Source organism: Atractosteus spatula, chromosome 6, assembly GCF_055471065.1.
Source record: "Atractosteus spatula isolate fAtrSpa1 chromosome 6, fAtrSpa1.hap1, whole genome shotgun sequence".
Lineage (NCBI taxonomy): Eukaryota > Metazoa > Chordata > Actinopteri > Semionotiformes > Lepisosteidae > Atractosteus > Atractosteus spatula.
The window spans coordinates 7,790,638-7,934,302 of record NC_142711.1 but is presented as its reverse complement, the minus strand read 5'-3'; the positions used below and the strand labels follow the sequence as shown (position 1 = coordinate 7,934,302).

The 143,665-nt window shown below is 37.7% G+C and overlaps 2 protein-coding genes across 2 annotated transcripts; both read right to left on the bottom strand.

Annotated features, from left to right (window-relative positions):
• Positions 1–81,920: 81,920 nt before the first annotated feature.
• On the bottom strand, positions 81,921–82,703 carry msc (musculin (activated B-cell factor-1)). Its single transcript, XM_088919109.1, has 2 exons — positions 82,251–82,703; positions 81,921–82,007 (listed from the first exon to the last, which is right to left on the bottom strand). The coding sequence occupies exons 1-2, from the start codon at positions 82,701–82,703 to the stop codon at positions 81,921–81,923; spliced, it is 540 nt and encodes a 179-aa protein (XP_088775235.1).
• Positions 82,704–103,627: 20,924 nt separating this feature from the next.
• On the bottom strand, positions 103,628–143,449 carry trpa1b (transient receptor potential cation channel, subfamily A, member 1b). The gene is made up of 28 exons (XM_088919028.1): positions 143,395–143,449; positions 140,554–140,681; positions 138,166–138,328; positions 136,446–136,621; positions 135,768–135,875; positions 134,304–134,412; positions 133,560–133,705; positions 132,935–133,071; positions 130,138–130,186; positions 129,131–129,230; positions 128,796–128,896; positions 126,672–126,841; positions 125,756–125,920; positions 125,028–125,142; positions 123,061–123,227; positions 122,408–122,498; positions 119,319–119,378; positions 118,832–118,930; positions 116,396–116,466; positions 112,460–112,607; positions 111,161–111,250; positions 110,565–110,734; positions 109,718–109,847; positions 109,304–109,486; positions 109,134–109,202; positions 108,633–108,737; positions 107,905–108,014; positions 103,628–103,948 (listed from the first exon to the last, which is right to left on the bottom strand). Exons 1-28 carry the CDS (start codon positions 143,447–143,449, stop codon positions 103,753–103,755), a joined length of 3,411 nt encoding a protein of 1,136 aa, XP_088775154.1. The 3' UTR covers positions 103,628–103,752.
• Positions 143,450–143,665: the final 216 nt, after the last annotated feature.

Genomic DNA, 143,665 nt, shown 5'->3' with positions numbered 1-143,665 from the left:
CAACGTTTCGGCCGTGGAGGCTTCTTCAGGTATGAGGAAGTGACACCTGAAGAAGGCTCCACCGCCGAAATGTTGTTTTCTTTCTTCTCTTTTCAGCAGGGAATAAACCTATTACTTGATCCTATTCATTATATACTGTATATGTACTGTATATAGACTCTTTGTTAATGTGACCTATTTTATTAGGCTCAGTTTAGGGTCTACTACTAAAATGTGTGATCAATTGTAAATACAGATGTTTCTGAGCAGTTATGTATTTTATTGTCTTGCATTTTTATTATCACTGTAAAGCATTGTAACTGGTTTTATTTTTTTCTTTTAAAATACTGCCAGTTCACCCCTGTACTGTATGTCGGTTAAGGAAGGATAACGCATGGTCTTGAAAATAAAATATTGCCACAAATGTAATCTCCACTACTTTATAATAATTCCTAATAATATTAGAATATAATCCTTTGTACTGTACAATTTAAACTTTTGCATGATAAAAACCTATAATGTTTTTTAAAATACAAAGAAAATACAATAGACCTTCAATTGCAATAATTTATTTTTCACTTCTGTCCTCTAGTTTGTGTCGCTGTTGGTCCTGGTAAGGTCCATTGGGTTTTAAACCCTGAATCAAGACTAAAAAGATTCAGTTCATTTATCTTGACAGTGTAGAAAGTACTGGATTGCTTTTCTTTGGACTGATTCCAGAGATGAAACATTTTGTGGTAGATGAAGTCTTACTAGCAGATCATGCAATGTTAACATAACGTCTAACCATTTAATACAATCCAGGGTTGTGGGGGAGCCAGAGCCTATCCTGGCGTAAAGTGGGATAGATCCTGGACAGGACACCAGTCCATCACAGGGCACACACAGACACAGACACGCACACACTCACACCAGGATCAATTTTCCCAGAAACAAATTAACCCACCACCACGTCTTTGGATTCTGTAAGGAAATTAGAGCACCCAGCAAAAACCCACATGAACACAGGGAGAACATACTGTACAAACTCCATGCATATACTGTAGCACCCCAGGAATTCAACCCAGGGCTGCAAGACAGCAATACGTATTGCTGCACTATCACCCACCTGCTAACATACAGTAACACCCCTTTATTTAAATTCTATATTTTATCCACTATAATACTGTAGGTATACAGTATATAGTGCCTTACAATAGTATTCACACACTTGCATAGTTTTCTCAATTTGTTTTTTAAAGCTTGTACTGTAGTTATGATACGTTTAGGCAGCAATTCATATTTGTTATTTAAAAAACCTACTGTACACATGTAAAGCAAAAAATAAATTAAAAAAACAGTAAATAGACAATTGACATGAAAGAAAAATAGAAATGTCCTGATTGCGTTAAGTATTCCAACTCTTTGCAGTGGCAAAGCTAACTTAATTTAAGTGGACAAAATTTCCTGAAGAAGCGACACAATCAGTTGAGTGGCCTCTGTTTGTGTGTAATAATAATAATGGTTCTCATGATTTCAGAATTAAAGCACCAGTCTCTGAGCGATTGCATGGTCAGGTAACACATTTCAAAGACTCAATATTGACTAAGAAGCTTTCACAAAGCACACATCAGGAGAAGGGTTCAAAAAACGTTGATTTTTCTGATGTTTCTTAATACTCCTGTGAACAATCAAGAAGTGGACGGTACATTGTACCATTCAAATACTGCCTAGATCAGGGCTGGCTTCCAAACTGAGCAGCTAGACAAGGAGGAACCTCATGAGGGATGTCACTGTGAGGCCAACAACAACTTTGAAAGAGTTCATTGGATTAGTTGAGAAAAAATGCCCATAAGTCAACCAAATCCCGGTCACTCCTCAAGGCTGGCTTGAATCCCAGAGTGGCAAACCCATCTTAAATCCCACATGGAGTTTGCAACGTAGTATCAGAGCGATCTCGCAAAAATGTGAGAAATGTTGTTGTGGTGAGATGAGACCAAGTTAGAACTTCTTGGTGTAAATGCCAAGTGTGACTGTGGGCACAGACATCTCTCCGTCAACACCATGGTGGTGACTGTATCATGCTATGGAGGTGCTTCTCCTTAGCAGGGACTGGAAAGATACGATAGTTCACGAGGAATGACAGCAGCCGAAAGCTTGGGAGAAATTAGAATCGTTTATTGTGATGTGGAGATTTGGCGTAACCCGCTTGGCTGAGGGCCAACCTCCCGGCCGTTGGACGGGGAGGATAGGACCCCCATGCGACCAATGGGGTAGCTGCAAAGGTGGAGAGGGGGTGGAGGAGGGATGCAGAAAATGAACGAGGAAGAGGAGAGGGTGACGTTTGATATTTATGGAGACCGGTTGCTTACGTCAGGATTAGTGAGAATTGCGGCAGCTGTGTCGAATGAGCGCGGCTGCCTTCATTCCTCCCGAACTTTCATTAAAAACTCCATATAAGACTGAAGGAAAAAAGGACAGAGCAAATAGTAGGAAGACCTGTTCCAGTCTGCTAAAAATTGCTTATGTGAAAATACGTACAGTTACAAGGTGACCTTTTGGCCGATCTGATATGTTTGATTGCCAGTGATTGACCCCAGTTTCTCATTGAGTTGTTTCCTAAGATAAGGTATGTTCAAGAACATGGCTGAGCAGCTTGTTTCAGACCCCAAGAACCCTGTGTGAAAAAAGTGCCTCCTCTTTTCAGTTTTAATCTGATCCATATTTACCTGTTGATCTTTAAGAAGTGTGTTAATACTGTACCTCTCAGAATTACAGGACAGAATACAGGTCATTAGCAGTTCAATTGACTTACAGGAGACAATGAAGTTATGTATTATTCAAACCTTAGACATCACATAGGATAACACTGAGAAATGTATAAATAATCTTATCTCATCCTGTTTACTGATTGACCACAGAATGTCTTTCAGCAGTTTAGGGAAGGATCACTGGGAATAACCTCAATACAGAACTTAGTCCTTCTCGTTAGACAGCTTTAGCAAGATTTTTCATATTTTCTGAAAAACTGTTAGAGAAGACTCCATTTTCGAGGACTGTGTACAGTTGTACAGTTTGTGCTGGTAAAGGTTGAATGACGGTTAATGCGGAATAATTGTGCATGATATGCAGTAAGCTGTAGAATTGACTACTATTCCTCGTTTTAAAAGATTGTCTGTGTGTATGAGAATTAAAGTTTATTGTCAAATCTATTTTAGCTAAAGTATCCCAATACCTACCTTACGAATAGAAATAGGCTTTGTCCTTGGCCCAGTGTAAGGTTAGCTTAGCATCCCACTGGATGCAGGCAGTTTCTGCTTATCTTTGCTGAAAGACTGCTTGAGAACGTCCTTTGAGAACATAATTGTGATATGCAGAGTCTCATTTTCAGTATGTCAGAATATATTCTGTTTGCTGTCAAAGGCATGTTTTTTTTTTAAATGTTTTTTTTTCAACAGCGGTCAAAAGCAGAGCAGCTACTGAGCATGGCCAGGTAGTTTGCTTTGGACACCTGCTACGTTATTAAGTGTCACAATAAGATTTGCTTTCTACTGTATGTTTAGTCCTAAATAAAAAAAAACAACTCAAAATGAGCTACTGTACAGATTGAATGTTCCCATTCAATTACACCAAATATCCACTTGTGTTCTAAAGTCCTTGTTTCATTCTTAAGATCCTAGCATTATATGGGTTGAGTGTGTTGCTGAAGGCAGTCTAGGCCAGGGTTCGAACCCGGACAATATAGGTAATCTTGGAGGTAACCTTGTTGCCCCACACCAAAAAGGTCTAAACAAGCTGTCAAAGCAGGATACCCAAGTGGTTCATCCATGAATCTACTGTATACAAGAAGGCATGCAGACTACAATACCTTCCAGAATCTATCAAATCCTGTCTTAATCTCCACTCAGCAGTAATTCAGTTCCTTTAACCAGTCTCCAACTGTATATCGTACCAAGAATGAGTCTGTTTGTATTTCTTGGAACATCTCTTTTTTGTAAGGCTTTGGCAATTTTTATAAACGATATTTTCCCATTGCTTTGTATAAATCTAGCATTACGTCACTTGATTCAAATTCGATTTAAATTCCAGGTCCAACAATTTTTTCTGCCTTTTTTTATGTCTTGCTTTCATTGTGCTGATGTGGAAATGTTAGGGGATATGTAATGTATCTGCAATATTTTTGTGCATTTATCAGGCAACATTTATATGCTTCAATAAAATTCTAGAATAATAATTGCACATTTAAATATAGATATTTTCTTGATCTCTTTATCCTGGTTGTTTTGGGAATGTAAATTATAAATGCAAAACACAACATTTTGCAAACATTTTTTTTTCTATGTTATGTCTGTTAACTAATGTGTAGTGTTAATAATGAGGCCATATCCGTGCTGCTTGCATCTAAATGAAGTCCGTTTCTGTTAATTTAAATTAAATTTAAGTGTTCATTTGAAAATGCAGGTTTAATACAAAGCATGGATGCATTTGTACTGTATTGCTAGCTTTGTTTTTTAAAAATGTATTACGTTGATGCAAACATTTTAAGCATGATAATTAATATTTATAGATTTAGTGAATTTTGTGCTACGGTCTCACCCATCCATCACTTCTGTTGCAATTTATGAAAAGTAAGTGCTTCTATACAGTAATAGTCACAATGATATCAATTCATATTATAATAAAGCTAACCAAATTACTAAACATTGCAAAATGTATTTAAATACTAAAATATTTTCTGAAATTGATTAACATAGTTTTCTAAATTTTTGGATATGTATTTATTGCATATTTTCTTTTGAGCCATGGCCTAGACACAGAGAGTGTCTTAGTCCAAAGGATGTTATGATTTATTCTTCAGAAGAAAATATGACTGAGAGAGGTGTTTGGCAAGAAGCACATTCTTAATTTTTTCATGCTCCATCTGTGGAAATGATAAAGTGCAGCCATAATGGAACACAACAAGATTAAATTAATTAGGTTTAGCCATTATACTGCAGTCTTCCAAAGATGATTGCAATTTTCTCTATAAAGGCCATTATTCTGAGCTCTATTTAGCAGCTGATGCAATTAAGATGGACTTAATGTAAATTTAACAATACAAATAACACTTCCTTTCATGTATGTTTAAAAAGGTCATGTAAAGGACCTAACACTACCCCCGATAAACACTGCTGTAACCGTTTTTAACTTCAAACAAACCAGAAGGTATTTGATTTCTTTTCTATAGTGAATTCTTGGATCGATAACTTTGTTTCATGTTTTCATGTTCATTGTAATGTAAAAGTATCCAGTTACAAACTCCTGTCTGTAAGGCAGGCCAGACCACCTTTAGTGAATTATTTGAAATACTCTGGGAAATTATTTTAGATTTTAATTACTCTTTTTATATTACACTCTTCCATTTACAGCTATATAGAGTGCCAAAAGGGTTCCTGTAGCAGCAATTAGAACAGAATTTTGTTAGCAATTCTCATAGTCCCTTAACAATTCCGTTAAATTCTTCATTCCCCTCAAAGGAGTTTGATTTAAATCATTAAAACTCCTTAATTTATAATGTTCTGTATTAATAATTTCTAGTTATATAGAAAAAATACTTTGTTACTGAGGCTCACAAAGATTTATGTAGAAAAATCATGGGAAAACTTGGGTATGTCAGTTATCTAAAGAAAGGTGGACGATAAATTACAGCAACGGGCCAATGTTGCTTTCTTTGTAGAAGAATACACAGTTTCGATTTTAAATTAAAATTAAAACACGTCAAAAAAGGTGAAAATACAAAGTATGCAAATTCCAAAAGCGATGGTTCAAAAAACACGATTAGAGAAGTACAGGACAGAAAGGTGAGAATTATTTTTTTTCAAAGAATATGTTGATTCTATGGTTTAATTAAAGACTCCTGGAATGGAAGTTGAATCATTTCATTCATTACTTTCTCTTAAGAGTTCTGATCTTTCCTTCTCCAGCTGTTTCTTAGAACTGGAACAGACCTCTATCCAGAGAACAAGCACGTGAATGGGTATAGGGGAGGGGGGGGAGTTTCTCCATTAAATGAGCTGCCTTGCAAACAATACTTAAGCCACCACTAAGCCAGGTCTGCTAAGCCTGAACTCAGAAATTGAAAAAGTTAGTATTTGATTATCATTAAAAATTACATCAGAAAACCAACATAGTTTAATGTATTGAAATTTTATACATACTGTAGTAAACAGCCAGTACTGTGATATATAGGCCCTCATATGTACCATAGTGTATGTTTTCACATTGTTTTTTAGTAAACTATAGGCACATCTGGTTTTTGTGACTTGATTTAATATATACTTTTTCAGCTTGAACCTATGCTTATTTGGGTAAATGGTACAATTACCATATCCAATCAGACAACACACTTATGCCATTTTATGCTGCATTTAATTTTTGAGACAGGTGTTTTAGATTAGTGCACTATCAGATTACCAGTAGAGTGAAATAACATGCATCTGGCGAAAACTCTGCATTGTGTTTTAATATGTAACAGGCAAGACGCAAAGTATGTTTTGCAGAAACGTTATCAAAAGGGCAAGACAACTGATAAATGATCTCCTTAGTTTAGTTGGTAGAATGCATTTCAGAATCGTTATTCTAGCAACAGGACTGAGGTAGCCTGATCTCCAGACCAGGTAACAGAACCAGAAACTGGAGAAGATTACTACAGGCTTTTACTGTAACTGTTAGCTGTAGCTAAAAATAGCCACTTGGTGAACATTCCAATGGCCTTAGCTACCAGATAGGGACTTCTGTTCACTCACTAACAACATCATCATGTTCCCTTTTTACCTGTTTTTAAAGTCTGTTTCTGACTGTAAACACGCGCTCCTTTTGAATATTGTCCCGTCACATACAGTAAATGTATGTCTTGTTGTATCACCACACCATTTAGAAAGATTAGAAAGTTAAGCGTTTTTTCTAATACTATTTCAGTGCAATAAAATGTGCAGTGTGGCTTACAAAAGCTTGGAATCATGCATAGGAATCATACATTTTCATATACTGTAGTTTAGAGTATGTTAGAATGATACAAAGACCGCTTTGCTTGTTTTGTGCATTTTCAGACTTAGTTAAACTAAGAAACCAGGTTATTATATTGAGTTTTTATATTAGAAGATGTACTGATGTGTATTAATGATGCCGATAAGAAAGTTGTTATTTGTGCTGAATTGTTACAGTTAATGTCATAGTGAATTTAATCACAGTAAATGGGGATGGTTGAAAATTTGTTTTCTGAAATGGCTTGTCATTTTATGTTATGTATGTTCTTTTTTTCTAAATAGAGATCTTCAACAGGAGTCCTTAGCCTTTAGCTTTAATTTTTTTTAGATGTGAATAACAATATCTTAGTTCATGATAGTTCTTCAGGTGTAAAACTGACACATTGCTTACATCTTTCAGTCAATGTGAGGGAGGAAGCAGTGTATTGGCATATCAGGATATACAGCCAAAGGTACAGAATTCAAATCAAGGGGTGTTATGTTTAATTTGTATAATTCACTAGTTAGTCTTCATTTAGAATATTATGTACAGTTTTGGTCACCATGTTATGAAAAAAGAAGAGCTACCAAATACTTTCATAAACTGACACGTAAGAACTGAACCCTTTCAGTCTTGAATGGAGAAAACTACAAGGGGACCTGATACAAGCATTCAAAATCCTCAGATACAAGTCTTTAAAATCCCCAGATACAAATATTCAAAATCCTCAGATACAAGTCTTTAAAATCCCCAGATACAAAGATACAACTATTCAAAATCCTCAGATACAAGTCTTCAAAATCCTCAGATACAAGTCTTCAAAATCCTCAGATACAAGTATTCAAGATTTGTAAGGGCACTGACAAGGTCAGCACAGTAGACGTCTTCATGAAAAGTGGAACGCAGATCAGAGGACACGAGAGAAAACTACATGGAAGGGCATTTGAAACCGACAGGAGACATTTCATTTTCCAAAGGATAGTGGGAGTATGGAACAGACTACCGTATCCGGCCATACAGTTGAAGCTGATACTTGGCTTCCTTCAAGAAATGACTTTTTGAGATTATTAGTTAGTTACTAACTACTGTAACTTCTAGATGATCCAGATGGGCAAAATGGTCTCTTCTTACTTGAACCTGTCTTGTGTTCTTTTATTCTTTTTATAAATTTGGTAATAAAACCATTGAGTTTGAACACGTAGGGTTTTGATTCTTTGAAGATGAACAAAATACCGATCCACAAGAGAAATGATATTACTTAATCTATTTCCCACACTGCCTAGAAGAGGAAACTGGTGTGTGTACATAGACACCTACTGTAGCTTCTTGCAGATCATTCCCATATTGTGTTTCTGCTTCCTGCATGTAAAACCCTGCATGTTAACATTAAATGTCATCTGTTCCATGTTTTCAAAGGCTTGAATTTTGTCTGTTTGAATTTCCTTTGCAGCTTCTAAAGTATTTGCTGCCTATACTCCTAATTTGGTTTTATATGAGAACTTGACTTCACTTACTACACCAAAATCTAGATAATTGACATACATAAGGAGGAACGGTGGTCCTAGTTCAGATCCCTGTGGTAATTCACTGATTACATCTCAGTCTAACGATTCACACTTTGTACTCTGTAATACTTATCTGAGAACCAGTTTGAAGACATGTGTTATCAGTGACTTCTACATGTACTGTAACTTCAGACATGTAACTTTTTTCTAATCCATATTGACTCTCAGAATCATGTTTTACCAATTAAACTAGCTGTAACTGTTATCTCTACAGCCTTTACTTACATTTAATAATATGTAAGGCTTAATGATTTATAATTACTTGGTTAAATTTTATTGCCATTTTATGGGCAGGCAAAAATTGTCAATTTTATAGTAAATGGGTTTAAACCCCATTTTGAGATACTGTTAGAAGAGTTTTGTGGCCTTTGAACACTTACATGTTTTCCTTTATTACCTCTGAGATACTTTACATTATCCTTTACAGTTCTTTTCCTGTTGTAATACTGAGAAAACCTTTTTTTTATTTTTTATTCCATTTTCATATTATTTTGAATCTTTCAGCCTAATGTTTTTATGTTGTTTCATTAGCTGGCTGCTGTTCATTTTTAATCATTCTGTAAAGAGTTTTCCTCCTTAATCTGTTTGGTTCTTAAATGAGAGAAATATCTTTAAACAGTTGGCAAATTATTCTGTACTGATTCCATCTTTTGCAGTTCAGCTTGATTGATCTTTTTCTCATTCCTGCATAGTTTTTCCAAATCTGTGTTAGGAAATATTTCCTTTCCTCATAATTGACATGAATGACTTACACATATTGATTCTGAGATCCTTAATCTATGGTGCTTCAGTAAGTAATATAATTTTCTAAAGAGTTCAAATTTTAATCTTTGAACTCCCACTGTCCTACTAATAAATACTCCATGGCTGCCCACAGCACTATGTGTGTCTATTTAGCTCCCCTCCCTACACCCTTGCAGCTGCCTCCCTGGTTCATTCCTCATAGTGAGGGGGCTTGTGACAGTGCCACTCTCCAGCTAGCACTGTCATTTCCTCAACTGGGTAAACTAAGGCCAAAGTATTAAATATTCTATCCCCTTATATTTGCCAGCTCTTTTTGTCATCATTAGAATTTGGCTGAACTACTGAAATCAAGTTTAAGAGTCTGTGCCTGAAAAGTGCTTTGATCTATACCTGCATCTTTCCTGCATGATACCTGCATCTCTTCTATCTTCTATCTTCTCTGCAGAACAGTGTGTAGCAATAACACTGTATTGATCACCACTGTCCCCTGTTAGTCATGTTTCTGACACACTTCCACCACCCACCAGCTGGCTTGAACAATGCAAGTCAGTATAACACTCACTGCTTCTGTTCATTATATGAAATGTAAACATTGTGGTGTACTGTATATGTCCAGACAGCTAGTCATGTAAAGCCTAAGAATGTTGCATTTTCACTGTGCATTGGTACTATATGGTATTCTTAAGAAAGACAACAGACATCTAAACTTGTCCCAATGTCAAGCTTAAACTTTTATAAATCAATACAATTAGGATCTCACTATTATTTCAATCCTAACTTATTTTTATACAAATTGTGAAATGTAAAGTAAGCTTCAAAAGAGAATTGTTCACCTTTTTGTGCTGACAACAGCCTCCCTGTAGCTTCATCCTCCCTGTCAGCTATCAGATAAGTTAGCTATAACTAACTCCGCTTTAAAGGTACCCCCGTGCTGGAAGAATTTGACCTCGGAACGTTTGCCCAGCGTACTATAAGTTGCTGCTGTAAATGGTGTTGGTGGTCCAGTAGGTGGTGCTCTTCCTTGTGTACCCTCTAGATCAGAATTTCCAGTCCTTCAAGTTGGTAACAGGGAAAACTGTGGAGTAGGAGATGTCATTCTTTGGATGTTCATGCAGTGTCCTTGCTACTTAAGTATTAAAGATACTGTGGCACTGTTCATAAGAATAATTTACTCTGGTGTTCTGGCTAAATTAAACCCCAGGTCCTGAAAAATCTGGCCTCTGTAGAACTCCATCTTAATTTAACCGGTGAAGTGATTTCTTACTTGACTCCCCGATCTGCTGTTTTAGAGTTAAAAAACTGCTATAATATTTTTTTAATATTTTTTTTAAAAAGATGACAATCATAATTAACAATTGCCTGAAGAAAGTTCAGTCATGTTAAAAATTACAATTTTGGATTAACCATTTTATCCTACTTTTTTTAACTTATTGGGTAGGTGCATGATCTTTAATGGCTTTAATATGAAATTTCTTAAAATTATCCGTTCATCAGCAACTTATCCGTCTTCAGTTTCTTGTAATTGCATCATATGGAGGGTATTGTAAATATGTTTTAGTTATTCAATTTGGCTTTCATAAACATACATAGCAAACATGCTCAGGTAATGAAAACAATGTAAAGCTGGCAAGGTATTGCTGTATTAACAATGGCATCTTGTTTCAATGTAGTTTTTCTTTTCTTCTCATAAGTGTGGCTTTTGTTCCCAAAAAAATTGCTCGGAAGGCATTATTTAGTTATTAACAGCTACCACCTTGTTTTGGTATTTCCTGACAGCTGTTTTGATTCCACCATAATTTTATAGATCAGCTCTGCCCTGTACAGAGAGCTGACTTATAGGATGTACAGTGCAAACACCCTGCTGCGATTTAATGAAGATAAAATGGTTTACAAACCCTGTAATAAAACTTTGTTAGAATACATGTGGTGGAACTAACTTGATTATAACACTTCTCTTCGCATGTGGGACTTCACGTATTGAAGACAAGGTTCTTTCATGTTTTGTATGACTTTGCCTTGGAAAAAAAAGCCATTCTGCCTTAAGCAGTGGATCAGTGGGTGTGGCGCTACACACAGGCAAATCGCGATCATATGGATTAAACTACGTTTAGCCACACTTGTCTCCTGGGATTTCGTTTGGCCATGTGCTGCAATGCCAAGAGCCAAACCCCTGTTCAGTATTTTGACAACAGAGCCAGAAAAAACAAAAGACGTTTTGCCTTTAAGAAAAAGAAATGAACTTGTAGTGGAGGGAAACAGTAGTCTCTCTGCCACTGCCTTACTCGATCCATATGTGAGCTTAAACACAGGAAATACCCACCATTCACTGTAATCAAACCAGAGGCCTATTCATCTCACAGTGACTTGTGGAACTAATTGGACTCTTTTAAGACAATCAAATCTGAATATGAGATGCACATAAATCCACATATTATTATTATTATTATTATTATTATTATTATTATAAATGTACAATTTTCAATTAAACATGTTCTCTGTTTATTTTTGGAAGCGCATCAGCTTAAAAACTGTGATGACAGTGTGTTAAAAGACCAGAGTTTTTACATCATTCTATGACTGGACTCAACAGATTGAACTTGAAAAATCTACAGCCCTATAATTTCACTGCACTTGGTCATTCCTTTCATTCAGACTCTGTCTTCTAGTAGGAGATGCAATTAGTGTTTAAGTGTTCTACATCACTCCAAAAGAAGCTAGGGAATACTATTAATTGATTGTCAAGGAAGTGTGTTTTCCAGTTTTTGTTGGACAATATTTTGTTGTGAAAAACTGTAATGAATGAAGTAGGCATAAGCAATAAGTAAACCCCTCTTTCTTGGTACAGTACATGCAAGTGTATTTTATATCCGTACAATGCTGTGTGTCTCCTCTGCTCTGGTCCTGTCAGCATCATGCTGTTTATTGATATGAAGTGAGTGGTAAAGCTGAAAAAAACATGTAAAGCATATCTAGGAATAACACATTCATCCTTCCATTTTCTAATCACTTCATCCGATGCAGGGTAGAGGGGGAGCCGGAGCCTATCCCAGGAAGCAGCTGGCGTAAGTCTGGATACAACCTGGATGGAAAGCCAATTCAATGGACAGACTGACACAGACATTAACTTACCGGTATGTCTTTGAACTGTGGGAGTGTAACTGGGCAACTGGATGTGGAGTGTCAGATTAAGGGATTAAGCCATCAAAGCCAGTGAGACACCCCAGATACAGGGAAGGAGTGTATATTAATCAAATACGCATAAGGTTACTAAGGAGCTGGCCTCTCCTGTGAGAAGCCAGGCTACCTGTTTAGGGGTTAGTGACGGTCCTAGTTGACTCCCTAACCCAACTCCAGGGAGTGTCTCTCAGGTCTGGTACCAAGACACGGAGCCTCATGGGAAGACTGTCGTGGTCACATAAAGGGGAGCTAGACCCTCATTGTCAAGGTGGCAGTGAGTGTTCAGGTCAATGGAGAGATGCTGGACAAGTGAGTTCCTCACCGACAACGTGTGTCAATGAGAGGTGGGGTCTTGCGGTGAGACACAGAGAGAGAGAGAAAGAGAGAGATCTAAACCCCAGAAGGGGCAGGACATGGTACCAGCAACCCGGTAGGGGGCGAGAGAGCAAGGCTGCCTGAACGGAATACAGAGTCTCACGTTGAGATGTCTGCGCATGTCTGCTCAGGTTCAAGTGAGATATGTGCTTGGAGTTTGAGGGGAAACCTAGTCTCATGGTGAGTCTCGGGTTAGCAGCAGAAGGCTCTAGGGTTAGGGAGTGAGCCATTTAGTAGGAAGTCTTCTAGACAGTTATGTTTGTGAGAGAAAGGAAGTCTCTTATGGTGTAGCAACCCTGGTCGTTGCCATGTCAACAGGTAAGGAAGAAGATAATAGTGGACTGGTCTAAATGGTATTGACCCAGTGAGGTATTCCACTGCTACTCATCCTTAGGGTACAGCAGAGTTAAGGAAGACATGCAGTTATGGAATGATTTAGAGTTAAAGCCGAGTTAGATGGTTAAAAACAATAATCTCGGTCCATGAGCCACTTTAATATAGGTTGAATGGGGGTCAATGTATGCAGACTCCTCTAAGCTTGTTACCATCCAAGGGGGATCTGTTTTAGTAAGAAAACTGGAGCACCTGGAGGAAAACCATACAAACATGGGGAGAACGCACAAACGTGACACATACTGTACAACAGATTCATGATAATCTATACTTCTTTTAACGTGTGTAACCTAAATAGTTTCTGTAATTTTTGTAGGCCCCTTTTTTTGTTAAGGTGTTGCCTCCTTCTTAGTTCGAATGAAAAAAAAGGTCCCTTCTTTGAGAGTCATAAAACTAAAGCTGCTTGGTTTTTGACTTGACATTTATTGCAGTTTTCTGGAGAGTTTGTTTGTTTACTTATTACAGGATCTGGTTTCCTGTCAGTGGCTGTTCCTGTCGAGCTGCCAGTTTGAAAGTAAAAAGCTTATACAGTGACAGCTGTGCACATCTGTCAGTATGAGCGCATGCTAATCATTGAAAAGGGCTATAATCAAGGCAGTGATTTGTCAGTCTCAGTTTGTACAGTATGCGTACATACTGTACTGTACATTACATGTATGTGTAGATAAAAAGAAGAGGCAAAAGAGCAGATAAATTGATAATAAAGTAGTTTAATACCCCATTTAAAAAAAAATTGTTAATTATTTTTCTTAAAAAATATGGAATTCCCACACATTCTTTTATTTGATAAAGAGTGGTATTTAAACTGTTCATAGAATGATGAAGCTGTAAACATGTTCTGCTGAAATCTTGATTCCAGTGATAAGAATATGTTATTCTTCAGGGTACCCCCTGTCGGGACCAGGGTGCAGCAATCTCCCACCGCTATCTTTCATCTCACTCGTGGAGTAATGCTGGTCAGCGCAATCAAAACACTACTGCTAACAGACGCGCCTCCAAGCAATCAGTTAGCTTGCCTATTGTAACAAGATTGGGCTAAAAATCAATACCACCTGCACATAGTTAATTAATACTTACCTGCGGATATTTAACACCAGAAATAATGTTTTCCATGATATACTGTATAATCGAATATTCTCCCAAGTCTAAGCATTCCCTGGCTCAATGCTTTTTTGATGATTTGGATCTAAATCTGTTTTGCTTTCAACTATGTCTCTTGGATTGCCATAAGCTTGTGATTGAACTGAAGAACCCGGCTCTGATCACTGCTCGCTTTCATTTCCGATGTCATCTTGTGCTTTGGATTGTCCAATTCGCTCCACCCGTTTGTTGAAGCTTGCTCAGCTAAATGCCCACTATGGGATTCATATGGAATTCAAGACTGTGGCTCACCAGATCAGTCTCATACCCTTCCTTTGGAGCAGGACCCACCAACGTCTGCGGTCATCTCTCTCTTCCTCTGGCCATCGTGGCACTGGTTGCTACACAGGACACAGCCACTCTTCTCTCTCTGGCAGCTATTACTGTACCTTATTATATTTCATAGGACCGAAATGCCACCAAGACCACTATAAAGAGTGTAGTGCATAGATTAGTGCTATTTGTAAGTTTTTGTGCCCAGGTAAGCCAGAGCTCACAGCACAAGGAGTTGAACACCTCCATGGACTGTGCGGAGTCACTTAGGCTATCCCAGTCCCAACCACCTGCCTTCAATTAAGGGGTGCTAATTCCGTCAAGCCCAGAATATTTAAATCTTGATCTGCCACTGATCCGGTGCTCTGTCATTGAGTACTTCTGACCTGGATAGTGCTCTCAGCATAACTAACCCGCGTCCCAGAAGGACACTCAGCCTGAATCCTGCACAGGAGATTCTCATTCTGTCTCGAACCCACTCTGCCTGTCTGGACCCTGTCGTCTTTAGCCAAGCACCAGACCAGTGGCACATTTATGAACCTACTGTCTGTAACCCTGTGCGGTAACGCAGCCACGCTGCCTGAATCAGCCTTGATAGCTGATCTTGCCTACTGTCATGGGTCAGTCCCGTCTTTGTCCTGCTTCAGCAATCTCCGTCAGCTCTCGTCTGTCTCCGAGCCTTCACTGGGCTCAAGATATTGGATTCATCAGCCTGTCAGCAAGATGCAACTTTCTTTGTCTCATTGTGTCATAACAATAATGAGGTAAACCTTGTCAATAATCACTGAGTTAAGAGTGGAAGAGAAATGAAAAACAAATGAATCGCAATAAAAACTTACTACACTGTAAACTCTAAGATACCCTGATCTGGACAGACAGGAAACTTTAAAGATATCTGTTTTGGAGTGTATTGAATCTGGTTTTGTGTATTTTGAGTTTTGAAGCTGGCTGAACAAGCTGAAAGGTTCCCTGGGTTAGTCTTTGGGGAATGAGGAGTTATCTTATTAAACCATTTGGTATACTGTAGTTGTAGATATTGCCCATCAGGTCTGTGTGGCTGGTGAGAAGGCTGAAGGCTAATAGCTTTTACTCCAAGTCTGATTGATTCTCAAGATCAATAATGCACCTGCCCTTACATTTCGCCTTTAACCCATAGCATCATAAATCAAGGCTACACATCTGAAGACAGAAATGTTCTTAACTCAGTTTATACTATCATACTGTGTATAAAGTTATAGTGGATTTAACTGTTTCCACCAACAAACGTAACCATTGCCTCCCTTCAAAATAAAACTGCTATTTTTGGGAATAATAAATAACTCGGGACTTTTAATTTGTCACCTTTGAGCTTCAGAGTAAGGGCTTATTTGCATCACACCAATGTGCTTGACATCTGTTAAATGACTAAGATCCCAATCTTTTTCCCTCTGTGGTGTTAAAAGATTTTAAACAAGGGTTCATAAATGTGTCATAATACCAGCAAAAAAATCTGGTGTTTACTAAACCTATTTTTTTCCACATTTCACGTGAAGATTGCTGAAATATGAGAGATTATCTTGTTTTAATTTTATGTTGGTTCAAAGTAAACAAATTGTTCACCTTAACCAACTTTCTTTAATATTTTTGTGAGCCAGTATGACTTAATTTGCTAAAGAGTCTGGCCTGCCTTGTGAAAACAGTTCACCAGTGTGGTTTTAACATTATTTTAAGAACAACAAACAAAAGATACCGCATTCTCAGATGAAAGACTCAAAGGATGTGGCTGTTTTTCCTGTGCAACTTAGTGCCTTTAAGCCCCATTGCCTTGCTTTGGAAAGATTTTGTCTATGATGATAATGATATCAGTAACAATCAAATAAATCTAATTAAACTTTTCTGTAGCATAGCCATAATAGTCACTCAGAAATTGATACATCTAAGTTGTACGGTCTTTAAGAAAATGTAAATAATCCCCAAATAGATGTAAATGATTCTGAAAGAAAAAAATATTTCACAGTTATAAAGAAAATATTCACATTAAATTATGGCAGGGAAATTTAATACATTACACTTTATTTGAATAGCTTTCAGGAATGTTTTGATTTAAAGAGTGTTTTTATTAATTTAAATTTGGTGTAACCTTGTCAAGAATGTAGTAAAATAAAATAAACAAATATCAGGGATTTTTAGAATGTACTGTAGACTGTGCATACAGTCACTGAATTTACCACACCTTCTCAAAAGGCCCAACACTGACATATAACGAAAGACATCATGTTGAAGACCTCAGAAGGCCAAAAATAGATGAAAAAATAAAGATAAATGAAGAAGAGATGAAATACAGACAAGGTTATTTTTCATCATTTTGTAGAAACCACAGTGTAGCATCTATTGGCATATATCATTTTTTATTATCATGTTAAGGATTTCAAGACTGCTCAAACTTGAAAGGAGTTATAGCTTGAATTTAATGGATATTGACAAGTGGTTTTAAAGTGCTCATTTTTGACCTGGAGAGGCAGGACCACTTTGCAAAACTGGTTGAGAAACAGCTAAAGAACAAACAACACAAAATCAATTCATTTTATGAAACTATACATTTTACAATAACTTGTATTGAACTGTGCATCAAAAGAAACCCGCCATTCCTACTGGCAAAAAGTTTAACAATACTGCAATCTGGAAACTGATAAAACGTCTGTTTAGCAGGAATACTGACATTTTATTGCGCAAACTTTGTAACAATTTTTAATTAACTAATTTTTATCATCAACCATATTTGATCAAGATGGGATCGACTGTGAGATTTACAGAGTAGTACTGTGTGACCACCATTGGAAATATAAACTATGCATCTGTGATGCATGCTTTGCATCAGGTTGTAGATGATATCGTGGGAGCCTGTCCCATTGCTCTCAGAGTGCCTGTTCACTGGTCTCTGAGCCCCAGATGCCACGTCATCACAGCTAATCCTACATGCGTTCAATGGGGCTGAAGTCTGGTGAGAAGGGTGTCCACAGTATATCATCACGTTCTCATGTTGCAAGAAAGCTGCTTAGAGGAGTGCATTGTTCTGCTAGAATGTTGTGAGGATGATCCCACAGGAAGGGCAGCAGGTGAGGTCCCAGGACTTGATCAATATAGTGCCAGGCAGTCAGGCTGCCATTAATCACTACAAGTGGAGCTCTGTGGTGACAAGACACTCCTGCAGAAACCATCATACTTGGACCTCCCCATTGATCTTGGTGAGATGGCATGACATACTGTATGGTCACTCAGATTGAACTGTGTTTTGGCTGTAACATTTTGCCAAATTAGAAATAGCAGGCTGTGAACACCCTAAATGCTAAGTGACAGTGTATTGACACCACACCAATGGCATATTGTTCTCTTGGTAAGTGGGGTGTATTGGTGTCTTGCTGTGTTTTTACTATTAGATTTTCACCAGGCTTGACATTCAACAGGACAAATCACCTCATCATTACTACCCATTTAACTCTCTCAATAATAGTGATTGCTACAGCCGCAATCACTTGAAATGTATCACATGATAAAATGTGATTGACAAACCAATCAAAATTATGCAAAAACATTTAATCAGCATTCCAGATATTTGATTGTTCTAAAATCATACATGCATAGAGTGGTATAGTTATTTTGATTCACAGTACTGTACCATCTACAGTATCACATTTAAAGGAAAATCTAAGTGTATAAATATAAAACATAACTTCACTGTAGTGCACAAATTCAAATTAAACACTGCCTTTACACCACGTGATTATCTGGAAAATTCCCATTTCTTCCCATCTTGATCCTGAAATTCATTGATCAAAATGAGATAAGTGACTTCTGTATGTGTTCCATCAGATCCTGCATCAAGGCTTATATACAAATCTGCTGAACAGTTACAGAAGCTATTCAAAGCAAAATCTGTGGTTTAATGTGAAACAGCCTGGTCAACCCAAACTACATGGGCTAGTACACCTTCACATGGAGATTTCGTGGTGCGCCGTACAAATTTACTTTTCATACAAATATATTTTCATAATATAAAATGTTATGGTGTCCTTTCCAGAGTGTAACCTACCTTGTGTCCTTTGCGTTTTCAGGCATCTCCAGTATTTGAAACTTTACCAAACAAACCTGAAGCTTTCCACAAAAGTGTTACAATGATATTTTATCTAATTCTTACAGAGCAGGAAAATTCCTCACATAATGACCCCTATAAATAAAGTCTGTCTACCATACAGTACATAACAGTACTAAATCATTTCCTTATGAACTGGGCATTTAATTTTAAAGTGCTTTATCTAGGCTGTATAAGAACATAAGAAAGAGTACAAACAAGAGGAAGTTAGCTCTTGCTTGGTTTCTGGTAGCTAAGTGATTAGAAGATCTCATATATCTGTTTCTTCAAAGAAGTCTGGATCTCAGCTTTGACAACATGGCTGAGTGCATTTTTTTTCCAAAGCCCCACAACCCTTTGAGTAAAATATTGCCAACTGTTCTAATTTTTAAATAAACTTTGCCTTAGTTTCCTTTTGTATCCTCTGGTTCATTTTGCATTGTTCATATTTCTCTGTGAGACCTGCTACTAACAAGGTATCAATGTCACTGATCATTTGAGATGCTGTCTTTTTGTATGTAATTTGTCAGCAGTTTTTCTTTTGCATAGTACACCTTTCTCACTTGTGTGCCCTCAACATAGAAAGCTTTAACTTGGTGTCATTAAGTAATTATGTTCATCATAAACAGCTATTAAAATGAATTATTGAACACGTCAATATAAAACAGGATTAAACTTGAAATTTGTAAATTCAGTTTTAGAATAAAATTAAATCTATTTTCAGTAAGAGATATTCCCATAAAACATTGTACAGAGTGAATATTTTTCTAAAACGTTTCCAGAACATTAAGGGAGATTTAAAAGATGGATTATACACACAAGACTTTACTGTAAATCAAAAACAATTGTTAAACTGTCAGCCAGTTCAAATTTAAATGAATGCTGTTTTGTGGATACATTTATTGAAAGTAGATTGAACAGTACAGCACTTGTAAATATCCAATCCAATAAATTTAAATCCAAATTCACTCTTTGTGGATAAGTAATTTATATGTAGTTTTTCCATTATACAGTCTATTGTATTGTATTAGTTTACAATTACCACAACCTCCATTTATTACAATTTAACACACAGGTCAGCATGAGCTATGTTAGGATGATTTAATACACATATACAGTACGTATTATTTTGGCCCATTCCAAACTGTATTTCACTATTTTAATATCCACAAAGGCATATATGATTTTCTTTAAGAACATTTTTATTGTTTGTCTAGCTTCTAGTTTGTCAGTGTCTAGTTTTTCTTGGATCACAATGACTGTAATTTGTAAATGTCGGAAAGGTACTTTTTTAAACAGAACTACAAAATACTACCCTCACACTCTTATACAGTATATATATTTTGGGAGGTTTCCTTTCAACCACTTGTTGAAGGCCAGGTTGGAATTCCTTGTTGTTGTACTTAGACAGACAACTATAGAGATTGGTTACTTTTGGCTATTATCCAATTTTCACTTTCTTGTTTGTTGATATATGCTGCTTTTTTATAGGTACTTGCATTTCTATTACACATGTATTTGCATTATTTATTCACTGTGATGCCACTGGGGGTGAAGTCATCAAAAGGGTCGTGTTAAAGATGGGTCTCGAGACAAACACCCTTCCAAAATCAATCAAAATCAAAATGGCCTACAGTAACTTTATTTTATCAAGAAAATAAAAAAGTATACTAAAAGAAATTCTAGCTCATGGGCTGAGCATCTGGCTCACTTATTTTTCTAACTATTGTACTTAATATGCCTCTCATGGATCAATAACACAAAAAAAGAGAATAATAATTTGCCATCTTACAAAATGCCCAAAAAGAGCAGAGTGGTGGCACTGTGGCTAAGGAACTGTGCCTGTGGCTGGAAGGTTGCCGGTTCGTATCTGTCACGCAGGGGCGGACTGCGGAGGATAGGGATCCAATGCGGTGCCCTAGGTAGGGTTGGCGCTAGACGTAGGCGTAGTCGGAGTAAACAGGCAGGGGTCCGAGTCCAGGAAGGCGTAGTAGAGACGTAGGCACAGAATCGGTAGGCGAAGGCGTAATCGAGGAAGCAGGATGGGGTCGGAGTCCGGGAAGGCGAAGAAGAGGCGTCGGAGTGGATTCAGTAGGCGGAGGCGTAATGGAAGAGACAGGCAGGGGTCAGGATCCGAGAGAGCGTTCTAGAGGTGAAGGTACAAAATCGAGTGACAAGGAGGTAGTCGGAAAAAGCAGGGTCGAGGTCCAGGGGAGAATCAGTAGTAAGGCGAAGGTGTAGATAGTGGGTAAGCTCAGGGAGAGAATCTCAATCATGAGCACTGACCGGGGGACTGATGAGAGTTTAAGTAGAGGACTGATTGACGCGTGCACATTTGGAATGGGAAGAGCTCGTGGGAATGCGGGAGTGCTTGCCTGCGTGAGGGAGATTCGTGACAGTATCCCACAGCCAGCAGAGGAATCCTACTCCGTTGGGCCCCTGAGCAAGGCCCTTAACCCCAACTGCAGTGGTGCTGTATATATGGCTGACCCTGCGCTCTGACCCCAAGCTTCTTTCCCTGTGTGTGTACAGTATGTCTCATGAAGAGCAAGTTGGGGTATGTGAAAAAGACAAATTCCTAATACAAGAAATTATAAATGGCCAATAAAGTGATCTTTAAAAAAGCAACATAATTTTTGTCTAGCTCACAATTCCTAATCTTCAGCAGCGTTTGTTTTCTTCCGGCCTTCAGGGTATTACAGTTCGGTTTCTCCATCTTCACTCCCTCACAGGCTGTTCCTTTATTTTCCTTCCTCAACTTCAGGTGCGCTTTCAAGTCTATGCAGCTTCACTTTTCCTCATTCCTAACAGAGTGCTCTATAAGGGCTCGGCCGTTGACTTGGATTGCCTGGAACAGGGTGTGCCCCGGTTCCTTTTTTAAAACATTTTTTTATTGTAACAACAAAAGTACATACAATACAAACAAGAGTACATATAACATATCAATAACATCGTCAGGGGTGCGTACTGTCATACAATTACACTTTATGAAAAAAGATTAAACGAGGTAAATAAAGATATGGTCCTCACAGCTTTCATGTTCTTATATTTTTTATATAGTCTGTAAATATGCCTTTACATCTGTTTTAAACTGTTCAGACAAAGGTCTCTTCCCAGACCATTTCACTTGTATAAATGCATATAATAATGTGCAAATATAATAATTAAGATCAATTAACATAACATCTATTTCTTTAAAAGTAATATTAGACTTTTTCTTTATACTGTACAACTTTGCACATCAAGGTGCACACCAGTTCCTTGTTCAAAGTATTATGTTAGACCACCTTTGGTATGCTGGTTTCTTTCTGTGACCATCTTGCTGCAGTCAAAAGCATTAAAAAATCCATGATGTACATAGGCAAATACCTCCCATCGACTACACAACCCCTAGTGGCATTATAACACAAAATAATAAAATCATATTCAGATTCGCTGTTATATACCAAAGCCCATCTGGTCAAAATTCACACAAAATAATTTCAGTACAAAATGTACATGAGACTACTATCTGCATCACAGAAATTTTAAGGGCTTGTGTTTCAGAGAGATTTTTCTAAGCCATTTTGTTTCTTTAAAATAACGTGATCTAACATTTCTTTGCTGAGAAAAATCTTCCCAATGGAATATAAAATAGCTGTCACGGAACCTATACGTGGAATAGGAGGATCCTTATGCGTGACCGGAATCCCACGGGGCACAGAGTAGCAAAGGGACAATCCAAAAGACAAAATCCAAAGGCTGGGTCGATAAGGGAGGCAGAGAGTTCGGTAACGAGAGATATTCAAAACAATACAAAGGCAAAATCCAGAAGGCGAGGTCAAGAGGCAGAAGCAGAAGATTCGTAACGGGAGATCAGTCAAAAGGTTTGGAAACGCGCACTGGAGAATACTCAGAAAGGCTTCTCAATAGTGAGCGTGGGAAGGTGTGCGAAGGGGGTTTAAATACTGAAGGAAAGGGGTGTGATTGGATGATTGGTTAGGGAGTGAGAATTTGAGGAATCTGATGCATGTGAGAATGTGCTGGGTTCAATCAGGGATGAGATTGGGAAGCAGAGGTTCCGGGAATGTAACGTCGTTTGCGAGGGAGAGTGTGGGGCGTGACAGTACCCCCCCCTCTAGGGTCGGCTCCTGACGACCCCAGAGAGCGAGTACGAACGAAGTCATCAATGAGGCTGTGATCCAAAATATCTTTCTCGCAGACCCAGGAACGTTCCTCAGGACCATAGCCCTCCCAGTCGACTAGAAATTGTCGGCGACCTCGGAGCCAGCGGGCATCCAAGATCTTATTGACCGTGTAGGAAGGTAGACCGTCAATGAGTCGTGGTGGGGGTGGAGGTGGCCGAGGCCGGGAGAGGGGGGATCTGTGGTAGGGTTTCAGGAGAGAGACATGGAAGGAGGGGTGCACCCTGAGAGTTGGAGGAAGAGCAAGACGATAGGTTACAGGGGTGAGCTGGGAGAGGATGCGAAAAGGTCCAATAAAACGGGGCCCCAATTTATGTGAAGGCTGTCTAAGGGGTAAGTTTCTAGTAGACAGCCAGACAAACTGTCCTCGTCGTAGTCTGGGCACAGGTCGTCGATGACGGTCAGTGTTGGTCTTCTGCCGCAAGGAGGTCTTTAGGAGGACGGATCTGGCTTGTCTCCAAATCCTCTTGAGGAAAGTGAGGCGCGTCTGGAGGCAGGGAATATCCGAATCAGGGATAGAGTCTGGGAGAAGAGAGGGTTGGTATCCTAGAGAGCAATAGAAGGGAGACATCCCAGTGGTGGCGGAAGAGAGAGAGTTATGGGCATACTCAGCCCAGGGGAGGAGAGAGACCCAGTCATCTTGAGAAGCAGAGACGTAAGATCGAAGGTAAGTAAGAAGGTCCTGGTTGGTTCTTTCCGTCAGTCCATTGGATTCAGGATGATAGCCAGACGTGAGAGATGTGGAAGTCCCAAGAGATTTGCAAAAAGTTCTCCAGAATCTTGAAATGAACTGAGGTCCTCGATCTGATACGATATCCTCAGGAATGCCGTGAAGTCTGAAGACATGAAGAATGAAGAGGTCAGCCATGTCTTGAGCAGATGGAAGGGCAGGAAGAGGAATGAAATGAGCCGACTTCGAGAACCTATCTACCACGACCATAATGGTAGTTTTGCCTTGACTCTCAGGAAGATCCGTAAGAAAGTCCACTGAGATGTGGGACCAAGGTCTTCTAGGGGTTGGGAGTGGTTGGAGTAAACCGGGCTTCTTAAGACGGGAGGATTTGGACATGGCACAGATGGGACAGGCCTGCACGTACCCAGTAACATCAGTCCTCATAGAAGGCCACCAGAAATGTCTAGAGATGAATTCCAAGGTACGTTTGACACCGGGGTGACCTGCAAATAGTGAGTCATGACCCCAGCGAAGAACAGTGGAGCGTATGGTATCAGGAACAAAGAGTCTGTCTGGGGGACATTGGGAGGGGACGGTTTGGTTGTGAAGTGCACGTTTGATTTGGTTCTCCAGGTCCCATCTAATAGCAGCCACAATTCTCTCAGGGGGTATAATAGGTTCAGGAGGGTCCAAAAAGCCAGGAGGATCATGGAAGCGAGATAGGGCGTCAGCCTTTATGTTCTTGGATCCCGGTGTATAAGTAATGAAAAAATGGAACCTAGAAAAGAAAAGTGACCAGCGGGCCTGGCGTGGATTCAAACGTTTGGCAGTTTGTAGGTAAGAGAGATTTTTATGATCCGTAAGAATAGTAAAAGGGTGTAGGGCCCCCTCCAACCAGTGTCTCCACTCCTCCAGGGCGAGCTTGATAGCCAGTAGTTCTCGGTCTCCAACATCATAATTAGTCTCGGCCCGGGACAACTTTTTGGAGAAAAAGGCGCAGGGGTGGAGGATACCCTTCTCTCCATGACGTTGAGATAATATGGCACCGACTCCGTTGGCTGAGGCATCCACCTCGAGAATGAATGGAAGGTTGGGGTCTGGGTGACGGAGGAGGGGTGCTGTGGTGAACAGTCTCTTGAGATGAAGGAAAGCTTGGTCTGCCTCAGGAGTCCATTTCCCTTGATCAGGACCTTTTCGGGTCAGGGCTGTAATGGGGGAGACGACAGAGCTGAAATTCCTAATAAAACGGCGGTAAAAATTGGAAAAACCCAGGAAGCGTTGAATTTGTTTTAAATTCTGGGGAGTTGGCCAGTTCTGTATGGATTCAGTCTTGGCAGGGTCAATTTCAATGCCCAGGGGTGAGAGGATGTAACCAAGGAAGTGGATTCTGGTAACATGGAAAGTACACTTTTCCAATTTGGCGTAGAGTTTGTTCTGAATCAAACGATGAAGGACCTCGCGCACATGAGAGACATGCTCCTGGGGACTTCGGGAAAAGATTAGAATATCATCCAGGTATACCAGGGCATATTTGTGCAAGATATCCCTAAAGATGTCATTCATGAACCCCTGAAAGACAGCAGGAGCATTAACCAGTCCAAACGGCATTACTTGGTATTCATAATGACCGTGGGTAGTAATGAATGCCGTCTTCCATTCGTCACCCTCCCGAATGCGGATCAAATTATAAGCACCGCGGAGATCCAGTTTAGAAAAAATAGTGGCGCCCCGGAGTGATTCCAAAGCCGATGAAATCAGAGGAAGGGGATAACTGTTCTTGATAGTTATGTTATTCAGACCGCGATAATCAATGCAGGGTCTGAGAGAGCCGTCTTTCTTTTTAACAAAGAAGAAACCGGCGCAGGCAGGTGAGGAAGAGGGGCGGATGAAACCAGATTCCAAGGACTCCTGGATATAATCTTCCATAGCCTGAGTCTCCTCGTTGGAGAGTGAATAGACATGGCCCTTAGGGGGTAGAACCCCTGGAATTAGGTCTATAGGACAGTCAGATGGGCGATGAGGAGGGAGGGATAGGGCCTTCTGTTTACTGAAGGCTAGGTGTAGATCCGAGTACTGGGAAGGGATATTGGGGAGGTTATCTTGAGATATGCAGGAGACGGAAACTTTCTGAGGAAGCTGACAACAATGCGAAAGGCAATGGGAACCCCAGGCTTTGAGTTCCCTTTGTGACCAGGAGATGTGTGGGTTGTGAATCTGTAACCAAGGGAAACCAAGAACCAATGGGTGAGAAGGGGATTGAATGAGAAAGAATCGAATGACTTCCTGGTGGGTGGCGCCGATGCGAAGAGTGAGGGGAGGGGTCTGCCACTTCACCAGACCAGGGGAGAGGGGGGAGCCATCAAGAGTGAGGAGCCGAATGGGTTGGGTGACTGGCAACCGGGGAATATTCCAGGACGAAGCGAGTCCAGAGTCTAGGAAGTTCTCTTCGGAGCCCGAATCAACAAAAGCAGAGAGAGAGGTCCGTCCAGTAGTCCATGACAGGGTGGCTGGGAGAAAGAGTCCAGATCTGGGGGAGGAAGAAGTGACACTGGCCATAACAGCGGGTGGATAGGAGCGAGGATGGCGACCGGGGCAGGCGGCTCGGAGGTGATCAGGGGAGCCGCAGTAAAGGCATCGCCCCTCACGAAGTCGGCAATCTCTCTCCTCAGAGGTCAGTCTATGGAAGGAAGGCAGTTGGGAGGGTGTGGGAGGGGTTCGATTGTCCGACCTTCGCTGTTGAAGCCTGAGCTCTAGTTCAAAGACTCGAGAAATGAAGGAGTCCAGTGATGGGAAGTCCAGGGGCAGGTGCACAATGTGATCCTTGAGTTCATCAGATAATCCGAGGCGGAAGTAGTGAATCAGGGCATTGTGATCCCAAGCGAGTTGAGCAGCCAGAAAACGGAATTCGGAAGAGTAGTCCTGAAAAGAGCGAGATCCTTGAGTAAGGGAAGTGAGGCGTGCAACAATGAGGTGGTGAGAGTGCAACTGCCCAAAGGTAGACTGTAGAGCTGTCTGAAAAAGGTGGAAGTTGGCAGTCTCAGGAGCGTTTCGAGAGAGGAGATGTCCAGCCCATTCCAGAGCTCGTCCAGAGAGGCAAGATAACATAAAAGCAATTCTTTCTCCATCGGTGGGGAAGCAGTCTGGGCGGATGTGGAAAGCCATCTGACATTGAGTCAGAAAGCCCTGACAACTGGAGGAGTCGCCATCAAATTTTTCCGGGAGGGGAGGGGGTAGAAGATTAGTTCGTGTTTGAAGTGGGGGTGCGGGAGCAGGAGCTGCAGGTGGGGGAGACGGTGGAAGTGCAAAGTGGTCAGCTAGTTGCTGGACTGCCGTAGTTAGCAGGTCCAGGTTCCGGGAGTGTTCAAGGAGAATAGAAAGTTGACTCTGGTCCGCTGGATCCATTTTAATATGGCTCACTATTCTGTCACGGAACCTATACGTGGAATAGGAGGATCCTTATGCGTGACCGGAATCCCACGGGGCACAGAGTAGCAAAGGGACAATCCAAAAGACAAAATCCAAAGGCTGGGTCGATAAGGGAGGCAGAGAGTTCGGTAACGAGAGATATTCAAAACAATACAAAGGCAAAATCCAGAAGGCGAGGTCAAGAGGCAGAAGCAGAAGATTCGTAACGGGAGATCAGTCAAAAGGTTTGGAAACGCGCACTGGAGAATACTCAGAAAGGCTTCTCAATAGTGAGCGTGGGAAGGTGTGCGAAGGGGGTTTAAATACTGAAGGAAAGGGGTGTGATTGGATGATTGGTTAGGGAGTGAGAATTTGAGGAATCTGATGCATGTGAGAATGTGCTGGGTTCAATCAGGGATGAGATTGGGAAGCAGAGGTTCCGGGAATGTAACGTCGTTTGCGAGGGAGAGTGTGGGGCGTGACAGTAGCACACAGTAAAAGCAACTCAAAAGTAAACAGAATGAAATATGCAAACCATAAAATAGTGTGGGGAATTAAATTAATTAGATGTTTAGTCATGGACTCTATATTGCTTTGCATAGAGAGTATTTGTCTGTGAGCCCTGGTTTTGCACCACTTTCAAAGCCCTCATTAAACACAAATGGCTGTGATGAGCAAAAATGAAAAAAAAATCCTTTACATAAAAGGTGTCCTTTGCTCCCTTGCATAACACCTTCAATGAGACTGACAGAAGTTTTTTCCATATACAGTAAAGTGGCTTTTGTTGGTCTGGTTTGTGGCTGATTTGCTGCGCTGCACAAGTTAAACCAGGCATACAATCTGTCACAGACTTTGTTTTTACATCATCTTTTCCTTGTAGATGATGCTTGTCATGTTTTTTTATGCTTCCTTTTGAATGATTTGTAAGAGTTCAAGAGCTTTGGGTAACTACTGTAGGAGAGCAGGAACAGACCCTGTGGAGGGAGACCTCTGTTCAGCAGGGAGTTGGTGGTACATTGTGAAAGGGCTTGGTCTGGTGCTTAAGAGCTGCTGTCCAGTAGACTTTATACAGTACCTCTCTTAAAATCTCCAGGTTCTTAAGAACAAGAAAAAGCTAAAACTTGTCCAATTGTTATTAATTAATGATTTCAAAACCACACTCCTTCTGGCCCTCCGGTACTGGAGTTATTCATTCCTGAAATAAATGAAACACCAAACACCAAAGTACTATATACTACTGAATACAGAAATGCTACTGTATTTCTCTCATAAATGTTTCTTATACTTCATAATTCATCATTTATCTGCCATGATTTAATAACACCTTTTGCATGGTTGCATTTTAAGTTAAAAAAATCGTGACAGTTAAAATTGGATTTGAGCTTTACATTAATTTATTGTTTCTGCCAGAAAGAACAATCTGTTCATAATTATAAAGAAAAACGCAAACATTCCATCAAAAGTATAACAGAAAGGGCTTTCATCAATGAGTCAATCCAAAAATGTACACATTTCTGCAAATTTAAACAACAAAAACATTTCAAATAAAGTTGTAATAAGACTACAGTAAATTACAGTTTAGTAGGGAAATTGTTTGGTGTTGAGTCACAGACAGTCATTGTCTTCTGCTGAGTATTCAAGACCACTAATTGAGATTCACCTCGGTTATCCAGTGATCAGCAACATGTGTCTTGATTTTAAGTTTTGGGTGAAAAAAATAAACTATTGGAAAAATAAGTCAAACTAGTTCCATCTAATGCACAGCTTCCTCACTCCTATACTTTCAGATAAGAGGAGTAAAATTGGGGAATTAAAATATTACAAATAGCATGACTCCTTCAGTGGCTGCTTTCTCAGATAGTGCTGCTTGAGAAAAGCCCACACTCCTGATTTAAATGGAAGTTATTAATGGAAGCTAGAAGGGCTAATGTCAAAAAGGTCAGTCTCACCCTGCTTTTCCTGAACATAATCATTAGCAACATTAACTAAACCGTATATATACAGTATCGATCCTTAGCAAAGGACCTCTTCTTGCATTTGTCAGGCATCTCTCCCTCACCCCATCTCCAGCTTGCTGCCACCCTTTGCCTAAGTCCTCTCTCTGAGCAGGGTTCGAGCCTCTTCAGCATACAGTATGGCCCGGGGCCTGCCCCCAAACCTAGACTATCCTACCTTACATGCTCAGACTTTCACAGAGCATCTGATTCTTGGATGTTGTTGTCTTCTATTGGAAACTGAAACATAAAATGGCCATTCTGTTTTATTTCCCCTGTCTTCATTTAGATTATAGGCAATTCTCTCACATGCTGTAGCAGAGTCAAGATATTTTGATGGTGAATGAAATTACAATTATATCACGTTATTATTAATAATAATCTTTCAGATATTAAATACGTGATTCAATATTTAATAATTGTTTAATTAATATTGAGAATTGTAATAAGCTTATGAAGTATGAAGTGACATGCCAACTTTAAATGCACATGAATATACAAAGAAACCTATGCACACCACTTAGCTTCAATGTATATAAGTCCTGCAAGCAATTCTGTGATTTATATCCAAAAGTATTTGAACAGGAAGCGAAAGATTTTCCCACTGGATGAAGTAACATTGATTTTTGCCAATCAAAGCAAGGCAAATCTGAACTTTATGTGGGCCATAAAATTAACTAATAACCTGCCTGCTGGACGTTGTTCAAATGCAGAGAGGTTCCAACTGTTCTAAATTTGTGCCTGCATACAGTACATTCACCTCCCCTTGTATACAACTAAACCATTATGTTTCATTTTCAGATCATGAATACGATGATAAGTGGGAAATTTCACAAAACAAAGGCTTTCCTATTGCTGGTGTGGATAATCTTCTAGAAAGCCCTCTGTGTTTTGGCAAATTGCACCAGATTAATCTATTAGGCATCTCCTTTCGTTATCGAATTTCCCTTGCCTAATCACAGAAGCAGCCTTATCATGCGGGCTATTCTCAATGGCTAGTCCATTGCTAAGATTTCAGGTGCTGGCCTACCGTACTCAGAAAACAGGTGTTCCTTCTGTTTGCAAGCAGCAAAGGTCCCTGAGTCGTAGCCTGGGAAAGGGCATCAGCTAGAATAGTTCCACCTCAATAAGCAGGTAGCAGGAAAGTGCCAATTTAAAACATTCAGATAAATACATTAGGCAGGATAATAGGAGGTTTAAACTACATGTTTCATTTTTGCACATTTGAAACATTTTAGATGCCAACATTAAATAACTAAATGTTTTCATGAATGCCTGGAATCTGTTCTTTGATTTACAATTTTCAAGTGTATTGCATTGTTGAAATTAAAAATGACTGAAATTTTCAGACCGCATTTCAAACGTCTTAGAAGGTACTTAATTTTGTGATTCTGAAAAGCAGGTGGAACAAATTTCACTAGTTCTTCACTTTTACAGTCTTTTGGGTGGTCTGAGAGCATGAAATTATTTTTTAATTTAAACATAATGTGGCTCAAATATCTACTGTATGTAGACATATACTCACATACTATTTATTATATGGAATAACTAGTTACATGCAGTTAATTACTGTGGTTAAATTATAGGAAATTTAATCCTCAATGAAATTATGTAAATTATTAAATGTTTGTGAAAAAGTAATACTTTTACATTTGATTTTATTTTATAAAGGATACAACGTATAATGTATGCACCAAAAAAGGCAAAGGTAGTAGCTTGTTATCTATTTAAGTAAAGTTATTTTTTATGTGTAATTATATGTATTATATAATACATATATTATACTTAATATGTGTACATATATTGTATTTAATATGTGATGTATCCAATTCACAAAATAACTACAATTGACTTAAATGAGTTTATGTGAATTCATATATTTATACATAAAGTTACTTACTGTCAAATTTTAGCTACAACTGTAGATAGTGAATTATCAGCATACTAAGGAAATAAGAATGTCTGTAGGCCTAATTAGTTTCTAACTTCGAATGCAGCAATGGAGTTGTGAGTAGGGGCTTCAGACTCAGTTCAAATTGAGCTGGGATACTGCTATTGTAGTCCCCCGCAAGGTGTTTCATTACTATTGCTCTAGTAAGTGCTGGAAGGGTGCTCTCTAGAGTTGCCGCTGTAAATGACAATTACTTAATTGAGTTTTATTATTAAATAATAAGATAATGAATAATTTGTGGTTAAATATTCAGTATTTGGAAACAAGATCTAGCCACCTCTTGTGAAGTTTGCGATTTTTGTAACTATAATTTAAAAAAAAAAATTTAACAATAACTTATTGCTAATGAAGAAATTGGTACGTGAAACTGGATAGTTTTTTTAACAGAAAACCTGTTTCACAGGTACAGTAGATAAATAATGGGTATGAGCAATAACAATTCTACAAGAGAAGGAACTGCTCAATGACTCATTTTGCCCTTTTGTGATTATATTGCAAGGTTAATCGGTCATGAACTAACTAGGATTCTAACCCACAATTAATTGCAACAGCTGCTCTTGACTTACAGTATAACCCTTTCCTTATTATAGATGGAAACAGGCAGTGCAAGCAGGAAAAAAATTGGACGATATATAAAATTAATATAAAAAGTGCAGTTGTGTATTGTCTCCGATTCTAATTAAACAAAATATAGGTGGTTGATTTGAGAGTGAGTTCAAATTTATACTGTATATTAAATCAACCATTGGAAAATCAAGGTATTAAATGTATTCTGTTTCTAAAAACACTTCTCTCTGACTTTGTTTTTTTATTTTATATGTTCCCAGGCTTATACTATTTGGCTATCTGGATGTTTTCATGTGCAGAATATTTGTGAAGGATCAGAAGAAGCTGACAGCGGACCTAGTTGGGGCTTTCAAATGACATCTTTAAACTGAGGCTTATGACAAAAGTTTTGCATATTTCTAAATGTAAGATTCTGTATTTTCTGATCTCAAAACACATTCTGTCGACAATCCCGTAAAATCTTTGCAACTATGTAAAACTTTAAGAAAGAAAAGCATTTTTAGTTAAAGTATCACCGCCTAAATAGATTTAAAAATGTGCAAAAACTATCTGATGCAACAATTCTTCAAATACTGGACAAACTCAGGTTTGGGGTGAACACATTTCCTCTGTGTGTCTGTAGAGCTGCAGTAGTGTGTGCTCAGCCTTAGACAAAGAGTCTTATTTTTTATTGTATGCTTTCAAGTATAATAATTGGCTGGCCTAGGACGAAGTAATAAAACAAAGGTTTTCAGGAAGGGCACCACAGTGACAGCAGGAAGAGGCACTCTGCTCTTGGCTCCCAAAGATGACAGCAGGGCCACTCAGGAGTGTGGAGATGGCTCCCCAGTTAAGCTTCACAAGTAGGAAGCCTTTGATAAGCACACGCCTCCTCTTCCGGTGCTCTACAACACACGCTTTGTTCCATTTTCAGATGATTAAATGGTCTAGAGGGCAATTGTGAACGGAGGGGACGGGCAGCCAAACTCTCTCCAGTTTTCCTCCTCCAAAATGATTGAATTTCTCCTGAGAGTTGAAGCGGTAGCACAACAGAAGGCAGGCATCCTCGGAACACACATTAGCAAGCAGCCCAAGGAGTCCTTCAAAAGCTGAATGTCTGTTCCCAGTGCTCAGCTACTGCTTCATTTACAATTAGTTAATGACATGTTTTGTGTTGTCCAAAGTTTGTGTTCCTCTTTCTGCTTTTGATGAAAGCAGTGATTGCGAAGTACACTAATGTATGGCCAAGAGGTTCAGGAGCTGAAATAAAAAACAACAGCATCAGCAATAGCAATTTTAACTTTATTTTGGTAATTATTTTACTTCCTTATTTAATTACTTTTTCTTTACTCTGTAGGAAGTGTGGAAAAGCAGTAACTTGACGAGTAGAATAAGTAATAATTTCCCCTATACAACAGCTACAGTACTCTACAGACGTATTTAATCAGAAATATTAATAATTCTCTAATGAACACCATAAAAAGCTTACAAAGCTTTTCTCTGCAACGACAAATTTGTAGGACTTTTTCAGTCATCAAATAATGTTTCATTAAGACTCCCAAATAGGCATTTTCTCTGCCTATTCCTTTTCTAGGTCTGCATCTTTAAACATACTGAAGGATAAAGAAGGTAAATTAACCTTCCACCTAAAATTATTTTGTTTTGCTCCAAAATATTTTTAACTCCAAACTCCTGAAAACATTCCAAAACACGTATTAGTTGAGAATGAAAGATTGTCAGATTTTTAAACTTGGAACTTTTAAAAATGGAATACATGCTTTTGTTTTGTTTTTGAACTCATATAATGTTTTCATTTTTCAGATGCTGTTGTATTGCAGTGAAACAGCAAGTTTAGTTGAAATAGAAATGGCTAATTCTGATTCTGACTTTCATGATTATAAATTTGAGGGTGTTGTTCTTGTTCCTTCTGTATGGGCACATGTAAACTGAAATTAATTTTCTCAACTTATTTTTCCCCTTTAAGTTAATAAATATACCTACAGTAGTAAACAGTTTATCAAAACAAGGTCAGTAATATTCTTTACACTCTATATAATTCAAAGGACTATGTAGGTGTCTTATTAAAAAAATGAAATCCTAACAGAAAACTGTGGATTTAAACACCTAAAAGTTTTCATTCAGTTCCATATATACTGTACCAATGCACAAAAGAAATGCAGTATCCATGCGTATGACTCTGCCATTCGCTGTATTGACACCTAGACATGAGCACTCTCTGGTCAGTCTGCAATGCGATATTCCTCCACTCTTCCTGTGCAGCTGCAGCCAGCTGTTGAAGGTTGGTCAGTCATAGTATATGTGTCCTGTTGTGTGCTGGTGCATTTGAGATGTGTCTCTGAGTCCTGTGAGCTTAGATACCCAGGGCCTTGGGTAGAAGCTTGAGACAGTTGCAGGCCGACACCACACCTGTTGGACTCCAGCTGGGGGCTGGGGTGTTTAGCCCCAGCCCTAGCCCCAGTGCAGACAGACTCAGGGTGGGTGAGTGTCAGCGCCTGATGGAACTCCTACTGGGACAGTAGAATGGGGAATTAGGGAAGGGGAAATATGAAAGAACAATGATAGTCTGGGAGAAATGGAGAGAAGTGAGGGGGGAGAGAGGGAGAGAGCAGGAGTTGCAGAAGAACAGTGGTGGGAGGGAGGAAGTGGCTTTGGCTGTTGAGTTCCAGGGAGAGCTGACATCAAAGTAGGTATATGTTCATAGTTTTTTTACGGAAAGATTGAGATTGAAGAGCTGCTTGATCATGATGGCAATCTTGGCTTGGAAAAGGCGAATGGAGATCGTTTTTAGGAAGGGTGGCACTAGAAGATGACAAAGTGGGGAGGCACAGGTGTGATCTAGCAATGCCAAGTGTGAGAGAGAATTCTATCTTCAACTAGAGCAAAACACCAAATTTGACAGAGATGCAGAGGCGGGTAAGATTAGGATCTTACTTTCTCCCAAACGTCTGTTACAAAACTCCATTCAGTCTTGCAGGTCTTTGCATTTTTTTTTCCTTTGGTTGCAATATTCTTTTCTGTCTTCCTCTTAGTAATTCTTTTATATTTTTCACCTGTGCCTCAATATATTCTTTATATATATTCTTTTTCTATCTTTGAAACTTGGGCTTTTTATAGAGTGCTCACTTCCTTCTGATTTTTTTTAAAGACCTAAATAAAGCATTTAGGGCATGTATTCCTGGATTTGAACAAATGAGCCAAATGGCCACCTCTCATTTTTAACCATTCTTACATTTTCATGTTCTTGTGATCCCAGACACAGGCTTATTTGATTTAGGGATTAATTTATTTTTAAGCTTTTTCATTCCGATTCTTTTCTGGACTAATCTGCTGGTTGTTGAAGCATAATATCTTTCTCTGGGCAGCTTCTCTAACAGAAAGACCATCGTTATCCATGTCAATAGCAGACAGGGAACATTTATCTCACTCAAGTGTGGTTTGATTGAAACTTTCCCTGTTATTAAAAAATCATAGAATATCGCATCTTTTTTGCAAGGTCTAATTAACTAATACTGGCTATTTTAACTCAACTCAAACCAAATAGTTAGCATCTGACATTTTTCTGAATTCACATGACACTGACAATCAACAGTCACATATGCTTACTGTACAGTATGTTGCTGCTTGTAACAAAAATTAGTTAATAATTAAAAAAAAAGTTTGTTTTATTGTTCACCAGTAAACGTCATTATATAGTATACTACTAATGTTGAGGAAGCATCATTGAATGCTGTCTGACAATAAATGAAGATGGAAATAAAAAGATTGCTTGTATTACAGGGGTGTATTTGTAAAAATAGAATAACTGCAGTCATTACAATTTCTAAGAGCACAATTCTAAACCATCTTACATGTGAATGAGTTACCATGGACATACTGTAAATATTAGAAATACAATGACAGTTACTGATTGCTTTTTCTTTTTTTCTGCTTTCTTTATTTTTATTTATATGCCATAAAGAATGCCCAAGAAATGGGAAACACATCCTTAAACTTCAGAGAAATCATGGTTGCTATCAACTACCTAGCAAATGGCCGGGAACTAGTCACTTGCCAATGTCATTAAAAGCTCTTCCACTTAAAGTGATAATATACAGAATGGATAGTCATTAAAAACTCTTTCTTGCTCCTTAAGGATTAATTTGCGCTGACCCAGAATTCAGTATTTTCTTAACACACACAGCAGGCTACTTTGATGTTATCTGCTTATACAAACATTAATGCAGAGTTCTCTCCAGAGTTGTGGCCCAACTGAATCTTTGGAGGATTGACTATATTAATCATTCTGAAGTCTATGAGTACATGCTCATAAATTGTGTGCTGGTGCTCACTAAGACAGTCCCTAGACACCCTGTCGTCATTTATCAACAAACTTTTACTCCGGATATTGAGTAAATAAAGCTATATATTTCCAGGGTTAACTCTGTGATGTTGAGCGCATCGGGAATGGGTCATAATTACTTGATTCTGCAAGCAAAGGTATTTGTTCTGGCTTTTTACTTTGGTGCAATTATTTTCTGACACGGCTGCATATGTTTCCCTCAAGTGGAGATGAAGAAAAATACATGGAGGAATTGTTCAGTCTGGATAGAAATCAGAGCCCTTCTGGGTGTTTGTTTCGTTTGCTTCAGAGGTTCTTAACTGGAGTGAAATCACATAATCACAGACAGCTTGATACACTTGCACCATGTTTTTGCGGCTTCATGCTTTGTGGAAATTACAATGCGTGCCGTAAAAGTGCACTTGTTAGATGTATTAGGAAACAAGATGGCTCAAGAGACAACAGGGAAATAAATAAAACCTGCACTTCTTTATTTGCCTACTGCTCCATATGCATGTACATATATTTCTCTGACCTATTTAAAAACCTGTTTACCAGCATAGGAAAACTGATATCTTGCATATTACTTAGTACCAAATCCAAGGTAGTAATGATAGGTAGTCAAGTCACTTAAACAACACGGGTGTGAAAAATGCAGGTGTGTGCAGTACTGAAATTTGAGCTAGCTCTGGGCCTGTGGGTAAAACAAACAAGATTGGCTGAGTTAAAGGAATTTATGCCTTTCATATCCTGAAGGCCCTTAAAAAATCTCTATCTCTAGAGCTTAAGAACGGCTGGTAAATAATGTATGCACCTGTCCATATTACTGGCCCCCATCATGATTAAAACGGTGCTCTAACCAAAACAGATTTTATCAGATATTCTTGTCCGATGATACACGATTAAAATCAGCTCTGTGTTTAAAGATGAAAGATAGTACGTACATAAAAAAGCACTGCTTAAAAGTTTGGGAACACTAAACCAAATACACAATTGAAGAATCTTGGTTTCTATTTGAACCAAGCATTGTATCTGAACAGCTCACAGTGTTGTGAATGTGTTTCTCTTTCCATGACCATAAAATTGTGCACATCCATATACACTTCTCTTGTCTGATGCAGAAATGCAAATTCATTCTTTTATGTTTTCCAGATTTTTGGATGGATCTAAACATATTCTTAAGTTGCTTGAGGTTCTAATTGTTCCCAGTGTAAACAAAACTAAAAAAACGTGAGCGTACAGTATATCACCTATTCTAACTTTGCTTTGGCTCTGTGGTTTCAGAATAAGACAAAAAAAATACTGCACTTTAAAGGTTTTTTAACAGTTTGGATCCTGACTAAAACCCTTCTTCCAGTAATAGCACTCTGGACACTGGCAGGCCATTGTTCTGTTGCTCCAAAAATGTGGAATAATCTCCCAGCACATATCAAATCCTGCAAGCCAGTCAACAGGTTTAAATCCTTTCTTAACACTCACTTGTGCACTCTGGTCTTTAATTTTCTTGATATTAAGCAAAGGTTGTTATGTCATTTAAGCACCATCAATAAAGAAATAATATAAAAATTATTTTTTGTAGTAAAATGCTTACTATCCTAAATATTGAAAAGAAAATGCTCTAAATTGGTGTTGTATTAAACATATATTATTCCTTACTGAAACAGTTCAATAGACTGAGGCTTTATTCATCAGTAATCTGCTGAGATTCACTTCCACAGATTCAGGATCTCAATCCAAAGTACTGTATGTGACTGCATAGGCTTCTTCAGGTTCACACTCAATTTTCAGAAACAGTAAAATAGGGATGATGGAGGCTTGAGCTGCTTTTGCTGAATCTTTCTGATTCATTTTACCTGTCTGACCATACGAGGGGCTTTTTTTAAGGGAATGGTTATTTATCATTTATGATTTATTTGTATTTTGGGGAATAATAAAAAGAAATATTCACATACAGTAGAAGGAGTAGTAAAATGCTGGTACTACTTGGTTGTGGCACTGAATCTTCTGATCTTCTGCCTTTTAGTTTACAATGTGAACATAAGCCCCAGGGCGCCCCGTTCTTCTCTGACAGTTCTTGACAATGGTTTTGTCACCCAATAGGATGGAGAGTTATAAGAAATGAATACAGAAATATGAAAAAATAAAGACACAAGTGATACTAAATGGTGACCAAAAAGTATGATGTTTCATGATTGAAGAACTTTTCATGAAACAAATCACATTGTTTTTACACTGAGATTTACCAAACCTTAGATCTTAAGGCAGCAGGAAGCACTTCAGTTGTAAGACACTGAGTGAAAACTTGCTCTGGCATCAGTAATGGAGAACAGCATCAAGAGGAATCTCGATTGCTCAGGACAAGTAAGATTAAACAGCTACTGGAGAAAAACAGTTACTGTGCCTGTTTACATTACCAAAACTCCACAGGAAACATACAGTCTATTTTTGTGGTAAATCCAATGATTTAAAGAAATTACACAGAGGAAATGTAAAACACCTAAATCTGTTTCTTTATCATCTTTTACTTTTAATTGAATTTCTAACTAGATAATCTACTTAGATTAGCATGCAACTGTTTCCGTTGCATTTGTTGCTTCAGGCAGTTGGACTATATACTGTATGGAATTGAGAATGGTGATACACATGGATTTTTGCTTTTACTATGAGGTTGATGTGTAATTTCAGTAAACTAAACACTAATTGCTGCTACAATGAAACCAAACATTCCAAAAATTAACTTAATATATTTTCATTCATAATACTTAAAAAGCAAGCAAGATCTATATCAGTGTTTACACAGTATGTCACCACTTCTTACATGTACTATGCAACACTTCTTGGTTTTAATGTGACCTGCTCAAGTGAGCAAGAGGGTGTTTCATTCTGCAATATGACCATGCATGTATATTGAACAGACCTTGGCATTGTCCATCTGTGAACTGGTTTTGAAAACCTCTTTATAAGGCATTGAATACCAGCCCTTTGGAATAATTAACGATTTCAGAATGCCTTTCCTAAATGTCTAAAAAAATATTTTAAACAATCACGGAACCCTTTGGAACTGAAGGCCAAATCATTTCATATTGTATTGATATTAAACATGGCTGAGATTCTGCTGAAAAAAATAATAACTAGATAAACATTTCCAATGTCTTTCCCATGCTGTGCTTGCTCTGGTTACGTCTGACCTTTCCGCAGACAGAACCACGCTGTGTTTTCTTCTCAGCTGCTCTGTGATTTAGACTCTGTCACTTTTTTTCTCTCTTTCTCAGTGGTAATGAAGCCCTGGTGCCTAAGGACATGTGCAAGAAACGCGCACTCGAAAAAGGGCCAGTAGACGAGCTTCTTCAAAATTGCAATTCAATTAAATAATAAGGCCAAAACTAGAGTAGGACCCGAAGACTACGTTTCAAAGTGACAATAGAATGAATCATGTTAAAGTCGCCACCCCGTTGTTTTTAGCTGAAGGATCTCCTTTACAATAACTCTGATGATTAGAATTTTAGTTTCAAGTTAAAAAGTTGAGTTCCAGTATGGCCATGTGGCCAAACAAATTCTCTTTGTGTTACAGCTCTGGAGCTACCTGCACTAGCTGCTTGAAGTGAGAAGTTTTTCTCATTAACCACGACTTGGAGCTCTGTCCCCACACACACCACCTCCAGGCCCACATCCTTAACTGCACAAGCTTATCTGCTCCTGCTATTAACCCTTCCTCTCTCTGGGGCTCAGTATATCACTCCCCTTAGTGTGTTTACTTTATTCCCAGTCTGCAGCATCACTCCAAACTGTCTGGATCTCATTCCAAGCAACACTGTTGCCAAAGTCCAGCTACAGGGCTCCTATTTCTGTGCCTCTCCAAAGCAACAAGCAAGGTATCCCAGCCTCCCTTACTCTCCTTATCCCAAAGCCTGTGCAGCTCATACACAGTATTTACAGTGCCTTCCACTCTAATTCACTCCATTCCAATGATGTCTCAGTTGTTGAATTTCAACTGATGTTGGCACATTTTTAAAAGCGGATATTTTTATTCATATCATGAATACTCAAACAGAAAAATTTAATGGGTAAAGCAAGTTCAACATCAGCACAAAGAAAAATCCCAAACTCAAAGACGAATATTACAATTGCATAATATTCACCCCCCTGAATCAATACCACTGGAAGCACCTTTGGTAGAAATTACAGCTGTGAGGTTTTTTGGGTCAGTACATAGCAAACATACACAACAGAAAGGTGAAAGACCTTTTGCTGCATATTGAAACAGGTATCTTTTTTCATTTTGTGCAAAAATAGTGTGGCTTTTTTGTTGTTTTTGCCGCATTCTTTATAGTTCAGTTTCTGTGAAGCAAATTGTTGATATTTTCAGGCAGATCTGAAGTCTCCTTTTTTGGTGTCCCGTGGTTGTCTTAAAACTAAAATCTGACAGCTCAGATTGTTGTTTTAAAAAAAAACAAGTTCTTGAGTGCAGATCTTAAAATGGAAAACATGCAAATATTTATTAAGAGTTCTAAGAAAAATCCAACATAAGGAATACCAATTTTTTTTAATTTTCCTGACTGTTCCTGAGAGAAATATCTTTTGTTAATGTATATTAAGTTGTTAATTGAATTAAGTATTCAATCAAGTCATGTCATGTCATTTACCAAACTGCTTTATACCATATGGTGTCACCGGCAAGCAACGAGCGCAAGGCAGGGTACACCCTGGACAGGACGCCAGTCCATCGCAGGGCCAGTGCAAGACAATCATTCTATCACTGATGTCGGAAGGTCAAGCCATGGAATGACAAGGAGAGCAGTAAAGACCCTATCCGTAGCGGTAAAAGGGGCAACACGGAGGTTAGCCCAGGCTCAGGGGGTCAGACAATGTCGGGGTAGAAACCTCTGCCCTCAGGCCACGGACAGGAACGACCTGCTAATAGGCGGATCTCAGGACATCCGTACCTCAATGCTGAGCCAGGAGCATAGCAGACACAGGACGTAAATAGGCTACACAACAAGACACACCAGAAAGACATGTTGTATGTGGACTAGAGCTGAACTTCTGAAGAAAGAAAAAAACAAGGAACACTAAATCCATCATCAAAAAACTCCGTTTGGAGGTGCTCAGGTATTGTCTCAAAGGAAAGAGTGGTATTATCACAGAAATGCTTTGAATTGATGTCAGAAGTGTTATCCTTTGCTACCATCAAATTATCAATCTGCATTTAATTCAACTTCTTCATTAGGAACTAAGGGTTAGGTAAGTCCATCTTTAGTCTGCTTTAGTCTGTACAGCTTTCACAGCCAAAGCTCATCCTATTATCTTTAGTGTGAACCAGCTTAAGAATATAGTTTTCCCCCACAGTGGCATGGAAGACCAAAGTCATCACAAAATCTGGTACCCATTTCTACAGCTGAGTGCACTGGACAAAGCTACATGAACTCTCTTGCTCAGGAATCAAAAACTGTCCACATCATGAACTTCAGATAACACTCCTCTGAGAAAAGTTTCAGGCTCAATAAAAACTCAATTTTTCAGCGTTTTACTCTTAAGCTGGTTCACACTATAGATAATAGGATGAGCTTTGGCTATTTGGGTAGGAATGTTGTGGTTCATCTTCCTATTTTTCCATTTAGCAGATGCCTTTTTTCAGGACAAGATCCCATTACATATGAAATTTACATTCGCTAAGTAACATTCATGTACAATACATGCAACATGTTAATAAAATGAGAAATAAAGCTACTACAAGTTGGAGGTGCAGTACAAGCACAGTACAAGACTAGTGATGATGTAGCCAGACTTAAAATGGCATACAGACAGTGTGTAACAGTGATGGCAGCCTGGTGGCTTGTATTAAAATATGCCAGTTCTTCCTGGTGCATCCTTGCTCCATACGTGGTTTCAAGGTACATTATTTGCCCTGAGAAGCTGGAATACAGGCTTCCTCTGTCTGCTTCTGTTTCCTTCAGCCTTCCAAAGACATGCTGGCTTGGTAATTGACGTCTCTAATTTTTGTGAATGTGTGCCCTGTGATAGAGAGGCAACCTGTCCAGGATTTAGTCCAACCAAGCATTTAATGCTTCCTGGATAGACTCCAGGTTGCCATGACCCTTACCAGAAATAAGCATCTTTATGACAATGAATGGATGGGCGGACAAGAATCATTGTTCCAGAACTTCAGTGAAGCCAACTGGTGAGCCCGGGTCAATGTGCATGCTCGCATCGCTGGCCACTGAACTTTTTCAAAGAAGCGAATACAACCTAGAAATTGTTGTACATTTGTTTCTCAACAAATGAAGTTAAGCATAGAGAAAGGGTGTTGTTTTTCCTTGCCCCTATACAACTTCAAAGACCCTGAGATAAGTAGCTGAAACAATTTCTTGTGTGTTTTTCAGTGTTTGAAATGTTTTGAGGTGCCTTTCCAAAGTGTAAAGTTTAAACATGCATACCATGCCCTGTGCTGTAATTTGTTTTTCTTTTTAAAGTTTTTAGTATTTTTTTTTTTACTAATTTAAATAGTTTTTAAACAGAGGAAGATTTTGCTTTAGGTAATGCGTAACAATTTTACACAACTCACAAATATAATTTACATAAATATAAATGCAAGATATATTTTGAAATGCAACCTAATTCTAATGCAAAAGGTATCCCTGATTCCATCTCATGGTTATTCTTGTCGTTTAGTAATTTTCTGGAGTACCTGCCCCTCCTAAGGCATTTAATGAGTATTCTGGGTCTGCAACATCTTACAGTAAGTAACATCCAGTTCATATTTACTTTTAGCTCCCCAAAAACACATTACTACAGTGCCCAAATGTCCTGAAATTCAAGTAATTAAGAAAATACCTATTTATTAAAAAATCGAAGCAAACCGACAGTTTCACAATTCGGAGTTTATACATTCTACACACACAGCATCGATGCAAACACCAGCAGAAAACTTCAGTGCTGATGATCGTGCCCATCTCTTCTTGTGTCACATTCAACTCTCTGACCTTAGGCCCAGAAATAAACTCTTCTTGTTGAATTTCTTTTGCTGACAATGGCTGGCCTTGTAAAAAGGTTTCAAATATCACATTAATTGATTTTACTCCTTTAAAATATTGCACTGTTCCTGCCAATTTCTAGGAGAAATATCATTTGTCAATGAAAAGAGACGTCACGCTTCGAGTTCTAATTACATGCCTCCTGTTTTAATGGATTCAGTGTGCCACAGATTAATTTCAACTATATAGACTTGCGTTTTTTTTCACTTTGAACTTACAGGGATGTTTTAATAGAGTGAATCCATGAATTCAATAGATCTGAGTGGGTTTAGATCCAAAAACCGTGAACCTCCGAAAACTTCAAACTGGTGACTGCCGGTTTATTCGAATCCCCTATTGTTTCTGTAACGATGACATCAGACAACTGCTGTGGAAAATCCTGGGCAACTGTTAACACAGGCAAATTATGGGCAGTCTAGTTTAACCAATGGCTTTAAGGAGACATACAAGCTAATAGCAAAAACACTAGTCTTCCTAGAAATGTAATATTTTAAACATTTCAATTGTTTCAAAGTATTTAAAAGTTAAAGTAGCCTGTCGTATTCAAATGCCCCTTTTCTAGCTTCAGTGACTAAATAACTTTCAATTTCTCCTAGCCTAAGGTTTTCATGATGAAAGTGGACGTATAAATAAGGGCTCCAATGCTCTACAGTATCCAATGACAAAAAAATGTTTTAAAATGCAGCTATTTGTTCAGTGATTCTTCTAAAATACGAGTTAACATGACAGAGTTATAGTTGGATCTTTACTGCGCATGATGCTAGGTGGGGTTTGAAGAAAGGCAATGTAAAAGGACATTAAGTGTTCAGCAAGCACTGCAAAGTACAGACAGAAGACAGAAGAAAACAATCCATGTAACACAAGTCAAGGAAGCGGAGAAAAAAATGTACAGAAGAAGATATCTTAAGCCAGTATCCCTTAAAAAAATGTAGGAAATGGTAATGAACCTGGCTGACAACATTAAACCAGTCGCGTATAGATAGAGTTTCAGAAGATTTTTTTTCAAGAGGGCTTCAGGCAATTTCTATGAGGAAGAATACAGTAGTTGTAAGTCTTGCTTGCAGAAAGAAGAACACAGAAAAAAAGGTTTCCTTTTGTGTAATAACATCATGGTCTTTGGAGTAGTGGCTTAACATTCTTTGGCCTGAGTACTGTAAATCTGAGATGCTAGGTTTCCAAACTCCATACATGTTATTGCTGCAGGGGCATTAACACACCGAGCACAAAACTGCAGTGTGCCAACAGCCGAGGACTGTGAGGTTTGCGATGCCATATCAGTGAGTCTGAATTGTGGATCAGCAAGTGTCCATCATACATGTCACTGGAGATATCCGCTCCATCGAGTAAGATTAATAACTGTGTTTTAATTGTGAACCATATAATATGCAAAGACGTTAAAGACTCCAAGCACACTTGAAGAAAGTGACATACAGTACATGGTTTATGAACAAGCCCCATAGGGAAAAGACTAGAAACCCCAAAAGCTGAGACCTTATCCGCAATATAACAAGTCTGGGCTTTGCTGAACAGCAGGGTTGACAACCATACTAAACACTCACATAGAAGTCCATAGGAAGGGAACAGGAATAATCTGAATTTGTTTGCTTTGCATTAGACGAAGTCGGAGCAAGTCACAGTTTCCAAATATCTAGGCATCTGGTTGGATGGTGATTTGACTTTGAAAAAGCATGTTAATATCTACAAACAAATATCAGGTCTAGAACTGATTTCCCCTATTGCCATTCTTTGATAGTTGGGCCTTCTCAGAACACTAGCCAAATGCTTTGCTGGTTGAATTTACTTATTTTTAATACAACACAACGCAATACAATATAATGGATGGGTGGATGAATAACATATTTAACATTCCTATCTTAATCATTTATTGCAGTTGTCTGTACCATCCTACAATTAACAGTGTAGTACTTTCATCAGACTGAACCTCCCAAGCACAGCTAATGGTTCTGGGCACAAGTCATTTGCCACTGTCTACTGTATGTGCAATCTGCAGAGTAAGCTGGGAATATCCACATTTGTATCTGAGGGCACTTTTAAGTGTATAATTAAATCTTCTCTGTCTGACACTTGATAACAAAGCCATTTTTGTTTTGTTTGGTAATATCATGTAATGTTATTTTGTTTTTGTTTTTCTTTCACTGCTTTATTTTCTGGGAAAAACAAATAGTGTCAATCTCTAGGCCAGGTCTTTGCTGCAAAACCGGAGTGGGGTCCCCACTAACTTCTCTAGTTAAATAAAGGATTGTTACCGCTTTCTTAAAAAAGTTACATACTGTAGACACAATACCAGATGATGGCATGTTGTTTCTAAAGGTGACAAACTGTTAAAAATTGTTACAAATTGTTAAAGTGAAAGGTGCTTTCCAACATTGCTGTGTTTTTAACTTTTAATTTGTTTATTGTAAGGTGAGTTTGAAAAACTGTAATAAAAGATTTTGTATGTAGTTCAGGTTGAGGAATTTACCAGTTTTGATGTACTATACAGTGCTGTACTTCAGTCGACTGTAAATATGCATTCTGATGAGATGTATGGAATAAAGCATTACATTTTATATTTTAATTTTCATTTAAACCTAGATATAATGGAAACTCTGTGTTTCACTTTTTTACAATAAACAGTTTTTGAAACAAAATATCAATAGTAGTTCAAGTAAGTAGCTGCCTCAGGTTAAAGGTTTATTCCATGCTGAAAAGAGAAGAAAAGAACCACATTGTTTCAGCTGTTGAGCCTTCTTTGGGTGTGAAAAAATATATAAATATATAGAAATATCTAGACTACAGTAGCTTTTGCCCACAAGAGGTTATATCTCAAGCAGATAATACTGTATATACTGTATAGGATTTAGTTTTCATAATCAAAGGGAACCTCCAGTGTCACATTATTGTGTTCCTAGTAGCTGAATATTAGGAGACTGTAGAAACAGTATTCATTTGACCATGACAACCAGGAAACTACTTTACAATAATATTAATTGTGTGCTAAATATAAATATGGATTTTGACCTCCTGAAGATTTATTGTTTCAATGTCTTTCTTTGTACTGAGGTTCAGAGCTCTCTTTAGGGGGTGTTGCATGTTGTACTGGGACAAACAGATGTTGTACTGTTTAGTATAGATGCAATAAGTGAAACATCTCTACAGTACATATGCTAAAACCACAAACTCTGTGTACAGTGCCTAGATGGAGCTCTCAATGAAATCAATACCATCTGACTGATTTGTTACTATTCCCCTAATGCTACCATAAAGTTTATTACAGCAAAGAAACACTGGCCATACAGAAAAGCTTTCCTCTTCTTCAGGATGTGTTTCACCTCTGTGGCATTGACATTATAAATCTTCAAATCCAATGAAGCCTGTCTGCAAGTGAGTTCAACAGCTATCATAAAAATGAAACAGACAGTCTTAATTTGAGTTCCAGACTTTAGGAAACTCAACTAGAATATTAGCATAATTTCATGGAAGACAGAGGAAATTGTTAAAATATGTGCGCCAGCATGCGTCTGCAATCCAATACACACGTTGGTTGGCTCTTGGGTGCCACCTAGTGGTAGCTCTACCAGCAGTGGTCTGCATGATGCACAGAAGACATCAAGCTCAGAAAGAGAAATCATCACATTTCACTGTAACAAGGGAGAAAGGTGCTTTCATGCACAACATCAAGGCTGAAATGCTACACAATAAACATTGATCGTCACTGTTGTAAACTTTTGGAGAAGAACAAGCTGTACTGTACATAGTCACATTAATTTGCCTTCTTATCCAAAATATCCAAATGTATCCAAATACATTTTTTCTCTCACTTTTCTAATTGTTTTGGACACATTTGAAAAATTGATGAGCCCATAGAAAATCTGGAGAGGCGGGAAAATTTGTCCTGTCTGCCTATGTCAGAATTACAGGTTGCCGTTTTCAGAAGATTTAATTACGACACTTACAGCACTGGTGATTTGTTCAGTTTCAGATCTATCAAAACATCTTTGCTGGCATAGTTGCACAAGCCCCAAATTTAAATTATCGCTTGCAGCCATAAATGCGGAAATACTGTATTGTAGGAAATAAAAAAATTCCTCTGTCTTCCTACTTGCAAAGGTAAATTTAACAATAATTTCCTCTCTTTACAAATTTTAGTCAGGCCTTTTTTGTTAATTTATTCATTCTCATGTATAAAATGTTTATTGAAAACATTACTGAATCTATTTTAAGATTCAGGGATGCATTATTGTATCTACATTTTGGATTGAACCTGCATGGTGTTTTCTTCTAAACTTATAGTGTATATGTATAGATATGAATATGTTAGATATGTTTTGCACATTTATGAAAATTACAGGCATTTTTACCATCACAGTTACAGTACAGTAACACATAACATTAATGTATCCCCCTTCAATAAACCAAAACTGGTAACACAAGGGTTAACCAGTTCCCTGAGTCCTTGAATGACAGATGATTTGACTGGATTCCATAGGCCTGCTACAGAGAAATATGAATTCATTTTGTACTTCCTCTCCTGCTGGGAAAATCCTATCAAATGGTGTTTTCTAGCCTATGAAATAAATGAAATAACCTAACCAGAATGAATCTGAATTTATCACTCTTTTGTTAAAAGAAAATTTGGAACTATTACTGAATCTGAGTTATTTAAATTACAGTTTAAATCACCTACAGTATGGTACATAAAATATAGAAGAACAGCAAAAACAAAAATATCGGATGCCTTTAAATTGTTTTTGACATACTCATGCATCACTTTATGGAAGCATTACATTTTGTACGTAGCAAAATAGAGAAAAGAAAAGTATAAGTTATATTTTCTTTACATTTCACATGCTTCTTTAATTAATCATTTTTGGTAATCTTATGTGTACACTATATGTGAATTAGACATTGCCCTTTTATGAATATTGAAGGTACATTATGGAATTGATTTAAATAAATATTAGTGAAGGGCTCAAAAAGTAAGACATTTTTTCTCTCATACAGTAAATGACTTACACAGTGGGAAGCCTGTTCAAAAGATACAGTATGGTTTTGAAAAGGAACTGTTATCATTCTTTTTTATTAACACAAGAGTTTGAAGAAAACTGCTCAGTGTTATTTTATGAAGTTTTTATTAATTACAACCCTTGGAGGTCATAAAATATGTGAAGAATTTAGATTTACAGGATGACAAACATTTCACATGTTTACTTTATGGTTACTTAACTCTCAAAAATGGCAGTTTTGGAAATCATGTTTGTGAGTAATTCCTGTTCTTGATAACCTACAGAGAAGCAGCATGGTGGCACAGTGGTCAGCATTGCTGTCTTACAGCACCAGGGCCCTGGGTTCAATTCCTAGAGTTCTATCTGTGTGGAGTTTGTGTGTTCTCTCAATGTTCAGATGGAACTTTGATGGGAGCTCCAGCTTTTTCCCACCATCCAAAGGCATACTGAAGGGTTAATTGGCTGTGTCTGCCTTCTGACAGACTGGTGTCCCGTACAGACTTGCACTTGTTTTTGCCAAGATACAGTAGGTTCTGGCTCCCCTGCTACCCTTTATCGGATAAAGCAGTCAGAAATGGATGGATAATATGCAGTTGGTTGTAAGGCATTTTATCTCTGATATAATCCTTACTGTACCTATACAAAGTCCAGGGGTAACTCCTGGATTAAAAAGCTAGTTGATCCTCTGGTGGTAGTTTTGGTCTTCTTCTGATAATCTAACTAAAATAAGTAGCATTGAAATAGTAACATAACTCTCAAAGTTCAGATTCCAATTCAGAAGCAAAGACTTAAGAGTGACATTATATAATAAATTATCAATATAAGTACATAAAAGCATAAAAATAGTTGTAAGTGAGAGGAGGCTATTCAGCACATTTAGCCTTTCTATTTCATCCAGTTGTTTCCAGAAAGAAGACAAGGTATTAGCTTGTTCCACATTCTCACCACCCTTCTGGTAAAGAAGTGTTTCTTATTCTTAGTTTTAAGTGCACTTCCGTGCAGTTTCCTCTTGTCTCCCCTGGTTCATGTTTCACTGTTCATCCTGAAGAAATACGCTTTGACGTATTAGTCTTCTCTATTCAAGACTGAAAAGATCCAGTTCTTTCAGCCTGTAAGTAGGACATTTTTATAAAACAGTGTATCTGTTTGCTGTTCTCTGGATTGATTTTCTCACTGAATGTTACTTACATAGAATATTGAAATAATAAAATAAGAAGCATTTTTGGGTGATACTTAATTGTACCTTGAGGATATATATGTCTAATTTTTTAAAAAGAACTTGTTAGTGTAAACAGAAGAAAGCTACAGTATGTGACTAGACAAATCACCTAAGGGAGTGAGCACACTGTGATTACCTGCACTAGGCCTGGGACCCTCGTTCACAGAACCTCGCCAGCCCTGGTGCTCGTACTAGTTGTGGCCCTCCTGAAAAAAAGCAACAGGTCCCCAAAACCTCACTTCCCTCTCCTCTGGCATCCAACTGGTGCAGTGTTGGCCCTCCACTCTCTCCCCGGCCTTCTCACAAGCTTCATCCGGGGTCTCTCCAGCTCACCAGACTCCTATTTGCCCTCAGGACCATCACTTTAAGAATTGCTTCAGGAACGTTAACATATACTATTTTTTTCTTTTCTTGTGGTTTCCACATGGAATCTGTCTTTGTTCAGCCATAGCAAACAGACCAATTCATGGTATTTATATTCTATTCATGAAGCTCAAATCCCATATCAGCTATATGTGTCTCCACACCTTTCTCAGTCAGCCATTCTGTCAGCCCACCAAGAAACTGGTAATGAGTAACTACAATCAGCAAATGATTACTCAGTACCAGTTCCTTCTCTATTTCTGCATCAGTGCAGCATCTTCTGTAGTCCACCACAGAATTCCAATCTCTTCTGATCTAGAGTTTTTTGACATTACTGCTACCTGTTCACTAACCTTGTGTTCCATCACCTGGATCTCATTCACTTCATACTACAGTACACATTCTCCTTTGGATGTTTCTCTGAATCCTTGCAATTCCTCTATCAAACAAACTCATGCACCATTAGGCCCTACACTGAAAAACTGTGTATCAGTGTCTTGGGATTCACTCAGCCAGGTCAGTTAAAATCCATGACTTTAAATACTAAGTACCCTATCCCTTTAAATTCTGTCATATCATCTTGTTAATTAGAATTTGACCATACTGAATTGGAATTGTTTAACAGAAATTCTAGAGGAGGTCAAACTCACTCTTCTGGTTTCTTATACATACTGTGAATGTCTCCCAGCTGAGCCCCCAGTTTGTGTGCATCTTTTCTCAGCCCACTTCCTCCACCCTTCCTTCAATTTTGCAGCAGCCTCCCTGGTTCATTCTTTGGCCCAGGCTGTCATTTCCTCAGCTAGGTGAGTCAATGTCAAACATTAAAATATAAAAACATTAAGCATGCCATCTCATCGCTTTAATTAACATGTAATTAAAATTTCACAGAAATACTGAAATGCCATTTGGAATTCAATCTTCAGTTTCCTGAACAGAAAAGGTTAGAGATCGTGCAGTACCATTACAAAGCTGGAGTTTATATTCATTGGTTTCACCATTTTGTTGAATGGTGTTGTGTATTCTGCTATACAGTACCTCAAGCCTTATGCAATCTACAGTATGTTATTCAGCGGCACTGTACATAGCACCACTGTATTCTTCCTTTTCCATGTGTTAATTTACAGGTCCTTTTCCCCATAGCATACTCTTGGAATGATGTAGTGTATGTCCAGGAAATAAAAAAAACTTGTTGCTGGCATGTGGTTTGGTAAGCAAGCACTGCTTATTCTTGAGAATAAGTGCAGGTAATCTTTTTTGATAGACACAAAACCACCATGTTTTCCTATGTTGTTAGGATCCGAAATTGTGGCAATCATTTATGTCACTTCTTTCCCACACATTCAAAGGAAAATGTGGGTTAGAGACACAGCTGAAAGGAGTAATTAAATTCTAAGAAGACATATGGAAAATGCATACAGGTTTTTAAAGCCCACAGTGGAGATCATATGAATACTGATTATAGATCATCTGGGAGGCACCATTTACAAGGATGCCAGCTGCAGGGAGATATGAACAGAATTTTGTCACTCTGTAAAGTGAAACAAAGGAGTCCAAACTATCATGAATCATATTTAAGAAAAGACCTTTTGTTGCTGTCAAAGGATTAGGGAATGGAATATGGAGCAATAAGTTCTAAAACAAAGCAACAATTAGCTTTTATTATTAGATTATTGGTTCCAAGCTTGGCAGTTGTAAAGCAACAGGCATTTCAGATATGCTCATACAAAACCAAAATAAAGTTTATAGACCTTGAAGAGTTTTCTGGTTCTGCAGCACAATTCACAAAGCTCAGTGCTGTGAATTTCCAAATATGTCACTGCTGTAGGACATCTAGTCCTGCTTGAGTCTTTTCCATCATTTGGACTACAGCAAACACTGTCCATTTGTGGGGACCAGCCTGCAGGACTCATAAATCTTGATTTGTCTGGGCTTTTGACGTTAAACCTTTAATGCGGAAGAAACAATCTGTAAAATAAAATGGTAACTGTAGACTACAAAATGCATTCCTACATGTGTTGTATTATTATATTGCCATTAAGACCATTAAGGGTCTCTTTATGAGACCTGATTTCAAACTAATTTAATTAAACAAGTTTGTTTGGCTGTAATTGTCCATAGACAAAAATCTATTGTGTTACTTCTAATTATTGTACTCATACTTGTGCTATACACATTTTTCTTAGCATACAATAAGCTCCATTAAACCAACACCGCCTTAGGCTTCCCTCTAAAAAGATCACAAATGTCTCTTGGCCCTTTTAGACAAAGGGTGAAGTCCTGCTTCTACAGGTAAACAATTAAGACAGTCTGTTTCATTCTTTATCTAATTGTCCATCCATACAGGGATAAACCATGGATGAGATGCCAGTCTATTGCAGGGCATTTATTTGATTGTTAACCATGAAAAATGCTATTGATCTATAAGAAATTGATACATATGTACATAACAAAGCTATCCGATGCTGCATTGCTATCTTGTAGCCTGTTGACAGCTTAACTTCATCTAAATTTTCATTAATTGTGATTAAAAAATAAAAAGGAAAAATGCATATTGACACTTGACACTAAACTTTTGTCTCTTTATTCGTGTAACTGTTAATTTTTAGGGCATAAAATGTACAACTAGGCAAACCTCCCTATAAAAGGTTTTTCTAATGACTATGTACAGTATATTTCTTAAATAAAATAATAAAATAAAGATTTATAGTGTATGTTCTATGGGGTTGGAAAACTTAAAATATTTTAAACCAAGTTGTGTAACTTCACTTTTATGGACGTGCATTGCTGCAATCAATGAAAAAATATTTAATGTGTTATCTTGTAATTATGATAAAATTATTTCATTTTCAAAACTTAGTACATTATCATGTAATTTTGATATGAAATTATCTTGTAATTATCAGCTACCAATGATCATTTATGTGCATGAACAACCTATTATATTGTGCAATGCCACAACTTTGTTCATAGAGCCTACTGAGAGCTCAGCTGGAAAGGTTTAGTTTCTGTGACAATGACCAACAATGCAGATTGTTCACTGACTTATTTTTGACTGGGGTTTATTCATAATGGAACATCTCTTTTTGTACCTAATGTGAATACTATTGTTATCATCATGAAGACACTCAAACCTATTCTTAAACAAGAAAGAGTGTACTGTGCAATCGATTCCACTGCTTAAAACTGAAAGTCAACTAATGGTAACGTAGATATTTTATGACAATTGTGCTATTGCATGATTATCACATAAAGTAAGAGATAATGTACTAATTCATAATTTTCATGTAATAATGAGATAACACATTCAATTTTCTGCTTTTTTTATTCTTTGCTTGAAGCTATTCATTATTTTCATGCACTTCTGTACCCTTTAGTCGAAACCATTAAAGAATTTAGCATGAACCTAATCATTTTATGCACTGAACATTTAGCTGTTTCAGTTTAAATCTAAATATTACAAAAAACTCCCAATTTTCAATCTGTTTTCAGTAGTACAGTACCTTGCTTTAGCTTGTATTTACTATTCAATAGAAACAACGTCTATGTTGGGAAGCTCTCTTTGCAAATTGGTTTCTATGATATTCATAAGTTTTTAAGTTGTAAATAATTAGCTCTGGTTAGCTGACTATTTTCTAGAAAGGCTGCAGCATTTTTCCTCCCTCCAGATCCTCCAAAACACCCTCTATCTAGTGACTAATGGTTATTTGTCTCTTTCCACCCTACTGAATCACTAAATGTCATGCTCACTTGATTCAGAAAGATAATACCTTCACATCTGTGGGACATGCTTTGATGTGCAGGGTCTCTTTTAAGGTCAGAGTCCTGCGTTCTTTCTGCTTAAACCTCAGTGGCCTTATTCATTTGTCCACATAGGGGATTCCTGTGGCTCTTTGTAAGATAACTATATACACTCCCCAGGAGACTCCGTGTGACACATTTCATCCAAATAAAGAAGCATATGCTTTTGGTCATGGCCATTAAAACTCAATTGTTGTAAACTGCCCTGAATTCTCAGCACTTAAGGGTCAGAAAAATCGAAAATAAATGAAGTGCATTTTGGTCAGATTTACACTCATGGCACCTTTTGGAGTTTTGGTGCTGTAGAGTGCTCCTCCCTTAGTGGAGATCTGAAAGAGATTCCAATAGATGGATGTACAAATTATTTTAACTTTGATGTGCATTATATTCACCTGAGTAGCCACCATATTTCACCATCTAGGACAAAGAGGCCATTGATTTAGAAGGGTGAGACAGACAAACTACAGCCAAACAGAAACTCAGTCGAAGTAATGATGACTGTTATTTTTCTTAATGTTTTATTAAAGCCACTCAACACCTGTCTTATATCGTTTTCAGCCTAAAAGGGACTTTTATCATTTTTATCACTTTTTGTTTATACAACCGTTTCCTTTTGCCACTAAAGAAAAGGGTCACTTGGGGTTCCCTTACTTAATTAATCATTTAATCAATTTATATTAATTAGGTAACGTAAAACCTAAGTGTGTCATTAGGATTGCTTTGATGTTTCTACTGACTTAGGGTGTCTTAAAAAAGAATTAAAGGATGGTACAAGCAGCCTTCTGCCTTGTGCAAAGTCCTGCTCTGTGTTCTTAAGACTAACTTCACCTTGTTGTTCTGCAATGAAAAGTTGCAAATATATTAAAAGCTAATCAGCCTATTCCAGAAATGGAGAAATTTGCTCTACATTTCCCAGCACTGGAACCTTAGAAGTGCATCTGAGTGACAGTCAGCTTCAACTTTGCAGACAGTACAGACCACCTGGGAGCCATCATCACCTTTTTCTTTTTGAAGTCCGAATAATCAACAAGCCACTGGATACACTATCATCTGAAAAAGGTCTCTCAGGCCAAGGGTGGTTACAGGCGTACAGATAATCTATCACAGGGTGCTAAGTGGTAGTACTGTCAGAGGTTTCTTACCCGAGGATTGAGGGCTGCTGTCTGTGCTGCATTAATTCTCAAGCATGTTCGTCCTTTCTTTAAAAAAAAAATGTATCTGAAGCTGCGCTCAAATGTCTCCTTTGCGTTTCTCTACTAGATAATTGACAAACATTTGTAAATAAAATACGTTTAATACAGTACTGTATGTGTGTTACATGTCCTTTTCGTAAAATGATCTCCAGGTTCAGGAATACATTGGGTTTCTGCACATTCTTATTAATTAGAGATAATTACCGATGGCAATCATTTAGAAATGAACTATGTAATTTTGAATCACACATGTAACTATTATGGTGTTGAAATTCAATCATTTTTTACCAATTCACACAATCTGCTATTCTCTGTTTAATAACCACAATTTTAAATGTCTTTTTAATTGACTTCAACTAAGTAGAATGACTAAGCATTTATTTTTACAAACTACTACATCACTTACTACATCTGCTTAAATAGAACCATTAAAATGGTAAAATAGAAAATTAAAATTTTCTCTGATGTAATTAGTTAAAATAAACATTTTAGGAAATTGTAGCACATTGAAATATTTTGTAAGAACATTATAAACTATCCTTTTGAACATGTTTCGGATATAAAATTGTTTTCTGGTACAAATTTGGTGAATTTGCTAAACCACATAAGTGGATATCTACTGTAAATTTGTAGATGTAAAAAAATAATATACTTTGTAGGCTATGACACAAAACATTCTTTCTTGTCCAAGTTGCACATTAAAGTAAAACAAATTCTTACCACAGACCTTAAACCAAGTAAAGCAGTTTAAACAGATTTTGTAATCTAGATTGGATGGTTTTATAGCTCCTACAATAAATAAAACAGAAATTAAAGTCAGACTCGTTCCAAAAAAATAGTTTATTATATTATGCTAAGAAAGGCTGAAATACAATTATGTAATTAGGTTTTCCTGAAACCATGTTTCGCTCATGTGTTTTCAAGTACTTTTCATGTTTCAGGAAACAAGTTAACATGTTTCCAAGATTCAGCTGAGGTGAACATTCCAGAATACTCCAGAAACATTTTGCCTTTGGCCAGTGATGAGAGACTCATTGGTCATAAAAGCACACAAGATGGCAGGGTTCACAGGCTGGTACATTCCCTGTTGGAGCACTAGGAATGGTTTTCATAGAGGGATCACAGAGAGGAGGCCCATTGGTGCTTAGTAGCTGATTGATCCAAGCATTTCATTAAGATTTCATTGAGACGAAAATGTCTCCTTTTCTCAGTTTTAAATGCATTTCCACTTAGTTTCCAGGGCACCAAGCAGGACAGACTTGATTAGTCTAGCTGAGGACCGATTGTCCTTGTACACTGTCATACAAATGCCAGCTAAACATTGACAGAACTGCTACATAACTTGGGCAGGGACTGAATTCTGAGTTTGGATATGTAGTGGCCAGAACCAGTGGCTTAACGTTGGTGGACAGTTACTGTAGGCAACAGTAACTACTGTAGGTGAAAGGGTGAAAAGGATTCAGGTGGCAGAATTAGTCATTTTCAGTTCCAGTGTAGAGTAATGAACCTGGTGATAAGGGTCTGAGGAACCCAAGAAACATGTTTAGTGAAGAATGCCTGGGCCAGATCAGAAGATTTTATAACTATAAAACTAGATTTCTAGAAAATATAATCTTTCAGTCCCTGGGTGTACAAAGTTAGATTACCAGAGAAAAAGGTTTCATCCCTGAATTCAGTGCTGAAGGAAGTCATTAGGTCACCATCTACAAATCCTCTGCAACTACAGAATCTGAAATATTTGAGCTATTATTATATCAGTAGAATATGAGATATTTCAGCAGTGGTACTGATATTACTACAATAAAATACTACTTAAAAAACAGTGGTTTTATCTGCTAATGAGATAGAGAAAATTCTAATTTTGCCTTGGTTCTCTTTCTGAAGTTGTCAAATATTCCATTTAAACCCTAAGGAAAAAAAGGGGGTGGAGCAGTGGCACTGTGGCTAAGGATCTGTGCCTGTGGCTGGAAGGTTGCTGGTTCAAATCCCACAGCTGGCAGAGGAATCCTACTCTGTTGGGCCCCTGAGCAAGGCCCTTAACCCCAGCTGCTCCAGGGGTGCTGTACAATGGCTGACCCTGCGCTCTGACCCCAAGCTTCTCTCCCTGTCTGTCTCATGGAGAGCAAGCTGGGCTATGTGAAAAGATAAATTCCTAATACAAGAAATTATATATGGCTAATAAAGTGATCTCTCTCTCTCTCTCATCTAAGAAGGGTTGTCATTTCAAAGTGATAATTGTAAGTTACTACAGTCACTGTTTTAGTTCTGTTCTTTATGAAGACAGAGAATGAGCTTTAACTTTTTAAGTACTATCTGTTGTTTTGTGTTGCATACCTTAGAAAAATCTCAGAAGACACAAGGAATGGTTAAAAGCAGTATTTTTATTGAAATGTACTGCATCTAATTTAAAAATCTGGAAATGTAATTTGATACATTTTATATCTATAATGTTTTTACAAGCAATTCGTGCTTCAGTGCTCCCACAGTACATTTTATATTTAGAGACTCATACTGCAGCGTCTCTTTACTGAACATTTGAACAAGTCCTTGTGAATTTCATTTGACTGTGCTTAAAATTTTGGGCCTTGTATCATTATGTGCTGGAAAATAAAAAAAATATTACCCATTTAAAACTTGAAAGAGAGCAGAACATGGATGAAAACCATTCAATCTAATCACCATAGTGTATTACTATGCATAGCTGGATAGTGAAATCAACTTGCATTCAAAATATGAAATCAGATCTTACTTCACTTCAGAGTATTTTTTCTAAATGTGTCTTTCCCATATTTTTACCAAGGTTCTGACAATTCCACACAGAAGCCCTCCCTCCCCCAAAAAGAGACTCCTTCTTTTGGAGAAGTATCTGACTTATTAAATTCTCCTTGAACAGAAGATGTGGATTTTTACAGACTTCACATTCCATTTGATATCCGTGAAATTGACAGAGCACCGTGAAATTTTAGATTTTAGTCTTCTCTACCATGAAATTGCTCAGAATTCTTCCTTGCATTTTGTTAACCTATCTTTAAACTTTCCTTTAAGGTCACACAAATGTCATTGCTTGAAAAAAACACCAAAATTATTTGACTTAAAGTTGCAAGGCTATCTCAGCTTGGATGTTCAACAGGCGATTTCCCTGTAGTTTTGAGCATGTTATCAAAATGTCAATATTACAGCAAAGATCAGATGGAAAACCTACAAAACACCCACTGTATCCTGTATTGTATTCACCCTACTGTGATTTCACAGATAACCCAAATATATTACGTTTCATATTTAAAAATATTGCTCAGTGTTAATTCATTTCTGTAAGTATACTGTATATACTAATACATAATTCTCCTGTGTGTGCAAACATACTATATTCTAAGGTGATGGATTAGCAAACATTTTTAGAGAGTATTTGCAGCAGTGCTTTTCCTGGCTATAGGCACCTGTTCCTTTCAGTTAAGTGCGGAAATTATTCTCACAAATCAGTGTAACCAGGAAGAACAACTAAGCTTCCATCTATTCCAATCTTAAACCCCTAGCCTTAACAAAAACAGGACAAACCACAATGGAAATAATAAAGTGTGGGTGTGAACAAACAAAAATAAGAACCTATACTCACAAAAGGTGTATAATAAATAAATTGAGAAGTAGTATATCTAAACTCAAAATCACATCGGAATGGACAATAAGAGGATAACATTGCAAAATACATGGTATGTATTTTAGCAAAAATGTCTGCAAAAGCTGATATGATACATGCAGAAAAAGACAAAAAAATAAGAAGACTTAAACATCAAATTTCTCTATGCACAATTCTTTATATTTTTTTAGAGTTTTCCTATAGTGTTTTAATATCACCCTGTGAATTTCAAAACTTTTCAAAAGTGTATATTACAAAAAGACACAATGAAAGGTTATATAAACAGCAAAATTTTAAGCTAATTATGGTGTTATACAAATATGGAATATTATGCTGCTGGCACTTCACAAAAAGCCTTAACCTCAGTGGAGACTGTTTCCAAAGAAATTGGACCGGAACCTGCAATGTACCCTAGCATGTTGTTAATGATAATTTCAACAAATGAAAATGAGACTCTTAAGGTAGTGTCTTTAAACACTGCATGGTGTCCTATTTGTTAGCAGTGTTATGCTCAGTGTTAAAGATTTCTCAGCTTCCTAGAGATCTTACTGATGCAGCAAACAATGCCAGAGGCCTTGCAAAAAAAAAAGAGTCTTCTTCCTGACTTGCAGGTGTGTCACACCTTTATAAGTCCATGCAGGTTCACACCAGAGTTGATGACAAAGGACAGCTACACATATTCTTTGTAGCCAGTCGAAACAATATTGCTACTGTGTGCACCTAATCCCTTTGGATTGCTTGACAGGTTGGGCCCTAAGCAACAAGCCTGCTCAGTTCATCACTAAATAACTTTGACAGTGATGAGAGAATAAAACAAGAAAAAGAAGAGTCTGAATGTAAGTCACGGTGCTCTGGGGCAGATTGGAATGGCTTGTGGTTAGTGAATGCATTAGCAATTCTAAAGAAACCTGGCTTTTGTCCTCGTGTCTCTGTGTTACCCATACTTAATAATACGGTTTGTACCAAAAATGCAGCTATCACTAACACGTCAAGGGATGTATGTGGGAATTTCACTACAGGGAAAACGGAGTTGTTCATTTCAGCAGCCAGAAACCCTATTCAAGCTTCTTCACAGAGATATACAGAGTGAGAACAAATATATTGTTTAACTGTTCACAACCTTAAAGAATGCACAGGCATAGATCTCTTTACTTGTCAAAATACAGGTGGCTTTGATGGTCTGAGTCATTCTCTCACTGCAGGTTTAGTGCTCTAGGAGTCTTTCGCATGACTCCATCAAGCTCTAAGACAGGAAACCGTAAATGTAATTTGTCCTGGATCCTCCAGTACAGATGCACAGCTTATTGATTTAAGAGTATTACTGTACTTTTATTATCACCAGGGTTAAACAGCCATTTTTGTCTTGTCACAAAAATAGCGTGGAGAGAAACCTTTGCCGGGAGACACAAATTCATATAACAGTCACAATAAATAATGGTGGTGGCTGGATAAAGTGAAACGCAAGAATTCACAGCTAGTGGAAATAAAGGACAAGGAATATGACATAGTCAAAAGATAGCAGGAAAACCTTGCAGCTCTGGGTCTCTTTCTATGGGAATACAGCATGAATAACTGTTAGACTAATAAAATGTATAAACATTTGGCCACAGAAAGCTCAAAACTTTGCTCAAATTGGGATATGAAAATTAAAAATTGTTCTGAAATTGCCATTATTCTCCTACAGGAAGGGAATGTATTATGATTTTAATGAATGTTGGATTTATATTATTGTATTATGACCTGATTTATATTTTACATCAATAAATAGCTTATATTTCATGAGCTTGGATCCTTTAAAACTAGTTACACATAAATAGCTTCAACCAAGCTTCCACATCACAAAATGGTGGTGGTATGTGGCAGACATTTACCCATTCCATTACATGCATGTGGCTTGATAATGAGGGTAATTAATGGACAATTATAGGTGACCACATTCTCACACTCTGGTTTTCCTCCAAACACATTGGGCCTCCACTTCAAACAAACACATTTTCATGAGTTGGACCGCCTAATTCCAGGGAAAAAATACAAATCTGCCAAACCACATAACATACAGTAAATCATAGACAAATGCAGAGTCTGAACAGTTTACATTGTCAGTTAAAAATCATCGGTTGAAGATGGATGCCACTTTTTCACTGTAACCATTAAATTTGCTTGTTACTAAATTTGTCACATTCACAACCTATTTGTCACAAAACATCCATTTTATTGCCAATCAAATCGGGACACCTTTTTTCTTGTGTGTTCACAACATTTACAACAATTAACAGTAATTAACTGCATGTTATTATTTAAATTAATCTTTTATTTTGAAGATGTTTTTAACAAATCATTAAATATAAATAGGTGTTCAATTTGGTTTGAGTCTGAAGATGGGGATACTCTTTCTATCCAGCAATCCTCTTCTGGCCTGTGATATTTGGCACAGAATATTGACCTTACTGCAACATATTTTCCAAAGGTTAATGTCTGAATAGAACTCGCAACTCATTTAATCCTCACTAAAAACAATTTGCCATCAGCTCCCTTCCATTAAGCTGGTATACTAAAGAAAACATGCATTTTCAAGCTGCAATTTCATAAAGAGTGAGGAATTGAGAAGATAAAAATTTAAATACAATATAGTTAAAGCTTGTATTGGGTTAATATGTTGCTATTTCTTGTCAACAATCTGTGTTTTATGTGTAACATATTTGCTTGTGTTGCCTCTGTAAAAAATTATTCAGAGAAACTTTCCTCTTTCTTGCATTGTTGTGAGCCCTTTTTCTAAGCACCGTGACATTGGCTTGTATGGGCTGTGGCTTGTTTAAACTTTAGGATAGTCTAGACTGCTCAGCTGGAACATTTCATCTGTGGTGCAGTAACATTCCAAGAACAGGGAAGCTGGATATTATGTTTTTCACTGGTTGTTTTTCTTCTTTTTGGATCAGTAAACGATATATTTTCATCTGAAAGATGTCGACATATATCAACATTTACAGAATTAGAAAATAGATGAACTAATATTACTATACGTCCTAAATCTGGGATATACAGCATGAGGGCCATAGTCTGATTAAGGCTTAAAAAGACAGAGTAGAATGTAGAGTGAGTATCTTGACTCATGACTGGTGAGTTGTGTGTTTAAATCCTTGTGGCAGACACTGCTGTTGTATCTTCAGCAAAGAACTTCACTCCAATTGCTCCAATCCACCCAGCTGTATGAACAGAAACCAGCACTGCTGGAAGATGATCCTGTGATAGACCAGTGACCCATCAAGGGGGAAGTCATGTGTTCTCTGATTGCTTCACGAACAGAAACCAACATAAACTCTGGTTCGATGAGCCAACTTGACTGGAACTTCCTACTTACCTAAGAACTAAAATAATGATAAAATAATTAGTTCACTTACTGTATGAAGTGTAAGTACTGTAAGTAAGCCAGGGGTGGAATTGAAAACAAAGAAAGCTGTCAACCTTAAGAATTGGAGTTACCCATCACTCCCCTAATGTTTGCTGGGAATGGAATTTGGACAGACATATTTTTGTGTGTTCTGGGATGTAGTCGATTTACTAATATGAATTATGAAATAGCCATTTTACATTCAGTACCATTTAGCTTTAACAGGCCAGAAAACAGTCCTCACTGTTGTCTTGTCCTCACAAGCAGTTTCAGTCCTCTACAACAAATCAGAGGTCTGTCACTAAGGCAGACCTGGGCTGGGGATGGGCCAAGAGCTCAGTAGTGATGAGCTCAATTGGTGTTGACCATTTCTGGACACTGTTGTGGAAGATGCCCAAACAAAGAAACAAAACAGTAAGCTAAGAGGCAAATTACAGATCCAGGAAGCTAGAATATCGGGAGAAGGGTTTTACACGAGCCAAATTCATTCTTTGTCATCTCCCAAACTAGGAAGAAGCAAGCCATTGTGTGTGTGAAGTCCACCTGCAAACGAATGTAGAACACCAGCTTTGTGTCCTGCTCTTTGTTGACTGGAACATAAAAAGGTATTTCTTAGCTCAGAAAAGAGTGGATGTAAATTAAGGGATAAAGTGCAATGTTTTTATATTTAAGAAGATGTATTTCCATTTCAGTTCGTTCCTTACAGATCGCTGAGCCAAGCTCGAATGTCTTGGATGCCTGATCTGTTTCGAGAAATGTTTTTTTTTTCTTCACAATTTAGTGTTAAAATGCAAACTATTCTTTTGAGGGTATAATTATTATATGATAAGAAAAAAATGGGAACTCCTACTCTACATGTAAATTGTTCACCCAACTAAAAGAAGCCTGTACTTTGGAAAGGCCCAGGTCTTAGTCCTCTATAATACTACAGTAGGTGATGTAGTTGGATTACATTTCCTAATTTTAACCTTTTAAAGTTATAGTGTAACTATAATTTTAATATATCTACATTTTAATCGACAAGTAATTGTTTGCTCTATTTCTACTGCATTATCATCAGGTATGCAGAATTTAGTTTTAGATGATTGCATTTGTAATATAGTTTGAAACGTCCTTTATTTTTAACCATGCGTATCTTATCATTTCTTTTTTAAAAAGATGCTTTTAACTGTATTTTTCTGAGGCTGATTCAATAATTAAAATCTGACTAATTGGATATAAGAATATAAAATAAGAGAAACCTGCGAGAACAAACAGATGTTTTGTAAAATTGTATGTAATGCCTTCTTTTTCAGAACTTAAAAAGTAAAAGAACATGCTAGCCATGTCATATTGAAACAGCTCTAAAACTGGTCAGTAAATCACATTTATTTCTCTCCAGAAGAAATCAAGCAATATATCTACATTTTCTGAATCAGATTCTACATATACTGTACCAATTTGCCAATGATTTAGTAAATTTTAAGTACATTTAAAAAAGGTGCTAAAATCACTTCAAGGAACAAGTCTCTCAAACTTTTATCACTGGAAGAAGCCAAGAAACAAATGATGTTCAGATGTGTAGCTAACTGAAATGTGTCAGACTTGATACATAACTTATATAAATCATTAAACCAAGGCACCATAAACATAATACAAGTTTAATTTAATGCTTATAAAAGTTTACTATACCAAATTTACATTGTAATGTTGTAGTTGGCAGACACTTTCTGGCCTGTTTCATCTTCAGAAGCATCATTACATAAATGAAGAAGCAATATTTGTAAAAATCTTTCCTATTTTAATTAACAACAGACCACAAAAAGATATAAGGATTACAAGGGATGGTTAGAAAATAAAGAACCATATTTAGGCTAAATATGTTTAAATTCCATGACTGCTAAACTCAGAAATCTGAAGGAGGAGTTAGTTAGCCATCCCCTACTGTTTTGATTAATTTACTGCTACAAAAAAAGTAGTAGTTTTTACTACTAGTAAAAACTGTTAAGATCGTTTTCTTTTTCCTGGCCAGTTCTCACTTGGTCCTTCCCTAGTCATTATATCAGTCAAGTCATTATTGAATTTCTTAATAAAAAGGAAAAAAAAAGGAAATTTCCTACAGCACAAGATGTGGGTATCTTTTCAAGAAATGGCTTGCCACCTGAAAATAGAAGATGGCTGACATCTCCCCACTGGTACTGCAGGTACATGTCTGATCAGTCTGATTCCTAGGGAGTGGATCCTACATTTTTTGTTTTCTAAACTGCTGGAGCAAACAGCTTATCATATTGTTATGCAATGTACTGTACCAGGTTCTGCTCTAATATCACAGGGAGTCCCCCACCTCACTGGCCATCCTGTTACAGATAACAGTGAGACAGGCGCAATGGATTGGATTAACACTTACATTATCTAAGGTCAGCCTTTGGACTTGTAACTGGAAAGTTGTAGGTGCATATCTTAGGTGGAACACTTCTGTTATACTACCAAGTAAGGTGAGTAACTCAGAATGCTCCAACAAAATGTCCAGCTGTTTAAATTGTTTCAAATAAAGCATTTGATCAAACTTTTCTGACTGGTTAACTTAATAATAAGGAACAAGTAAAGGTTTATTCCATGCTGAAAAGAAAATGAAAAGAAACACAACATTTCGGCTGTGTAGCCTTCTTTGGGTGTGTTCACCTACTTGAACTTAATACTAATATGACTATAGGGGAACAGCTGTAATAATACTTCTTTTCCATTTGCATATCACTTTTCATCATAAAAGTGGGCAGCATGGTGGCAAAGTGGTTAGGATTGGAGCCTCACAGTGTTGGGGTCCTGGGTTCAATTTCTGGGGTGCTACCTGTACAGTATCTGTATGAATTGTGTATATTCTCCCTGCATTTGCATGAGTTTGATCCAGGTGCTCCTGTTTCCTCCCAGAGTCCAACAACATACTGGTATAGCTTCTGGGAAAATTGGCTGGTGTGTGACCCTGTAGTGGATAAAACAGTCTAGAAAATGGATGTATGGATTCCACCTTGCTCTCCATTTAGAATAGGCTCCTGTTCATACACTACTAAAGTTCAACACCCATTGGCTGACATGCAGCAGCTGTTCTGCACTGGCAGTCCCACTACACAGGGGAAAAGCAGAAGTGAGAACTTCCTTCAACCGTCCATTTAAGGTGAAACTTTGTGTAGGCTAGATTGAGGAAAGAAATAAATTGATTTTTTAACCATGGTACCAGGGCTAACACTTCTGCTCCCAAAAAACAGCACCATGCGAAGTCTCAGTAGTCAGGACTTTAGTTTAAAGCCTTATACAAAGGAAGGCATCACCTCTCAGAGTTCTCCCAGCCCAGTACTGGGAGGGCTAGCCCAGATCTTAACTTGGTCGAAAGGTAAGCTTTTTCTGTCCGGTGAGGTATCAGGCTACAAGGTGTTTTAAGCACATCAAAAAAGCAATATAGTGTACTAATAGTAAGCCAGTTTCAAGAGACATGTTCATCTCGGCAAAATGAGTAGTTTAAATGTGACTGGCTGTCACTGGCTGCAGCAACAGAAAAGATGACGGCAAATGTTTTCATTGTGGTTTCAGAGCTGGGTTAGAAATATCAAGTACTTGACTAGTAAAGTATGGATGTTCGAGAAAAAGCCAAAGGCTCAGCAATTTCTTAAGTGAAATTGATAACACACTGTGAACTATAAATAGACTTGAATAAAGTCTTTACAATGCTAAGTTTGAAAATTAAATAAAGAAAGACATTTTGTAGTAAGAAGATTGCTTGATTCAATCGACATTATGTGTTTTGAAGATTGGCACAGTGAGTTTCAAATGCTAACACCGTTGCTAGGACTGAATGAATGTCCACTTTTTTCAATTTCCTTAATATAGGAAATCTCTCATTTAAATTGGGTCACAAAATGTACATCTCTTCTTTGGTTTGTTCATGAATCTATGAACCAGTAGATGTCATGGTGTTCAGTGACAAGGCAAAACAAATGTTCTCAGGCCATTAATTGTCAGAGGTAGAACACAAAAATAAAAACTGAAAAAACTTAAATGTATACAGTGGATTTCACTACACAGGATCTCCATGTCTTACACATAGCAGGGAGTCACTTCACCCACCCATGAAGTGCAGCCCCCACTTAAGTAACACATAGAAGTCATTCTGCATCAGCAGCCCTACTTCACAGCAGATCAGGTAGAGAAATGAGAAATTGCTCCACCGATTGAGTTAAGGGGAAATATCTGGGACGCCAGATTGCACTAATATTCCTAGTGGAAGTTAACCAATCCACCCGGTTAACACTGCTACTCTTTTGAAAAGTGCTATGGGATCTTTAATGACTATGTAGTGAGGACCTCAGTTCACAACAGGCTCTTTGGTTGAAATTCTGGTAGAGGTGTGACAGTGCCACCTACTGGCTCTCAAGTATAGCCAATCTGTTACAATAAACAACTTGATATACAAATCTTGACATACAAAGTTTTATTATACTAGAAAATTTTCACTGATATAAAGCTGTCATTTTCCAGCTCAGTTGTCATCAGAAATGGGAATCGAACCCATTCAAGTAATGTTTTCAACCTTGGGATCTGGGCATGGGGGAAAAAATCTGCATTTTCATGAAATTTTCATAAATCAATTAGCAACGCTAAAGACTTTTATCACACATCATCTAAACCTTTTGGAAGTTAGAAGATCATAGCCTGTATTAATACTTCAAAATGTACATATAAATCTAAAAAACAAACATAGCTGCTTAAAGAACATTTAAGAGCAGAAAAAAACGTATCATCTCTGTATTCAATATTTGTTGCTTTAACTTGTTTCTTAGGAAAACAAAAACTTTTTTTTTCACGGTTGTTCAAATAGCATTGACTATGTTAGAGCATGAAAACCTCTTTGGAAAGAAACAGCTGTTGATAATTAATTTCCTCCTGACAATCCTTACCTCTTCCTCTTTTGTCCTTTATTGATAGTGCAGTCGGTGGAAGGTTACACAGCCTCACACAGCTTTCCTTACAGACACAGCTGAGAGGAGTTTGGGCCTCCTGAAGAGAAACTATCTGTTACCCGTCTGATGCTATTACACCTTAATCAAAACAACACAAAAACAGCACTGTGGACAAACATCAGCTAGTGTACAAGCCGTCAGTTTCTCCCTGAAGTCAAAGAAAGGGCCCTGGGCTGTATGCCTGCATGCCATTTTGTCAGTCTTAGTCTTTAACCTGACCTTTCTATCACATCACAAACAAATGACAAAGCGGCTACATTCTCTCCAAAATGGGGCACCTCCAGGCCTGTAATTGTATCATCTTCCTGAATGAAAGCCTGTGTCACGTCTCCAGCTCGTCAAGAACCCTCTATAAAGTAGAACAAGATTTGCAGGAGTATTAGAGTGACCTTGAGCAAAAGTAGCATAAGAGAAGATGTTCCTACTGTTATTTGAATTATGATGAAACGGTTCCTGTAGGAGTTACAAAAATAGTACACAAGCAGCTTTATTAAGCCCTAGCAGCTCTGTTGGTAGCCTTGCCCTGAACTTGGATGCGGTTCATGCTGAAAAAAGCCGGTGTCATTTGATCGCTGCAGCAGTACAAAAACAAGGGGAGAGGTGGTAGAACAACTGACAATAACATGATAGTTTTGCGGCTGGTGGTCCTGCTGCCTCACAGCTCCTGGGATCCTAGTTTGACCCTGGGGGGGGGCTCTCTGTGGAGTTGACACGGTTTTTCTCCAAATGCCTTGGTTTTTTCCCATCTTCCAAAGACATACTTGTCAGGGTGAATTGTGCGTCCATATTGTTCTGATGTGTGTCTGTGTGTGTGCACCCAGTGATGGACTGGCAACAGTGACAGTATATCACAAAGCAAGCACAGACTACACAAATACGTATGGCACAAGTCTGCTGTTTATCATGCACTTCACAGAACAGCTGCGAAGAGGCAGTGAGCTGTCAAGATCCCCTTTCTGCTGTCACACGGTATTCCTACATCAGCACGCCAGTGTTGTATGAGCTAACACTGCGTGTCGACATACTGTACCAGTGACCCCTCCAGAGTGTAGCCCTGCCTTGCACCCTTCTGGGCTGGGCTTCAGGTTACCCTGAACCTCGCCAGGAGTCTTTCTGACATGGGTAGGAGGGCGAATGGGTATAACAGTAGCAGAGAAAAGAAAGGGCAGACAGTATTCAGATACAGTACAACAGGGAAGTGCATCACTTCTGGTTGTGTTTTAATTAGAAAGCAAGTTCACATTGAAGACCTCTTCAAGACCGCAGTTTTCTGGGTGTACTCAGCAGGGCAGAAACAGAGGCTACAAGATGAGAACGAATGAGAGGAGCCCATTTTGTTCATCTGGCCTGTCTGGTAGTTAGTTCTTCATTGATAAGAGGACCTCATCCAGCTGTTTCTTGAGAGAAACGTGGGTAACGGCTTCAACAATATGGCTGGGTAGCTTGTTTCATAATCCCACAACTCTTTAGGTAAAAATGTGCCGCCTTCGTCTTTAAATGCAAGTCCATGTAGTTTCATTTGTGTCCCTTGGTTTGTGTTTCTGTGGTGAAGTATCAGCTATAGCTTAACCCATTGCAAAACCTAATAGAATCAGAATTACAATAATGATATTAGGTGGACGTTTTTTTAATGGTGATAGGAAATTTGAAAAAAATATGTTGTTCATAAAAAATATTAACTTCAATTGAAGTGGTCTGAAAAGGTGCAGCAAGTTTCCTTTTCTCATTTGTCAAAAATAAGCACAAGGTCTTAAAGTCACATTTAATTTATTTTCAACAACAGATTTTTAAGAAAAAAAATATTTTTTAAGGAGATGAGTTTTTTTTATGTTTGGAAAAATTAAATAAACAGTTTATAGAGTAGAATGTAATTTTTCACAGTTAAAAGCTTTCTGTGTTAAAGATATGATCATTTCTAATCATTTTCTCTTTCATTCCCTCAATAATTAATCTGTTAAATAAAGTCTGCAACAGCTTAAAAAAGTCAGATATTCCGACATCTTCCTTGTTTTTACAGCTTAATCAAATCCACAAGTGCAGAGTAATACAAGACAGCTCTCTGACAGAGAAATGTAAGCTTCCACTTTTTGAGTCAACTTCTCTGTTTTTATCAAGACATTTTTAAAATGGGCACATATGTTTCAACTGCTACAGCAGATGACTTAATTAATACTTGACCATTTTTATAACCTCTCTATAATTACGAAAGTGTTGTACTTTATTGACTAGTCTGGGCTGAAAATAAAGCACAGGGAGAAGAAAGGGCCACTGAAATGTACTGCTTTCTGTTGATAAAGAAGATGAACTGCCAGGATTTTCATTTAAAGAAATAAAAACGTATAAATGTAAGAAATATGAGAAAAAAAGAAAAAGAAAACACTTGCTTTTGGCATTGTGTATTATTGTGCCTTTGCACAATACTGTGCAATATGCTGTGCAATATCTTCTCAATACTGCATCCTCTTCTGGTTTGTGAAAATGCCAGCAGTGTGTTAGGAAAACCACCATGTGTCAATTTAGGGATGCTGATCCACAGTATATTGTTATGTACAGAACAAGATGTGAAGCATTAAAAGCACAAAACATTCTTGTGATGTTGTGAAAGTTCATTTAAATGGTTCTTACTTTATAATGTCTATTTGACTCAAGCACTTAATGCATTCAAAGGTTGGTGGGTACATTTTTAGATCTGGAAAAAAACTTCACCATTTCATCATCTGTAGGTACATTTGATCTGATCAGTTTTTTATGACTATATAAGTAGCCTAATTTAATTTTCTTGTCAGGTTACTGTCAATTAAGCAGTTTCTAGTATGTCACTTAAATTTGAAATTTAGGAAATATGAATCCTTTAGAAAGCCTAGCCTTGTGGAGGTCTCCTTCTGTTTTGTCCTGGTACAGTGCCAAGATTTGACTGTACTGAGGCCCTCTGTGTCTTTGTAGGTACTTACTGTAGGTCTTTAGCACAGTCTTAGTACTGTAGGTGTACAAAGACAGCCAAATCAATACCCTATTCTCAAGTGGTATCTATGGTATTTTGGATTTGTTTTTGTTTTTCATTTTCATTCTGTGCAAAGTTATTTAAAATAGCAAACCTGGACTAGTCACAGTAATAATAATCACATAAAGTGGACTGTAATGTTAGGTCATGCTCCAAAAAGATCCTTTCTTGTGATACTCAGCTTTTATGAGCTGACATCTTTTTAATTTATAAAAAAGCTAGGAAAGTATTTTGGAAAAAAAAACATCAATGTAAACTACATACTTACCGTATAAAGTATAACCTACATATACAGTATCTCATATTAACAGATGTAGATACTGGAAAAGCTTAATGCATTGTTTTTATGCACTATGCTCATATAAAATAAAACAGTATATATATATAAATATTTACAGTATTTTACGCTAAGTATTGACTCTCTCACTGTATGTTTAGCAGTCATTTTCAATCCTCTGGCCTGCAGATCATTTATTCTTTACCTTGTTAGGCATTCTCTTTTGTCTGTGCTAAATAAAAATACAGTTTATCAATGAAGTCAAGGAGTGGTGTTTGACTTGCATTATGAAAGGAAAGGGTGCTTTTCTAAAAAAACACCTTTTTGCCTATTCCATTGACTGTTTGTGGTATTTGACAATTGCACATTAACTAAATCCTCAGTGTGCCCTTCAGCCAGTATGCTGAACAAAAATAGCAAGGAGCTGAGGATGTGTTCCCACTTCAGTATTTGAAAGAAGCAAGCACAGAGCTATTGCAAAGCACAGGATCTGCCATTCACTCCTGGCAGGGCAGTCAGTGTTTCGAACTGATCTGGGCCTATGGCTTATTAACACAAATAAGAAATTTGCCCCTTTTTCTACAAAAATGAATACTGTATACCCATTATTTATGAAAATAAATCAGACATGTACACAAATAGATATGACTTCACCGAGACAGGAACTTTGCCCTTTGCTTCACTACCTTTAGTTGGGTCTTGACTCAAAATCAAAACGTCGGTCTTCATGGCAAATTCCACTCTTGTTATTTGAAGTAAGCCTTCAGAGTGTCAGAGGCTTCTTGGAGCGATCTTAATGGAAAGCTGCCATGAAACGGAGTTCAGTAGTTTGGCCAAGCTCTAATGAAGGCAATGAAGCATTGAATTTTACAGGGAAAGCATATTTAAAGTGCTACAGGGAAAGGGCAGGGAAAGGGCCTACTTTCCCGGCCTGAGGAAATGGCAGTCTGACTATGTGCTGGAGGCTGACAGGACCCTCTCTTTCTCACCCAGGGGAGCCAGGGAGGCAGTGCAAGTGTGCAGAGTAAGAGTTTAAGAATGACACTCAGCTGCAGTGCTCTGGGAGAGCGATAATTATGTAATAACTATGCAGTAATAATAAATAATAAGATATGTAGGAGAGAACAATTAAATAATGATGTAAGAGAGAACAAGTGGGCAAGATTAAAGTTCAATTTCTTGCTTTGCTGTTTAAAAACTCCATGAATGGTGAATACTGTATGTTAAAGCTTAATTTTTTTATTTTATTGTGTGCTATTTTTAAAGGCCATAGCATCTCAATATGCAGCATATCAAATCCACTGTAGTAGTTAGTACATTTACCCATTTACAGCAGCTTGTGTTTTTCAGGAATACAGCCTAGCCAACCAATACCCAGATTGTTACACTGATGCAGTTGAGAAAAAGAAGAACTGATTATTTGTAAACTCTGCAGCGGAGTGCTATGGAAGGAGAACTTGGAGAAACTTGGGTCTAGTTGCTGTGAGACACTATTTTTCACAGACGCTGCATCTCGTTTCAGGTAAGCTGCGCAATGCCTTCTTCAAGCCTTCAAGTTAAAGCCTTCTTCAATATTTAAAACTGAACAAACGGACTTTTTTACTACTGTACATAACAATATGTTGGCAGAATGAAAAAAAAACTGTTTGCTCACTGCAGGCAGAGGAAATCATCTAATCATCATTTTGTTTCACTGATCTCAGGTTTTTACCATATATCAGGGCACAAAATGAAAATGATCTGGAATAGCTTTATAATAGTACTTAAAAGATAAGATGATGGTAAAAGGATAGAAACAACATAACAAACAAAGGAAGCTCAAATATGTATATAGCCATTTGCATGGTGTAACATAGTGACTGCTCTGTGACAAAGGCATAGAAAGCAAACTAAAAATGCAAAAAATAATATTGTAACCTATCCAGATTAGTATCCACTATTATATCTTATACATTTTCATATATTTTGCCAGTATCTGTCTTCCACTGACATATTCTCTTAGGGCATTAATATAATTAGCTGTCCTGCACCTATCTGAACATTTTTAAAAATGTAACTTTTAATGGATGTGTAGTGACTGAATTGTTTGATAGGTTAAGGCTGCCCTCTGGTGTACAACATAATAGATTACAATCCCTACAAACACATACGTGAAGCACTGCACAGAAAAACACCACAACCACAGCATTTGACCTGATTTACCCCGCTATCCACAGACATGCTAGCTAGATCAACTGGCATCTCTAAATTGTGTACAGTATGTAACCAGCAATCGACTGGCATCCGATCCAGAGTGTAGTTCCACTTTGTACCATATATTTCCAGGATGCTTCCTGGGTCCACCAATATTTATCAGCTCTAAGCAGCAATCTGTTAATAGATGGATATAACATTAGATCACGAACTGAAAATACAAGGGATCTTTTCTGAACGCACTGTACCAAGGATAAATTTATACTGAAACTTATAAATCCCTGAAGTTTAGCAGCTCAACCTGTTCAAAACAGTGCACCCTTTTCCAACACCATATCTCTCCAAAAAACTTGAAATTATAGACGGCAGTGCACCCTGCCTCAATCTGCAGGGTCTGATTCTGCTGTTGGGCATCTGTCTACGTCACATAGACCCCCCCCCCCCACACTAAAATGTTTTTTTCTTGGAGGATTCAGCTTCCTCTTACTTATTTCCATCATATCCAATACAAAATCAAACTGGTTGAAACATAACAAAAGTAATTTGGAAATTAGGTCTGGGCCTGTAATTCTGAATTACAGGATAATGCAGGAAATAAAAGAATATCTTTTTTCATGCATATCGGCGATTTTCTGATTGCCAAGCATTCTTTATATACAGTACCTGTATTCCAAAAGCGAGTCAGATCAAAAGTTTTAAAAAATCTAGTCCTTAATTCTCTTAATTTTGTCATTTAATGTGCAACCAGATATATTGTATAGCTAGAGACAACATTGAATGGGTCTTGTAACACAAACTCTACACTGGCCTAAAATACCCACTCATTTCAATACCAGTTTTAAAGCATTTTTCAGCTGATTGAATATTTGCCTAAGGAAGACTTATTCTTGATTTGATTGTTATAGACTCATAAGTTTGGGGTTTGAGGAATATATTTACATCTGATGACTGGAGGACTTTGGGGACAGAGTGCAGGATTGCCCTGTTTACACTTTTTACACTCAGTGCTGGATTTTGAGTCAAAAGGGAAATTTAGGATAAGTGAAATTTTGGTCTAATCTGCAACATTTTTTTTCAGAGAAGTTTTGCTGCCTGTGTTGTAAAGTATATATTGCAGCTTTCAGAAATATGTATTCCAAAATTGAGTCAGATCAAAAGTTGTCAGAAAACCTGTTCTGCTGGGTAAACTCTCTTAAATTTGTCATTTAATGTGCAACGAGATATGTAACTGGAGACAACATTGAATGATTCCTGTAATGTAAACCCTACAGTAGACTACACTACCCACTCATTTCAATATGATTTTTGCAGCGTTTTCCAGCTGTTGGAAAATTTCCTAAGGAAGACTTATTCTTGAACACCATCAATTTCCAAGAGCTGTTCTCAATGATTTTGATATTTTAGACTCATACTTTCTAGTGTAAGAAACCTTTTGAAATCTGGTAACTGGAGGGGCTTCAGAGACAAAATGCAGGATTGCCCTGTTGAAACCCCAGCTAGGGTTAGGGTTAGAATTCTCAAACTACTTAGAAACTTTTTATGCCCAGTGCTGGATTTTGACTCCCAAGGGCAATTTAGGATAAGTGATATTTTGGTCCTATCTGCAATTTTTTTTCAGAGACTTTTGGCTGGCTGTGTTGTATATTGCAGCGTTGAGTAATTGTATTCCAAAATTGAGTTAGATTAAAAGTTGTAAGAAAACTTGTTTTGCTGGGTAAACTCTCTCAAATGTGTCATTTAACGTGCAAACATGTGTAACTGGAGTCAACACTGAATGGCTCTTTGAACGCAAACCCTACACTGGCCTAAAATAACTGCTTTTTTCAATATGATTTTTGCAGCATTTCCAGCTGATGGAAAATTTCCCTAAGGAAATCCCTTATTCTTGAAGGCGAACAATTACCAAGAGCTGTTCTCAATGATCTTGACTGTTTTATACTCATACATTTTCATTTTGTGGAACATTTTCTAATCTAAGACTTTAGGCTGCCTGTGTAGCATGTTGCACCTTAGCATCCCAACACAGAGTTGGATCACAAATTGTAAAAAATCCGGTTCTAATTGGTAAACACTCTTAATTTTGTCTAGAAGCAACTAGAAGTACAGCTGCTGTCAACATTTAATGGTTCTTTGTAAACCTAACCCCTACAGTAGTACAAAAGGCATGCTCATTTTAATACCATTTTAACTGCATTTTTCACCTGATTGAAACTTTTCAGGAAGAGAATAGATTATTGAGGATTACTTCCCAAGAGCTTTTATCAATGGTTTTGAGTGTTTTAGATTCTATTTTTTTGATTTGAGGATCATTTCAAATCTGATGTCTGATGAAGGGCTTCAGAGATCGATTGTGTACCTGCTCAGCTGAAACCTCACACTACTTAGACATTTTTTTACACTCAGTGCCGGCTTCTGGGCTCCAATCAGCTTTAAGATCAGTTATAATTTGCTCCTATCTTGTCACACAATGGCCTGAGCAAGGCCAAAGTAGGTCTGTTTTATACCAGACTGGCTCTGCCACAAAAGCACCCAAGAGAAACAAGTGCAGTCTATTTACAGTGCTCCCAGTCCCCCACACCAGAAAACAAAACCCCCAAAAAAGAAACAAAACTAATTATTCAAATAAAGGTAAATTATCTCCATCTCCAATTACACTACCTAATGTCCTAACCACCAACAACCAACCCCCTCTTAGGCTGAGGAGCCAGTTTGAATAGCTTGTAAGCCCCTCCCCTTCTGGAACAAACCATTTAATTCTAATTCTAATTCAAAGTATGTGGTTTTTCCCATCTCCTTAAATAACCCTCGAAAACTAGGGTTAGGTTTGGCCCTCTGAGGCCACCATAGGCTGACCCACCCCAGAAGTACCAACACCAAACAAACAGTGAGTAACATCCATTTTGAGAGCGCTCTCCCTTCACACCACAGTTCTCACTCATACCTGTTTTTAAGTATATGAATGCATATGGGATTAAGTATGTTTATGTACGTGAATGTATATGAAATTAAGTAAAAGCAGTTACTAGTCAAGCCCTGAGTGTGCACCCGCAGGAACATATCTAGCAACTGCTCAATGGAAGGTGTATGAATGTTGTATTTTCTGTGCTATATGTACCTTGCGACAGGCTCCTCTGTCACATATCTTCAGTGTTTTTTTTTAATCTGAGTGGTGGCTGCTTCTTTTGCATATTGCATGGTTCACTAATTGTATCCCAAAACTGAGTCAGATCAAAAGTTGTAAGAAACCCTCTTCTAATGGGCAAACACTCATAATTTTGTCATTTTAAGAGCAAATAGAGAATATTACAGCAGTCTACATTTAATGGTTCTTTAAACCCTGCACTGGTCCAAAATACAAGCTCTTTTCAACACAATTTTTCACCTGATTGAAACTTTGCGTGAACATAGATTGTTGAAGAAGAAAATGCTCCAAGAGCGGTCATTAATGGTTTTGAGTATTTTAGACTCCTGTTTTGTTTGGGGAATGTTTTCAAATCTGATGACTGGAAGACTTCAGAGACAGATTGCAGAACTGCTCAGTTGAAACCCCAGCTAGAGTTAGGGTTACAATTCCCAAACTACTTAGACATTTGTATGATCAGTGCTCTTTATGGAACCCAAGTGAAGTTTAGGACAATTTCCCCCCCGGAGTGTTGTGGCTACTCACTGTATATTGTACAGTATATTGCACATTTCAGTTATTGTACAGTAGAAATCATTATCTTGGTCCTTACAGGTTTAGCAGCTGAAATTCTATTCAGGACAGCTTAGAAATAAAGTAACTATAAAGCTTCCATTAATTACTGAACTTGTCCCTCCAACCGATATATTTTAAATAACCCCTTAGAATTGTATTGACATGAAACGATCATTTTCTGCATCAGTAAGAAAGTATATTCTCCATTGTGAAAATCTACAGGTGCTGCAGTAATGCTGTCACTCTGTTTAATATTGCATGTAACCCTGAATGATATCAGATTTGTTGTCTAGTAGTTGGAAAAAACCTATAAAAGTGTAACTTTCCACAGTATTTTAGAACACTAAATGTTATTTCTGATTCTGTAGATGGAAAAATTAAATGTAGATCTGAGTTTCTGGGTCTGCTATTTCTTCTGTTGGAGTCTCAAAATCAAATAAATAATTTTTACTGCACCTTTCATTTCATATAGTAGTGGATTCTTACTGAAAGTATCAGGTGCGTTAATCTGACTTGCCATCTCCTCTTTCTCACAGTAAATAAAAAAAAAACTGGTAGTGCTCTTGTTTTTGCCTATTATTCCTTGCTGCAATACAGAATTTACAGACAGATTAAGTCTTTTTGTCATTGTCCCACTAAGTGGTTGTCTCACCTATGGCATCCTGACACCTCTTAACTATATAATTATCCCATTCTTTTATTAACTAGACAAAATAAGTATTGGAAAGTAAGATGGATGGAAATATGTTTTCCAAAGTTTCAGCCCATCACACAATCATAACAGTACTTTTTTTGTAGGAAATCCGTTACACTTACACGATTATACTGAAAACATCCATGAAACCTGGTGCCTTCTTATTGTTTTAATAAATAACAGGCTCAAAACCTTCAGTTTATAATAGAAGGATGTCTTTAAAAAAAAACATGCCCATTCCCACAAAAGACGTTTACAAAAATATAGTATATAGTAATGTATACATAGTATACAGTATAAGACATAGAAATGCAAGAATAAAATTACAGGTGTTACATTTTTTCTGGCTGCCTTTGGTCTTTACCACCAGATGGGACTGCTAACTCATTTGATATTGCGGTCTTTCTGCGATGACTTGTTCTTGATCTTTCTCACCTTTTCCTGAGTTATCCATTTTTCTTCCCTTCTTTTTCTCACATCACAGAGTACATACTGCATTTTAGAACTTTTAGGCTAAAGAACTTGAGGTAGAAGCAGTCTCTCAGATACTCGGTTTCATCGTGGATTGCCCTATTCCTAAGCAAGCTGTATGACAGCTGTACCTTTCATAAACCGTTTGTTATGCCGTGGTTGCACAGGCTGACAACCGCGTCCTACTGTACCCAGGCAGGCAATCCAACTGCGGATGCTCGGCAATTCCCGGAAGCTGTCGGAGATTGCCGAGGAGAGAAGGGGAAAAAAAAGTTTGAGAGAAGAAGCTCCGAATGAGCAGGCAGGAACCACGGGGCAGTTTCGGGCAGAACAGGGGGCAGGGCCAATTCAGGAATCGGGCTTGCAAATCACGGACAGGGTCTTCTCTACGTTTCGTTCGAAAGAGCCGAGAAACGCGATGACAGAACATCTCTAGGAGCTCAAATGACAGAGCGTGTTCCCCCCCTATGGCGGTTCAGGTCTTTTCTAGACGGTCAGGGTTGATTAGATGAGGAGCCGGCTTGATAGAATGAGGGGCGAATCTGTACACGAGCACGTGTGTGTAATAATTGGTGCCCCGAGAGGAACGCGTTCCCCCGTGGCTACGGTGTGATGTACTGTAAGCCGCTGCCTAGCTGGGCGTGTATTTTTACACTGTATTTTTATAGGAGAGACCCAGTCCAGTTAGCCTTACACAGCAGGTCATCCTAAATCACCTGCTGATTAAAAACATTAGGAACACTTTTACTGTAAGTTATTGGTCAGTTGAGCAAGTAGTTTGTTGCATTAAGGGGATTCGTAAGAGCTGAAAGGCATTCCAAATGACTCCTAGGTCTGTTTAATTTAATACATTTTCCCAGATCTTCAGCAATCGATTAGAGGTTACATCTGCCGGATGGGACTCTCTGGGAGTGAGGGTTGGGGACCCCTCTTGTAAGGCACCGTGCAATAATTTAACCCGTGAAACTGGTTAATTATCCTTAAATGTAACCCTTAGAAGTTTCTTGAACGTGTGAGCTTTGTGTTTCATTTGTCTTTAAAGATGAGGACATAAAGGTTTGTCAGGAACACCTTTGGTTTGAATGTATTTACATTTTTTGTACTATGCTCAAAACTTCCTCGAAGCTTTATTCAACACAATGCCTGCTTGTTTAAGTCAACAGTATTGTTTTTTTTTTGAAGCACCTATCCCCGTTAAGCTCATTTTTCCCTTTTGGAGGAATAAAACTAATCACAGTTGTTGAATATCCAAAGAGCTCGTTTCATTAAAAATTCCGAAATCATTAACTAACTATAAATTAAATAGTTCCTAATTAGTTTTTGACACTTCTCTTTTTAGTTTGTGTAACGTGATCATACATTTTTTGTTCTGGTGACATTCATATTGATACTATACATAACAGCATAATTTACTGTAGCAGTACAGTACTGTACAGTATATTCATATAAATATCTAAACTGATTCTTGTTTGAGTCCAGAGTTAGTTAAATCCCTTCACTGGAAGTGACTGCACTGCAAATATGCTCAAAACAAATATAACAAAAAAAACTAAAATAAAATTAAATATCTATTAAAATGTAAGTTTGATAGTGTTGATGGGTTAAATGATGGGTAGTCTGCACTAAGCAATACTGTGTTCGAATTTAGAGCAATGATTTTCTTAATGGTTATACTACTGTACTTAAGCAATTTGAGTAGGCAGCTGTGTCAGCACACTTTGACTGCAAAGGAACGCGTGAAGGTCCATTCCATGCTGAAAGGTCAAGAAAATAAAAAAGACGTTTTGACTGTGGAGCTTCTTCAGGTGTGAAGGAGAGAGGGAAAGTGAGAAAGAAACAAGGCAAAGGAGACAGGGTGGGGAGTAAGTGGGGAACGGGTGTGGAGCACCTACAGCAGGTCTTTTAAACGGCAGAAGAGGTGGAGAAAGACAAAATCTGCAAATGAATGGAAAGGATTTAGAAGGATATTAGTCTGTCATTGAGTGGACGGGGGCGATGCTACCCAACTTCAAGAATGGAAAAAACCCCTGTGACAGGACGCAGCGAGATAAGAGAGATCAATGGGGAATATCGGTTTGGAGAGACCTTCGATCCTCACTGCTCTGACATGTTGTCTGAAACAATCTGCTGGTCTTCTTCCTGTCTCACTAATGTAAGTAGCTGGGCATTTTCTGCATGAGATGCAATAAATATGGTAATCTCCTGCATATTTAGGCCATATAACACTGAATTCACTACAATTTAGAGACATTAATTCAACACATAACAGCTACATGAACTACGTGCTGTTCATAGTTGATTTATTTATTTACATTGAAAACTATTCAGTCTGGTAAATGCTGCAAAATATAAAATTGAACATGGAATAAGAATAAAATGCAAATGGTAATTAATTAACAGGCAGCTGCATTTCACATGATTAAACTGGGCACCATTTGACAGTTTGACTAATCTCCCCTTGGACAGCACTCTAGTCCATCATAGGGGCTAGTCAACAAATACCCATACTGTACAAATATGGAGACAGCATGCAAACTCCATACAGACAGGCTACCATTCAATTCCGGACCCAGAGACGTGAGAGAGCAGTGCGGACCATTGTACTGATCCTGAATATTGTAGTTTTAAACATATAGATGTAAATAAATGTAAAAAAACTTGTAGCAAGTCAACAATCAAAATAATTAGTAGTTGTTCCAGCTCCAGGTCTTTTGAAATTTTAAAATGTTCATGTGAACTTGTTGGACAGGAGATTGAGTATTGTAGATACTTCAGTCTTAATAAAATGCTAGATAATTGAGACAGTGTTTTTTGCTTGGTTTTTATAAGATTTTGATTGATGCTACTATGGTAAACTGTAAATCTGGTACCCAATTCTCATAATTTTTGTAATTTATTTACATAAATGTATGAATAGGAAACTGTAACGTTATGTAATTCCTTATTACTGTACTTCCAGTCAACATTTAACAGAAAGCAGAAATTCTAACAATACTGTGCGAAAAGGTTACCGAGTTACAGTACATCCTAATAATGTGTGTGAAAGGAAATGTGGACTTATCCTTTTATTATATTTTAAATTTATTTACTTATGATTTACTATTTAGAAAGTAGATGTCCAAATCTGTATAATCAGATAAATCATACAATCTATTGTTTACGTTAAGAAATCTTTGATACCGATGCTTTTTCTAAGAAAAATGAAAAGGGCATAAAAAAAGGTAATATTATTACATAACACCTCAAGCGTTTTTTTCAAATGTCTTATTTTAAGCATATGGAAAAAAGACAGGGAAAGAATGATGTTACATTCTACATTAATGTAAGTAAATAAAATAAAAAAACAAAAAGGTGTGGAATAATACAGTAAATATATATTTATAAATGGAATTGAAAATACAATCAGGATTTGTGAAAAATAATTAATTAGAATTTGTAATGAACCAAAAGATGGATCATATGTACTTCAATACAAACAAGAAAAAAATGGCTCTGTTAAAAAATCAAAACTACTTGAACTGTCCCTGGAGACAGTACTGTGGGGGCTGAACAGTTTAACAGCTGCCTTGTTCCAACGTCTTGTTGAAAAGAAAACTGAAGTATTTTTAATTGCTTTAGACCCTTCACCTTGGGAATATCTGGAACTATGGCACAACCCCAGAAGAAAGAGAACATTAAAACCTCCTTAGTTAAAGCAGTTTTGTTACAATATTGTGTACAGAATTTATCTAATATGAAACTCACAAAATTGCAAAGGTTTTCAGACAGTGGCCCATTTTTAAAAAATGATTTATTAAAATAAATCAACAGCTCTTAAAACAGTTGCGTTTGGGGCTGACTATGATATTGCAAGGATTTTTCTATGGCAGTCTGAAATGGGGAAGGGTAGGTTTTATTAACATGATATTTTGAAAAGGGATTTTCAGCCAGTGAAGTTTAGAAATCTCTGAATATCTAATACCAATGACTGGATTTTGGCAAACAAAATGCTATACTGTAGATTGCTAACGAAGTGCATTTTGATAAATCAAAGTTTACTTTGTTTCACTCAGGACTCAACAAACTGAGCACGTCTAACAACACCTTACAGTATATTAACTCAGGGGTCTGCAGCCCTGGTACTGGAGAACAACAGTACTGCTCATTTACAGGTTCATAAACAGAGACATGTACAGTAAAGCACCTACTGTAACTAGGTACTGTAACTGATCAATTTCATTCAAAGCTTAACTGGAAAAAAACCCAGAAGATACTGCAGCTCTCCATCACCAGAGTTGGAGACCCCTACACTAACTGAAGCACAACAATGCCCTTACCCTGAGGTATCCACCAAATATCCACCAATCTAAATGTATCCAGCATCACGCAGAGAAACGTTTTAGCTATGGGTTTGCTTGTAGGCAACCTGCATATTACTGTAAATCCAACAAAACTGACATTGTGTAATTACTGTACATTCAATCAAAATTACAGATGCAGTCGTAACTTTGAGTGCTTCATAAAGTGCTGACAGGACTTCATTTTGCTAGGAAAAGAAAACAGCCAACAAAAACACAAAACAGGAAAGTTATAGCAGAAGTAATTTGTTAAATTACACACAGCATATATCATATCTGCATACCATCCAGATAGAAAATAAATGATAAAGGTATAATGTGTGTACAAGCAGGGTGAGCTCTCCCCTAGTCTACCCCTTACATTACACACAAATCTCACTCCCCAATGCAACATAAAATGCATATAATTATATACAGTACATTATATTTAAGTAGAATTTTATACATTTTCAGTACTCAAACATGTAATACTACTGTACATTGGAGTAAAACAAAAAAGCTTTTTTTACAATAAAATTCTTGTTAAAACATTGCTACAATTTTAGTCACTTTAAAAAGTCCAGCTGTTGCTCCATCTCATAACTTCTTTGAAGAAGACAATCCTAGATTCTAATCTTCAGATTTATTGTTAATGACGAAGACGTTCCACAGTGCATAAACTTTAATGTCTTACAAGAAACTTCAAAGCAAGTGCTCCAGAAAGTAATAATAAAAGATTAACCGTTAGTGCTATTGTTCAGCCAGATAAAAGTCTGCAAATATAAACTCGAACATCTCAAGGAAACAGTGAAGATTCTCTATGCCGTAGCTCCACACAGTCTGGATACAGGAGGAACATCTTTCGATTCCGAGTCCGGTCTCCCCGACACCACAAATGGCCACGTCTGTTAAAAGAAACACAGATCATTGTGAATGATATGACCCTGTACTTGTATTGCACTTTTGTCTTTTTATTTTGAATAGATGTGGAATAACTTTTTTAAACAAAGCGCACTTTTAAAAGTGCAACTACTGTATGCATTACCAGCTTAACATCATAATATGACGGAAAATAAAGACAATGACAACATTCAATTAACTAAAGTTTAATAACGATAATGATAATAATAATAAAAGGAGCATCTTACCAAGCTTACAGGATGCACGAAGCTGTTCTCATACCTGTCTTCTTGCAGGAGCTGTCTGAGATGTGCGATGTAGCTTGAGGCCAGTCGAAGCGTGTCCAGTTTGGAGAGTTTTGTGTCTGGTGGTACCCAGGGCAGACTGGTTTTCAACCGTGAAAAGGCTTTACTGAGCACCCGCATCCTCGCTCTCTCCCTCGCATTGGCTGCGTTTCTCTGAGACTGCTTACAATCCTTGTGGCTTTTGGAAATCTGGCTTTTACCGGGTCCCAGTCTGCCCCGTTTTTTCTTCATGGCGCTGTTGCTGCAGTCTGTACCGGACTCGTTTTCGGAATTTTCTGCGGAATTGTACAAAACTTTAGCAGACCCATCCCGTCCGGAGCTCCTGTAGTGAAGATCCAATCCATGAATAACCAACTCTTGAATGTCCTCAGTATCACTGACTGAGCCAGTAGACATTGCACTAGCACTGTGGTGGTCAAATGCCGGAGAGAAATGATCTCACTCTTTTACGTATATATGCTTGAAACAGACCATAGATGAAGGAACCTTTTCTTGGAAGACCTCTTTCTGAACTTTGATAACTACACTTATCTGGTTTTGACAGCAGCATTTATTTTAATTCCACAGACCGAACCATTAAGGTCAAGCGCCAGTACAGTAGTTTAAAATAACTTTTTTTAAAACGCCGAATCTTCCTGAAATAATTTAACATGCTTATATAATATCGTATATTACCCTTTGTACGTTTTCGATATTCAAATACAATATTCAAGACATGAATATTTAAAACACATCATCATTTTAGTTTCTGTTTCATTATGGTATATTCCAAGGCATACAGTACCTTCAACTTGGGAAGCCACTCCAAACTTAACTATTTCGAAACTGGGAACTCAGTTTCACATTCAATGAAAGCCACTCTGCGGTGTCTGTTGGCTTTAAACTCCCACCGCCTTAATATAAACCTCATAAATTATAAGGTAGTTATAATTATTTGTGTTTGCATAATGGCATTGCTTCTTCTGCAACCATTATTAATGGCTTAAGGTTGAGGTAATAGTGCTGTTTTCTCTCTACAGTATAACAAAAAACTAAGGCGAATGTGGAAAGAGTTAATAAACTACTGTATTATGACAATGCGCTACAGCAAAAAGTATCAATGACGTTATGTATTACATGCGCTATTTCACAAAATGAACTACTGCCGTTACTTCAAACAGCAACTTTTATAATGGTTTAGCATGTGGATGAAGTAGACAACACCATGAAAGACCTGTAGATTTATGATTTTTTTTTACATGTACTGTAAACTGAAATTGTCCGCCTTTTATCTGTTGTTACAGTATATACTGTATGTTACAATGTTTCAACTTTTTATTTTTTGGAAAAAAAAGTAGTTTGCCTTTTAGTTTTAAGTATGATATTTTAAGCATTTGTAAACTAGTGGCTCACAAGAAGTTTGAACGTCACATGAGATGGGGTTATAGTGTGTTCAATTCAGGGACGCGTACAATAGAGATCAAATCCTTTTGTGTTAAAGTACTCGGAATTCAAGCACGCAAACGCGTGTAAAAAATACGTGCAGACTACAGTGCATCTGTAAAACACCTGCCGGATCGCTGTTACCGACAGGTGGTACCAAAGTTTACGTTATAAAACGCGCTGCTGTATCTCAACTCGTTACACACTTGTGCTTAACGGTGAGGATCTCAGATTGGTGCCGACAGCCTTTATTAAGGGAATGACTTTTGAACAGCGGCTGCTTTCATCGGACTTGCAGTTCTGTGTCGTTTTATCTCCGGTCTGGCCTCAAGGCGATTCACCGCTAATCTTCGGAAATGTCTCTTTTTTTTAATAAAAGGCACAGATTATTAAACAATAAGTATACACTAAATTGAAAGTGAATAACACTTTTCAAAGGATGACCACTCTGTATACTGTATGGGTTTACGATTGAGGACTGTACACGCGGAAGTCACGCTGGCGCAGTAGTCAACACCGCTGTAGGGAACTGGGTTCAATTCCGGACATACTGAAATGCCGTCTGTGTGGTGCTTGTATTTTTTCTTCAGGTGTTGTGGTTTTCTCCCATAATCCAAAGACGTCCATCTATTTTCTTCCTCCTTCATCTAATGCAGGGTCGCAGGGGAGCTGGAGCCTAACCTACTGTAGGAGGCAAAGGCCACAAGGCAGAACACGCCCTGGACAGGAAACCAGTCCATAACAGGGCACCCACAGACACAGCTGCACTAGGGCCAATTTCCTCAAAGCCGATTAACCTGCTAGTATTTCTTTGGACTATGGGAGGAAGCTGAAGCGCAAGGAAGCAATGCACGTGACTATAGAACACACAAACTCAGAGAAGATAGCACCCCAGGTATGGATTTGAACCCAGGGTCCCAATGCTAACCACTGCATCACCTAGTATGCTGCCCCCATCCAAAGACATTGAGTACTGGTAGGTTAATTAGCTTCTGGGAAAACTGGCTCTGGTGTGAGTGTGTGTGTCTGTAGCTGTGTGTGCACTGCAAGTATTCCACCTTGCATCCATTGCTTGCCAGGATAGACTCTGACACCCTCGCTCCTCTGACTTGGATGAAGGGGTTAGAAAGTGGATGGACTGGCTGCATGGATACTATACATATCCCAAATAATAAAACAGATTTTTGGGACACAAAACGTCCATGTATTTAAGGTCAGGTAACTGAGCACACCTGTCACAATCCTGAGGGTATTGTATTAGAATCGTGCATGCCATGACTTCTCTGTGATATTCTCCCCATACACTTTTTGAAAACACTCTGTTAGGGAAAAGGCTCTTCTGAAACGTGCACAGACAGATGGCCCCAACCAGAATCAAACCCAAGTTGTGAGGCAACAGTGCTAAATGTAATTATTTATGCTTAATTAACATGTTATTTATCAATCACTGTTGTGAAGGAGGCATTACTTTCCCAGAGCTACTGTACAACTTAGAGGAGAGATACATGACATTGCTTTTTTTATTAGCAATTTGAAAAAGCAAGCAAGTTTGAATTCAGGATTTCAAGGGGTATTCAAACACAACTGGAACTTGAAATTACAGTGAAGAACAGGTGGCCTACAGTAGTCTTTCAGAAAAGACAATGTACCAGTGAGTCCTAGTATGAGGATCAACAGCGTGACCTGACATTTTGTACTTTTAATGCATGAAAAATAAGAAGCAAAATTAAGTTTTCAGCTCAAACTGGCTTTGACGTGAAGCTGTCGGAAGACCTTAAAGAACATGATACATTGTCTTAACCCACAAAACAACTACTTGCATTTAGAATTCAAAATGAATATATTAAGGCAAAAAATCATTTGTTCAGTAGGCTGGTCCCGATTGCTGCTACCACATACAGTATAATACACACAATTATTCTGAATGAAGACATAATTATTTTACAGGCTTAATAATAATAATAATCAGAGCTTTTCTGGACACTCCACTCAAAGCACTTTACAGGTAATGGGGACTCCCCTCCACCACCACCAGTGTGCAGCCCCACCTGGATGATGCGACAGCAGCCATAGTGCACCAGTACACTCACCACACTCCAGCTCTCAACGGGGAGGAGAACAGAGTGATGAAGCCAGTTTAGAGATGGGGATATCAGGAGGCCATGATTGGTAAGAGCCAAGGGGGATTTTAGCCAGGACAATGGGGTAACACCCCTAGTTTTAAAAATGCTCTGGGTTTTTAATGACCAGAGAAAGTCAGGCCTTCAGTTTTATGTCTCATCTGAAGGAATCTTTACAGTATAGCATCCCCATCACTATACTGGGGCATTAGGATCCACACAGAGCACAGGGTGAGCACCCCCTAGTGGCCCCACTAACACCTTCCTGTAGCAACCTTAGCTTTCCCAGGAGTCTCCCATCCAGGTACTGACCAGGCTCACACCTGCTGAGATTTTCAGGCGCAAACATATAAATATATAAAATATCTAGAAAATTTATTTGTCTTGTATATACAGTGCTTATAAAGCAATAATTTTAACAGGCTAAACACATTTGTTTTCACTTAAAAGTGGGAAAAATATAATATGTACTACTACTACTACTACTACTACTACTACTACTACTAATAATAATAATAATAAATAATAGTACCACTCCACTGGCCATTTAACTCAGGTTATATTTTCTGTGTACCTTTGTAAGTGTTAAGAACATATGAACATTAGAAATGCTGCAAACTAGGCCTATGTTGTTTGTTTCGTAGTTTAGTTTTTAAGCGAATCTCAAATATTATTTAACTATTTCTAAAAACGGTCCTGTGTTTTGACCTCAGCCATCTAGATGAGAAGTTTATTTTAGAGAACCACAACTAGAGAACACAAGAAATGTAAAAAAGTGTTTCCTGTTCTGTCCTCTAAAAAAATCCCTGTAAGTTAATCATTTTAACCATTTGTCTTTTTTCTTTACTGTTGTACTGTCTTGCATTCTCTTGGTCGCCTTTGTTCAAGATTGAAGAGATTTGGTTCCTTTAGCCTGTCTGCATAAGACAATCCTCTGTTAATTATTAGCCATATATTCAAACAGCCAATCCAGAAGGAACAACTGCTTTGACCTGTGTTAAAATGTAAATGAAGTCATACCATGCTGTACATTTAAGTTTTATATTTTTGAATGTACTGTAAACTGTAGAAAAACAGTTGGTGAATGTCAATTATTTACCAATACCCAAATCAAACTGATCATTTTAATTACATTAAGATCCCCTACGAGTTCTTGAAAGCACAGAGAAAGGTTTTTGAATTTTGAGGCTGATAAAAAAAAAGTCCTGCACAAGGAGAAAGCAGCAATGATCTAATTATAGCTGCTTTATAAGTCATTATGAGAGAGCATTAAGAGACAACATTCCCATGCCTAAATGCATGAGTGGGTTTCAATGTTTAGAAGTCCAAATCCACCTCCTCCTCCAAAAACATTTCCCCAAGGATGGGAGTCATTATTAATTGTTCAGGCTCATTACTTCCTTGGGATCACTAATGTGGCCTGCATTGCTCAGGTATCCCTCATTTTTACCACCCATCCCTGTGGAATAGCCCAGCAAACTCTTTTTAATACCTCCTGGCGCCAGAAGAAAGTTCTCATGTAATAGATACCCTGTGGTGCTAAAGCTGTGATTCTGCTTACTTTGTCAATCACCCACTTGGGCTAGAGTGCACTTTAGCCTTTAAAAATGTTTAATCGGATGGATTAGTTGGGAAAAAATCAGTTCATTTTGATGCATAATTGGTTTGTTGATTGCAATTTTCCATATGCACATGGCCTTGTGTGCCTTGATCCTAAAAAGTATGTAACATCTGATAATGTTGAGGTCCCATAACTACAGGCTGCAACCGGAATTTTTTTTAAGTGCACTGCTTGTTCTGATTTCCTTTATCTTAGGACCAAGTTGAGAAGCTCTATGAAAGACTGAGGTGAAAACTGCAACTAAGGGTTAATTGTGTTTTCTGCACAGTCTTTACAACTTCAAAAGTACCCTGATGGTACTCAGACATTGAAGGAAAATGCCTGTTAAATATTAGGAACAGCAAGGATAGTTTAGCAAGATTGAAGAGGGTAAAAGACAAGTTCTTCTAAATTCATAGTCATTGACATGCATTTTATCAATTTAAATGTTTTTTTTCCACCTACATATACTATGTTAAAAGGAAATGTTTGGGAAGAATCTGGTTTATTAAAAATCGTGTGACTATAAACTTAAAAATGTAGAGGTGTCTTCATTTTTACTTTCACTTTTTTTAGCATTAGTTTCTTATTCAAAAGAGAAAAAAAATAAAAGGTTAATTTTATAGCAGCAACAAATCACATCTTTGATTCCAATGCTTTTTCACATCTGTCCATAGTGGTTTGGGACCATTCAGCCAGCAACAGTTGATTCGACTGTGCATGAGATGCAAGAATACAAATTTGGACCAAGAGGAGGCCGTCCGGACCAGTTGGTATCTGTGGTACTTAGGAGCTAATTGTTCCAAGGCTCTCATCCAGTCATTTCTTGAGAGAAGCCAGGGCAGCAACATCAACACATGCCTGTGTCACGGATGTCGGAAAGGACGAACTGTGGAATGGCAGGAGGGCTGAAAAAGACCCCATGCGTAGCGGCGAGACGGGGGTTAGCCCGGGCTCAGCTGTTCAGGAAATTGCCGTATAGAAACCTATGCCCTCAGGTAGCGGACGTGGGGCAACCTGGTGCTAGGCGGGTCTCAGGACATCTGAACCTCAATGCTGAGCGAGGAGCAGAGCAGAACCAGGAAGTAAATAGGCTACACAACAAGACACACCAGAAAGACATGAATAATCACAGGGAACTAGGAACAGGAGAGAAGTAGAGCGCCCTCTAGGTGTACTGGGCGTGACAGCCAGGGTCTCTTGTTTCATACTCCCACACCCCTTTGCGCAAAACCTTTTCTCATTTTTAAATGCACTTCCAGATAGCTTCCACTGCTGTCTGATTTTTTTTTTTGTTTCACTGTTGATTCTGAAGATGTGGGTTGATTTTGTTCCTAACTTTGAACATTTTGAATGATTGAATCAGATCCCCTCAGTGTCTTCACTTGACATGACTAAAAAGGTCCAGTTCTTTTAGCCTGTCAGTGCAGGGCATTCCTTTTAGCCTGGTAATGTACTGTACCTGGTACCTCTTTGGCTTTGACTAATTCCAGAGCAGAGCTAACTATGTAATAATAATAATAAAAAAAGAAGAAAGAAAACACAACGTTTCGGCCGTGGAGCCTTCTTCAGGACACGCCTGAAGAAGGCTCCACAGCCGAAACGTTGTTTTCTTTCTTCTTTTTTTCAGCATGGAATAAACCTATTACTTGTTCCCTATAGGTTTTTTTTGCCTTTCTGTTATTTCTTCCCATCGGTATAAACACCTACTTCTTTTTCTTGGGTAGATTCTAAAGTCAGCCTTGCCCTTTTTGTATTGGCAATTTCATTTGCTACTGTATATGCATGTAACAAACTGGATTTGTCTCTGTTAAAAGTGATCTTCCAGGAGTTTGTCCAGCTTTGATTTTTTAATTGCAAGACAGCTTGGTACAGTACAAGAATTGCAAACCCTCAAAGACTCTGGCAAAGTCAACCCTTCTGGACTCCCGTGGACTTCTTCAAAATGAACATCAACCAGTGGGCACAAGTGGAAACTACGTGGAAGTCCATTTAAAACCAAGAACAGGAGTCATGTCTTTACCCAAAGAGTTATGGGAGTATGGAACAAGTTACCCAGGCATGTTGTTGAAGCCTGGGTTCCTTCTTGAAACACCTGGGTGAGGTTCTCGGATCAATTAGCTACCAAATACCTAATGGGTTGGATGGGTCATACGGCCTTCTTTCACTTGCAGATATTCTTACAGTATGTTCTAACCTGAAAGCACTATTCAAACGGATGTGAACAAGCTGATTCATATTTCAGGGAACCTAAAGTCTTGACGGCAGGTCGTTTCACACAGAGAAATAGTGTCCACTCCCAACCACTTCCAGAGCATTCTCAGCTAATTCAATAACTATGTGTTGTCATTCCTTGAGTATCACAGTGTGAAATTTTAATTTCTATTACAATGATGACCCTCTGCCAAAAATTATCTAACAGCACAGCTGAGATGCATGCTACATTTACTGGTAAACTATGCCAAGTTGACAATGTACCAGGCTGTGGCTGAAATCATTTTCGTAAACAATGTGATGGTGAGAATTTTTTTGTAATATCCACATTGAGCAAAGTGTCATGTTTTGCAATAGAGGAAAGCCAAACAAACAGGACCATAATTTATAAATCAAGCTACTTGCTACTTTTTTAAAGGCATTTGATTTACTGTATTTGGTATAAATATAAATGTGTATTAATAACAATCAAAATTTACACCTTCCTATTCCTAACCAACAAATTACTTCCTATTTTACACCAATTTGCCTACAAGCCATTATTGTTGGCAGATATGCTATTAAATAACTGTCAAGCTTAAATTGACCCTGAAAAGTTAACCAAAAATTGATAAATTGACTAAAATGTTCAGAAAAACTTCAGAAATTAAAGTCAGAATTTTAACGGTAGATGTTTTTGTCCAGATAACAAAATACTGCCTTGTTAAGTTAAAGAGTTTAAGACTAACATCCTGCAGCTTACATAAATATACATACTGTGTATACACACACAGTGAAAATAAAATATTTCAATCAAATAGGCAGTAGAGAAGGATGCATCAAAAGTGATGCATTGTTTTTTTACTGAATCGCATTGTCTACTAATGCCTACTAGCACAAGAGGAGAAATTGACTTGAATGTTTGAATATTTCTAACCAGCTGCTGTTTTCTTCGACTCCACTGAACTCTCTGTGGTTTGAGGTGTAGCTTGCCTGTTAGTCAATCCTGGTGGTCTGGAATAGAGTTATAACTTCTGCTCACTGTACCAAGGTACTATGCGAGAAACAGCTCACACTAACCTTGCAGTGCAAAGACAGAAGAAGTTTGTTTGAATAAGATAAAAAAGTATATAATTGAGTGCTAAAGACAGTGAATACCTTACTGAACTGAGTATATACTGTAACTGTTTTCTCAGTTCATATGTTAGATTGCCCTTATTGAACAAAAGAGAACTACAGCAGTTTTTCTCAGCACTGCACTGATTTTTCTTTGTTATATTTCTCACATTTCTTTTTCTCATTGTACAGGAATGTACCCTAATCCAAGGACACTATTCTCATACATTCATTAATCCGGCAGCTCTAAACTGTTTCACATGAAAACTCAAAATCAGCTGGACTTCAGTAATAAAGGATCATCCTTGAACTTGTCATCTGCTGAAGTATTAAATTCCAGCATCCACACAATTATGTGATCTTTGAAATTGTGGCAGCCTCCCATTTCATTCAGATTTTAAGGAGGCATCTACAGTCATGAATGCACATATAGAATATCTTACAAACAAGCACTAAAGAAATAAAATTGTTTTCATTTGTTGTAGTCAGTCAAGATTGGCTCCTAAAAACAGCATATCATCAATAAGATGACACTGAAACTACAGTACTACCTGAAAAAAAAACATAATGTATAAAATGTATAATTCCCATTTTCTTAATGGCCATTAGTGCTTTTTTAAAACATAGTACAGTATATTACCATCATTCTTCTTTTATTTATTTGTTTATTACTTACAGTATACCTGTATTGTATGTGACGGTGTGTTGTTAAATAGCTAAAAAAAATCAGAAGAAAGTAGCTTTTGACAGGATAAAAGTCAATTACAAAATATGCATTTTACAGTGTCCTAAACACACTACTAAATGCCTGAGCCATATCATTTTCATTTGCAAAGTTTCCACATTGGAAAGCTCCACATTGGAGCTATATTCGATTTGGCGGTTGATTAAAATTAAAAATAAAATTTGAAAAGTCTTACAATCGAATATAATGTATACAAATATGATATAATAAAAGAAAAGAATGGAAAATTCCAGGTGTTGTGTAGTAAATGTGCAGATGTTATAAAATAGAAGGATAAGAAGAAAACTGCAGTTACATCCATACATCCATGTTCTAACCACTTTATCAGCTGGGGGCCTATACCAGCAAGCAACAGGCACAAGGCAGGATACACCCTGGACAAGATTCAGGGAACACACAGACACGCACACCAGGGCCTATTTTCCCAGAAGCCAATCAACGTACCTTTATCGTCACGCCCTGTACACCTAGAGCCTTCTCAGTTCCCTGTGATCATTCATGTCTTTTTGGTGTGTCTTGTTGTGTAGCCTATTTACGTCCTGTGTCTGCTCTGCTCCCCACTCAGCATTGAGGGTACGGATGTCCTGAGACCCTCCTAGCACCAGGTCGCTCCTCTTCGTGGCCTGAGGGCATAAGCTTCTACCCCGACATCTTCTGATCCCCTGAGCCTGGGCTAACCTCCGTGTTGCCTTTTTTGTGGCTACGCATAGGGTCACTAACTGCTCTCTTTGTCATTCCACAGCATGCCCCCTTCCGACATTCGTGACATTTGTCTTTGGACTGTGGTAAGAAACTGGAGCACACAGAGGAAACCCATGGGAACCCAGGGAGAACGTACAAAATTCCACATGCATAGCGTCCAAGGAATGGAATCGAACCTGGGGTTCCAGCAGTGTGCGGCAGCCATGCTAACCCCTGCACTGCCATGCCACCCTATTGAAGAAGCTACAGAAGAAACTGAAAATGATTTAGAACAAACTGAGGACTTGTCAAAGTCCTGACAGACTTAATGTACTCAAGTGTAGGGTACTACCTGCAGGTAGCAAAACAAACTATAGATCCTGAACATGAATTGGCTCCTTATAAGAAAGAATTGGGTGTTGACACGGACACTTCAAATACCCCTTCTGTGGAGAAGTAATATACTGTATAAAAAAAGGCAAATGGAATATGCACATTTATATTTATTTAAAAGTTATTCATTTAAATCAGGAGATGTTATGTTAGCATTGTGTGATGCACTAGCAAGAGCAGATTTAGAATACTATGTATGATTTTGGTCACCACAATCCCAAAAACATATTGGTACTTTGGACCAATTTCTTTGGAATTAGCCCATGAGAAGAGTTACCAGATACATTCCCAGGCTCAAAGGAAAGTCCTTCACTGACAGCCTTGAAGAACGGAACATTTTTGGTTATGAACAGAGAGTGCTTCAAGGGTTTCAAGTATTTTAGATTCTCAAAGGCAGTGACAAACTTAATTCAATGAATTTCTTCAGAATCAACAGTGAAATATGATTCTAAAGAAAATATGAACTAGATGGAATAAAATGAAGCAACAGGGCAGCGCATTAAATACAGTACAGAGGATATGAGACATTGCATTGAGACATTGGATTACAAAGGGTTGTGGGATACTTTGTTGCCATGTCAACAAAATTGATTGGAATTTGCCCCAGTTTGGCCCAGATTAAAATAACAAAAAACAACAAAATACAGATTACATTTACACAGTACATATTATTCAACCAATCAAAGGTCTATTCTATGCATATTTCTATTCACTCCCATTTTAATACAACATCTAAGATCTACATATTGAGAGCCTAAAGGCCTCTAGATGGGTATTTCAGAATTGAGCAATATTACATTTGATGCTTTGAAACCTCCTCCCCGAAGAGAGCAGTTTAAGAAAGGAGCTGGCAGGATGGAAGGGGGCTGTGAACACCTTCTTACCTTTCCATTTGATGTGGCTGTCGTAAATAGATGGGACAGAGGGAAGATCGTGTCCGATGATCTTGGATGCTGTGCATATGACTGTTCCCAGGTGTTTCCGCTCTGGGGCAGTTGTATTGCCATACCACACTGTTATCAAGAAGGTACCCACACTCTCAATTAAAGTTCTATAGAAGCGTGTCATAGCTTTAAGCTACCCTGCCATGTTGTTGAAGTAATATTCTGGCTTCTTTGAGGACATGACGTGACGAGATGCTCAGATCAATCAGCTATTAGCCACCAAACAAACAAGGTGGGCCAAATAACTTCATCTCATTTGTGGTTTTCCTTACGGTATGTATTGTAAGCATTTCCTTGTGAAACAGAACAATCACTAGAGCAGTGCATACTGTACCTAACAACTCAACAAAAGCCTGAAACTAGTGTCTCCCCAGGTGGCATGCTTAGTTTGGTTCAGTCTTATGTGCTGGTAGGCTTTGTACCAAAGTAATTTTAAGTCACATGCCAATGTGACTTACTGTATGTTGACAAGTGTAATGATCATTCCATTGAAATAAAATAGATGAAAAATATGCATTAGAGTGTGAGATATACTTTACTTGTACTTGCTCAAACAGTTAGAGGTTGTCTATCTTTAAATAATAAGAAAATTCAGTAAATATTAAGACCCCACATAAGACATTACTAGACACTATTTCTGAAAGTACAGATAATATTAGCATCAATGGTGAGGTGTAGTTTATCACATTCAAAATTCATGATAAATGACCAAAGCATTTTTTTTTAATTCAAGGCCACAAATTAGTTCTCTTTGACTGACTGTGATGATAGAAAGATTACAGACAAAAAAAGAAAATATTGAGCTCATTAAAAAAGATTAGTAAACAAACAAATGCAAGATATATAAAAATATTTTTCAGTTGTGCTAGAGCAGTGATTTTTTAAATTGGCTGTAAAGCTTTCAATAAACAATGGATTTGAACATTTTCTCAGGAACCCTGCAATCACTGTTGTAAATATACAGAGTATCTCCGCTGGTAGCTGGTTTCACTGCCAGTAGTAAGGCTACATTAGCTTGCTGAGGTGAAAGAGCATTTATTCACCTTAATCAGTTTTAGAGGGAATCAAGCTGAGTGAATACGTCTTGGTACCTGTGCCATATACAGCCCTTTTTTAAAAGAAAATGAAATATTTAAATATTTTCTTATCAGTCATCAGCTATGGAACTGGTACCTTTTAAGACATCCCAGTATAAATTGTTCCAGTCATTCTTGGTTAAGCTGTGCCAAATAACCAGCTGTTTATTAAAAGGAAAGTTAAAGTATATCAGTTTGGGCAAGACTGGGAGGTCAAGATGAAGAATTTTAATTTAGTTTTGATCTTAATCTAGCAAATCGTAGCCCTATTACTCTGTCAACAAACAGATCTCGAGACATCATAATCTCTGCATTTGCTCTCCCACTTGGGTTTGTAACTGAGTTGAGGCAGGTGCAAGTCAATGACATCAGGAGCGATTTCCACGCTGACTTGTTCCCATGGACACTGTAGCTTCACAGCTGCAGTTCATTCCACAGGGCATAAGGGAGAAAGTTGCAAACAGCCACCTGTGAAACCAGAAGGGGTTGTTTTCATTCATTTTACTATGGTATGTAGTGAAACACTAGATTTGCCCCGTACCCCACACCCAAATTATTCACATTCTGTTTTTTTTTACCGATTGTCATTAATTTGATTTTTTAGCTTACATTTTTTTTCTCTGTTTGTCAATAATTTGATGTTTTGTTCTTCCATCTACAGGGGCAGTATTGCATAGTGGGTAGATTTCTGGACTAATAACTGCTGGGCTGTGGCTTCCAGTCTCTGCTGCAGACACTGCTACTGTACCTTGAGTGAGGTACTTGACCCCAAATGCTCCAGTACACCCAGCTGTTTAATGGAGATAAACCCTTTGATAGACCAGTGTGTCAGCCTATTAGGGAGTCTTGTACTCTCTTGTCCGCTTAATTCCATGGAAACCAGGAACAGTCTAGCCTGATGAACCTCTGTAGCTCATGGAAATAACCGTGTTTATCATTCTCTGTGGAAAATCATAAATGTTTATTTTAATAATGAGTCAGTCTGTTAATGTTGAATTACCCATCAACAAAGCCAAGAACTCTTCAAGAGTGGTAATGTAGTATAGCATCAGATGTTTCTGCTTGACCATGTCTGGTACACTGTCACTAAAATCCATGTTGGAAAGGATGAAGATGGTGTGGAAAATAGGTTTACACTCAACAAGGACTTAGTTCACCAAGCTTGTGTTCTTAGTATGCGCCTTTAAGGAAGAGACATAGGACAAACTACAGCAAGGGTGTCAAATCCTAGCCCTGGAGGACCAGTGTGTTTGGTGAGTTTTCATTCTAACGTAGCTCTTAAAGAGCTAAAACACCTACAGTAGTTGCTGTCTTAACTGGACCAATTTGACAGTGTTTCCCAGCTTTTTAAGTGCTGCTGCTTTAAAGAGAACTTGAAAAATCTACAGACACACCCACCCTTTAGGGTCAGGTTTGAACACACCAGGACTACAGGCACTAATTTGTATCTGTGCTGCTTGCTCAGCTTCTTTGAATAATCCAGAGGGATTAATTCCCTGAGGTCAAGGTGCGGGAAAAAGTGGGCATGCTGACACAACAGTCATGTCTTCTCTCAAACAACAGAGAGTGTGCTTGTGCTGTGTGAACCACAAAGAGAGGTGATGGAGAATGGATAGACTCCTGAGATTGTCCTGTATGGGGAAATTGCTTCAGCAAAGGGGTATCAGGCCTTGGTGAAGCAAGACTGAAATTTAAATTTAGACGCAAGGACCCAAGGCAACAATGGCCTGAAAAAGCCCTCCAGAACATGGGGTGCAAACTCCACATGGACAAACGCCCAAGGCTAGGATCAAATCCAGGACTCAAAACGTGCTGTAAGGCTGCAGTACTACCCACCATCATGTCACCACGATGAGAGTATGTCAAATAATAAATAAACAGGACCTATAATCTGAATAGCTTGCATCCAGTTGAAGAGATCCCCCTTAGTGTATAGTATTACACCCCTAATAATTACGCAGAGATTAGGAGATTAAGTAGTAGAAAAAACAACAATGTCTAGTAGGTGAGATAAAAAGCATCTGTGTTTAAAAATAAGAATGATTGCTGGAATTCCAAACAATTCACTCCTCAATCAGACCAGTGAGCTGCTGAAGAGGGAAGCCTCCTCGTTCAACAGGATTTTCATCTGGGCCTCATTAGCCCGCAGGACTGAAGCACTCTCCTGTTTCTGGTGAACCAGTGTGCTGGTGGGACTCAAGAACAGGTGCCGTTTCCCTGCCCCTCTGAGAATGCAGTTCTCTCCGAAACCCTCCTAACCTTGAGCTATGGTGAGCACAGATTCATTCATTCCTGTGTGTCAAGAAGGCTCATGTTATCATAATTTACTTGAGGACAGGAAACACGGACATGACTTACGACAGCACTGCTGTCTAAAACCCGTTGAACATAAAAAAGTTTCATTTTGAGCTAGAACTGAACTGAACTGAGAAGGTAGATGTAGGATAAAGGTAAACGCCTACAAATACCTGTACATCACACTGCTCAGCACAGTGAATATTGGCATTTAACTGTGCCTGAGCCACCAGTAGTGAAATAAATGATATCCCATCATGTAAAATACAACATGAATTATAGTAATAAGAAACACATCAGAAATCACGGATGCCACCATTCTTTGGTAGGAGGATATGGGAAATGCAGAATATAGGACATTTTATTTGTCAGGAAACAGCAATTGTCACAAAGGTTAGACTAAGAAGAAAGTCGGGAAAGAGAAGACTAGAGATGGAGGCCAAGAAGGAGGTACAGTAAATGCACATTTCTTCCTTATGCAATTTCAATATGTAGATAAGTCTGTATCCATTACATTCATCAATCATCTAAGCACTGTATAAGGCTTCCAATAAGAATAACAAATAGGTCCAATTGATAATAGAAAGCAATGCCAAGCTTAATTTTTATTTAACCATATTTATACATATTTTAAGTATCTAAAAATAATTTAAAAATCACTTTAAAGACAGATAGGCAAATAAACTAATTTAGCTACTAAAAGACTAACCTAGCAGTAGGGTTAGCTGTATATAAAGCCCTCTGCCTGCTTATCTGTTAAAAGGCTGTTGCTTAGTAGCTGTAGCACATCCAATCCTGAATTACAGGGCCATTACTGATTGTGTTTTCCTAGGGGAAAATTAAGTGCTGTGTCTTGGAACAGAAAGGCATGCAACACTGCAATGCCCATACTGATCTCTGACAGATGTGGATTTTCTGGGATTTTGGTTTTGTTTTTGTTTTTACGTCATTTGCTTCTAAAGCTGGTGTTGAAAACCAGCCCACTTGCAGGTGCGCATACTGTTTTATACTGTGAGAACAATATCTTTGCTTATAAAAACCAAAAGTCATTAGGCTTCTTTTAATATCCAATGTACTGCCTTGTCTCAAAGTTAGACGTCACATAACCAAGATATTAATGATGTTGTTTTGTCACTTATCCCACAGAACAGACACACACAAAAAATAATCCTTTTTAAAAATTCATATGACATGAGTGATTATGAAACCATTAAAATGAACATTACCAATAACCATTTATCCAGATTTGCATTTTCAGAAGGTTATTCCAAATCCACAACCACTGAATATTAAATTAATGTGTCATTTTTAGGTTTATCTTAAATACACAAAGAGGTGTTCTTCATTTGTTAAATGCCTGTAAAATGCTTAAAACAACTAAGGTGTAGATCATTTTTTATTGATGAGTATGCACTTAATGGGAAAATAAGTATTTCTATTCAAATGCAAGGAATTGTGCAAGTTACATTGCTCCAGTCAAAAGTAAAAACATTGACTGCAAAATGAGTAATATGCAGACTAATTTTAGTTTAAATAAAGTTAATTTTAAGGCATTGATATGAAAGGAAACTAAAGTACAGTCACAGACAAAATATTTAGGAAGTGAAAAGTCACAGAGAAAGTGATTTCTAAACCTTATTTTTAATTATTTTCCTGTAAAATATAAATTACAGTTACAGCTTTGAAATGTAACAAGAAAATGACATAACATGCATTAAAGAAATAGTCTGTTAAAAATACAGGGCTGTCAATATGTGGTAGACGATTACGGTATCACTTTTCAGTGTCAGCAATTGATTATTTCTACAGAATAATTCTACAAGCATTATCGCTGGAAAGTTGTGATTCAGAAAAGCAATGAAAGCTGTTAAAACTAAAGCTCAATAGGGTTTGTGATAACAGTAAATGAAGAAGGAAGAAGTACAAGAAAATGGTGGACAGACTGGGTTTACCAAAAAGCAACATGTACAGTAGGCCGTCATTAACAAGCTCGAGTGAAAGATTCCAGCAAAATGTGGAATAGGTTCCAACTGCCCGGTGAACTCTCAGGGCTCCTGCAACAGATTTCACACAAGAGAGGATATTCTTTTTGCCACCCGTTTCAGAAGGGCATGATGCTAGCCTTTTTCTGAAGAAAACAAGTTAGTGATGTGTCTAAAGGTTTTCAAAGCACAGAATATCTACTGTGGGGAACAGTAGAGCTTACATTACAGTCTAGGCCAGTTGCTGGTCACAAGGACATACGCAGGTAAACATTTGAGCTCAGATTAAATCAAAGCTATGATACATTCATCAACTTCATCAAGTCCTAAACACAGTACCTGACATCTTGGTGGGATACAAGAAGTCAATTGGAAATAGGCAGCCTTGATCATACTCAATATTTGATTAGGCCAAAGTTTTGAATTAGCTTCATGACCTGCTGAATGAAAACCAGGCAAAACGCTCATTTGAATGTGACAAGGATGCAAAGCATGTAAACTAGATCTGCCAAAGAATTTCAAAATTTGCAAGAATTCTAAATGTTGAAACGTCTGTCTCAATCACCATCACTTGGCCAGTATCCAGGTATGTGGATAGAGTACATTTTTCAAGGAAGACATGACCAGCCCGGGAAGCCCACCAGTAAAAATGCGTTCAGGGTCGCTTGTTTTGAAGAAAAGAGGGAGATTTCAGAGGAGCGACGCTGACACAACAACAGTTGTCTTTAGAAAGGTTTCAGGACTTGGCCGATTGTGAAAATCTGACAATGCTGGGTACTTCTCCAAGAAATAAAACCTGACGTGAGATTTTCACTAATGACCTGATTGTTTCTTACAAGCTTGTAAAAGTCCATTCCCAATGGACCACTAATCTAAACAGTATACCATCACAGAGCAGAATCTTACATTTGCTGTGCAGGTGCACAGAATGAAATGTTATACTCTCTAAGAAAATGCTTTTGTACACACTGTGAAATTACCATTAGGACTGATCAACAAGCTTATTTAATTTAATGTCTTCTTCATGGGAATTTTGTTTCACTGTTTCAAACCAAGAGTTGAATTATGTGGACTATGTAATAAATAAGAATTATGTTTGTTAAGCTCGCCAGTGGACAAAGTAAGAATTTAGCATTTGCTATGACAAAACCTTAAAGGGATATCATGCCTGGGCTGGAGGCCAGTTGGAATTAACATGCTAATTCCATTACTTGCACAGAAACCCTTATGAGTTATTGGAGTTATAAATTTGTTTCTGAGCAGTTCACATAGAACTTAGTGTATTCATTGAATCTGGCAGGAAAAGATGCAGCTACTCATAAATCAGAAGCCTTTCATGTTCATGTTGTCAGTATATTTTCTCAAACAGCCTGTATCCAAAATGAACTTCAGGGAATACAAAATTAAACTTGTTAACATCAAACAAAAGAACTGTAATTTATTTCTATTAGAAATTTTTAACATTTTCTTTTTTATCATCAGTAAGTTTGTATATTTAATAAACGCATGTTCAGTAATAAATCCTTTTTTTTTCTAAATTCACCCTGATATGATAAACTGTTAAAGCTAATCAATATTTTATGTCTTTTTCAAGGGGGTGCTCTCACAGCATATTGTTTGTTACAATTTTGATTTACTGTACTATATTTAATAGGAAGCCACGGGTTATTTCTTTGCATTTTGGGTTGTGTCGCATCCATGTTGCTAGTTTCATCTGTAAGGAAGCTCAGATAGGATGCAGGGGGAAAATGTAGCATAGCTACAGTACTATAGCACACACCGTAAGTGCAAAGAAAAATATTTAATTTGGTACAAACAAATCCACCCAAACACTGTAAAACCTTCAAAGCAGATGCAGTTTACAAAAATATTGTATAAGTGTAAGGAATTCCTATTATTATTAATTATTGGCAGGAAGGTCTGGTCATCACAGCACAGCAGGGACACCCCGGACTATGCTAAGATACCATAGCGGTTACCTCAGTCTGATACTGAACGGGACAAAAGAGCAAGCTCACTGGCCGAGCCATTTGGGAGCCCCAGTCTGATAGCTTGCTCCATTACCCATTGTCTGTGTGTGGACTCTTATCCCAAGACTAGGCAATTCAAAAGGCTAGGAATGGTTCAACAATCCAGTTCAGAAAAATATAAAGGGAAAGAAAGCACCATATAAAGTGAACAGGATCTACTTAAAAGAATTCTAATAAATAAAAAATACAGGTTAGAAAAGTTATTAGCAAAACTGAAAAACTGACATAAAGAAATACTGCAAAGGTATCTTATCAATGACAAAACTTTTACAACTGCAATAGAAACAGTAAAGAATGAGGTAAAATGCATTTGGGATAATAATGTGATGAAAGGAAAATGGCTGATGTGTTAAATATTCCACTCAGATGGTTGCCAAGGAGGAAACCAACAACATATACAGTAGCATCTCAAGCTGAGGAAAGGCAAGTTACTACAGTAACTGGTATTAACACAGTAAAGGCTGAGGTGCTACAGGTATGGAAAGATTCTTCCAGTTGTACCAAAGATGTCATTTATAAGCCATTGACAAAACAGTTCTAAAAGCATTCAAGACAGAGGAAACACCCATTGACCGGAAAATTGGTAATGTAGCGCTCATCCTTAAAAAAGGCAACATAAACATCAATGTGTAGTACTACTGTGCTCTTCTAACTATAATGAGATTTGATTTTAAAAAGCAACCAAATCAATATCCCTTACCGAACTATAATATGATTCAAGCTATAATTGATTTTTTTCCTTAGTAACCCTCAAAACTATCGCATATGTGCATAACCATCAGCCTTTTCATTTCTACATGAGGAGCTCTACACCAGTAGTCACCCCAGCTAGACTCCTTTTAAACACAGGGCCTTCATCAGGTAGGCACTCCTACACAGTACTGTTCCACCACTTCTGTTGCTTACATTTAGGCCGCCTGTTAAAATGCTTCTGTTTGACTCAATGACGGATCTCAGATGACCCTTGGTATCTGGGAACCAGGGAAAAATACCAAGAATTTGAAGAAAAAAAAAATTGAAAGTAAAATTTATTCTCATCTTCCAGCTGTGAAAATATTTTTATCAGGAAACTTAAAAACAAGGCAAGAAAAAGTAGTGTAATTTATTGTTTCCTTAATATAATTAAAAAATGTGTATTACTTTGTCCCCTGATTCTTTTGAATGTGTTTATTGCTGATATACTGTATATTTTCTATATTAATTATTCATTTATCTATTAATTATATCTACATTTATATTTATGAGCAGTGCATTCTATTTATTTTTTATATCGATTTGAAAGAAAGCGCTGATTGTAAATCATGACGTACTGTACATGTTGACACAGCAGGGCTAAGAGCTTTATAAGGGCAGCAATGTGGAAGTTAGGCATGTAGCTTGGGAGATAATAACTGTATAACTCCATTTGTCTAAACAGCAAAACAGTGCTTGTATTTAGTGTATGTCCTGAGTGTTTTTAATTCCTGATGCAATGTGTCTACATAATCCGTTTTTTGTAAGTTGATACTGCATTGCTGATTTTATCTTGATAACTGTGATGCATACTGTACATTCCAAACACATCACTTAATACAGTGTTAATCTGAGGATTTTCTAAACACACTTTAAAGCAGAGCAAGAAGGCAAAAACCCATGCTAAATATTTATTTGGACCAAGCCTTTTCAGATACAGATGATTTATCATTTATTGTGTGACCTGGAAAGTCAACATGTTGGATGAATTATACATTTTATGTTTGTGTTAACATTCATAAACTGATTTGAACTCTATGATCCACAAAATAATATCCTCATAATAAAGAATGGCAATCTTTGGAAGTATCACTCTCAATATATGTCTATCCACATCACCTCTCAACTATCTTTCTCTTTATGAATTTATTGTCATTGTATGCTTTACAATCGACATATAGAAGACTGCATTTTTCATTCATTTAGCTTACTTACTATAAGTAAAGCACTCTTTGGTTTGTGTTGAGGTAATGGTATAAGGGAAAAAACGCAGAGCTCTTCTAAGAGTAGCCATACTACTGCTGCATGTGTGCAGATGTATGGGGATCCAGAACATTTTTTATTACATGTTGGTTTTGGTCCCTGGTGACACCACGCTCCTGAGAAACATACAAGCTGCATTTCTCTAAAATACAGAAGGTACTGCACCAAATACACTAACCCATTTCATGGTAGTCCATTCTCTACCGTGAAATTAATGGAGATGATACTGTACATGTCAAAATCTTAACACCTTATGGCCATTGCATGAATTGAACAGGTGGTTCAAAATAATCATTTATCGTTTCACATATTAATTAATAGACATTACAGGATAGGAAACAAAAAATGAGTTACCAGTGCTTTATAGTATTGTTTATTGATACCCAGTACATTAAAATAACTTGTTAATATTTTCTTACAGAATTTATAATGCATGCAAATAAGAGTACATTTCTTCCCACAATCTAAGATGAACATCACACTTTGAATTTCTATTAACAGCCAATTTACACAATGGTAAAGGATGGTGGACTTTACGAGAAAAATCAGTATGAACGGAATTTGCTTTTTTATACACAGACAAGGCAAGGCATATTTCATGAGCAAAACTCATCATTCACTTGAAACTGAAGTGCATCATTCATGAAGCTGAAATTAATATTAATTGCTGCTGTATGTATTTGTACATTTCTGGGTTTGGTGTTCTTTTATACTTTATGTCTAACAGCTACTATTAGATATATGTAAGAAGCCGATCTTCCTAATATGATTTTCTAAAAGAAAGAGGAAATTGCTAAAATGGTTTTAAAAGCCCTCCTGATGTTTTAACAACTGCAGACCACAAAATGTGATTCTACTGCATTTTACTATGCACAGCTTTTAGCAGGGGAAACCATTTGCTCTTCTTTTGAAGCTGTTTCCTTTCATTTCCGTGCTGGAACAGGTCGGGACCATCATTGTCATCAGCTTCTGTTGTTATTTCCATTTTCTGAATTATCAGCTTCAAAAGATTGTGCTGCTTTTCCAGGACATTAGAAATGTCCTTCAACCTGAAAAAAGAAAAGTTCACAGTATACTGTTTGAAATACAGTACATTTCAAAATACATGTACATTAATGGTATCTATACTTAAACACACGTTACTGTAAATTAATGCATGATTTATCAATCGCATTACAGATATTGTAGCTATTATGCAATTATTAATTAAGTGATTCGTGTAAAACTTAAGGTTTAGATGTGTAACTGCATTTTAAATATTGCTTGTATTATGGTGTAGATACTCTTTTTAAAACACATAATAATCATACAACTGTACCAATAATAACATTACAGTATAAATGTATTTTGTCATCGAATGCCATACATTGTAACATATGTAATTGATTAATTGCAGCAGCGAGCGCTAGCCTGGAAGGCCACAGCCCCCATGAGTTTTTGCCTCCATGGACAGCACCTTTGCGATAGAAACACTCTTCGTGGAAGGCGGGTAGAGCCATAAAAAAGTCAGCCCAGATAGGTCCTGCGTACTGTACTGCATGCCACACAGTGGTGCCAGAGGTGCTTTCCCCAGTGCTCTGTCGGACTGCAGCAGGCTTCTCTCCTGCGTGCTCAGGGTCTTGTGTGAGTGTAGTGTGCGAAGAGAAGAGACAGCCTAACAGTCCCCTCTCTCTGATGGAAGTACAGCGGCCTGATGGCCTTCTGACTCTGATGGTAGTGAGTGATGAAAGTCAGGTGCGTTTCCTCTGCAGGGCCAGGGGAGGGCTATCGCAGTCAGCGAGGTGGGGTGAGCACTGCGGGGTTGGGCGAAAGGCGTAGATGGAGAGCAAGACTGGAGAAAGTGCAGATGTGTAGTGTAGTGTTAGTAGTGTTATATTGTTATATATGTGTTAGTATTGTTATAGTATAGTATTCTTATACAGTAGTTGTTATAGTGTTAGTGAGAAGAAACGTTTCAGTGATTTATGTGAAGCTCAAGCAGGCCCTGCATGACCCGCCTGGGGTCTTACTTATCTTTCACAAACACTCCATCATATAAATACACTGTAATCAATACACCTGCATTTTGAAGTGTGTCCGCCGATGAGTGGCACATAAACTAGAAGTACAAAAATGCAACGTGTATTCCATATGGCAAATATTCCCTTTCAGTCTCAGCTGTGCTCAACCACTTTTCCGTGTTATCTGAATTGTCAAGAACAAATTACTTGTGTTTTGTGCTTTATAAATAATCTGCAAAGAAAAGGAAGAAGATTCCTGCATGACAGATGTGATAAACCTATGCTATACATTCTAGCATTACATTCAAGAAGAATGTGCTGCAACAGGCTGTTCAGAAATGAGCTCCAGATGTGTGCCATCTTCAAGAAGACCCATCTTCAGTTTGATCTGCAGATTGTAAGCCTTAACATTGATGCGCTGCATCATTTCAAATCCATGTCTTCTCTGACAAACGAATGTTTGAACATGATGGTTGCATTTTGAACAGAGCAGTTTTGCTATAATTTTGAAGCTTGATTTAATTTTTGGAATATTACATTTGTCCCTGTACAGATGTCATATTCCAAAATAAATATGGTAAATAGTAAAGTAACAAACTTTACTATTTAGAAAGGATCCAATGGGCTTAAGACATATTGCATGTAGAAAGTTTGGTGGTTTTGCAAAATTACATTCCTGCTTTTTTCTAACAGCATCCTTTATCCTAGAAAATAAAGCCTTACAATACTGCTCCAAATAGCTCTTTCATTTCATTTCAACAGGCAACAAAAACAAATAGGAGGATTCTCTGGAAAGACATATCCAGAGAGAGACAAACTCAAGCTTCCAAACAAGGTGTTGGCTCAGGCAGTTCCAAGTAACAGATGTTTCTGGATAGCTTCCCATATATATATTTTTTGGCCAACAAATTTAATTTCAAAGAGCATCGCCGTACATTTTAAAAATCTCCCATGCCAAGGCTGACACATAGATAGAAATGCAGACACATACTCACACCAGGACCAATTTTCCCAGTAGCCTTAACTTACCTGTAAGTGATTGGACTGTAGGAGCAAACAAATGCAAGCACAGGGAGAATATACAAACTCCACACTGATAACACCCGAGGCCCCAGCACAGTGAGTGCTGAAACTGTAAATTATATGTACTGTATGTATGATAAAATACCTATTATTAAATAATGAATCTAAAGAAGACAATGACTACTATAATAATTAATTGCATTCAATGTATATGGCAATTTTCATTCCAAAGCATCCCAAAGCAGCACCCATCTGGCTGATGGCTGAGACAGAAGTGAAAAAAACATATTGAATTAAAGGAGAAATATAGGGAGGTATGATTATGCAAGTCCTCAGTGGAATTTAGCCAGGACATTGTGGTTAACACCCCCTTCTCTTACAAACAGTGAAATGGAACTTGAATGATCAATTTGTCAGCCAGTTTGGACCTTGGTTAAACATCTTATCTGGTGAAAACCGCCCAGTCCATCACTGGGGCTGCTCTCCCATCCATCCAGGACATTTATGACAGACGGTGATTGAGGAAAGCTCTAAGCATCAGCAAAGACCCCACACACCCCAGCTACAGACTGTTTGACCCTCTACCATGTGGAAAATGGTACCGGAGCCTTCGGGCCTGGACTACCAGACTCAGAGAGAGTTTTTACCCCCGTTTTACCTTCTCTCTTTTTCAAAACTCAAACACACATTGAAATCTACCTCTACCTCACATGTCAAGATGTTCACTCCCTATAATTTTGTATGCTTTATTCATTCTATTGACATATGATTTTGTACAACTGTTGTTGTTTTGCACATTGCCTGTTGTCTCTTTCTTTTCTTACACAATTGTATTGGTGTTTTTTTGTACTTCTTACCGTCTGAGAGCTAAATAGCATTTCGTTATACCATTTACCTGTGTATAAGTATAATGAGTATAACCTGTTTATCTAAAAAGGATGTGTTTCCATCAAAGTCAATGTAAATAGTTGAGACATTTTCTGGCAAAAGGTACTGTTGATCTGGGTATGAATGTAGAGAAAAGCTGTTTGTTTTAACATCCAATACAGTCCATTTTAATAGCTTTCTCCAGTATGCCTGTGTATATTCCTTACACATCATGAAAATAATCCTGGGATATTACCGAATACAAAATCCTTTTCTTTAATGTGATACAGTCACATTGATTATTTGGTCAGAAAAATATCACTAAAAGAAACTTCGATTATAATTATTATAATGAAGAAAGATATTAAAGAAAATCAATTCCATGGAATTACAAATATTTGTTTAAGTAAGCAGGAAATTAAGGAGTGGAGAGTAAAAATGACTGTACAATGAGATCATGAAGGAAGAGTCTAATACTTTATCATAGGTTTACAGCCTCACTGTCTTCTGGACAGCAGAGGTCACTCACGTACAGAATAAGAAACACAAGTACACTCCAAATGAGTCCCCTGTTCCTGTTGCAACTCCGAAAGGAATGACATTTAAATGAAAAATGGGAAAACTGGACAAAATTTAAATTGGATTAAATGAAGTTGAAATTATTATGACAGGTCAGATTTGGTATTCAAATACACATAGTAAAAAAAGCAAATGTGATATTTTATGAAAATCTACAAGATTTTTTGTATCTTAAGGATATGCGCATATGAACATATGCAGGTATACTACATCCTATTTAATCTCTCCTTTTGAGTGACAGTTTATTTTATGAACATATATTATTTAGAACTTTTACAATATTATTTATTACTATTTATATCGCCATAACTTATTTTGAACAGTAAGAAACTAATGTACTTAATGAAATACATCATGTATTTCATGATCTCGTCAGTCCTAAGCTGACCTAAACTCACTTTCAGTGCAGGGAGCTGAGAGTCTCTGAAGCCTGACCTGTACATTTTTGTGATGCTGGGAAAGTATTTTGCAAACCCTCCTGGTACAAGACTCTGGTAAGAGTAAGTGGTAAGTGACTTTAAACCTGTGGCTCTCACCTGTACTTCTGTCTCTGCAGCTCGTTTTCCAGGGGTGTCAGGTGACAAGTGTTGGCACTAAGCCGAGAACGAGACTCAGCCTGGTCACTCCAGTTCAGAAGGGATTGAACCTGTCAAGAAGAGACGTTTAGCTTTTCAGTTTTTCTTTCCCTGAACATGCAGGAATTGTAACTTTGTATATTGTGCAATAAGTGGGGAAGTAAAATTCAGTACAAGTCAATTCTCTTTATTTATTTTTTTTTCATTTGAAATGCACTCATCAATGTGAATTCTTTCTAATATAAAAATGTCTTTGTAGTTGCCCTTTAATGTATATTTCCCTTGAAGCCTATACAGTGCCTTTCGTTTTGGTTTGAGCTAGAACGGTCGGTTTTTAATCAATTTAATTAATAGCAGGGAGACACGGAGATGCAGTATTGAGCTGGCCTATACACAATTTGAGATTAAATGGGGTAAACATGATGCAATCTTTGACATTCCAATAATAGTATTTTGTTTTTACAATGCAGACATCAAAACCTTATAATGTAAAATACACTGCATGCATATTGAGAACATGTGAAACGTATCAATATCTGAGCATTGCAAAATAAAATTATATCTGCAGAAATAGCTTAATTTTAATTAATCAATTTCTAATTAATTTACTTTGGAGAGACATGAACTGGCTTCGATACGTTGGACGGCAGTAGGTTGGACAGCAGAGGCTGAGAAAGTATTTCACAAACCTTTTCTGCACAGGTTCTGTTTGGATAGACTGTAATGGTCTCCTGATCCACCCGTTTCATAAACCAGTATGGCAACTTCTCTTCCAAACTGGTATGAAGATCAATCTGTAGACATTTACAGTACATTGGGTGTTGTGATCTTTCAACGAAAGTTCAATTCATTTTTGCAGTGACTATCACTTTTTGTGGAGGAATGCAATCGATTCATGATGCTGAAACAGTTCTGACACAAAGATTTTGAAATTACAGTAATGCTTTTCTACCCCTGATATGGAAAACATTTCAGTGGTATAAGCAGTGGATTATTTAAGAGACTGCTACGCTGTTATTGACATTTCTGGTCATTAACATTACAGTATGATAATGCAAATATGCTTGCTTTGGAATAATACTTTTAATACAGCTATACAGCTATTACAAATGACAGTGATTGGACACAATGTCATTTTAGGCTGTTAATTAGATTGTGCGTGTACAAAATATTGCTGTCTAATTACGTACCTGCATTGCAATTCTTTTTAAACTTGCATTCCTCTGTACCTCTGCAATATCTCCAACAGCTAAACCAATCTGTGGCAAATAAAGGCACATTTATGTTTCTGTAGAACAGTCACGAATCTACTGGCATTGTTAATCTAAGGACATTGTTTCAGTGAAAATGGATAACTTACCAACAGGTTCATGAGGAGAATGGGCATGAGCAAAGTAAACCAGATGAAGATCACAAAAGTGATGTGAGGAAAGGGAAGTTTATTTTGCAGGGAGGGTATGAGGAAATTATCCTGATAGCTCAACTCTCCTACCATCATGACAAAGGTCTGCATTAATGAGGCGTCAATAGTTCCAAAATTTCTCTGGGAACAGGGAAAAATATAAGTTATGCATATTTTCGATTTTTTTTTTGTTGTTTTTTAAATATTTGCCCTGACCATGAACAACTCTTGTTATAGTTCTAGGAAAACTTTATTTTCTCAGATTTCTTAAATGAAAACAATTATCATTTAGTTTTGTTAATTTGATTTAAAATCAGGGCGGAAATGACCATTTCCACAATAGTAAGTGGAAAAATACCTAGAAGTTCATACCTGCCCAAGCATGAGGGCATAAAAGGACAAGGCAAAAGCCAGCATCAGGAAGAAGAACAGCAGCACGATACAGATGAGGGTGCGGAGGATCTCCCCAAACATCACCACATAGATCCCAATCCACTCAAACCTGACCAGAGAAACAAACAAGCCATTTTAATTCTCCGACACAAGAACACAGGAAAAAATGTAAACAAGATTCAGCCCATCTGGCTTATTTGGTAGGAAGCTAATAGCTTACTGATCCAAGGATCTAATCCAGCCATTCTGTGAAGGAAGCCAAGCTGTCAGCTTCAAACACATGGGTAGCTAGTTCCACACTCCCACAACCCTCTATGTAAAGAAGCACCTCCTCTTCTCAGTTTGAAATGCACTCCCACATAATTTTTACTTCTAACCTGTGGCAATGTATAGATTCCTCTAGTTTAGATCTATTGAGCATTTCCATAACCTTTTAATGTTAAGACTTAGTGGTCCATATTTACTTGGCCCTGTTTTTGTCAACCTTGTTATTATTGTAAAGATCTCCCAGTAAATGAGTAATAAGGATGTCTTGAGCTAACCATAAAATGCTCCAGCCTAACATATCATGGGGATAAAACGTCACAATCCTGGTATTTTCTGTGAGATGGAAATAAAAAGGAATTATTTTTCATGTTCCTTTAATTTCTTTAATGTACTTGTATTGGAGCATACAGGTACATGCAAATAAGCATTTCATTGCACTTGTGCATACTGTATGACAAATAAACTGAACTGAACTGATGGCTGCCAAAATCCTGCTTGGTCGTTCTGTATGTCAGTACTGACTATGTGATTATCCTGTGCATGCAGAAATGGACATTACCTTTGAAGATAAAGCAGGAAGTTGACCCAGGACAGGAGGACTGCTATTGCCCCACACTGCCAGTGCCAGTTACCCTTAAAATCATTCATTAAGGGAACCACAAAGAATATTGAAAACAAAGCTGCTGACCAGTCCAAAAAATTTGAGAAGTCTCTGAAGTACCTCCCACGCTGTGAAAAACAAAAAGAAAGTAATACAATAAAATAGGTTTTGATGTGAACTGATGTAAATTATCTACATTTTGCATGTGACTTTGTCTTTCCTTCTGCTTCAGAGTAAAGTAATAAACCAGACAGTAAATTATAGTATATTGTCAGAAACAACTGGTATTTTGTCAGAAACAGTGCAAGATACTGTATGTGATTTGTCACTGACCCATTTAGTGAGGCTTGTTAAGAAATAAATGAAATAAAATGTTGGTTGGAATCCTTATCCTTTAAGTCTTAGCCTAACAAGGTGTAAAACAGGCACCAGATATAATATATGATATGTGACAAAATGTATACCAGACAAATACTTTAAACATGATGTAATTTTTAGATCAACTAGTATTTCATATTGTTCAATAAGTAATTAGGAACATAAACATCCATTACCTGTTGGAAAATCTGGACCAGCTCCTTACCAACGGCATATACATTCATAACAAAAACCAGCATCATACAGGTTGTCAGAAAAAAATGTTGCTGTAGTAAAACACAACACAAAGAATTTGTTCATTGGAAATGTACATGATGACAACTTGTACAAATGTACAGGAAAACAACTTGAATGGCCTGGGGAAGACCACTTCACTTCTAAAATATTCAAGACTATATAAATCTGGTATTTTCATTAATGATTTTTCTTAATAAAAGAAAGACACTTTTGCACATAACACCTACTGTATGTCTTAGAAATTACACAAGGATAAATAATGACTTAAGTGCGCTCAGTGCTAGTCATCTATAACATTATGTAACATCAGCAAATAATACTTTTTACATAGTACATTAGAATTACTTCTGATGCCAAGCCTATCCCTACTGTCAAGCAATGTGGTGGCAGCATCATGTTACAGTTCTGCTCCTCATCAGGAGAGACTACGAATCTTGTCAAGACTGATGGGAACATACTGTAGGTGGAGCAAAGTACTGGTGAATCTTAGAGGAAAACCTGCTTCAGACAAAAAATAACATCCTTCAGCAGGACAATGATACAAAGCACAAAGCCAAATTTAGGCTTGAGGGGTTTAAGAATATGTCCTTCAGTGACTAAGTCCTGACTTTAATACGTTTGCGAATCTGTGAAAAGGCTTGCAAACTGCGGTCTACAAGAGACCCGCCAGCAACTTGAGCTAATCTGCCAAGAAGAATCGGAAAACATTGCACCAAGCTGGTGTGCAAAGCTGATAGAAACCTACTGTAGCTACTGTAATTGCTGTCCAAGATGCTTCCACCAAATTTTCATCTTGCAAATCTGAATACTGTACATATGCAATCAACATATTTAATTGTTTTCCATTTCGTTTTTGCTGACTTTTACTCTACCTTACCTTTCTTTCCCATAGAAGTCTTCAGCTTGAGCATTCAGGTTTTGGATAAAATATTAGGTTTAAAAATGTGTATGCATCATTTTGTATCGACACAAAATAGGACACCATCGGAAGGGTTAGAATACTTTTGCAAGGCACTGTAAACAGTTCAGAATCTTTCTAATGTTTGAACTTCACAAAGAAGTAAAAGAAGCACGATATATTAATCACTTTGCATTTAAAACTACCGTACCTTCAGATAAATATCTCTTAGAATAGTGTAAAAATAGAAAATGTGACAAATTCACAAACACACACACAAGTAATTTCTCCATTTGCCCATTCCAAATGCCCACCAATGCTACTTAAACAGTAATATTACCTTGTTCAGGGGTTTTGATGCTACGGTTATATTTCCGTGAGTCTCATTAATTAATGGTCTCATACTCACAATGAGGTGTGACAAAGGCAGCAAGCCCAATGTATAGATAGCTAGATTAAGACCATGGGCTTTGACTCCATAAGCAAGCCTGTGGGGGGAAACAGACAGATTCCAGATTGTGACTCATATTCTAGGTTATCTGCTTCTCTATGCTGTGTGTTTTTCACAATGTGCCACCTGCTTTTACATCAAACCTGACATAACATCATACAGTAGCACATATTCAAAAACTTGAACTGATACTTTTAAATAAAAAAAGAAGAAAACATCTCTTTAAAAAGGAAAAGGGAAAGCAGTATATATAGTATCAATACAATGTAACCAAGAAGAGGTTTTGTACAGTACAGATTTATGACCATTGTAAATTATTAGCTCCAGTTAAAAACAGATCTGTATAAAAGAATCGTTTCTTTCATCTGACAACACAAAGATTTCTCCAATGAGCAAAATTAGAAAATAATAATAAGACAAACATATATCGATATAATAGCAAAAGATACAGCATGCTCAAATCTATCATCTTTGTATTATCTTTAACTGTGTAATACAAGACTTGAGGATTTTAAAGATTGATCAGCCTGAGAAGACAAGGATGTGACCTCTAAATGGTAATGATCATGAATTCCATTTAAACCTGGTTGTAACAGCACTGCATTGTAAGTCATTGTGAGTGGTCATGCAAAACAACATTTTCACTCTATTAAATTGCTTTTCGAGATCACATTTCATCTTAATGGTCTGTGTGATGAACTTGCACAAGCCTTGAACGCTTGAGGTTACGTAGGGCAGCTTATGATGATGATGTTTATTCAATTCTGTGAGCATTATTCTTGTTCATTTTCAGAGAAGGGGAAGAGACTATGTTTATCTCCCTTTTTTACAGTCCCCTACCATCCATTAATTTTACATAACATGCTGTATGAGGCCCTGCCATGTCTACAGTGAACATGATCCAGAAAAATACTAATATTATAAAAGACACATATACTCAGTTTCACAATCCATTCAACATTTCTATGTTCCTATTGGAATTCACATACTGTAAGAATTTCTACATTCACATTCTTGAAGACATGAACCTTTTTTGAAAGACTGCATACAGAACAGTTTCAATATTTGCCACATGCTCTAAAGTGGGGGAAAAGCTTAATATTCGTTGTTTTTTGTAGTGAATTCTAAAAAATTGCTAGACTTTTCTGCATTCCAGAAAAGTTAAATATGTCCTTCTCTTTAGACATAACAGACTGAGGAACATGGTCTAAGAGTGATGGCTGTTTAATCCAGGCTGTGTGGTGACTGATAAATCATCTTCTTACATTTCAATGTGTTGGTTGGGTCTGAACACTGCTTTGTCTGCTTTTATTTAATGTAACGGGTAGCTAATAACGGTAAAGGAAGCAGGCATATACAATACAGAGAAATTAAGTGCAATATTAGTAGTTCTTCTTCATTTTGATTATAGATTACTAATATGTTTCCACCTAAAGTACATTAAAAAAGGACATGATTAAGTAAATTGTCTCATTAATCATAGTGTATCTTAGGAAGGCTGTGCAGCTGGGAAGAGTATGCAAAGAATCCCCCACATTTAATAATGTGTTCAAGTTTCAGGCAACACACAAATCATGTCCAGCTATACAGATGTTTTTGGAAAACTGACTGTAATCCAACTGTGTCCAAAGTATATTATTATAAGGAAAATGGTAATCCCCCAAATCATACAAAGATTTTGTTGAATCTAGGCATCACAGTTTAGAAGACTGAACAATATTTCTGTTCCCCAATACACTTTCCATGTGTAAAAGATCCATTTACAGTACATATACTTACTGTAATTCTTTACATTTTATTTTCTTGCATTACAGTATTATGTACTGATACACAAACAAAATTTAGCACCCAGCCCTATCAGATTTCCTCAAGTATTTTAAAATTAGACACAAAATGTGAACAGATGATATTATTGTGATCAATTTTTCATTAGGACATATGATACAGGTGGCATAGTGACACAGTGGTCAACATTACTGTCTCACGGTGCTGGGGTCCTGGGTTCAATTCCTGCGGTGTTATCTGCATGGAGTTTGTACAGTACGTTCTCCCTGTGTTTGAGCAGGTTTCCTCCCACAGTCCAAAGTCATATTGGCGGGTTAATGTCTTCTGGGAAAATTGGCCCTGGTGTGAGTGTTAGTGTCTGTGATGTGTGCTCTGTGATGGACTGCCGCCCAGTCCAGGGTGAGCAGTTTCCTGCTTTGCACCCATGACTTGCTGGGATAGGCTCCAGGACCCCCATGACCCTGCATTGGATAAAGTGGTTCTGACACACTGTCAAAATGAAAACATTAATTAGTTTCGAGCATGGTCACCCTTAGCATTAACATTGTCCCTGCCAGTGCTGACCCATGGATCTGAGAGTTTGAGTGCTGTGTGATGTTTTATCAGTCTTCCTTTTCAGCAGACGTCTGCTGGGCAAGGCTGGTCGATCTCCTTTGCCTCCTGCTGATGGCATTGGGAGATAAATGAGACCCAACACTGGGTTTCCTGATTTAATGATACTGTAATCCCAGCAAAAGTCATTCTGTTTTATTTCTTCTCAGAATTTGTTATCCAGTCGTATGCAGTTTAAAAATGATCAAGTAAGGGTTTATTCCATGCTGAAAAGAGAAGAAAAGAAACAATGTTTCGGGTGTGCAGCCTTCTTCCAGTGTGTGATACCCGAAATGTTGTTTCTTTTCTTCTCTTTTCAGCATGGAATGAAGTTTTTCTTGTTCCTTTGCAGCCTACGCATACTGACTCAGATCCTTACTTGAACTGTTTAAAAATGATTACACACATGGATGAGATGGATGTGAAGGTCTTTGGACTGTGTGTTGACTGTCTGCCTTCCACGATGAGCTCAGTCCTTCACACATTTGGTTTCCTTATTTCTCTGGCAATTTCTTTTGCTGTACAGTATGTTTGAAGCTGTTGATGCATAATAACTCTTTCCCACTCCTCTCAAAAACCTGCTACCTTCAATCATGCAATCTTCATTAGTCGACCGGGGTCTAGATGAAATTTTTGCTATTCTTGTTTTATTTATTTTTTTCAAATAGCTAATTATTCAGATTCTTAATCAGCTTATTTTGACAATTCTAACTGAGCTCAAATGCCAAACTAAGCTGCACGCATTTTTTAAATCACAACACTTAAGCTCAGATTGTTATATTAAGCAATAATACTGCTCAAAACACTACCTGCACATTTAATTTAAAATGCACATAACATCACATATTTTTCTAATGAGCAACTGATGTAAAATTGAAGTCTGTCATGTTTTTACCATGCACCCATTTATATTGAATTTAACTGAAAAAAACAAAGTCAATAAAGTGTATATTACAGTATGTGAGTAACTGAGTTACCAAAAATGTTTTGACAAATTTATTAAAGCAAGCACTCTGCTCTTACTTTTGACAGCAGTTAAAGAATTAAAAATATAATTGTGAATTCTTGGCACAGCTAAACGTATTTCCTGCTGAATCTGGAAAGCTTAAGGATGGCACATACAGAATGCGTACCTAACCTGTAGGGATTTCAAACACAAATACTGCACTTCAACTAATTAGCAAGAGGTGACTAAGAAATATGGTATGATCATGATGTGAGTGAAGGATTGTCTGGAGGAATCAGAATAATTTGGAAAATATGTAATTTAAAGATATCGAAATGATGATGATGTAAGGAAGGGATTGACAGAGGAGTGTCCATGAGACACAGGAGTGTTTTATTTGCTTTTCCACGAGCTTTAGCCTCTCGTCCACATCATTGTTTTAAAAGAGTGCTGGCTCTCAATGGACACATTTACTTTGAGTACATAAAGGCTTTGATACTAACCATTTCATTTCCAAATACTTTTTGCACACTGGGTGGGTCAAGAGTTCTATGCGGTTAAACCGTACCATTGCCTGAAAAAAAAGCCAAGACAAGATTGTTACCATATACTGTACTCACACCTTCTTCCATACTTCCCCCAACACCTCTCAGGGCCTGGTGAAAATCTGTTGCAGACTGAAACACATTGTGCAGATACTGTATGTCATTTACCTGCAGACTACTAAGTCTACCAAGAATATATTGGTACTTTATAATTTATTGAACCTTAATTGGTATTGTTGCTTAAATTATTCTGGGTGCATGGATCACCCTTGAATAAAATAATTGCAGTGATTTTGGCTAGTCTATTCTCTCGACGGATTTCTTTTTGTATCCACACGTGTCTTTGGAGAAGTGTTTTTCTTTTACAGTATGTTATTGTTGCAAAATATCCCCTGTAATCTACTTTCCTAGAATATTATCATATTCACATTAAGAGATAAAACATGCTTACATTTTATCTGTATTAACCTAGCACTGCATTACATGAAAATTACTATTAGAAATGGAAGTTTTCGGTCTGGTACCAGTATTTTTTCCAGTACGAATGGTTATACTGTAGCTAAAACTTTCTTCCAGCTATAACACACTAGCTCTGTGGTACAACTATTATTCTTCACCATACATTTTTTTTTAAATTTCACATGTATTAATTAAAAGTATACTGACATTTGGAAAATCACTAAATATTTGCAGTTAAAATCACTTTTTTTTATTTTGCCTCACCATTTTAAAAACTCATCTTCTTTTAAGGCAGTCACTTAAATTTAGAAGGATTTGAGGTTTAAATGAATTTTTCCTAAAGGTATAGAATCGAGTATACAGTAAATTTTTCTTCCTGCTGTAACTGATTAATACAGTATTCATACTGAGTAATGCAATATTAAAAATCTCTTAAACGCTGCCATTCCTGGCTGAGAATGTTCAGCTACAGTACTTGCAGAATGTGACAGCCCGGCCAGTACTAGATGTTCCCAAGTAATATGATAGGAAACTGGTTGTGTGCGACGTACTGTACATTTATCATAATGCGTTAGACCAAACACATATCCATTTAGGCACAGTTTGCCTTTTCAGAACTTGGTCTTCATGGTCCGAATAGCTTACCTATAGCTATATAATAGCTTATCAAATTAGCTGATCATAGCAAAGGTAAAAAACCTTCACAAGCCTACTTCCTCTCTGGAGCTGGGCCTGTCCCACTTCCTATAGCTTTCTGTACCTTAAACTGCAGCCCCCTCTCCCCACCCCCCTCCTAGATGGAAAGCTTGTCTAATCACAGGCTGACAGTCCGACAATTCTGTACCCACTGAAGTAGCTAGGGGGGCAGTCATGGTAAAACACCGTCAGGGACACAACAGCAGCATCCACATTTGTGGTCTGAGCCTATGATCGTCTGGTTATGGACCCCTTTTTGGCTTCAGGATTTTAGTCAGTGGCAGAAGAGCTGCAGTAGGAATAGATTCAGGGCAAACAAGGCTCTGGGGGACCTGAGCAGCAAGTGGAACAGTCAGAGGCAATGGTCACTTCCCTAGACCAGATGGCTTGTAGTATGTGAGAGCATGTGTATTAGTCTATCAGGGCTTCATGTTCCAACCTATAATACAGTAGAGGTTATAGGATGTGGAACAAAATAAATTAACAGCCAGGAAATTCACAAGCTGACCTGAAAAACGTCTGAAATCCTCAGTGTCTGCTTTAGTGAATTATATCCGTGTTATTGCAATTACATTGTTTTTTCATCACAAACAGGATGTTCTCATCTCACACACTACGTGTGGCTGTTTTAAAAATATATAGTTGTTTTCGTTTCTTTGGGGACCACAGTATAATCAGCACTTTGTCTGCTTTCTAGACGCAAAGAGAAGTTTACGTAGTCTACATCTGTTAGAAGAGCAGCTGAGGAGGGGGAGGAATTGCGAGAATGAGCGTGGCACATCGGCAATGTGTTGTTCTTCATTTACATAGGAAGATTAGCAATCACACTGCTTACACTCAGATCTGAGTACATCTGACACTGCTGGCACAGCAGTATCTTAATTATGGCAAAAGCATACCAATCACTAATCCCCCCAGCTCATTAGCAATTTACAGAGGGAATCTCGTTTTTAGAAGAAAAGCATATATCCTGTATAGTGAGAGATTATATCTGTGTATATTTATCATTATTGTCTTCTGCAGTCTTTACCAATACAGTGGTGAAAGACCACCTCCACAGTGTTATTCAGCTGTTCTTCATCTGTATGTCTAATTTTCTTTCATATGTAATATTTTTCATAAGTTGTGAGAGTACGGTAAAAAATGTAATGATGACACAATTTGACAAATATTAGTCAATCTGATGTTCTGTCACTATACTGATAATATTGTTGTGTTCTCTTAAACAATTGGACTTACATTTAGTGCTGCAAGAGGCTGGAAGTGGTATCTTTTATCCGTTTTTGCTAGTTTTGCATAGTGCACAGGGGCTTGCAGCCATTGGAAGTTGTATTGAATCTATAGAAAAAAAACCCACAGATGAGATCATGTAAACATGAATATAAAAGACATTTTCCATCACTGAGGGGCGGATTGCAAAAAATAACCAAAAGGACTGTTTACCAATTATTCAGAAAATAATATTTCTTTAAAAATATAAATTTAAAAAAATATTTTTTAAACAGCCTGTGTGTTTGGTCTTTGTTCAAGTACTGTACAGTATTTTATAAATAAGATTCTACTTAATCTTTTTTATTCTGCTACAGTAATAGAATTAGAATAGGGTTAGGACTCCAAAAATGCTTCCAAATGGTTAGTTGTACCTAAATAATTGTTTAAACACATCTGATATAAATGGCAATGAAGAAAGTTTATAAACTAAAATTGGTGTTTAAAAAATACTTACGCAGTAGTCATAGCTGTTGACATCATCCTCTGATTCATTCACACTCTTGTCTAGAAGAAACTGTTGAAAATAAACAATAGGCTTTTACTGACGATGCTGTCAGACTGCCTCTAGCTGCACAAAATATACTTATGTTTCTAATGTACAGTACATTGAGAAGTAATTGTAGTTTTGTTAACTACAGTGTCCAAGTTGTAAACCCCAAAAGATACAACTGGAAATTTCATAGTTTTTCCACGACAGGCTTTTTGAACCTCTCTGTAAATATCCAAAAGTGTTTATAGCACCCAAATTCATGATTCTCGAAGCAAAACATTGTATGAATTACTGTAAATAAAGAGTATTTAATGTACAGGGGACGTGTGAAAGTAAAGTAAAAGAAAAGAAAACCCCTAATTGAATTAAGCTCATTTTAAGGGAGTATTGAAATAATTAGGTAGAAACGGGGGGCTGGATTTGGAGGGCTCCACCTTAAATAAAGATCTGCAGCATTGTGAGTTTGTTCTTCACCATTCAGGTGTGTGGAAGGTAGTCCTGCCATGATCTAAGGAAATCTCAGAGGACCTCAGAAAAGAGTTGTGGACACTCGTCAGTCTGTCAAGGGTTGCAAGGGTATCAGACAGATAGTCTACAATTGGAGAAAGTTCAAGAGCACAGCCACTCTACTCAGGAGTGGTTGTCCAGCCCAAGCTTTGCAAGAACAAATTGGAAAATCATCAAGAAAGTTACAAGGAACCCCCGAGCAACATCCAAGGACCTGCAGGCCACTCTCGCCTTGGCTAACGTGACTGCTCATAACTCAACTGTCAGTAAACTACTGAACGAGAATAGCGGTCTTGGAAGAATAAAAAGGAGAAAGGCACTGCTATCCAAAAAATAAAACATTGCTGCCCATCGGAAGTTCACCAAAGAACACAAACATGACCCACAAACCTTCTGGAACAATGTTCTCTGGACAGATGAGTCAAAAAGAGAACTCTTTGGCTTCAGTGAGAAATGTTACTGTACAGTATGTTTGGCAAAAACCAAACACTGCATTTGGAAAGCAGAACCTTTGTGATGTGTGATCTGCTTTGCTGCCCCAGAAACTGAATGGCTTGTTATCATCAACACAACCATGACTTCAGCATTGTATGAAACGATCTTAGAGGAAATTGTCAGGCCTCAGTCTGTGACTAGAAGTTGAACCAAAAGTTGGCCATTCAAGACACTGATCCTAAAGATACAAGAAGTTCTACAGAAGAATGGCTGCAGGAGACGAAATTCTGCATTTTTACAATAGTCAGGTCTAGACATAAACCCCATTGAAATGTTGTGGCAGGACCTGAACTGAGCTGTCCGTGCAAGAAAGCCCTCAAATGTCACAGAGGTGAAGTTGAAGGGACTAATTCCTAAAAAAACTATCAATGGTACAGGAAATGTTTACTGTAATTGCAGTCTTTGCTTCTCGAGTGGGCACCATAAGTTACTGAATCTAAAAGTTTGCATACTGTAATTTGTCAAACACAGATAGATATTAAATAATTTGAGGACAAATAAGGAGTATTATGTTTTGTGTCATTTGTTTAGTTAGATTTAGAATATTTAAATTTAATAACATTTAGGTACAGTATTAAATTCTTTGGGACATTTTGTCTCGGCACAATATCAAGCAAACAAATGGAGTCTATATAGTATATACAGTACATGATCATTGTAATTCAAGTTTCAGATATTACTTGAGCACATGTCCCAGACAGACAGACATCTGATATTTTAAAAACACTTAAAACAAAGGGGTGTAGTTGACAACGGCAAGACAAGTCATTTGTGATTAATGCAAAGTATGTAAAGAAAGTCTGGAACATGGTAAAGCTGTTATACATAATTTGCCTATGCTAATATTTTGGTGGAAAAATATTTTGATAACCTGTGAGCTTTCACCCCTATTAACAAATGCAATAAATGTTAGAGCAGGTGGGCAATTTCCTTAGCAGGTCAAATGAGAAGAGAATTTGTCCAAAACTGCTAAAACGCACAGTGTATCTGTAGTTACTCATGAGTCTACAGATGAAAAAGATCAGGATGTTTAATACAGTACACTTTTTAACTAGATTTGACAGGGACTATGGAGTATTTTATTAACAAATAGTTTCATAAAAGGGCAATGTGAAATTATGAAATGTTTAAAGACTGCGAGGTGGATTTTAGCAGTGTCACTGGACTTGTTTCTGATTAAACCAATTTCATGGTCACATCATACAATGACATTTTACAGTCTTATTGTGAAATTCGATGTAAGTTGTAATAATACCCAGTAACTGGCCAACTCTTCTTTAATAGAGCTGGGACGTTTATGTGTTCCTTGTAGATAACCTATTATTATTAGTTATTCACCGTTCGATTATTCCATTACTTTCTCCTGTCATTCTCTTCATAGTTTATGCACATAATTTACAGTTTGAAAATGTTACAGCAATAATTTTAGGATAACAGCATTATATATAAAGTGTATGATTTTTTTGTAGATCAGTGATGGAAAGCATAAATAATTATAACAATGGTTCTGTTGATTAATACACACTGTAAAGTATGTGTTTGTGGTAAAGCATTTTATTAATTTCACATTTAATAAAATACAGTATTTTACCAACAGAAAGTTGCACGATTTAATATTTGTAGTAGTGTTATGAATAACGGAGATGATTAAAGTAATGGAATGAGATGATTGCTAAAGACTGCTCAACTGGGGTTTAAATAAGGAGTCTATATCTCCATCTTTGGGTTGAAAATAACACAAGAGTCAGTCATTGTAACTACTGAATTTTTGACATTGCTGGACATATGAAAAAATGTAATTTGGTAACCTGAGAGGTAATTCAAGGACATTCATATTTATTCATATTGATCTCTTTAGGTGGACATGCAGCCAATTTAAATAAACACAAACATTTTAGATAAGCAAATCAACATTTTGTAACAGTAGAGGGAATGTTTTATGAGAAAAAATATCACAGAGTTGTTTAGTTTACCGCACATTTATTTAAAGAAATGAGCACAACTGAGGAAAATGCGAAAAAAAAACCACCAAGGATTTAAGTACAACTTACTTTGAAAGCTTCTGGAAGAAATTCTATCATATCTATCACAGGGCAGGCTTTAGCAGAGCCAAGTTTGAATGTAATGAGAGCCTGGGTACATCTGAAACAGGAGAAATTAAAGTTTATGAGATTTATACTACTGCATGGGTGGAGGTAACAATGTATTAGAAATTCCCACAAAAGCACCTTGTTCTATAAGTTTAAAGCAATAGTTAACTTAATGTTAAACTTTTATCCGATTGTCTTATTTCAGGCAGTCACAATGGCCAATGGTCCAGGTGATCAAACCAGTGTCACCAATCTAATCCTTAACTGTAAAGTTAAAACTAAACTAAATCATATGCTGCAAAATCATTAAGTCAGCCCCCTTAAAACTTCAATATTTAACAGAAACCGCATAATTCCTAATGTGATCATTAAGCAAACTGCAAGGTTTTACTATGATATTGTACAATGTAAAATTGTACATACTGTATGAACAAGCAATAGGTTTATTCCCTGCTGAAAAGAGAAGAAAGAAAACACAACGTTTCGGCCGTGGAGCCTTCTTCAGGTGTGAGTCTTTCATTATGTTTGTACACATGTTAATGATTAAATGATTGTTTTACCAATTACTCTGAAGGTATTGTAAGGAAAATCTGAAAGCATCTGCACTTCGGTACCTTTCACTCTCAATAACAGCATAGGCCACCTCCTTTCTCCCATTGTGGATGGCTTCGTGCATGAAGGATGCTTCACTCTTGTTCAGGGTGATTTCCGCACCTTTACTCAAGAGCAGCTTCACGGCTCCTGTGTGGCCTTCTCTGGCAGCCAGGTGCAGGGCGGTATTCTTTCACACAAAGACAGAGACGTGAAATTCTAGTATGTACTGTATACTGCACAAGGTCCTTCCGTTGTCTCCCAGTCACACATCGCAAATGACATATCATGTCCTGTTCAGTTTAGCAGCTGTAAAACTACCAGTGTTTGCTTATGGAGACAGGGAGTAAATACTATGGAGCACAATACTGTAGAATAATCAATTAAACATTACCCATGTGTTTCCTGAGGTACGAGGGGTAGATATCTGGCTCTGGGCTGGGGTCATTGACCTGGTCTCCTGACCTGCCTTTAGTGAATTTTGGCACCTGCTGTTGTACATGACACCACAGAAATAGCTGAAAGGCGGGACAACATCTTTAAGAGTAGCCACTGGACCGTCAGTAGAATGCGGACCCCCATTCATGGTAATAACATTGTTGGACTTAAACTACTGTATATAAACCTCTGTCACACTGCTGCAATTCGGGGCACTGTGCGGAATACACCTCGTGTGCGTCTCCTTCACTGTTCTCCAGAAGTGGCCATTTTCGTTACAATTAAACTCATCTCAAACCTTCACTGGGCTGTGCTGTGACTCATTGCATCCCTGCAGAGGGAATTAGAGAACTTGGAGAACTTAGCACGAACATGGGGGAGAATACAGTATGCAAACTGCATATTGACTTATATACTAGTCACCACACAGCCCTATTGCACAATAAAGTGTATATACAGTAGAACAATATTTCTGAATTTACTTCTCATGTGCTCTTCAATGAAGAACATGATAATAAAATAACCCTAAAATCATAACAGTCCTAATTATTTTTTTAAATGACTCTGTTTTAAAAAAATCTTCAATGCAGATGCATTTTTTGTAATCTGTGAAGGCCATTTGGAGTGCTTTTGTCTCAGGGTCCCAGACGGGAAGCCTGTGGGTCCACACTCCGGGTGTTACACAGCTGGTGTGCCCTTCAGCGAGATACCTCGTCCTTTAATTTCCCCTGCACATGCCCAGCTGCAAAAATGGATCTCCAGGTTGTCATAGCAAATGTTAATGTGTTCTCAATGGACTGAACTGGTTCAATAAAGGAATAAGAACACCGTATGTGCTCATGATATATATTCATTCAAGACCTATCTCTGACGCTCGGGACATTGAGTGCACAGACCATTACCAAGATTGCCCTGTGGTAATAAAAAGGTTTCTGTCACCTTCATATCTAATTTGCTCTGTACTTCCTCAGCTTCAGAGTATCCTTGACTCTTTCTGCCCCATCAGTGTCACTGATCATAACACAATTCCATCCAGTTTAACTGTTTCACTGCTTTTGTTCCAAACATCCCACGGCATTTTCAACTGCTAACTGATCTAGTCTTCATATGCAAACACTGGGATTTGTGCTGAATGTGACTAATACATTCTACTTGGATATCTGAGTGATAAATGTATAAGTGCAAATTAGGACTAACGTGAGGAATAATCAGTTGTTTGACATTGATTGGAAATGAACACCAAGTGGGCTTGTTTTATGCAAGTTTGTTATTAGAAAATGTGTCCTGTACATGTGCTGCTTACAGTACTTGGTACTGATGGGTGAATTAATTTCTTAATATAAAGAGACTGCCATATGTTAACAGTTATTAAGTCTTAAAAAATTAAAAAAACAATCTTCCATTGTTACCTAACGTTCCTATGCCTGCAAAGGAGAGGAGAGTTTGTAGAAAAATAAGAAAAAACTGTCTTGTTTTCCTTTGTGCATTACATTGCACAGCATTACCATACTAGCGTAGAGACCGAATACTGGAAGAGACCATGCAATCATACCCCATCTTCATCGACCTTATCCATAAGTTTAATATTTGTTCCCAAAAGTATCTTCATGGTCTGTGTATAACCTTCTGCGGCCGCATAATGTAAGCATGTCCAGCCCTTGTGGTCACTAATGGAACAGGAAACACAGGCAAAGGAAAGCAGAAATCACTGAACTCATTAAAACAGTGGAAAGGCATCAGGGGGAGTAATTCACCAGACAGATATTCTGGTAAGGATTTCAAATTCTTTTACATTTAAAGCAGCAGAGAGAGCAGGCAAACGGCAGGACATTTTGCATGTTATGGATATGAAGTTCTTGTTGTTTTAGTTTGAAATTGGATTTCTAATAATTTGGGCTTCTGCTGTGATTGGGGTTAACACAGCCGTAACATTCTTTCATCAAATAAACTGCTACTAGTTAGCTAAAAGATGTTTTTTCAATATAGTAAACGATTGTTCCCCCACAGGGGGGAAATGATTTCTTAGCCCTTATTATACATGCAAGTCAGTCAACACTTTGAAATCTTTAAGGCCTCAAACTTACTTTCACACAATGCCTTTTAAATAATTTACCATTTCTTTTGTATTTTTTACATTATATGTACTAATTCGTATGGTAGAAATGTTTTTGCTTTTGTTTTGCTGTACGTAAGCTTGAGATGCTCTGTAATGAAAGGTGCTATACTACTACTTCCATTAGTAGTATTGAACTGCATTAGAGTAGGTTTACACCTGCGTACCTGAGGAACAAAGCTCCTTTCCGGAGAAGCAGGTCCACTACCTTGGTGTGTCCTCCCACAGAGGCCAGGTGGAGGGGGGTCAACCCTTTCTCATCCCCCTCATTCAGAAGACGGGTGTCTACCATGGTCTCCAGCAGCCTGCGGCATGTGTTTATCCGTCCATATCTTAAGAAGCAATGAAAAACATTGGATTTTAAGGGGAGCTGGATGGAACAGAGTAACCATCGTACATTATTTCAGGATTCAGGCCCAGACCTGCTTCCCAGATTTCAGTCTTATTTTAAGTACTGTATGTACAGCGTGGTAGTAATCACATGAGACAACTAAAATGCAATCACACCCAATCGACAGCAAGGTGGGGAATAACAGTCGGTTCTTTGCTCTGTTCAGAGCTGGTGTGATTTGACCAAGAATGTGATTTACCAACTCTCAGGTACCAATCCAGCACCACCCACAGAAATATTGGCCAACCTCACTGTGCCCAAAGAGAAACTTGGGCACTCTTGGAAAGTCCTTTCGAGTGACGTCACAGTTAACAGTATCCTATTACACCAACAAGCCTGTTACATACTTGCATAACAGTCTCAGGATCTTTACCACTCCCCAGAGTTTTTAAACTAATAAAACAGTAATTTAAACATTGTTATGTGTAAGAAGACGCCATACAGTCCAATTGATTCACTCTGGACATTGCTTAAGGCTAATTTTAATCTAACCTTGAGACAGCTGCCAATCTGATTCAGTATTTAGTCGGAGACAAAGGTACAGAGTTGCAGTACTGTGATTGTCATTTACAGTACTACTATGACAATACTGCTAGACCCATGTAATTGTTCCTCGTTTCATGCCAGCAATCCCACTATAAAAGATGGTAACCATTGTGGGTGTTATTTAATTAACTCTGACAAATACTTACTCAGCTGCAAAATGCAGAGCTGACTTTTTGTCCTTGGATTTCAGATTCAGTGATACTTTCATACCCAACATGTTATTTACTGAATCTGACACACCCAAGCGACAGGCGTAGTGTAGGGGTGTGCATCCTTCGTTATCTTCATTGTTCAGAAGTCCCTTTACATCTTTGTTCTGTAGCAAAGAAGACTGAATAAAACCAAGGAGCAAATATCTGGAGAACTCATATTTAATTGTAGAGTAAGGGAGAGAAGTAATCTCCAGAAAACACCTTTTTAGTTACAAAATACAAATTATATGCCCACACTTCAATCTTACTATTGCTTTAAGAGATATATTGAAGAAATTATCTGTCATTAATGATGAACTTTAGGCCTTGCAAATGTTTTATTTATTATTATCATTTTAAAATGGTTTTTAAACACTCAATTAACATTGTTAACATGTTGCAAAGGGTCATCTGTGAATTAGGACCATAAATCGAATGAAATTGTGCTTCTGCCAAGTGTGTGGTTGTAACTTAAAGCACTGTACTTCAATTAATTTATTTCTGGAACTTTCCACAGCCTGTATTTACAGTAAGTTACTGATATATGGACAATTATATCACAGAAGTCAGGAAGTGTTCTAATTAAATCTTTACCTTAGTTTATATATTTGATAAAGCTTTAAGTGACTAGGTAGTGTCTCTAAGAGTCTAGAAAAAGTGTAACACCTGGCAGCTTCAAAGTAAAGGGATAGTTTGCTGTGTCGTAAGGCGTCCAGATCCTGTGAGCAAAGCAATCATAAAGTTTTCTTGGGTTACCTTAGTTAACTAAGTTCTGGGTAAATGATTAACTCTTAATCAACAGTACAGGAAGACGCCATTTAAGATCAGATGAAGACAGATAAAGGAAAAAGGAAGGACAGGCCACAAGAGAGAGGGAGACAGGAGGACAGAACTCAAAGTGTGCGCCAGGCGAGAGGTCCTTGTTCGAGATCACGCGAAAAGACCCAACTGGACCTAAGTATTTGAACCTTGCTGTGAGACATTGCTATTCTGTAGTTTTCTAGTGAACCTGAAGTTCCTGAGAGAAGAATCCCTCCATTAACACAGCCTCTCCTTCTGATTGGGTGCATTTTAGAAGAGGGAGGTACACTAGATTCCTATTTGTTTTGTGGCATTTGGGTTTGCAGAGAGAGATTTAAATGTAGATTGTATTCTATTTAGTTCAGAAGACATCTTATCTTTTATTCTGGCCTTTGCATGCATTAAGAGTTTAATACTTGGTTAGAGTTTGGGATTTTTTGTGGGTGGTGAGGAAGTTAGGCCTCTTGGATGCCTTGTCTGTACATATTGTTTATGTTTGTGTTGTGTGTAGTGTTTGTATTGTCACTGTTAATAAATATTTGTTTAACCATGTGTGCCTGATATAGTACTCTTTTCACCAAAGTCAGAGAATAAAGATTTCACGTGCTTCTAATTATACCAACCGCTTACAAGAGAGAAATCCTTACAAGCTGGGGTTAGGATCATTTATTTTATTTATTGATTTATCTGCTGATTTTCTCTTATTTCATAACCTCCCTATTTTTAACAATGTATTTTCTATTCCTTTCGTAGGCTTTTTGATTAAGTTTTTTGTTCTTTTTTTTCTCTTTAGGAGTGGGTTGCTGTTTTTGGTGGAGGTGCTACGGAGAGGGTCAGAGAATAGGAGGGCTGTTTTGTTCTGGTTTTTGATTCCTGTTTTTTTTTCTTGTTGGTGATAAAAAATAAAGATTTTAATAAAAGAAGACCTTCTCTTTTGATGTATTAAGAAAAATCCATGTATAAAACATATATGTATAAACGTTCCCACTTGTTTGATATGTGATCCTGCTTTGCATCTTGTTAGATAGACTCTGGCTCATCACAGCCTTCAAGGGCTAAAGTGATTACTGCCAATAAATGGATGGACATGTACAGTATTTCCTCACATGTTATGCAGATAGGTTTTGCTCAATTTCCCTAGAATGAATTATTGGTAATATTCACCATCTCTCCTTTCAATACAAAAACCAGGCGGCTGAGTTAAAACTGTCTAATCCCTAGAAGGGTTACTAGGGATTACTAGACAACGAAGAAACAGAAAACATAAATGTGCAATACCTGCAGAAATTTCTCAGGGAGGTTTTTCAGTCCCTTTGGCTGCAAAACAGCCAAATGCAAAAAATTGCAACCCTGTTTGTCTCTTATCTTCACATTTGCTCCTAAATTAAAACAAAGAGAACATCTTTGACATGTGGAACCATTATCATTGTGGACATAAAAGACGATACACTAAACACATTTGCACTCAACACATATTTTAGTCCTAGAACAATGTGAATGCAGACCAAGGTGAAATTAAATTAATAAGGCACTGCTATGTAAACACAAGCAAAGAAAACACCTTAGATTTGCAGAAGGGCATCTTCATTTGTTTGCGTTGAGTAATACTGTACCTTTATTTAGCAGAAGTTCCACAGTTCTCCAGGCTCCGCAACGCGTAGCCAGAAGTAGTGGAGTGTGGCCCTTGCAATCAATGCTTTCAATTTTTGCACCCTATATATACATGAAAAAAACACAATCGAAAAGTCTATGTGGGCAGAGAAAATAATTAATATTTTATTAGTAATTAATGTTATTTTGGTTAATAATATACCCCCTCCAGCACTTTAAAGACTCATTTTAAGTAGTCTTTAAATTGAAAGTTCATGAAGAGGTCAAACCCTAATCTCATCCACCCAATATTTATTAGTATAAATATCACGTTAATAGCTTATTCGCTAGTGCATTTCTTTTGACATCATGTCTTCTACACCCTGTTCACCCTTGCAGCAGCTCCCTGGCTTCTCCCTCATTAAAGGTGAAGGGGTTCCATCAGCCTCAGCCCTCTGCACAGGCTGTAGTCTCCTCTCCCAGGAGAGCTGCATCAGTAAAGCTTACTAATCTGAATCAAGCCTCTTCTCCGTCTTAATCAGGTTTTGTCCAAACTACAACTACATGATTTTAAAATCATACAAGCAAAATTGTCAGTTAAGAAAAATTGGTGGTCACAATTTTAGACACAAACAATGCGTCTAGAACTGCCAATGTTATTCATATACTTTAAACCTTTTGTGATAAACCTGCAAGAATTAGAGATATGGATCCTTCGAAATGCTTCAGTTAATATGCTGTCAGATTTAACTGCAGTACTGTAATTAACTTGCATGTTGCTTAGCTTGTGTGGTAGTTGAATGGACACAAATATTTTCCCCTAATTTGGCGTACATTTTATGGAAACGGAGCACAAAACCCTATCGAATAAATGTTTGCACTTGCCATTCTGTTTTGGTAAACAATGGAGTTTGTGTGCACAGTCAGCATCTGGCCTGTTTTCAGCTTTCAAATACAGCCCAGCATGAAGGCTGTCATCTCAGTTATATACATTACACATATTTTACTTTGAATTACTAGAAGTGTTTACCTTTAGGAGGAGGTATTCTGCCAGGTCAACGTGATCAAATATTGAAGCCCTGCATGCAATAGAAATATAATTGTTCTACGAATTAACCAGCAATATTTTATACAAAAAATGGCGTAAAAAGGTAAAACTGCAAAATTACAGTACCGCCACATGACAGTTCAAATTATATTAATGATAATTAATATTAAGTCTTAATATTGAGTGTTATTAATTTAATTATGAACCACTCTCTGCTATGCTCTTATAACAGCAATAATAAATTATAATAATACAAGGAATTAATGTGTGTATAAAACTCCTAGGATTTGGGGGAATGCTAAAGATCTTAAAATCACACTCTTGGGCTAAAATCAATTAAATCAACATCTTGTTTTGATATGGAGGTTTCAGTAAGTGCTTTCAGACCTAAGTGCACAATTACTTTTAATTCCAATTTGCTTTCCTGGTCCATTTTAAGTTCCCCTCTCAGTGTTTGTCAGCAAACTAGACTTGAGGTCCACATCCCCTCTGCTTCACAACTGAATCCCTTGTGGTGTTCGACACTGTTCAGCTCTGGCCCAGAACAGATGAGTAGTATTTGCATGCCACTCTCAACAAATCCCAGCTTCACGCAACGAAATTTCATGGCCACAAATTTGAACGTAGGTGGAACAACACTTGCTTTCAAGCAATGCTAATAATTCTAAAGTACTTCACTGTTTGTCAGCAGGTTAATGTTTCTTTTGGAAGTTTATTGAAGTAGAGAAAAATCATCCTAGAACCCCTTTTTCATCTCTTCAGCGTCCAAAGAGAGCCTTATAAAGAGTTTTCAAGACTGTTTTCAGGTGCTCTGTAGGCACAAATGTTTTTTTTTTCCATTGGGTTACATTTTCCAAGCTTCAGATGGGAATTAAGTGGCCAAAGAGTCTGGTCGAACCGATTCTGCGTCATCCCCTTCAAAGCAATCTTACTTCTTGTGAGATAGTCCTACAAGGTAGGCATTGAATTCTCTGCCACCAGAACACCTGGAGACATTACAGCCTCAAATCAGACTCCCAGCCAGATTACAAAGCAGAAAACTCAGACCACCTGCAGAAGTTCTTGAAAAATGCTGTTTCCCAGTGGAGCGGACAAAAGAGAGAAAGTGTATTTGTGCTCCACAGTGGAAATATGGAAATCTCCAATATGGACAGACAACAAGAGCTCTGGTATTGCCGACATGAAAGATTCTGAACTGGCAGAAAGGAGCTGTTGTTCTTGTGGACCAAGAAATAATCTAAGTGGAACCTCTCTGCTCTGTATGTGGGGTCTACTACATGGATAAATAGCTCCACTGGCTAGTAAAGACACCACTTCAAACTGCCAGATGGCTGATCACAGCGATCAGCCGAGGCATGTCACCAAAACATCATCAGGAGCAGAGACTAGGATGGGGCGACGCCAGCAAAGCCGAACGTGCTCTTGAGGATTTAAGAACGGTGTAACAAGCTGCGTTGTTGTTCGAGTGAAGAACCCTATGCAGAGCTGGGGAGCCGAGTCAGGAGAGATTCTGACGAATCTAAAACGTTAGGCAGAGACGCAGTCGAGGGTGAATTCCGGGTTCGATACCAAAGGTTATCTAAACGGAGAAAGGCAGACAAATACAAAGAGCTAGATAAGGTCAAGGTGGAAGGTGAGTTCCGGGTTCGAATATCCAAAAGCAAGATCCAATGGTTTATCAAAAAGAGGCAAGAAGTTCCAAAGAAGCTAACGATACAGAGTGATGTTTAGTGAAATGGAGGAGGCTTAAGTAGGTTTGGAAGTGGAGGGTGTGTTTGCAAGTGAGGCGCTCTGATTGGAAGAAGGGTAGATCAGTGAAGTTTGAGGGGATTGCCTCCAGCCGATGTTTGATTGGGGTGAGACCGTTTGTGTGGAAGGTTCCTATTAGCAGCAGAAGGTGGAAAATGTAATAAAGAAAAATAATTAAATGTACTGGCATCTCAACATCCACAATGAAGAGATGCAAATACCAAATGGCTTTACTGTAAGTTAGGTGTCACAGAATGTCGCAAAGTCAGAAAATAAGAAGAACTGAGTTTATCCTATAATCACGTAGCTTGAACTAAAAAAAAGCAAACTGATTTTATGTCAAGCTCGTAAACCCCTCCTCTTAAGGACGCTCCAGTCCTTCCTTGTCTTTTACTCATCTCCCGTACCTGCCTCCGGTTCCAGCCCCCCGTGCTATAAAAGCCAGACGTTCCTGGCAATCTGGGCTCTGCATTGGAACACGGACACCTGGAGGCTCGCCTGTTACCAAGTCGCCCTACGTCCGTGGCTTGGGTGGCATTCGCCTCCTAGGTGTCCTGAACCAGCTGAGCCCGGGACCTGGAGTGTCTGGTCCCGTGACCCCCCTTTTATTCCCCCGTCCCTCCGCCGGATCCCGCTCCGGCTTTTAACTCTGTTTGTCTGTCAGGATGGATTACCCGGTCTTGGACTTTTGCTACACCCATGGATTTGCCTCGGACTCCCTTGGACTGTTTGCCTGGGCAACACCTCCCCCGAACACCAGCGCACCGTGGACACGCCCCCTGTTTTCCTTCCAGCCCCTAGCATGCCTTTTCCCCCGTGTTTTCCTCACTCCTCCCCGGATTGTGTCGTCTGCATAGGGTCCTGAAAGAACGCTTCGTGACGCTTTGGCTATGATAAGCAATCACAATCCATAAAGTGCACAGGGACGTTTCATAATCAAAACATTAGACATTAGAAAGGAAGAAAACAATATATGTAAAGTATACATTAATAAATCAGATGGAACATATATGTTTTAAAGAAAGCTCACTTATGCAAGGGAGTCTGATGAGCTCCATCAATGATGTTTACCACCTCTTCCACACGGTCATGAGACGACAGCATTAGTTTGACAGCTTCAGTGGCACCTTGTGTACAAGCAAAGTGTAGAGCTGTGGATTTGTCACACTGTTGAAAAGGAATGAAAACAAGAATCCAAAGGTTTCATGCACAAGGCAAAGCCAAACAGATGCAACAGACATTCAATTTGAAGTAATTCAGACTAACTGCCCTGCTTCTCTAGAAAAGTAAGTTGGAATGTTAATTTAATAAGAGCTTTTATGACAACTGGCCTATTAGAACTGTAGTCTGTCTTCCATTCTGTGGAAGCAGTGTCTCAGGGCACAGATGCTTTTTTACTCATCTCAATTTAGCTTTCGGTAAGTTTTCCTTCACATGCTGGTCCTCCTCAATGTGAGAGATGGAGGTGTTACTTCAGGAAAATAACATTTCACTGAGAATACTGTGTATGGGATTGCCCTCAGTTTAGATTAGCAACATTCACATACTTGTATAATTGTTCATAGTTTAAATGTGTATCTTATTAGGAACAAAATGTGATAAAGAAAAGGGCACTACTGGATAGTTTCTCTGAGGTGCGTACTGTTTTTTGTTACCTGTTGCAGGTCTATTTTTGCTCCGTTATCAATGCACATCTTAATCACTTCAATGTTTCCTCCATGAACAGCAAGATGAAGAGGGCTGCTCGAGGATTTATCCAGATAATTAATATGAGTGAAAACAGAGTGGCCCATTTCTTCTCCTTCATGAAGGAAAAAAAAAAACATTTTTTTTTCTTCCAGAAACGGTTGACATCTTTGTCACCTACAGAATGCACAGCTTTCAAAAGATCTGGAAGCAATATTGATTTGTACAGTATGTATTTATAATACACAGTAGAATAATTTCTGCTGTATTGTACTGTACATGTCTGATCACACTCTGTGATATTAACACTAAGTGCTTCTTTTCTGTTGCTGCCCTTTTAAGATGTTGTATTTTGTAATGATTCACTAAGTTAAAATGTTTTAAATGCAAGATTACATGGTGTACTCCTAAGTACATTGAGAGCGGGTTGGAGGGTTTTTAACAAGTTTTAGTTTCTATCATTTTGGATGATTCAAATAAAGGATGTGGGACAAGTTTATAAACACCACAACGTTTTTTTCTTTCCGATTGAAGCATACAGTAGTCTCTGAAAAAAGGGCTCACAATTAAAACCAAAGGAAGGCTGGATAAATATTTGTTCTAAACCAAAAGCCAGACTTTGCAGCTGTAGGCCCTCTTTGAGTGGAGTTTTGTACAGGAGTAATGTAAACCGAAAAGGAATAGTCCATGTGTTTGTATGATGTCAGACCTACCCTTTTTCAGAATGATTTCCATGGACTTCTTTGCACCTGCAAAAGCAGCTGCATGAATAGCAAAGTGCCCCAACTTGTTCTGTCGACACAGCTTGGCACCGCGCTTCAGCTAGGAAGGACAAAAGAAAATATCATATGTGCAATGAATAAAATTCAGTGGATGTCCTTTTTTTACTTGATCATCTCATTCTTCTGTTTGCCAATCCATTTATGCATACTAAATCTGAAAACAGTCACACATGACACATCATTTTGTCCTTTTCTCTGATTGGGACTGTTCGTTTATGATCGGCTCTTATGTTGTGCCTGGCTAGCATGCATCTGACATTTCCCTTCAAATAAAATGCCACAACCTACTTATAAAACAGTGATATACAGAGCTCTCGTATATACTACAGACCTGCATAAAAAAGTGGTGGGGGTAGAAATGTACAACAGTACATGATACAGCAGAAAAGCACAAAGGCCATTGTTACCAGACGTCTTAAGGCTACACTTGAGACAGAGGGAGTAAACATTACAGACTTCAAAGTTGTAAGAAGTGGAAAGCGCCTGGCCATAATGAAAATTTAAAGAATGCCATTCCATCTCACAGCATACAAAGAAAGGGTATCAGACGTACAGTAGGTGAAACCCTGCCATGTGTTTTTACAGACTCTGGAATGCAGCTTTGAAGGTGTTTGAACACGGGTCACAGGCCAAGAGGAAAACAAGGGAGCAGATCAGAATGTATAAAATGTATCAGCTCTGGACTATGGACTATAGCATCCAGAAACACCATTTGGGACCAATCTCTGAAAACGACTAGAGAGTGTCAGAGTGTTGGACAGAGACAAGTCTTTGCTCACCCCTAAAATCAAAGGACAGGGAACAAATGGCTTACTGCAATAACATCAACATCAGTAAATCGTTGAAAGTGAACTGATGCTTGGATTTTCTTCAATTAAAAGTCAGGTTTTCCTTCTAAAACGTTTCAGATTTTACTTCAAACCTTTGTCAGCTGGGGGAGTCTATGCCTGAAATGGGTACAGTCTCATTCGGTGTTTCAACTGGCTTCTTATGATTGGTCTGTTCTTCATACGGCAGGCAGACACCTGCTCTGTTGTTTGATTTTCCAGTTTTGTTGTTGGAAATGGTCTTTGGGGAAGACTTTAAATCCCCAGGCTGCCTGATGATAATCACACAGCAAACACTTCCAAGTGTGAACTGGTGCATTTACAATGTCTTTCAGACTGCAGAAAGTTAGATTACTGAACCAGGCTTACACTAAGCCACTGAGCCCAGTTACAGATGCATAGTTTTCCAGGTAATGAGGAACAGAAGAGAACATCTGAAACGTCTAAGAATTTCCAAAAGTAAGTCTTGAAAGCAAATATATATATACAGTATACCTCTCTTTGCCTATATGTACTGTAGCAACATTTCAGTCATACATCAAAATTAATGTTTTTGCAATTCCCTTACCAGAATACCAAGTGCTTCATGGTTGTCAATAGAACAGGCTAACATGGACGGTGTGTTCCCCAAGTCGCCTTCCAAGTTGGAATTGGTACTGCTGTGGCACAGCAACAGCTGTTGATATAGAAGACACGCTGTTTTCACCTCAGGTAGTTACAAATACTTAGAAATTACCTCATAGTTTAAAACTGAAAAACTAGTAAAATGACAGTACATTATGTCCAGCTTCTAGCATTTACTCCACTGTCTAAGTGAAGAAACATACTCCACCAAGTACGGTGTAAATCAGCATCACCAAATCCATATCTGATCAAATTATTATGTTAGTATATTCTTATTGGTGTCGGGTGCTGTTTCTGGACCTTTCTGGTATCTGTTTTGTTTTACTCCATTCATATTTTGTATTTGCCATGCATCATATTTCAATAACTACTACACAGAATTCCGCAATGTGTTAGGGAACCGCATTGTTGTTTCACACTATTATGCAAAATCGTCTCAATGCAAAAATACTTCATGTGGCTTTCACAGGTAGCTACGCATGAAAAGCAGAGGTACAGTACATAGGCAAAGCAACATTCAGGAAAGGGGGAACAAGCTCTGTAATTCAGCTTCTGTAAAACTGAATTAATGAGGTAGTATGTGCTAACAGGTTATACCAAGTAACAGATTTAATTTTCTTACATCAACCAGGTTATTGTGCCATAGGTTAACAGCCAGATGAAGAGGAGACAGCAAGGAATTGTTTAGGATATTAGGGTCTGCTCCCAGCTGTAGCAGCGCGTTACAGCTTTCCATCTGTTTTTTTTCCACAGCCCAGTGCAATGGAGTGTTGCCCAGGTCATCAACAGCATTTAGACCTCGGAAAGAGAAGATCTTATGTCAAAGGTCATGTGAAGTTGAGGTCAAACACTTTAATTAAACTCAAATGGTAAGTGTTGTTATAGCAAGTGTTCAAGCATATTCTTTAAGAAAATAATTTTCAGAAGGCTGATCTCATGAAAAGTGAAGTGAAATGGTACTGGATCTGTTTTCTTGTATGACAACGTTATGCTAATTTCATTTGATTCAATATCAAGTCAAATACCCTGTATAGTTATACAGATTTACATGTTGCTATTATGCAATAGCATAATCAGTGATAATGGTTGGACCTGTGTGATCTGTAGCCATGTGTTATCCTTGAAGACTGGAGAGACAAGACACTTTCTTTCTTTGGACTGACTCTTTAAAGTAAATGCAGGAGCTACCATTAGCCTAGACATTCTACATCACAGACAAGATTAACAGGACATATATAGTACAGTATATAGACTCCCATATTTCACATTTTCATCAACCATTTATTCCTCATATTCATCCATCCATTTCTAACTCCTCTATCCAATTCGGGTTCGCAGGAGAGCAGTAGCCTATCCTGGCAAGCAATGGGTGCAAGGCAGGATACATCCTGACCTGAATGGGACACAAGTCCACAGTCGGGCGGAGAGACACGGACACAGGCATACACACACTTGCACCAGGGCCAACTTTTCCAACAAGTCAATTATCCTACCAGTATGTTGATGGACTGTTAGAGGAAACTGGAGCACCTAGAGGAAACCCACAGGAATGGAGACCATGCTGAACATACAATCTCCATGCAGATAGCACCCCAGGAATTGAACCCAGGGCCCCAGCACTACTAAGCACTGTGCCACCATGCCAACCAACTCAGATACATTACTTTTTTAAATATTGAACATAAATTTCAAACACAGTTTAATAGTTACTTTATGTGACATACAACAGTATTATTGGTGTTTTTTATTGTATTGTAATTATATCAAAGGTGTGATTAAAACTTTCTACTAGGGTCTACTTTAAGGTTGTACTGTTTACTACAATGGCACCCTACTTAAGTCACATTTATAACGTTAGGCTGAAGCTACTGTACTTGCAAGAATAAGCTATTGTGATTCTTTCAACAGACTGAACATACTGGTATTGGCCAACAGTCTCTTTCAGTCTCCTTCAATCCCTGAGTCTTTGTGTTGCTCTTCCATGACACACCTTGCGCTTGATAACGGCACCTGTCCTCATGTCCCAGCATGCTCCAGCCCAGGGTACCTGTCAGGTGCACTGCTCCCTGCACACTTTCACATCCTAGTAAACCTTAGGGAAGGGGAAGCCAACTCCCAGTGCTAAGAGCTCTAGAAAGAATTTCAACGCAATGCATGACCTTCAGTATGTAGAGGCAGAGATGTTGAAGGTTTTGGGGTTACTGAAGCATGCAGAAAAAAAAGATCTACTCATTCTTATGTACAATACAGTACCTGAAATCAGCGCTACATTTTTGCAGTGCTTAAGTTACAAGATGTTTTGTGTCTTTCAGTGGAGCTACAGGAATTGAAAATCAGCTCACCTTCTGGCCCAGCCGTGTTGACAATGAAGTGAATGATCCCATGATGTCCACCAGCAGCAGCAAAATGAAGAGGGGTTGCTTTGGCTTCATTGCTGGTGAGCAGGCAATCTGGGTTCTTGTTTATAAGGTCCTCGAGGCCAGACTTGTTACCTTCCAAAGCCAACTGATGTAATAGCGAGAGTTAAAAAGCTTTAGAACTAAAACATGCTTGACAATAACCCCCAAGAATATTAGTACACATCTGGATGGAAAAAATATTATTTCTGTTGTTTCTGCCATCTAGAAGTTTCTTCTTTTGGAATACTGTCTACAAATCTATAATGATGACTATGTAAAATGTGTAAAAAAAAACACAATTATAATGCAATTTCTTCACACATTCTAAACAAAATAATTAAACATACAGTAAGGGAAAACCATGTGTTGTAGTACTATAAATGTACATAGCATAGCAGCAAATCCTTGCAGATTCATAAGGATAGATATGCTCCTTGGCATAAAATCACTAGTGTCTTTTTAGTCAATAGAACTATATTGGCTCCATTTCATTTAAAAACTACTGATGTCATTCAAGCAGGTTTACAGTGACATGAAGAATCTGTGCCAAGGAAATCATTGTGGATTCAGGACTCATTCAGGAAAATCATGGGCAGAAATACATATTTTTATTAAATCAAATACAAATATCAGGAGAAAAGTTCCATTAAAAACTCCAGCAATCACAGTGTTGGAGTTCAGGTATTATACCATTGTACCAATGCTCACTGAACATTGCTACTTAGATGCATTGTTGATTTTTGTCTCCAGATTTCCAGAAGGTTTCATTATAAGATTCGGTAGATCCAGTGTGATTACTACATATTAATGTAAAAAGAAATTATACTGAAAGTTTATTAACTCAGATTCAAAATTAATTTATGCATTTAAATTATATGAATTGATTTGGAATTTGTCAACAATAAGCCATAAAGCTGAATTCCCAAAGGAAAATCACCAATGGCCATTTTTTTACAGGGTTACCAATGTTTCTGCGTGATTCCCTGGTTTATTTTTCCTTGTCCAAGAATAAAAACATAACATGGTTTTAGAGCAACTTCATATTCTTTTGGGGTTTGTTGTAGAGGTAAGACTGGCTATTGAATTGATAAGAAATCAAGAAAAATTCTAATTTCTTAGACTTTGTGGTTACTAATGCTCTTTTCACATTCACATTAAATTGAAATCACTTATTAATCAACTAGGATGTACCACTAGGACCATCATACCAGTGCAGGAGGAGTAAGGACAGCGCATACTGTCGTCTGAAATCTTCCCCTCTCTCGACTCTCACAGTGCCTACACCAGTTGCAAGAGTGAAGCAGCTCTCTCTAGCAGTGCATGGAGAGGATAGTGGCTTCTGCTAGAAAAAACCCCTTCATGCTGAGCAAAAAACAAACTGAGCACCAAACCAGACACCTTCTGTGTAATCTATGTCAGCACCTTTACCTCTTGGGAGGCACCTTCTTCAAGTCTTTCTTAAATATACACTGTATTATTTTTAAACTTCACAAAGCAAAACTGTGCCTTTATGCAAACCAACCGATCTATTGGTATAACCTGTTAAATACATGTAAGTATTGGAAATATAATTATGATTTAATAATAATAATTTCTTACACTTACTGTATATAGTCTAAAGACTTCACTCAAAGCACTTTACAGGTAATGGGGACTCCCCTCTACAACCGCCTACAGTATATGCGGCCCCCACCTGGATGATGTAACAGCAGCCATAGTGCACCAGTACCCTCACCCCACTCCAGCTATCATGAAGAGGAGAAAAGAGCAATGAAGCTAATTCACAGATGGGAATTATTAGGTGGCCATGATTGCTAAAGGCCAGTAGGACACCAGGGTAACACCCCTACTCTTTTTGAGAAACACCCTGGGATTTTTAATTACCACAGGGAGTCAGGATTTCGGTTTTACATCTCATCCAAAGGACAGCACCTTTTTACAGTATAGTGTCTCCATCACTATACTGGGGCATTAGAACCCATACAGACCACAGGGTGAGCGCCCCCTACTGGCCCCACTAACACCTCTTCCAGCAGCAACCTTAACTTTCCCAGGAGGTCTCCCATCCAGGTACTGGCCAGGCTCACACCTGCTGAGCTTCACTGGGTTGTCAGTTTTGAGTTGCAGGGCGATATTGTCACTGGTTTTCTTGTTTTTTTTCTGCTTCATACTGTACAAAGCAGTTCTGGTATGCTAAAATGTCAAGGATAATTAGCTTGTGATCTTGTTTTTTTTATTTTCTTGTCCTAAAGACATTATACTGTAGAGTATAATTTTTCTCCGTATAGGAAAAAATCCAAGCTTACAACTGGTGGACATACTGTACTGTACCTGAAACACATCCAAAGAGAGCTGGGATGGGTCATCATTGACAACACATTCATACAAACTGTCCTCCTTTTTCATTGCCTTGTGGAAGGTGATTAGCCTGTTTCTTGATCCTCTGTTTTGCAAAATGCCTAAAATGAGAGAAAGATATCCTCATGCTCATTTATTCACAACCGTTTTGATGAAGACAAGTTTGTCTTGCTTTAACTCAAAAAGAATCTTCTCATGCTAATTATATTTTGCCCAAGTCATTTTCTTTAAGCTACACTCAAAAAAAGAATTTGAATTCCTTTTTATATTAGTAACCATCAATGCATAAGATCATAAAGGAAACCTAGATGACTTTATTTACACTAAACACAGATGAGTGTTTTTCTTTCACTTATGTAAAGTTGATTAGGATTATGTTGAAAATGTGTTTGTGATCTGTTTTGTATCCCATTTTCACAGAACCAAGATTTTCAAAAATAAGTGGAAAACAGGAAGAAAAAACTTTCTGCTGGTTAATAGTTCTTTAGTCATTCCTGCTGTGATCTGATGTATTAATCTGTTCAGATTTCTTGTTTTTAGTGATGTATATTGTAGGTCAAATGAACTGTAAAAAATAATCTTACAAATTGTAGGATATTAGAGGTTAAAATGACCCCCATGAATTGATATAATTTACATTTTGTTCTCCAAATACACCAGAAGAAGTCTCCATAGCTGATATGTTTTTCTTGTTTCTTTTTACTTTTCAATGTGATATTTATCTTATTGTCCCTACTATATGTTTGTGTGTGTAGACTGTATGTGAGGTACAGACAGCTTAATGAAGATCATTTTTAGATAGTGTATACAAATGAGGTAATCTGTATAAATGAGTCTAATTCTAGAATTATTTTAAGCCTAAGTGCAAATGTCAAGGAACGTGATAGATACTGTATACTGTACAGCAAGTGATACATACTTTGATCTAAATCTAGGATTGTAATTAATTAAAGGTGTTCTTTGTAATAACATTTTTCTAAAATAATAATAATTATAATAATTGCTTACACTTATATAGCGCTTTTCTGGACACTACACTCAAAGCGCATTACAGGTAATGGGGACTCCCCTCCACCACCACCAGTGTGCAGCCCCACCTGGATGATGCGACGGCAGCCATAGTGCGCCAGAACGCTCCCCACACACCAGCTCTCAGTGGGGAGGAGAGCAGAGTGATAAAGCCAATTCATAGGTTTGATAAAAGGTTTGATGCCTAATGTATAAATACTATTGTCAATATATTTTATATAATAAGAAAATATTTCATATTTTTAGCAAAAAAAATAGTTTTTGAAAAAAAGATGTTTCTTTTGCCTAGATCAGCTTGTATATCTCAGAGTTTTCGATTCCACATACTGTTGTGCAAGAAATCTAAAACTGTGTGCAAGAGCTAAAAGTAATATGCAAAGAAATTCGGAAAGATCGCAATCGAAGTTGATAAACGATTTGCATAGTCAACAATCGTTATTGACAAACAGTGCAAGCGTAATTAGTAATCAGTAGATTATTCTGAATATAAAAGTAATGGGCAAGACAAAGTGAATAGCGTTGACATTGCAAGAGAATGAATGTTAACAAGACAGCGATTCAATTCATATTTGCTGGCCACAAAAGCGACGTCAAGTTGGAGCAGGGACACATCAGGAGAAAGAAAAAAAAACCTAGTCAGCAATTACATTTGATCGCAACAGGACCTGGATTTTAAGTTCACTTTATTTTGAGTAAATACGGAAGTTCCTTTTCACGGATTTGAAAAGTAAAAGTCTGCTTACAGTATATTGTATATCTTTCAGTGAACTGTGGTACATTTTAATACTAGTAGGTTTCAGCGTTTTACTCGCATTTAAATCATTTGTAGGGATAATGGAATATACAGAATGGTATACAGTATAGTGAAACTGTTGTGCAAGCCCAATGTACTGTACCTGCCTGTTCAATAAAAAACAGTCAACATATTTAGCAACTAGAAACTTGTTTTCTTCTAAAATGTGTACTGTGTAGTCATGTCTATACTGAGGTCTTGTGGCGGTTTTACAGTCCACTAAATTGGCAGTTGCTATCATTGCGAAGGATAAAGAATAAAGACCGACATTGGGCATCAGGTAAGACCACATTTTGAGCTTGTGATCCACCTTAACGCATCGATAACATAGTTTCTTTATGCGAAATACGGTAAACCTTTACTTTAAAGAACTTCAGATTTAACGTACAGAATCTGCTAAAGGAGAATTTTGTCTATAAAATCAGAATCCTAACAGGTAGATGTACTGTATATACTACATACCTGTACCTGTAGGTTTATATTAAACGTCAGGAATACCAATGGTGCCCTATAGCCAGGTATAGGCGAATCGCTTGGTGAAACGGGAGTTGTTTGCCACACATTAAATATGGACCGTATATACTTTTGATGAAAAAGTCAAAAATACCAGCAAGTATGTGTTTAAAGTATGGATTTTCCTCATGTAATAGTGTGTTTTAGGGCTGAAAAAATCATTTGCGATTTAACGGACGTTCGTTAATAACGGACACGTAAATCATTCATGAAAACAGATTGGAGCAAACAAGTTAGTGCCTTATTTATGAGCTAGAGAAATAAATTTACTGCACATATATAGAAACATACCGTAGAATTCATTTTATTTACTCAAAAAATCAGTTTAGCAGCTGTAAGATCAGGCTCATTGGAAGTGGCAACGTGTATGATTAAGAAGCCGGAAAAATAGCCACTAGCTACCGTATGCAGCCGTACGACGGAAAACATAGTAAAGCACAGCGGTGTAGTGTAAGCGTGTTGCATTCCTTTTCTCTTACCTTTCCACCCAATCCTTTTTTTGTCTGTTGATAAGCCTCTGCAGAGCTCTGCCATTATTATTTTAACTGGTTGTAATAAGGGTGTGTACACCAGCAGCTGACATGTGGCGATTAGCTCTGCTGTTGGGGTACGCTGGAGTATGGGATGATAATAATGGCACCGTTAATGTGTTTAAACACACTCTTCTATAAAGGATTGAAGCTTGCCGCCTTTTTCATAGGTGGGAAAATAAAATCATGAGATCTGTGGTTAGAGCTTTATTCATTGGTA

Coding starts and splice junctions, on each gene's coding strand:
- msc (XM_088919109.1), bottom strand. CDS start 82,703: ATGTCTACTGGCTCAGTCAGTGATACTGAGGACATTCAAGAGTTGGTT. Junction 82,008..82,250: donor TCGTGCATCCTGTAAGCTTG/GTAAGATGCTCC, acceptor TTCTTTTAACAG/ACGTGGCCATTTGTGGTGTC.
- trpa1b (XM_088919028.1), bottom strand. CDS start 143,449: ATGGCAGAGCTCTGCAGAGGCTTATCAACAGACAAAAAAAGGATTGGG. Junction 138,329..140,553: donor TCTCTTTGGATGTGTTTCAG/GTACAGTACAGT, acceptor CTATTACATCAG/TTGGCTTTGGAAGGTAACAA. Junction 133,072..133,559: donor CAAAAATAGACCTGCAACAG/GTAACAAAAAAC, acceptor CCTTTTCAACAG/TGTGACAAATCCACAGCTCT.